Source organism: Paralichthys olivaceus, chromosome 20 (assembly GCF_024713975.1).
Source record: "Paralichthys olivaceus isolate ysfri-2021 chromosome 20, ASM2471397v2, whole genome shotgun sequence".
NCBI classification, from domain to species: Eukaryota; Metazoa; Chordata; class Actinopteri; order Pleuronectiformes; family Paralichthyidae; genus Paralichthys; species Paralichthys olivaceus.
The window spans coordinates 19,834,891-19,943,761 of record NC_091112.1 but is presented as its reverse complement, the minus strand read 5'-3'; the positions used below and the strand labels follow the sequence as shown (position 1 = coordinate 19,943,761).

General features: G+C 39.7%; 2 protein-coding genes across 17 annotated transcripts; both read right to left on the bottom strand.

Moving 5' to 3' along the window:
- Positions 1–3,619: 3,619 nt before the first annotated feature.
- epb41a (erythrocyte membrane protein band 4.1a) lies at positions 3,620–74,361 on the bottom strand. Of its 16 annotated transcripts, none has more exons than XM_069516206.1 (21): positions 74,119–74,361; positions 41,682–42,004; positions 40,413–40,700; positions 39,971–40,075; positions 39,605–39,647; positions 39,435–39,510; positions 38,917–39,135; positions 38,410–38,497; positions 37,037–37,189; positions 36,806–36,903; positions 36,080–36,255; positions 32,750–32,997; positions 32,324–32,398; positions 32,078–32,125; positions 30,473–30,535; positions 26,550–26,720; positions 13,756–13,884; positions 12,515–12,631; positions 11,008–11,088; positions 10,562–10,681; positions 3,620–6,202 (listed from the first exon to the last, which is right to left on the bottom strand). In XM_069516206.1, the coding sequence occupies exons 2-20, from the start codon at positions 41,994–41,996 to the stop codon at positions 10,583–10,585; spliced, it is 2,592 nt and encodes an 863-aa protein (XP_069372307.1). In that variant the 5' UTR covers positions 41,997–42,004; positions 74,119–74,361; the 3' UTR covers positions 3,620–6,202; positions 10,562–10,582. The 16 variants fall into 16 exon arrangements, with proteins under 16 accessions (XP_069372307.1, XP_069372309.1, XP_069372306.1 ...); XM_069516208.1 differs by lacking the exon at positions 74,119–74,361 and adding an exon at positions 69,889–70,022; XM_069516205.1 differs by lacking the exon at positions 74,119–74,361 and adding an exon at positions 52,772–52,991.
- A 6,879-nt stretch (positions 74,362–81,240) lies between these two features.
- ccn2b (cellular communication network factor 2b) lies at positions 81,241–97,397 on the bottom strand. Its single transcript, XM_069516793.1, has 7 exons — positions 97,271–97,397; positions 90,276–90,374; positions 89,843–90,057; positions 87,111–87,327; positions 85,753–86,004; positions 84,421–84,677; positions 81,241–83,789 (listed from the first exon to the last, which is right to left on the bottom strand). The coding sequence occupies exons 3-7, from the start codon at positions 89,894–89,896 to the stop codon at positions 83,484–83,486; spliced, it is 1,086 nt and encodes a 361-aa protein (XP_069372894.1). The 5' UTR covers positions 89,897–90,057; positions 90,276–90,374; positions 97,271–97,397; the 3' UTR covers positions 81,241–83,483.
- Positions 97,398–108,871: the final 11,474 nt, after the last annotated feature.

Genomic DNA, 108,871 nt, shown 5'->3' with positions numbered 1-108,871 from the left:
TTTTAGAGTTTCACTTTTAAACATACATCAATTTGTCTTTCATTGAATATAAATTACAAACTCCTCCCCTGAAGTGCTACAAATGAAGCAATGCTACAGTACTATATTGTTTTTATGGAAATTGAAAAGTATCTATCTATCTATCTAACAGCAGAAAAGGCTAAACATTTAGAGAACAGGGAAGTTTGCAGCACAAACTCTTCCTGTTTTTATGTACCATTTCACAGCAATAGTGCAAAAATGTAAAGGATATCTTTGTTTTTAGCTTCACTTTGAAGTGTTAGGAAATCTTTATTTTTCATTAAAAAAAATCATCAAACACCAAACTCCTCCCTTTAAGCACAGGTAAACCACAGAACTCCTTTGCTTTTAGGTAAATGAAAAACTCCACTAAAAGAACGAGAGTAAAATAAATTCGAATTAAATAAAATATTACAAAATAAAACTTAAAAACTGTACTGGTTTAGTATTCCATTAGACAGCAATGTGTACAAATGTGAAAAATACCTGTGTTTCACACTTTGGGTCATCATTTTCTTTCATAAAATGTAAGTAATTTGCAAAGGCCACACAATTATATATATTGTTTTCAAGCAAATAACAGGATCAAGATTGAATAAAAATACCAAATACCTAACCCTAACCCTAATACCAGGCAAGATTAGAGCACAAACCTAAAACTCCATTGGACAGCTGTAGTGCAAAATTATCGAAGCCTACCTTTGTTTCACCAGTGCAGTTTTTTCATAAAATGTATCTCCCACCCAGTTCTGTTGTTCAAGTGCCACTGAAGTCTCAATGCACATGATGGTAAATGCTCTGTATTTATATAGCACCTTTCTAGTCTTTATGACCACTCAAAGTATTTTACAGTTCATACTGTGCATCTATTAGCAGCACTCTTTTCTATGAGGGGCATTTCGGGGTTCAGCATCTTGGCATGGAGATGGGGAAGATTGGGATCGGCCGCTCTACCCCTCCGCCACAGCTGCCCCACTGTGGAGACACTGGGCTTTCCCAAGAACCTTGCCAGAGGTGATGTAGTCCATGTGGGTTTTCACGGCAGCCTGTATTGCTTCTTTGGACGCACTTCTTTCTCTTGGTTTGTGATGACTACATAAAATAAGACAGTAATTGGATTTTTTTCCAAAGCCTGACCTGCATCAACTTAACAAGAAATTAATTGAACAAATTGACCTGGCAAAATCTAAAAGCTCTTTTTCAGTGGAGGGTGGCAAACAGGGCTGTGGGAAAAGGCTTTAAGTTGGGGGGTGCTGTAGTGGGAGGGGAAGGTTTTGCTTTGTTCAGCTTAAAGCTAAGAATAGGCGATAGCCATCTTCATATTTTCATACACATCATTTTTATTTAACGAGTTTCAGTGAAAACGTTTTCTGTGAAAATTCCATTCATGTCACATTCCAAAACAACAGGTTACTGTGATATGAATGTATGCAACAAACGTAGCCAAATAAATTTGTTAAGACAAAGTATCAAAGTGAAATTACTGTTTAATGATAATGTTAAATCGCTGAGCCGCAGGTCATAATAAACCAAACACTTTACCTTGAGCTGGTTGCTTTAGTTGTACTACTTCAAATTTGGCTTGGCCCTCAGTAGTTGTGGAGATAAAGCCCCTCAATCCAAATTTGTTTCTGTGCCATTGCGAGCTACTTTAAATGATGCAGCATTGCTGGCCAGGTACTGTACGTGACTTCCATTGACTATGATGCATACTTATTCAGTATTTAATTATTTCACAAAACATCCCCAGGTAATCATTTCTCAAGTAAATAAGATCATGAGGATCTGGAAAAAAAGTCAAAATATTATAATGTTTTTATACATCTTCTGTGATATCTGCCTTTTAATACAGGGAGCGCTGCAGCACCCCCAGCACCCCTACTTCCCACGGCACTGGTGGCAACAATAATTTTGCTGATTAATCCAGTTTCTCTCAAGTATGGTACAAAACCATTCGAAATCCATTCTCCACTTCTGTCAGAATCCGAATCAGCTTTATTGGCCATGTATGCATACACATACAAGGAATTTGACTCCAGTTTTTCCATTGCTCTCAACTTACAGAGATAGACAAATAAACAAAAAAACAAGGACAACAAAGCAGAACAAGGTTAAGCAATTAGATAAATATATAATTACAGTTTCTTCCGACTCTGTGAGTATGTCACTGCTTCACTATGTGCACTGCCAACTGAATCGAGCCAAACCGAGCGCGCCCCTCCATCTCTCCATACATTGAATACATTTACAAATTCTGTTTTTACTCTAGTCTGAGTTTACAGATGTGTTCGATCACACTGTGTGTATGTGAGCACGAGAGATGAGCTGAATTAGTTAATTAATGTATTCAAACATACAAACGTCTAAACTCTAGTGGGAGACAGAAAGAGAAAAGTGCAAGAATATGCAAGTGCACAATGTGATATCGCCCTCATCTTAAAAACGGCTGTTACCTTTCCCTTAAATTCTGGGATAATCACATAGTAGCCATGCAATTCAGTTATAGTGATTCCTTTGGCCTGGACAAACATGATCACTGTAAGCAGTTTACACTGTATGTTTGCTTATTAGATGTAATGGTTTTTTTCTGTACTCTTATATGTCCCAATTTCAACCTTGTTATCACATTTTCATCACTTTAATCAGTTCTTGAATGTTTTTTTGCCATGTTATCGGTCTTTCATAACATTGCTCTATATTATTCCCTTTTTACACATCTTCCTGTTTGACTGCCTTCTTTGCTTGTTTCAAACTACAAAATGTAAAGGATTGGTTCATATGTAGAAATCTGAATAATGTTTCATATATTTAATATATCATGTCCTGTCCTGGCACTGGCAGAATGGATTTTCTCTGAATTAATCACATTTCTCTCACCCATACAAGCATATACTCCCTGCTCTAATAACAAAGAATACTGTTTTTGGTCACCCACAATTTTAAGATCAGTTTAGATTTAAAAATCCTCTGGTGTGCAGCAGACAATATTCAACTGCTATCTGTAACTACTGCTCAACTATTGTAACTAACATCTCAATCATTATTTATTATAATTATTATTAGTATTACTAATTTACCCTGGTGCTGCTGTTATCATTAATTATATAATTATATCTATTAATATCACTACTATTATTGTTATTATAACAGTCTAATAGTGCTTATACAACAGCGACCTGTTCTTGGTCTCTCTCCTCTCCTCACTTTTTTTACCCACTCACCTCAACCAGTAGAGGCAGATGGCTGTTCACATTATTTGGTTCAGCTTAAGGTTTCCACAGTCACAAAGTGCTTGGACGTTGTGAGCTGTTGGGTTTGTCTACAATGTTGTAAGTTCTCCCACAAATGCCATATTTCTTTCATCAAGATCCATTAATAATTATAATAATAACCCACATTTTTGAAATAATGTTAAAAAAAGTTGAAAAATTCCACATCTTCCTTCGTGCTTGGCCAAAGTCCCATCCTTCCACCAAGTTTCGTTGAAATCTGCTCAGTTGTTTTGGTGCTATCTTGCCGACAAACAAACACAGACCAACCAAGCAACAAATGTACAGTGGCAAAAACATAATAATAAAAAAGACAACAGCTACACATATTTTTATTTTGTGCGTGGTGCTCTTTTATTAGATGTCATCCCGTGGTGGTAAAATGAGGGTTCACATTCAAGATACTTAGAAATATTGGCTTGCTTGTTTTCAACAAGAAAAAGGGAGTGCCACAGTTAAGATGACAGCACAATAAAAGAACTACAACATTTTGGGATGACTGTACAAAATATTGTGTTCTAAAGAAACATCATGATCAAAATGTTAATTGCATGTGCTATGATAAATATGATCTGAATAGGCAGTGTGTACTAAGCAGGAGGTTATTTTGGTCCTCTTGTCGTGTTACAGTAATATTAAAGCTGTAATATTAATGTGCATTTGCACACAAGCAGTAAGCTCATTTTTAGACTTACCAGATTAAAGAAATAGTTTAGAGATCATCAAGTCCTATATAAAGGAGGCTTTATGAAATAAATTGAAGGCAGTAGACAGTGCTGACTAATATTTAACTCATTTTGGGGTCACATGAATTGTCCATAAAATGTTTTTTTTTTTTTTTTTAAATCTCAGGAATACTCAGCAGTGCTGTCAGCTGCACTTGAGGTTAGTACTGGTGTCCCACAAGGATCTACTCTGGGTCTTCTTCTATTTACCATAAATGAAATTATCTCTCCCACTCCAGACTGAAATGTACATTTTATGCAATCTCATAACCTATGTGACATATGTCTTAACTGGTTTAAAATCATATGATTGACTATTTAGTGCACTAACACCTAGTCTTCTTGCAGTATTTGAAACTGAAATTTGAAACTCCCGACATCAGTCGATATGCTGCTGTTTGTATAGAAATCATGTTGACTGTATGACCTTTGTGATGCAAACCTTGATTATACTTACTTTGTGTCACTCATTCACAGCAGTTTGATGGTGAACAAATAAATAGCAGCTAGCAGTTTAACTAATGACATCCTTACTTGGTGTCACAGACACATGGTATGAGTGTACAAATCAATGCTCTGAGCTAATTCCTGAGGTTATTTAATGGGAATATTCAATCAAAAATGACTATGAGGAATTTTCTGAGCAAAAAGGGCAAAAACCCTTATCAGAGCACAATAGATGGTGCATATCAGGAGAGACAATTAAAGGGAAATTTAAATTTACAATCATTAGTCATTTTATTATGGTTTAGGGTTATCCTTATCCTCCACTCTAATGGTAAATCCTTTTCTAAATTAGTGTGGTTTCAGGCTGCATTATTAAAAATTTTAAATACATCAAATGTTAAAACAGAAACTTGCTACAGCTTCATAAATTCAAACATGTTCCTACATGTCATCAATTACTTGGTGACATGTTATGATGATAAACTATTAAAATTAAGATCAAATTTAAATTGGAATTCCCCTTGTGGTTTAAGCATAGATCTTAAATTCACAGGCTTCACATTTGGACCTGGTGTAAAGAAGAATGGAATGTGTTGACAGTGACATGCAATAATTGAATTACTGCCTTTATCAGATTGTCATGAACTTTGATTTCCTCTCCCTGGATGAGTACACACTGCCCATTTAGTAAAGAAGTAGACATTGAAAATACACAGAAACACTTCAAATGCTGAAATCAATTAGTAGAAATGACTTAACTGTATATGATGACCGAAATGTTCTCAGTAAAAAATCTTGAGGTTACATACAAGTGTGCTGAGTATATCTAAAAATGCAAAACACACAAAAATACAATAGGGTTGGGAATAAATAAAGAAAAGGTCATTTCATTACACTGCTGTCTCCTTGGTCCTGATAAAGCCCTGTTCTAGTGACACAAGCACAACAACAAGAACAACAAGAACAATTAAAACAATCAAAGATTTCAAAATCACTCAACAAATGAACAAGTCTGAACTTTAAATAAGGTGAAAGGAGTAATAGCCCCCCGGTTTGGTAAAATCAATCTTTTTTTTTTATACATGAATTGAAAAAATATTTTTTTCACATTGAGAGGGAAAATAAATATTTACTGTACAAGAAATGACACCAAACCCGTGCTAAAATTTGAGAGGGATCCTCATCTCCCATTGTATACAATCCCAAGAAAAATCACCCACAATCCCACAAAAAAGTTGATACTTTTTTGAATACATTGTAAAAAAACACTTCAATTCCAAGTTATTGATAACCAATTCTGATGGTAAGAAAAACTGTAGAAAAATAAAGTACCATTAATCTCAAGATTAAAACACCAAATGCCCTTGAAAATTTTCTCAAAATCTCCAGAGAAATTGGAGAGAAAAAAATCCACAAATGCTGTACTTTATTTTCTTTTTTTCTCTTAAATTTCCTTTTTTTGTGAGTTCAGTGGTTGATCTTTTGGCAGTAAGAGGAACAAGATGGGGATTGTGGGGAATACTGGGAGGGTTCTTGGGAATGCTCTGGTGACTGTCTCCTTCAGGCCGAACTCCATGCTCATGGAGATTCAAGTTCATAGTTCAAAGTTGATACTCATTCCCTCTCCTGTGGTCTGGTGATTCACGTCGCAAAGGCAGTGCATTTGGGTCTTATGGCTGGGGAGTGCTGAGGTAAAATGGTGTGATGGCGACACAAGAAAGGAGGGATAAGTGGGGGCAGCTGAGAGATGGCAGAAAAAAGAGCAAGATATCAGATCAGAGCATGATGACACCAGCACATTATGACATGTGAGTACAGACCTCTTGGAATAAATTAGGTAAAAATAGAACATAAAATGAATTTAATAGTTGCATAGAAATGGATTTATTGATAATAAAATAATTTTACTGTAAATGAGAATAATTAATCAAATAAAATTAAGTAAATCAGTCTAAACTTAATCTACTACAATGTAACCTGTGCTGTGATTGTTCAAATGATAAATTCAGTATAGTTAATTCTGATCATAATTTAATTATAATTTCCACAGAACAACTAAAGAATCATGTCAGAATCACCATTCTTCTGAAAACACTGTCCTTTAACAGATATAATGTTTCGATTCATATATGCAAATGCTTCCCAATTTGCAGCTTGTCTACCCCTGTCGGCTATGTACCTCACACTACCATCAGGGTTCACATTAAAAGCCTCCCAGGAAGGGGAAGGATTAGAGCCCTGAAGCTCCAGAAATATTTCATATAATATTTCTAAATCAGGTGTTGAGAAAAAAATGCTTTTTGTATCGCGTCTGTTATTACAATTACATTTTAACATGTGCAATGATGATGGCTGAACAGTAAGCACGAACTGCTTAAAAAATACAAGGATAATGATGGCAATATTAAACACAGGCACAGTACATCTTGGCAACATGAGACACCCACACATAAAGTAGTACATAAGCAGTAAAGCAGTACATGCTAACATAAAGTGTACTTATGAAAACCAAGAGGGAAGGCAATAAGAGGCTCCATGTCACAGTAGCTTATATTTATATAAGCTGCACATTTATATAAGCTGAATGTGCCCTTCATAAAGCAGCATGTCTTTGCCAGAGTAATGGAATATGTAGGACTCTGATAAAAGATGTTGTGGTTATAGTTGGGGGATGTGGCTGTTCTCAGGCGCCACTCCTATATTTAAACACATTGACGTTGACTGAACATGCTAGTAAACCAGGAGTACATGGGAGCATTCAGGCCCTCAGTGAGGTGTCACAGGCTTTGTTCAGACCTGGTATTAACTTGAGTCTCAACCCTAACCCATCAAAAACAGACTGCTTGGACAGCAAATGGTATTCTAGTGTTAAGGTGTTCAAATTTATTCAACTAGTATTCATTATTGATTCTGGATTTTTTTATTACTGTGTTGACCGGTGTGCACACAGCACTTTAAACACCAGCAACCATGTAAGACCTATCAAAGTCGTGTTCTGTATGTTGCATGTTTTGTTGCAATATATTTGCACTTTGGCCTGTGAGAAATTATATTTTGCAAGAAAAACTTATGGAATAAAATTATGCTTATTTTACAGCAACTAAACAAAATGTAGTTATACATAAGTTGTAGAGCCAAACATTTACATAGCTGGTGGGAAACACATACTGGGATACTTGTGTTAACAATCAGCTCCAAAGCCCCCTGGATAAAATGAGCAGAGCAAGACTACTTGAGGACCGGTCTGGGCTAAACGTTGACTTGGAACAACTGAAACATGACAAATGATGTTGCAACTCTAAAAGAACAGAGAGGAATGCTGTGGTCTGGCAGACCACACTGAGGGCTTGAAAAGCCTTTCGTTCTGGATAGCCCCCTCATCACTGAATAGACAGACTGGGAGGTAGGGCTCTTATGTTTACATACCAGGCTGTCAGTGGGTTATACAGCACCAGATTCCCAGCCTGGACCCTTTAACATCACATAAACAAGGCCATAATTAAAGCCTCGTGGGCAACATTACTTAACATACCTTATGCTGCCGGAGGCATCTTGTTTCATGATGAATCAGATTTAACCAAACTACATCTATACACTACTTTTTTTCATGCACATTTTTTGTCACTTGAGTTTCAATATAGAACTATCTGTCATGTAAAACTTCCCATTCCCACATTCACATAATTGTATTTGGTCTCCTGGCCACCAGTTGTTTTCTGTTGGAATAACAGTGATGGCTTCAGAGGCTCATTATGGGTTCATTTACAAAGATGTAACATTTGCCATCATTACTTCTTGCCTCCATGCTTCTTCTTAAGCGTAACTATCAAGAACAGATTTACTAAGAAAATGGCGTTGGGTGAATGTGAGCTAGAGCTTCTGATGACTCTGCAGCTGAAACCTGCACCTGTATTCAGCATCTGATTTACTAAGACAGCAGCACATTATACTGTCAGGCTATGGATTGAACCTGGTGCTGACCTGCAACACACAGCAACAAACAGGTGCTGCTCAGTGAAGAGATTTCACTAAACTCACAAAGCTCCAAAAAATACATAATCTTGACTCCATATGTTAGACTCACAGTAGAAAAGGAATATGGATGTTACTGCAGGAAATGCAACCAAAAGCACATTTAAATGTGCTAAATCTTATATCTTGTCCTGTCCCTATTATTTGTCGAATGCATATGGAAGGTGGAGAGGTGCACCTTGCAAACACTTGCTAAAATGACATGAAAGCTGTAATGCCAGCTTGCAGAGTCTCTTTGATAAATGCAGCACGTATGTTTGTCTGCCACAGAACTCAGGCTCTTAATGCTTTGGGTCTTTTCTCAAGTAAAAATGATAAATTCAGCTATAACCAAACACAGGCATTGACAGAAGACCTCAGAGTAAGAGGTTAAGCAAGTAAGAGAACTTAATTATATTTAACTTTGAACTAGTTAAATAATCAGAATAATTAAATCATTTTAAATTGCATATAATTATCGAGGGTCTGTGTGGATTTGTATTGCTAACTTCCCTACATATTCAACATTAGTGCACATGTAGCCATTAATTTGCCTCAGTGAATCTAGCATTAATTGTTTATGGGTCCAACTGAGGCTGTTATCTTCACTGGTCTTCACCACTCACTGCTAACTAATTACTTAATTCCATTACCTTTAGTGCTAATTTACTTGTGTTTAACAATTCAACAATGGATTATCTGATTAGATTTCCTAATCAGATACAGTCATCTGGATTACGTTTAACGTTATAGTTGTATGCATGACAACTTTTCAAGATTTTACAACACTGTGGTCTTTTCTGATTTCCTTTTCAGTACCGTTTAAATAAGACATTTCCTAAAAACAGCAGTGCTTCAAAAGAGCTGAGCAGTCATTAGGTAATCATACTCTGTTCTGCTCTTGTCACACATTCTTTACAGCTCAACTGGATGGTGTTGTATTCTACTTAACTGGGTTACTTTATATTATAGTCCTTATAGACTGTATATTACTATGCTAACAATGATAGCCATGCTAATTAGCTGCTAGCCTCAATTAATGACCATTGAGAGTTTGCTATATTCAGGGCTGCAAGAGTAATCGCTCACACACAATCAACATGTCACACACAATGGCTTAGACACTGACAGGTGCACCAGCATGCAGATGAGACATGACAGATCTGTTTTACCAGCCGGCACAGCAGCTAGCTGCATTGTTTTTTGTTGGTTCTCCTGTCTGCAGGGTTTATAAAAAAAAATCGGAATTAGCTTCAACCTTATTGGTTACTATATAGACAACACCTGTTGAGTAGGGCCAACAAAATATTTCGGTCCAAGATGTCGGTTCTGGTGTAAAATCTAGGGGTCATTGAAGGTCAACTACGAACTTTCTCCCTCACACTGAAGGAGCTAACCTTAAGAGTATAGAATAGAAAAAGAGGAATTGAACTTTTTATTTCTTTTTTTTCGACAAAACAAACCACTTTTAAAGGTACAGTGTGTAGAATTTTATGATATCTATTGGTGAAGTTGCATGTTGCAGCTGTAAATATAAAGTATTTAAATGTAAAGGGCCTTTTCTAGGGTAAAGACACTACAATTCATATAATTTAGATGAAACGAATTTGAGAAACATCATGAGAAATATTCTACATTAGTTTTCTGCCAATAGATCCCTTTCACCTAAATCTTACACCTTTGAAAGGCATATTCTGTTATGTATAAAACATTTTACGTCACTTAAGCAAAGAGCATTTATTTTCTATCGAGTTCTTATTTATAATACCTCAAGTTGAATGTGAAAACTGTCAATATATATTGTTAAAATATTATCGTGTAATATTTTCTTTGATTTGACAGTCGGTTGTTGACTACACACAGACGTTGATACAACTAATATTTCAATATATATTAAACTGAATCATAATGCTATTTTTTTGGGACCTTTGCTTGAGCTAGAGCTTTGACTTTCTGTATCTGGACCTCTCAGAACTTTTTATTTGAATGCCCCTGATCTACAGGAACAGCAGCATCACTGTGGCAGGGTTTCATATAAGAGCAGTCAGAATGATGATGGCTGAAGATGGGTTCAGGGTAGGCACTCACCTTCCAAAGGATCAGTCTATGTTACTCTGGGGTGATCTCTGTTTCCTGGTGCACAACCACTTTGGTAACAGACATATCTGGGTGCTGCTCTTTTGCCTCTTTAATGGCCTGAGCCAAAGCCTGAGGAGTGAACAAAGAATAACAATCCAGGTTTGTTAAGGAGAACACAATTTACGAGTTTATTTAAAGTGGCTTGCGTACAAAACCGATTCACTTGATATATGAACACAATTACTCTATGAGGCAAATTAGGCCTACAAATAATTCCATCCTCTTCTATCATGCGCAGAAACATTCCAAGCAAATATTTGAGCCAAACACACAATTAGAGCACTTGCTTAGTAGAGCTTTAAGGAAAAACAACATTATTTTGCACCATTTAGTGGGAGCAGTAAAAAAAAAAAAACATGGATCACTACTTCTCCTTCATCTTTTACATTGCTCACCTTGTCATGATCTATTTCAGTGTCTCCAGTGATGACGATTCTCTTCTCAATGCGAGTCTCAGAGATCCCGCCTTTCACCGTCTACAACAAAAACATGATACAAGCTGTAATATGACAAAACTGAGTACTGATGGCCCTGTTAAGAAGCATGTGGTGTCCCTGAGAGGAAGAAGATGGATGCAGGCACAGTTTTGGAAAATGTTGCATGGCAACATGGATGCATGCAAGAATCTTTCAGAAACATTTGACAGTGTACATGCATTTAAATGAGAACAAATCACTAGAATGGCTATGCCAATTTCAACTGGAAACATCAGCAGTCTTGTGCCGAAGATGGGTTATGCTAGAATCCTTGAAATATTCTTGTATAATATTCTTTAAATCCACTAGACCCCTTGCTGTAGAGGATGTAAACAGTGAGTATAAGGATGCTGTATAGATTCAGCTGAGGACCACAATTTCTGGATATCTGGCAACATCTTATTAACCAAGGTTGCTGCTCCTGTTTGCAATGTATCCATGGATATACACAGACAACTGTTGTTGTGAATTATTTGAATACTGGAATACTTGATACTGAAAAAACATAATCATTCTTATGTAAGTACTGGAGACTGGAGCATCTTCATACTATGATATAAGCAGAAAGGATGTACACTGAAACTAAAATGCACTCACTGGACACTTTATTAGGAACAGCACACTAATACTAGGAAGTTCCTCCCTTTGCTCTCAAATAGCCTCTGTTTTTTCATGAAATCAATGCCACCGAATGTTTGACATTTCCCTTTGGGATTCTGCTCCATGTTGACATGATGGCACATCATTTCTGCAGATTTGTCAGCTGCATGTCAAATGTTAAGTGAGCCTACCATTTCCAGCCTCAGCACAAATCCAAATTCATCAGACCAGGCTGCATTTTTCAGGCTTCAACTGACCAGTGTTGGCGAGTTTGTAACTACTGCTGTCTTTCTTTGGCCATTCTCCTCTGGCCTTTCTCATAAACAAGGCATTTCAATTTGCAGACATCTCACTCACTGGGTGAATTATGTTTTTGGCGTCATTCTGAGAAAAACCTCAGAAAATGATGTGCATGGGTAATCTCAGGAGGTGACTAATAAATACTCAAAGTACCCAGTACTGCCCAGAGATGAACGGGTGAATGGCAATAAACTATACTGTAGAGAGCTTTGAGTGGTCAAGACTAAAAAAGCCCTGTATAAATACAGACCATTTACCATTAGCACCTCACTGACGTTTTCTTGATATGATATAAATAATAAGCAATCCACATCACTTTAGCCACATGATTTTTTAAAACTGAATGGTATTTCTTATTCTGGGGAGGCTGATGACAAGGCTGTATAGTCTCCAGATAGCCTCAAGCAGGTACTCAAACATCGGGTCAATACCACTGGCACAAGTGACTGAAAGTAGATATGCATCACAGCATAGTAGTAAATTACTGTATTGAGTTTCTGCAGGTCTGTTAGTGATGTGAGCAGACCTTTGTGATCTGGGTGGTGGTGGTGGTGCTGATGGTCTCGGAGGTGATGGTTTGGGCACTCAGCAGCACCCCTGAGTCCCTCTCTGCCAGGCTGTCCACCGGCTGTGGGAGAGACACCTTTTAAGTGTTAGACAAGAATTAAATTAAAATTAATACATTTTAAACACACTCAATTATCTCTTATTTATTATCTGAATGTGTAATTTCTGTAATTGTGTTGAGTGTTGAACCTCAGGACTTCACCTCCTAAGGACTTTATTTACCAACTGAACTTAGATGGTCTTAGATGGCATCACATGTTTAATCAAATTGGTATTCTTCTTTTCTTATTCTTTCATTTGACAATTTTTCTAATTATAGGTTGCATTATTCAAATAACTTTAATGTTGATTTTGTTGTAAATTCAAAAAGTATATACTACATATTTCTCAAAATAATCAAGTAGTGGTTATGGTAAAGAAATTGTATTTTGAAAAGTGAAATGGTAATAGAAATAATAGCGGCTGGATTATTAACTGAGTGAAAGGGGCACCTGCATTGCAGCCTTAGTATCTCAACCTACCAAAAGGTTCCAGGTTAAGTGTTAAGTGTAATTGTAAAATTTACCCATTCACACTGATGACAGCAACCCAGCTGGTCTGACCGTTGGAAGCAATTGGAATTAAGAATCCTGACCAAGCACACTTAGACATATGGACAGGAGGACTTGATATTGAACTGCCCACTCCTATAATGGGATGACCTGCTCTACTGCATGAGCCACAGCTGCCCAGTGTGTGATATTGTGTTTCTGATGATATAATATATGGTTTGTTAATACTGTGACGATCAGTAGAGCTTTACTAGTAAATATTGTCATGTCAAGTCATGTCCATTTTATTTATATAGCCCATTATATCACAAATCACAAACTCACGTCTGTAAAGCATTAAACAGTCAGATCCCTGAAATCTTAGGCACACAACTACTGTTTATTTTTGCCTCTGGGCCCTCTAGTTAATCTTTGGACATAATATATGACTGTTTCAAAAACTGAAAGGAGCCACAGGTTTGTTAAATAAGATGATTTACTGTCCTATAGCCAAGAGAATGGCCTAATCTTAGCCTGATTTAAACAGATAGGCAGAGGTGAGACAAGGGTTAATATCTATGGCCAGAAAAGTTCTCTGCAGTAAAGATTCAGAGCCTGGAGACACTTTGTGAAATGTTGTTTTCTGTGCAATTCCCAGAATTCCCCTCACCTGTGCTGACTCATATGTAATGGTCTTGGTCTCAGTGTGAACTAAGGGGACGTCCTTGTAGGTCACGGTTCCTCTCAGGGAGTTGGTGACATCTGAGATGGTGATTGTCTGGGTCTTTAGCACAGGAGACTGGGGGCATAAAATTAATAGTCAGCCACAAACTTTCTGACATTCACACTTGTACATTATAGCCTCTAACTGGTACCATACTGGTGGGCAGAAAACATTGGTACTTATTGTCCTGTAAGCATGCACACACATCGATATTGTTTGCTCTTACATTGACTACACATAATGAGTTACAGAATATTTCACACATATGTCCTAATTCAAGTGTGTTTCTACTGACTTTGAGTTGTGTCTCTGTTTCATGGTATGTGCATATCAGAAGAATGAGGTGTCACTTGCTCTAACATCACTCCCACCTCATAAACTTTGTATGAAACAAACAGTATTCATTTTGTAGGGTGAACCTAAAATTATATTGATATGTGGAGGTGCACATGCCTGTAGTATCTGTATTTCTTTTACATTACTTAGTCGGTGTAATCTTAGATAATAATAAGAGCTACACTGAGGTTTCACTGAGCAGGAGCAATACAAGAATCACAACCACGTATTTCCCTTAAAGGTTCAGTGTGTAAGATTTAGGTGAAAAGTATTTTTGGCAGAAATTAAATATAAAATAATTATAGCAATGTTTTCACAGTGGTGTTTTATCTAAATTGTATGAATTGTTGTTTTTTTTACCATAAAATGGCCCAATTTATATTTAAAAACTTAATATTTACACTGAGTGGGTCCTCTCTGTGGAGGCCACCATGTTTTTCAAACTGGACAGACTAAAACCTTTTGAGTTTTCATGAAAACTGAAGCTACCACAGGTTCTCTTTCATGTTTGGAAGGGGAGGGTGAGGTGAGGGGTATTCAGCTGCAACATGCAACTTCACCACTAGATGCCACTACATTTTACACACTGAACCTTTAAGTCACTACCATATATGTACCTGTTTTTCAAAATGGTGCCCAGCACTAGATGGCAACATTACTTCATGACCTTTGACAGAAGAAATGTATGTAATGTCCTAAAACAACAGACACCACACCAACCCTGCTAACTAATGAGCCAATAAAGCATAAACATGCACAATCCAAACACCACCATCTTCTTTCCCAGTGTGAGCATCATATCAAAATCTTGGCCAATGCTCCATCCTGAGGCTCTGCAATTCACTTAGCTACCACCATGACTGAAACTCACCAGAGATTTCAGTGATGTTCACGTGTCATTCCTTTCATATAGGTGCAATCAAAATCTGCAATATGGAAACAATTAAGCCTTGTGTTTTAGGTTGCTAAACACAAACCCTACTCACGTGAAAAGGTAACAATAAAATCTCATGGTCGTAAACTGTATATGAGAACAGGATAAACCACCAATACCCAGAACTAAAAAACACCATACAACAGCTTCTCAACAGGTTCAACTCAGGAAGGCACTGAACAAACTGATTGCTTGTGCTGAACACTGACAAATTGTCAATGACCCAAAAACACAAAACTCCCAACAAGAGACACAATACTGCTTTTTGAGCTACACAGTGTACCATCTCAGTATGTTGTGTCCACTTGTTGACCACTGTCCACTGGTGGAGATGTGTGCTTTCTTTGTAAGTTGAAATGAGTACTGAGAAAGGTTGATTGTGAAACATACTTTACATTGACATATTGTTTGACCTGTACTGTCCCGCATGCCAAAGAATGTTAGAGGTGACCTCCGTCAACGCAGATTAGACTAGTTGCAATCAGGAAATATACAGTATTAGTGACATACGGTTTCAAAAATCACCAAACCCATTCTGAGGGCTCGTAAGGAACTAACTTAGTTAAATAAACGTAATAATTTGCATTTGATTAAGGTAAAGAAAATCATGCAATTATAAGCATTTGGTGACATTTCTAAGAGCTAATAAATAGGTAACATACATATAACAAACTGCAAGTTTCTTGGACCGTCAGCTAGTCTCTTGTATGCTATATGATGAGAAAGGAGGCGGGTGGACAGGGCAAGTTGTCATGTAAGGTAGAGACTGGATCAGTTGCTCATCACATGGGGAGTGGCAGTAGTGACTTTCACACAAGGTGATGTCATGAGTCTACTCTGTAGGCTCCTGATGGATCATCATCAAACATGTGAGGCAGGAAAAAACAAATAAACTATGATTCTTACCAACAGATCATGATTGTATTATACATATAAACATGTCAGTTAAGATGCATTTATTTTTCACACATACCATACTGTAGCTTGTAATTATTACTAGAAAAGTGACAATATACCAAGAAAGTGAATAAATCCATTAATGGCATGAGGGGGGAAAGTGTGGTCATTTCTAATATTGACAAAGTGAAAATTGAAAATACAGAATTATCCACAAAATCCAATGAAACTGAATCAGGTCATACAGACATGCAAATATCCACCAAAAGGCTGAGTACATTTACTGAGCATATAAACAGTCTTTTTTTTACTGTATTTATTTCATTAGCGTGTTTTAAAAGTAGTAAAGACACATTACAACTTGTATCATGTCAGTCCAATCATCATTTCAAAGGGTAAACATTACACTTTCCCAGTGTTTTTTTTAATATTTTATTTAACATTTTTATTCTTAAAGGTTCAGTGTGTAGAATTTAGTGATAGAGGTGAAGTTGCCAAACATGAAAGAGAACCTGTGGTGAACTCCCACGGTTTTAGATGACAGTAAAAACATGGCGGCCTCCACAGACAGGACCCCCCTCCATGTAAATATAAAGTTTTAGATATAAAGGGTCCATTCTATGGTAAAGAAAACTACAATTCATACAATTTATATGAAACACACCAGTGAAAACATCACTAGGATTATTTTATATTCAGTTTCTGCCAAAACTTCCTTTCACCTAAATCTTACACACTGGACCTTTAAAGCTCTGAGCATCACGCACACTATGGATACAACATTCCTTTCTATACTTTTAATTTATGTTGATGAATACATTAAATATAGCAATGAGTTCTTACAAGAGGTTTAGTGATGCAAGAGAAGTCAAGCCAGCTAACTGATCCAAATTGTTAAGTCAGTGGATTCAAACTTGCATGTGCAATAAATAAAATTAGATCAAATAAATCCTGAAAATGTTCTCAGGATACCAAAGCTGTGTGCCTCCTTGCCTCTGTGAAAGTCACTAAGCAGTGTTATGATCAGGTGTAAAAGGAGATAATATTACAGATTACATGATCCACATTAACAAAACAAATGAACCACAACAAAATGCACAAGCACTGTAGCTAATCAGGCTGAGTAAAGGTTTCAATTTGTCCACTGTTGATGGCATGTGTGGATACATACACAGACCAGATGTAAAGCTATATATGCAACTTTTCACACTGAATTAAAATTGAAATATTCATTCACCAAGGACCTTTTTAGGAACGCCGCACACCTGCATATTGCCACTAAACTGTAGTGTATCCTTTCAAGGGTTTTCTTTTGTCTGTGTTTATTTGATACTCGTGGGTATAATTCTGATAATTATCAGATTAGTAGTTGGATTATTGTAAATATAATCAGTCATCTGATATCGACTATACTTGTGATGCCGATTTTAAGTGCTCTGTTTGATGGCTAACTTTCTATTTGTATACTGTTATATTGAGTGAGACTCAGACTCGACAGAGGTCTGAGCTCTGCTGAGAACATTTTCTAGTAGTAGAAATAATTGAAATGCATGTGCCATAATCTTCATTACCACTACTGATGGAGTTTACATTCCAAAAATATAGCTAGTGCTGATCCATATTTTTGTATGCCTAATTTGTAGAGTATGAATGCTGTGTTTGGTTATTGCAACTTTTCCACAGTGTAAATTTGATGTAAAGATAATTTAGATCTACTAACTAATCCTAACCCTTGAGCGTGTAGATTTCAAATGTGGTGTCTGTGCGCTCACAAAATACATTTAATTAAACCTTGTAGTCATGTCTCTTGTCTTGTTGTTAAAGCTACAAACAATCAACACACCAGTTATGCCTGCAAGGAGTGTATAATGAGCACTGTGAGCACACAGACAAAGACACAGAGCCATACAGACACACACACAGCCTCACTGTTGTATATTGAAGCAGATCATAGGAAACATGATTACTAAAATACTGTAAGCCTTACAAATACTATCAGAATGGGGTATTGTGCAGTTTTAACAGTGGGGTACTGCAAAAAAAAGTTAATTTAAAAAACTTTCACTTACCAGTTTCAGGTTGTAATATTTATTTTTAATTTTGAGGTTTCCATTTTTGTTCTAGTCTGTTGGCATCTGGTGAGTGTGAGGGTATCAAGTGAAAGTACAGCAATTTATGTTTTGTTGTTAATTACAAAAATAATATCAAGGTATTTGCTACATAAGGTAAAAACACATTTCTTTGAGGAGGTAATTGTGCTGACACCACCAGTGTTATAAGTACTATAGATACTAAAAGAAGTCTAATTATCAACCAAACTGCAGCAGTGAGTCTTTCCAAAATCTGTTTTATAAATAAGTATAACTACCAACTTGGGCCAAAATACTGAAATCTGCTACTTTTTCATTGTGAAATTTACTGAAGTTAAGCTGCACCAGATTTACTTGCTATCCATATTTACATCATGCTAAAACAAAAAAAGGGTTCTACTGCTATGAGCTGCAGAAGTAGAATATACTGAACGATCAAAAACTTTGATATTGTTCACGTTGGCCTTTAGAGTAGAATGATTTCAACAATGTGCAACACATCTTTGAGCAGGATTTTAAACAAGAAAAGTTGCATATCATAGCTATAGACATACAAGGAATACCATAAGCACTCATACAACTTTTTCAATACTCAGCAACGATGTCATGTAAACAAGTACACCACAACATAACAAGTGCAGAAGCTTACGTTGAAGGCATTTGAAGATACACGAGCACTGCAGGACAGCACTAAACTGATCTAATAACCATTACCTCTTACAAATGTCTTAATAAGATGATCACGTTTCTTATAAGGTGTAGGACATTCTCCTGTCAGGCTCATGAAACCCTTTCAAAACCCACTAAACTGGTTTTATCCCATTCACATCACTGTCATTCTATCCTTGCATCACACCATGGAGGTGTCTACATGGCTGGTCCAATCATATATTTGGGCTTCCATTGTTAATGAGGCTAGAATCAATATTTGTTCAACAACAAGTTACTGGAAATGTATAAAATTACTGTGTTGCATTCCTGAGTAATTCCACTCATGGATACTTAACTCCCACTTGGCCTGATTGTCTTCTGATACTTGGTCCGAGATTAACATGGGGTTAATGTGAATCAATCAAAATAGCACTCTACTAAGCTGCACGTGGATTCTTAGTAGTGACTCAGTAGACTTGTTACACACAGCTGACTGTTGTCCAGGGACTGTATAACAGAAACGACTCAAGTGAGATTTTGGTGTATTTTGTCATGTATCATGCCACTATGGCCACTGGACTGATGGATACAGTGTATATAGGCTACAATGAATGTGATAAATTATAGTAAATAGTAAGTTCCTGAATAATTAAAATGTAAAGTTTGTATAATCAAGATTCATGAGGACAGAAAAAAGGAATGTTACTTTGTTGTGTCCTCAAGAGAGAGAAGGTAACTTCAAAAACAGGAAATGGCACTTCATTCTCTGTATTCTCTTACAAAAAATAATTCATTTCTTAGCAATAAAAAACCTGTTTGCTTAAATCAGTTCACTCACTTTGCTGTTATAGTCTTACCTGTTCTGGTATGACCAACGGCTAACAGGTATGACTAATGTTATTGACAGCAGCTAATGCTGACAGATACTGCTGAAACTGACATTTTTAGTGATATTGTTTATCGTTAGTATTTTAGCATTTACCATTACTGTCATTGACCTTTTGCTTAAATGGTGCCACCTGTCCAATGTAACAATAACTAGGCACAACAGGTCGCTCAACCTTTGGACTTCACAGGATGAAACAGAATATGGGGCTTTAGAAATGACAATGCTTGACATCCAGAGACTCCAATGGTGTGATTCTATTTTTATGTTCTCCAGCCAGTAACACCAGAGCTAACATAAGCAGCTAAATTAGCAATGCTTGTCAAACCTACTTTTAAACTATAGATAGCTGCCTGGCATAATTTCAATGGGCCAGTGGCATATTATTAACTATGCACAATATTTTTTAGGGTTATAAGTCACATGTAAACAAAAAGGAGTGAGAGCTGGTCCCAGATGCCCTGATGCCCCTGTTTCTATCCTCCTGCTTAATGGGTGTGCAAGTTTACACTCAATGAATGCTTTATACCCTATACGAAAATACGAGGGGTCTCAGGGGTCAAAGACCCATTAAACAAATTATAGGTCTGGTGTCCTTGTACCCTGCCGCATGTCCTCCTACCTCACTCCCCCATGACCTGCGCTCACTTTACACGTTATCAATAAACACCAACACTATTCAGAAGTTATTATGATATGAACGATACTAAAGTTTACTTTGTGTTTGTTTGATTCACTCTATATGAGACACGTACTTGAACACATTGAAAAGAAATTCCCAAATTTTTGCACTCACGCAGACCATCTGCCACACACAACACGAGACGTGCAGGGGGTTTAGGTGACCGGATTGATCTGGATTGATGATCCGACACCTTTGATTAATTACTAAATAAATGGGATCGTCAAAAGAAACAGAGACGAGCGTGCACACAAACACACAGGCTGCAGACAAGAGAGACGTTCTTCCCACAGATTATAACGCAACAAAGTGTTTTCACTTCATTGTTACAGAAGACGCAACGCCCCACTTATCCATGACAACGTAAATATGAATTCCATCACTGGGTACTTCGCACACTGTTTATACCCCAGACAGTTTGCCAAACTCAGTGGTTGGTCATCATTCCCAAAGCCTTTAGAGGTCTTTCTGACTCATCACTGACTGAAACAGTAGCTTTTAGCAACGGAGCTCCTCACTGATGACTGAGAGCTCTACTGTAATTCAGAGTATGCTACTGCCTTATTAAAGCTTAATAAAACACAGAGAAAGCCATGAATTGACAACGTAATCCAAAACAATAAACCACTGAGCCATTAACCCTATGTGCAGTTAATGTAAGGGTTAAGTTTGAACAGCTTGGGTTTGAACCAGAAACAGATTGAATATACACATTGTACTTGTAAACTTGATGTTTAAATGTGAATTTAAACATCTGAGGGAAAAACGGACATGAACTAAATAGTGAGCATCTAAGAATCTTTAAACTGAGAGTGATTCATGATGTCCACCTCTAAATATGGATAAGAAATGGATACCCCATGTATGTAGGTGTTGACATATTCTTGGTTAAAACTGTGTCTCGAGGAGTCCTTTTCAAGCACTTTAGGTATATCAATGAGTTAGCCTGTATGGGCTACTCAAATCTGCCAGTTCATAGATTGTTCACAATCAAATCTTCAACCATTATTGTTGTGAAGAAGTTGAAAGGTATAGCATAGCAACAGTTAATAAGCAGGGGAGGAGCATATTAAGGGATGACTGGTGCCTGTGACCATAGAGGCCACTGTGAAATTGACATGGGCTCTCTTTAAAGCGTGAAACTTCTTTTGGAGTCTTTCCAGTTTTAGCTCAAATGAAGTTCATGGAAGAAAAAATACATAATTGTAAGTGTAGAAAAGGTAAAAATAACAAGTTCAAAGTAGAGGGACAAAACAGCACTTGAATGATGCAGTCTCTAGATCGCTGGCGCCATCTTGCCAGATTAAAAGTTGAGGATATTCATATTAATCTGTCTTTTAAACAAAAGCCAGCCAAAGGATGGTCAGCGCCATCACCAGCAGTCCTGTCACGAAGAAAGACATCCGTGACTGCCTGAGCCTGGCTGGGTTTAGCTCACATGGGTTAACCAAGCTCCTCCCCTCGTCTGGCACAGTGATAGCCACCTTTAGAGTGTGACCATGGCCTTGTTCTTCCTCCTCTTCCTCCTCCTCATCATCATCATCAACCCAAGCAACCTCACTGTCCGCCTCATCTTCTTCCAGCAGGCAGGCTTGTCTGTACAGCGGTGGTCCCCCTGGCACTGGGGATAAACTATATGCTCTTACCTTTTGTCCAAACAGAGACTGCCTCCCTCGCTGTGCTCAGCAGCAGCAGACCAAGAGAGACAGATAACAATGAACAGAGAAGTGAAATATGGTCAACTGACAGGAGAGGGAAAAAGGGGGATAGAGCAATGAGGAAGGTGATACTGAAAGGGAGGTACAAGAAAGGGAGGATCAAGACAGTATTCACCAGGGAGGGGACATGGAGTTGTCCCTGTAGTCCCCCGTCACCTTCAACTTTTAATAAAGTTGTTTGTGATGATGCCTGACAGACGTTAACATGTACAGACAATTTACCTCACTGCATGCATTTACTGCATCTGTTTGTTTTGGGGATCCATATGTAAACATTCTAACTTAGCTAAATATACCCAGATAAACCCTTACTCTAATTATGACACACAGTTAAGATTTGGGTGCCTTACTATGAAACAGGATACATCTACATCCGGTCAAATCATTTGACTGCTTGTATTTTCTAACTTTACTTTTTGATACAAAGTTAGTATTAGTTGTAAGGACAGTAAAAAAAATGATCTACATGTACTTATATGGACTATATTTTAGTCTCAACTCAGGGTTTTCAGTCCAATGTATCAGTTTGGTAACAACTATATTATGTTTTACATGAAGCATTAAACAATTTTTTTCCAACGTGCCATCAAACCTCATGTGTTTGCTGTATTTTTGCACAATGGTCTGCTCCTGTTGGATGGTATATAAGAACATTTTCTATCTTCAACACTTAAGTGCATTGATTACCATGACATATGAGTACAAGAAATAATTTTACAACAGGAATGAGGTTAGCTATAGCTTGTTGCAAAGATAGGCCTATTCTATTATTGTGCTTGTTGGCTAAGTAGACAGCGGTGGTTGTTTTATAGTAGCCCGTATGAACTGTGGTTTAATAACGCACAGATAAGATCATTTACTGTGTAATCAATATAATGACAACATCCGGTTTGCCAGCAGATGAACTTTAACAAACTGGAAAATCTGAATGTATGAGACAGCTGCAAGACGGACAATGCAGATTAAAGTAGCAGCCATGGCTATACATTGGTGAGTGTGATTACAATGTTGCTGAAATATAAACATGATGTGTTTATATTTCATGTACTCTTTTTGTTCTGTGGGTCACCTGACTGTGTGACTCCTCTGGGCGATACTATAACAAAATTTTTACGTAACCTTTTACCTTAAGTGAAAATAAAAGATATTGTTTGCTATATTGGTTTAAAAATGTATGTTATTGTTTTCTGTAAGTTAAAAAATCTAGGTATACCCTGCAACCGAGCAAAGTTGCTAATTTGTTTCCATGACTTCTAAAAAGATTATTCATTGGTGAGAACGCTGTCTATATGACATTTAGCTTTTGCCTGAGTTCCTGCAGGACACAGAGTGAATCAAGAAGATAGCTGGAGCTGATAAAAGCTAGTGGCCACAGTTGTCTAGTCAGCTGGAATCATATGAACACAGATCTACCACTCTGTTAAATCAGGGAACAACTTTTTAAATAGGTACATGGTCTGTATTTTTAATTACCGCCATTAGCAAATCCGCATATAGGCGTAGCAAAAGTAAGTAAGTGAAGGGAATTATTGCTGTTGGTTGAAATTATTTCACTATAATTTGTTCCCATTGTAATTCAACAATAAACATTGAGAAAAATGTTCTCTAAATGAATATCAAATGAACATTTTAACACTGAAACCCAATCATTCATATGAGCACTAGCTGAGAATGTGTTGGCAGTAACAGTGACGGGGTCTAGCAGGGGAGGAAGAGTATTAATAAATATCTGCTCCATGGTGGGAGCAGGACAGCTAACATCCTGGCTAGTGCAAGCCATGTTTGGCAGTGCAAATTAAAATAAACTAAAAACTATAATATGTCAATTGCATTGCTTTACAATGCATCAACAGCCTGTCAGGTATTTTGAAGTCTCAAATGACAGGAACTCTTGAAGAGCTCACAATGAAACACTTTTTAAGGTAGATCTGCACTGCAGTCAGTGGGGGTGTATAACTGCACACAAGGCAATATCTGTGTTAAGCCTGTACAGTTAGGAGAGAATCTGAGAATTTGAAAACGTGTCTTATGGTGATGCAATCTAGGCTATTTCTTTTTATAATCTCATGTGTCATCACAATTCCTAGCATCCAGCAATATTGAAGAATCACCAAAATTGTGCCTCTGGCATTCAGCAAAAAAGTGCTCTTATGGCTGAATTCTTGTGTTTGTTTTTTTTATTTTAATGAGATGATGTCATTTTTGTGCAGGACCCCATGGCTGGGATATTAACTGTGTCTTCAATTTGAGAGTAGAGGAGAGCAGAGAGCCAGAGGGCGACTCTGGCAGGTCAGAGGGCTGAGATCCTCTCTGACCTTCAGTGTCATTGTCTGAACGCGTAGGAAAGGATGGTGAAGGCTGTAGGGCAAAGGATGGAGTTGGTGGGGTTTTTACTGGGGCCCAACCAGGCCCAGACTTAAAAAGAGCAAGGGTATAAGGAGGACAGATGTGGCAGAGATACAAGACAGAGACACAGGAAAACACATAAAGACATCCAGGTAGGGACAGATACAGGGAGGAAGATTGGAGGGTGAGACAGATGGAGGGAGGGGGTTGTCAGTCTTCTGGCTACTAATCATTCTTCTTTAGCTTATTGTACCTGTGTTCTTTTGTTCTCCACTAATTCTCACTAATTCGGGCACAAGAGTCATGCAAATTCATTACCATTAATCTAGCCATGCACATCAAGCAGGATGAAAAAGCTTGCGATAGCCATTCACAGTGCAAAGGCAGTGGTGAGGGACCACGTTTAAGGTTAAAGGGTATGGGATCCAGGACAAGGCACCTACAAGGTGCCAGTATGCTTCAAACTAAGTGGTTTTCAGGTTGTTGAACTCTGCTGAAAGTCCCTTTCCTCCACTTACACCTTTCCCCCTTCGTTTCAGGGGGCTGCAGTTTTTCCAGCTTTTGTAACTTTTTCATGAAGAGTTTGTGCTGGTGAGGGTATGCAAGATTTAAATCCCTCCTACCCTTTTTACAATTTTCACTCAACCACTTTAGTCACTTCTCATGTGAACAGTCAAGTACACCACCATGAATGTGTTACAAAGGAGATTGTTCCAAAGAGTCCACCCTTGACTCCAGTTTTACTATTATTATTGTACAATTTACTCGTCTCTCTCTATGATGACAAACCCTTCCCCCTCAAGTGTGCAAGTGTTAGAAATACTATAAACACGTCTTAAGACATGTTCCGACAGCACTTATACAAACTAGCTGGTTTGAAGCATACTGAACCCCTAATGTTGCAGCTGAGCACAGTCTGTTGAACTTGAAAAGCTGCTTGTTAACAGAGGGCCACGGCCAAGGCCTCCAGGTGCCATTCTTTACACAGCTCATGAAGAAAACGCCAGACAGATTTGACCTTCTGCAGCCTGTGCCAGAAAGCACTAGATCAGAGCACCTTTACCTCAGACACGCCATCAACTATTCTGTGTGCAGGTACAACTGCAGACATCCGCCCCTGCACACACACACACACACACACACACACACACACACACACACACACACACACACACACACACACACACACACACACACACACACACACACACACACATCCCGTCTTCACTTAAATGCAGCACAAACAAATCCTGAAGTGTCTTTAGTCCCTTTGTCAGTGCAGTTATAGTCACATCATGCTTAAGCAATGGAATGACATGGGTGAAAGCCAACAGCACCACCAAATGGAGGATCAGTATACAGATATGTGGACAGGTGCTCTTTTCTCAGTAGATAACAACAGTATACAGTGTTATACTTGGTCTGTAATATCAACCATTATAACACAATAAAAAATGGCAAACTCTCAAATCTTGTATAAAAGCAATGTATAATAGAGGGGCCCTGAGAATTTCGTACATATTTTTCATTTGATATCAGTTACATAACACCCACCTTTAAAAATGTGTGTTTGAATATCTCACACCATCACACTGCAGCAGCTTAATGGAATTCCGCCGACATTCATATGTTTTATTACACCTGTGTTTTACATGCTGCAAATAATTATAAGACAAATGTGTCCTTTGTAAATTTGGGACCATATAAATAAAAGTGATGACTTGACTTGTTGGGCTTTACTCAAATGAAAATAACAGATATCAAGAAAAGACCTTAGAGGGATCTGTGCATATGATACGATTGGGATCATAATATAATGATAACACATGACAGAAGCAAAAGGGTGCTATCTCACACTGTGGGCTCAATGTCAGATTTAATCACTGTCTCATTTGGGTTGTGATATCCTGCAGATGTAGCTGAAGCTGTCATAAATAGCAAATAGCCTGCCAGAGAAGTTTGTTCAGGTTTACTGAGCTGCTGTCACTCAAGTTATTCAGAGTGTTACGCAGTCAGAATAATGGTTTAAAGGAGCATTCTGACATTTAAAGAAAAATCTCATTTATGTTACTTAGATTAGCACCTGTCTCAAACTGACAGGCTATAAATGGATGATCCCACATGGGATGGAATGAGATCTAATCAAGAATAATAACAGTATTGATGTAGAGTATTTTGCGCATCAGATTGATGGACTCACCGCTGGTTGGAGCTGGCCATTGAAGCTCGCCGTGCGGAAAGGTGAATTGGTGGAAAGACGCTTATCCCACTCACTGGGACGAGGCTCCGGCACTGACTCCATGAAACTTCTCTTCAGCTCACTGATGCTAGTGTGATGACGCATGATTTCAGTCTGGGTCTTATCCACGTCCTTCAACAAGAACGTAACAGTCAGAATCGGTAGAAAAGGGATAGAAGGGAATGATAATAAGAGAGAACAGGAGTAAAGACAGGATGATGAAAATGATTGAAGATGTTAAAGAAAGGAGGAGTGAACTATAAAGAATGTAGTACTTTCATATAAGAAAAGGAGATAAATAGACACAAATTATGTATGGCCATGGGTGAAAAGAAAGTTTTAAGAACAATAATTTAACAAATCATTCTTTGAAACAGAATGAGGCCTTGTGTTATTCAAATCCAACGATCGAGTCGGCCTATTCTCAATGACATGCTGAGGTCATGGAAGAAGATATTTTTCAGACCCCAGACTGCTCTGGAGGAAGTCTTTGTCTGTGATCCATATTTCAGCCACTGATTTAGCAGCCTTTTTCAAAGTCTCCCTCATGTGGCTCATGATAACAGATATGAAGCAGCAGAGTTTAGAGGATTACTCCTAATTACTGGTGACTTAAAAGGCAGTTCAGCAGTTTACTGGTGCACAGATTATGGCTGCCACCAATATAACTGAGAAGAAATGTTGAATGACATGGGGGTGTCATGTTTCTATAAAAAAAAACTGCATATGGTAAGCTAAAGGTAGGAAAGTGGATGAATGTTGAGCCACCTCAGTTAAGTGCAGGCAGGAAAGGCAAGGTAGTCTGCTGAGTGATTATAACAATCCCCCAACAATTTCAGTAAGTCAAAGGTACAGTGTGTAGAATTTGGTGATATCTAGTGGTGAAGTTGCATGTTGCAGCCGAACACCCCTCACGCAGTTTGGGCAATTGCAAAACATGGCGGCCTCCGTAGAGAGGACCCGCTCCTGATGTAAATATAAAGTATTTAAATATAAACGGCCCCTTCTGCGGTAAAGAAAACAACAATTCATACAATTTAGATGAGACACACTCGTGAAAACATCATGAGGATGAATCTACATTACATTTCTGCCAATAGGGTAAGTATGCAAGTGGCTGTTTCCAAGGTGGACAAATCAGTTTGGATGTCTACTCTTTAGGCTTTGGGGGAACATCACAGTTTATTTGGACAGTAATTGTTTTGTGTTATTTTGTGTGGGATCTCCTGGATATGACCAGTGCTCCTGGAGATACTGATTTTCTCCTGCGTAAAACTGATACAGATCGGTTCTTTATGATTTAATGGTTGGCAACCTATTTCCTAAAACAACTGTTCTTCTTCTTCGCTGATCGGTTTATTGGCGGGTGGCAACCAATGTCAAGGTACATTACTATATTTTCTTCCTCTTTTCTCTGCTGCATTGTTATATGCCTATAGTCAAGCTGAATAGGTGGCGGGCTACATTAATGACACAAACCAATACAGCACAGGCCATGTTAGGACCTAGTATTACCACCTGTCCTGAGAAATCCAATCTCAAGCAGACAGCTGCAAGTTCACCTGCTCACACCTGACATCTAAATGCATCTCCTGTGACCACTTGTGATTGGCTCTCCGCTCTATATGCAGATAATCACTTGTTTTTGCGAAGACCAAATGATGTTGTACTAATCCAGGCAGAGTTAAAAAATGTGTCATATGACAATGTTTGTGTGTGTCGGTGTGTGCTCGTGTGTCAGCGCGAGCGACAGACAGAGAGAGAGAGAGAGCAAGTAGAGTCAGTGGGGCTGAATGAACCAAGTGGATTGCGTGCAGATCTACTCATATAATAAAAATAGATATCAATATGTGTTAGTCAGAGTTGATATTGTGGCGGTGGCCAAAAACAAATCAATTTATGGGCATTGAGAGGAGTAAAATTACTTTCAGTGCCTCAGAAGATGGTAGCTACGAGGAGCTTTGAATGTCGTATGAGTGATCAGATGAGGCATTACGATGCCATCAGACCTGTACTTAGTACTAACTTCTTGTGATTGGATCACTCAGGATGGGTGGTAACACCAGGTCGAAAAGGGTCAAAGACACAGAAAGAGGTCGGGGGGAGCACATGACAATAGATGTCTTTAGTGCAGCTTTAAAATTCACAAATGTGAGCATTAAAGAGCTGATGTCGTCCCTCTTCTGAAATCATTGACTCAGAAGCACAGACACTCATAGAGCACAGAGATGAGAGTAATCAGGGCAAGAGAGATACAAAGTCACAGACAGGAAACACAGCATGAACCTTGCATTGGTTTGAGTCCATGTAGTGGACTAACCACATGAAGAGAGTGTTATGAGGACCGATGAGAACAAACAGCAGCAGTGTTCAGAATCTGTGAGTGACAGAACTGAGACATTCACGACTGGGAAATAACAAATAAGAAGTTTCTTTGTCAATAAACTCTTTTCACAGCAGACAATTTGTTTTTTCAGAAGCAAGCCAAGCGCATGGAATTAATAACTGATGATGGCTTCATTCTCTTCACGATAGGCTGTTACTGAGTTAGCAACACTTTGCATTCACTGCTCGTAGTCAGGTCAGGATCGATTAGAAAAAAAACAATCCTGGAGTTTTCAAACTAAAACAGGACCGGTAGCATTTCCACAAGTCTGTTTCAGGGGTTGGAAGCCTCTGGAGTAGTATGGATGCCAGGCAGTATTTATAATATGTTTACATATTCCAGTAGATGTAGATGTAACCTAACGGACTTAATAGAATAGAGCCTATGCCTGTGTTATTATTTACATCCTTGGTGACATCATCATAATGTCTGCTGGGAAAAGAGTGTGGACGACATGGTAGACCAGCGGAGCAAGCATTGAGACTGCTCTGTGGATGGTGCTCACACATCTTCTTTATTCATAGTCCCAGATCACATTATCTTGGTTTAGTACGGATCAATAGCTGTTAAGATCAGCTGAAGGTTTTTGTCTAGGTCTCATCTACAATCAAGCGAAGAGTTGTTTTTACTTTAGTACACGTTTTCCAATTGACTCACAGGAAAACAAAAAAAATACTTTTGATTGTTTCCGAATTTGTTATCAGTTCATGAGCGAGGTGAAGTTTGAAGTGAGACCTACATCACAGTAACCTTAACATCTTAACAACAGTACACTCAGTATTCTGGTGCTCTGTCACATCTTATGATCCACTGTGCAATGAAGTTGAAATAAAACTGTGATGGAGTTTGATTGATGTGGTCGTCGTCATCCTCATTGTTTGTTATTTGGTTCTATCGTCATTGTACAATTTAATAATAAGCAGTAACAGCCGCCTCTCGCTGCAGATCTCAGGTGCTGTTTAAAGATCACAGATTAAATTCATGAATCACCACTCCCTCCATTCTACTTCAGCCAGCTCTGTTACATCAACAGAAATAGCAGGTGTGCATGAAGACGCATTGTTAAAATTGAGCCCCATGTTTTTATTCCTATGTTTTACTCAATTTAATTCTAACTCAGACTCATCATGACATTAATTATTTTCTCTTGGGGACCCACGTCTTCACATTAAATGCATATACAGTAACAGCAAGGGTATCTTTCTATTATTTGTTGTATTAACTCCAAAGGCCAATCTGCAGTAGCAGTTTAAAACTTAAACCTTTCCCAATCATATATTTCATACAATGAAAATATGGAATGACAAAGACAATGTCAAAGTGAAGTGAAGCTACTTGCATGAGATTCAGAGAGGAAAATAGTGCATGCCAAGCCTTTAGGATTAAGCTGAAAACACGGCAAGAAAGAAAAGAAAGAAAATCAAAACAAAGAGCATGCATGAAGAAAAACATGATGGCAAACAGCCAGAACAGATATCTGACGACTGAATATACAAACCTCCAACATTAAATTGCTATGTCTGATATAAATAGTTTCACCCTCAAGTCTCTTTGCTCTTTTCTGTGGAAAATTAGGAAAAGGGAAATAAGCAAGAGCAGAATTGATTCAAACATTGAAACATTAAATTTGCAGTAGAATCCACCGTGCAGCAGCAAAAAAAAAAAAGACAGCACATGGGGTTGCAGCTTCCAGGGTGCCCAGCTCAGCAGGTGTTTAGAAAAACTTGCACGCACACGCACACACACACACACACACACACACACACACACATACACACACACACACACACACACACAAACAATCATGTATATGAGAAGCCAGGCAGATACACACTCACAGCCGATTGTGGAAGCAACATGCAGTGCATGCAGAGGCCGCTGCAGTGCAGTGTACAGAAGGAGGAGCATCAGTGTGTGTCTGTTTGTCTGATGGAAGAGTCACTTCAGGAATTTGCACATAAAAAAACAAACCTTCTCATTGGTGAAATCTATAATATCAGTTCATCATGTACCATATGACATAAGCTGTCATTACTTTGAGTGACTAAACTAAAACTTGACATAAATGATTTAACATAGTGATAAAAATATCTTGGGAGAAAAGTTATTATCCTACTTGCTACATACATAAAATGTAACCAACCTACGTGCACTCAGCAGAGCACATTCCTCTGTCCAAGCCAACATGTCTGTCTGGTTCTGTGATAATAAGTACCACACCTCAACTGTCTGATTCTTTACACCAATCCAAATATTATTTCTTGAGAAATTGATGACAACTTCCTTTAACATCAGTGATATAAAATCACTGGACCTGCCACTTTATCTGAATGTGCACCAAAGTTTAAGGGGTCTTTTCATCGCTCATACCCAATACCTCCACTACATTTGGTGCAAATCAGTTCATCCTGCTGTAAATCAACCGAGAAGTGGAGGTGACGGATGATTATAATTCACAATTCTAAGATAGACATGTGGGAAACATTAGCAAATAAAATATTAGTATGTATCACTTTGTTTCAAGTTGTGTCAGCTGCAAACATTTGTATGGAAATAAATAAACACATCTACATGGTATATGGACAAAGATTATACTGACCTGAATAACAGCTGATCAGTCATTGGCTTCTACTCTAGCAACATTTTGGTCACAGTAACACAAACATCTACACAATCCTGGAGGGACTAATTCCATCAGCAACAATGAGGTTTAAATTTTACATCACTGAACACTTGTTATGAGTGTAACAACCAAAGGTGTCCTCCCTCTTAAAAATAAATAAGTGCAACTGTTTGCTTATGGAGAAGGAGAAACCCACTTTTACACAATATAACGCAGTGCAGCAAATGACAGCGACCAAATGATAACCTGCGCAGCCCATTGATTTCTCCTTAGTCCAATGGCAACTTCTTGTGAACAAACCTTCACATAAAGACAAACAGCCCGAAATCATTGAACAATCAAGAGAAGCTCTTTGTGTCTGTGCAACGACGAACAGCACTGTCAAGCAACGGAAACGCAAATTAAAGTTTCTTGATGAATAACTGATGCATGGATGAGGGTGGTGAGGCAGCAGAAACACTGGCTCGGGAGCACGCTAACCTTCCTCACTCGCACCACCTCCGCCTTTGTTTTGTCCAGAGGAGAGTGCTGCTCCTCCACCGAAGGAAAGACAATGTTACTGTGTGTTCAGGTGTACACCATCAATTCTACAAGTCCACATGAGCTAATTAACTATATACATAATACCATACACTAGCAATAATAATATTACTATAATGATGTCTAGTTTCCGGTTTAACTGTTTCCATCCCAGCTGTAGTCTGATCATGCATCAAGCAAACAAACCTGGCTCTTTTTCTCTCTTTCTCCATTGGCGGTGGTCACAGAGGGGGAGCGCCTCCGCTCTCTCCTGGCCACTGTCTGGTAGCACAGACAAAGCTCACATATCAGGATCAATCCTTGCATGAGCAAGGATAAAACCTTCCACAGAGCACCTCTGTTCCATGAAGAGCTATAACAACATCTGAAACCTTTTGGTAGTGTCCTTGTCATCAGTACATCAGTTTGTTTGTCTAGTACATTACCCCACTGCTCCACACCTACACCTCATTGAAGACTACAGAAAATAGGCTCCATGTGAACATTGCTCTCTCTCTCTTTCCCCTTCCTGATGTCTTATTGTAGATAACCTGTAAGGTCCCCGTTTTGTTCAATAAAGTGAAACCTCGAGGCTGCATGACACGTGATGATGTACAGGAGTGTGTCCATTACCTTGATCTCCGGAGTGGACTCTGGTCTGGGGCTGTGGCTCCTGGTATACTCAGCTGACTGACTTTCCCTCTTCACCTCTGCCTTCCTGTCTGCAGAGCGGTGACTTTTAGGGGTGCAGCCATCGTGGTGGTCAGAGCGATGCAGGGTGGGCAGCAGTGGAGACGGGGATGCCTCCCCCGGGGACACCGGTGACATAACAGGGGCGCTGACCGGGCGAGTGGATTTGTTGTCGGGAGTGGACGCCATGGCTAAAGCAGACAGAGAAACAATGGCCTAACTTTACAAACAAAAAACTATGCGATATCCATGGTTTTTGAGGACATGCACCATTATGGACTGTGATTTTGGACATGTTTTCCAGCATGCAATGAAAATGGGTGCACTCCCATGTGCTGGGGTGTGTACCAGGGTCTCCTTACACTTGGACGTACCTCAGCAGAAAGGCATCCCGATCAGATGCCTGAACCACCTCAACTGACTCCACATGTGAAGGAGCAGGGGTTCTAGCCTGAGTTGTATGGCGCTCTATACATTAAGTCTTACACGTTATCTTCTATTTCTCTTCACTCTCCTCTTACTCCAACCGGTTGAGGCAGAAGGCCGCCCACACTGAGCCTGTTTCAGTTTTCTCTCCACTGTCACCAAAGTATTTGATCATTGTGAGAAATATTATAACATCTTAACCCAAGTACATAATGCGCCTTAAGAGAATATATGTTGTGATTTGGTGCAGAAATACATTGAATTAAATGCATAAATTATACAAAACATAGACACTAAAGGGAAAAGGGGAATAGAAAAGACTATAATGAGAGAATGACAAGTAGTTTCTTTTCTTTTCCCTTTTCTTATTGTTTTTGAAAACCTCTGGACTCATTCTGAATTACTTTGCAACTGATTCCTTCAAATCACAATTCCTTCTAATTTTAACTGTATTTTAAACACTGTTATGACAAACCTGTTCACTTTATTTCCAGGATATCACACTGACGATTAAGCCATAAGCTTTACTTTTTATACTTTTACATAACTTTACATAAACTAATGTGAAGGTAAACTGAAATACTGTTGTGATTCAAAGAGTAATGTATTAAAAAATATTGAATTGAACAATGGTTCTAAATCTTCTGTTTATGACCAAATACCCATGAAATTAGATACAATCAACCTCAGAAATTGTACAAATTGTTAGTTCTTTACCCTAGAATAGGGTAATATGCCTTTAATATTTTAATACTTTATATTTACATTTGGAGGGGGTCCTCTCTACAGTGGCCGCCATGTTTTTTATAGTAGTCCAAACACCTTTCTCGACTAAAGCATTGGATCTTTCATGTTTGGAAGGGGAATCGGTATTTAGCTGCAACATGGAAATTCACCACTTAATTCTACACACTGAACCTTTAAATTCATAGCACCACTCTTCCTAACTATAGCTTCACAGAACTTAGATGGCTGTATACTCTTAGTCTTAATATTTTCATCCTGAATGCATCCACACAATACAATGTCGATGGCACATAGCAGCAGCAGAATATTTGAAACGGTAATTTTAAAAGCAGTATTTCCTGTGGTTAAAATAACTGTGTTCAACTGAAAACAAGAATCCATGGAAGGAAAGCTTGGTACATGAGGAGAGCAGCAAAGAAAGGGAAGATATTAAAGGCTGGAGAGGTTTCAAAAGACATTCTGTGTGGTTTAGCTTAATCTACCATGGCTGGTCTGTGTTGTCAGCAGGACTTGAAAAAACAGATGTTATACAGTACACTAAGTACTCAAGTTACATAATGTTGGGTTCCAGATGACTGAGCTGTGGGGTAATGAGGAGAGTAATATGTGATCAAAGTGTGAGGAGAGGGAAGAGAAGCAGAATCACTGAGGGCAGACAGAAAACAGGGAGAAAATATAGCCTTATGATCAAATTGAACCCTTATGATAAAACTGCTCTGATATACGTAAGCAGTGAGACCATGTATAAGGGTAGGTCTGTATACTTATCTCACAGTGATATTTGTTTTTATCTTTTTAACTAAATTGCAAAAATATATAAATGTATGTAATATGGTTAATCATAATGGTGCAACAAAACACAATGTGATTAATAAGGGGCCTGAATAGTGAATAGTTTGTTACTGCATCGTATATCTGCTTTAAAAGATCCACTGGGAATAAGATAAAGAGCAAATCATTCCTTTTTATTTTTGTATTTGACATAAACAGAACCAGATGAAATGATGATGTAAGTACTGTAGATAATGTTGGAGGACAAAACAGCACAGCTGTGACACTGTAGATAGTGAGTGAGGCCTATGTGTAATAGTTTTTTCTTTAAAAGCTGCTGGCCTTTACTTCACATTCAGACTTCCTACATTATGCAAGGGTCTGATCAATAGCTTTGGCCTTTTGATGTCATATGGCACAGTGACCCTGGAACAATTCCAGACAACTTCTTCTTCTTTGTTTGGTTTATTGGTGGAAGTAGACGGAGCAAGACCCTATTCCTCACTCTTCCTTCCTTCCAAGTTGTAATACTTTTTATATAAATGGTGAAGTGACCATTTATTGTACAGCTCAAGTGTGATGGGCCATTTTACTCATACACAATCAAACACTGGAGACACAACATTAAAACCAACATTTATCTGAGGCAAGCACTGCTTTAAGACTCAAAAGACACCCAGTGGTGCAATTTTGCAAATGTCATCTTATACTCTGACAAAAGAGTTGTTTTCTACTTATCTGCGATAGGAAAGTGGAGAAAAGTCAATCACCACTGTTGATGTGAACATCCTACCTTCTTCAACATGGTTTCTTTGCCAGGTCAGAGGTAAATGCATGTAGGTTTGTTGTCAGAACACAACACCTGCTTTAAACCTACATGATATGTGTTGATGGATGGAGAAGCTATGACAGGCAGATAGTTAAAAGAAGGGAAACAAGTGCTTTTACATGTAGGCAAAAAACCCAGCAACCAGCAGTTGACTGGCCAATACTTCGACAAGCTCTGGCTTTGACAATACAGGAGCCAAATATGTTGCTGAAACAATGCAGTTCCCTCTTTGTACACTGGGTGTCACTGTATTTGTGTAAAGCCACTCTTCGGGTTCTTCTGTTGGAAGCTTATTGTAGAAGTCACTGTGGCATGGAGTTTGGTTATCCGTGAAAATTTGGACTTATTCTATTTTAAATAAAGGGATTATTCTGCACCTAGAGGAAAGCCTGCAAATGATCTTATAAACACCACACACAATATGGTAGGCCAAGCAAAAGATTACATAGAAAACACACACACACTGGACTACAGTAGTAACAGCAAGTGGAACATGGTACCTCCATCCAGGCTGCGCGAGTTCCTCTTGCTGGACGAGCGCTGGAACAGAGGAGCTGGTCTGTCAATCAGAGAGCTTGCCTGTCTGGTCTGAGCTTGAGTCCGACCACTGTAGCGAAACTTGGAGCCCAGTGCCAGGAACTTCCTAGGGGTGGTGACCATCTCAGTGGAGGTCAGCCTGGACACAAAGAATACTGATCTAATGCTCTGATCTCAACTCCCTCAAACAACAAGCAAACGTCCTCACCAAAACGTCCACAGTTCTTTTAAAGCACTGCACACAAGTGAGGAAACTGACTCAGGCCAGGCTCAGACTACTGGAGATTTTTATGTTTGAATTTTAGGACTTATGTGATTTACAGTACCTTCGCTCACAGTGCTGCCAAGCAACAGTACATTTTTAGCTGGCATCACTATTGACAGACAGTAAAGAATCTCACTGCAGGCATTACTACCATGACAGAAAGTTGTGGGAAATCTTACCATGTGAAGCAACACATTTTTGAGACAGAAGTTGTGTTCAGAATTATAATTTTTGCCAATTGCAGATAAAAAGGAACCTTCAGAGTGCACTTTGAGATATGTTGTACCTTGCATCAGTTCTTATCTCTTCATCTATTTAACTCAACATTGAGTCCCACAGTTATTGCAAACAAGAAAAGTAAGCTCCAGCCTGTAATTCAAAGGGAGACTAGCTAATCTTAGCTTTAAGGAATTCAACAGCTCACCTGAAGAAGGTGTGATGCTCCACACACACTTTCCACAGTTTCTTGGCAGCCTTGTAATTGGGCAGTTTGAAGCCAATTGCACTCTCATACTGTTCCACCTGTTGAAACGCAAACCGATTGGTATGAGATTAATGAAATGAACACTAAGGTTTCATACATGATTTGGGTGATCTCAGTGAAGAACAGATTTTTCAAGTGGATGAATGTTTGTCGATATAAAAAACTCTTTACCTCTGATGGTCTTATTTTGATGAAGAAACTGCTGCGTTTGTATGAGACCTTGAGGACTTTGGGCCAAGGGAAACGGTTGATCCTCAGTTTGTCTTTGTAAACCATCAGACCACTGGAGCAAACCCCTAACATGATGTCAACACCATCCAGATCCTGACGGACAAACCCAGAGACACAAAGACATCAACTATCAACAGGACCTGGAGATTTCATTAAACTAAGACAATTTGACGGAACCTTAAATATGTCTTAAAATGTCTGTTGCACTTCAAACCAAAGCAGCTTCTTTCTAAAGAGCGACACATTGATGTTCTGTCACATTTCCTCATTGTATTGGCACAACTTAGCTTCTTTGACTTGGAAACTGTATGATGCTTTTTATGACTATATGATCTCACTCGACCCACAGGAAGAGGAAGGTCCAGTTCCAAGAAGACTGCTTCGGTGTGTTTGTAGTGTGATGGATAAATCGACCAGTATCTTACCATCCTGCCTTTTGATCAAGAAATCCCTTTTAACACAACAGATTTTTTTTAAATTATTACTGTTTGAGTTTTGTTACTAAAGTAAGTGAGCGGCTTTGATGCTGCATACAGATTCTAGGAGAGCTCTATGCAACTATTAACTGAATGTATTACTTTTCCACTGGTGATAGTTGCAAATGCTAAACTTACCTTGCATTAAAACAAGTCATTATAACAGACTATCTGCAGGACTGATGATGTGTTAATATTGATTATTTACATGGGGTTCAGAAGGCAAAGTGGCTTTCTAAAGGTGTCCAAAGGTTTGATCCCCAGCTCCTCCAGATATTATTGAAGTGTCCATGAGCTGAACTCCTAACCGCTCTATGGTTTGCCATGTGTTTATGAATGGGTGAATGAGACATAGTAAAGTTGTTTGTTCGACAGACTATATAAATGCAGTCCATTTATACAAATTTGACATCAGGACAGTTAATACAAAGTTGTAGTGGTGATCAGCACACACCATGTATTTGAAATGTTTACTACTGCATGGTTTCTATGTCAGTAGTCCATATTCTGTATTTACCTCTGCTTAATGTTGCAGCTTTCTTGTACTGCTCACAATTATCCACTGGGCGGCAGTACAGTCCTCTAAAAATTCCTTTCCTATTTGGTTTAAATCCCTGTCCTGATGCAAAGAGATTGACCTGATTTCTGCTGTAAAAGCTGACAAGTCACATGTCTTCCTGGCGGTCACTCATGCTTCTGTGCATGACATTGAAACTATGAACAGACAAAGCTGAAAACACACTGTTTCATTTTCCCGCCATTTATATGCTGATTGTTTTCATAGAGTGTCAGAAGGCTGAATCACAAACAGAAGAGTTGACCAGCTCCTGTTCTCACCTTGGCCTGGTGGAGGTCCACTCCGTACATAGACAGTTTCTTGGCATTCTCCAGGAACATCAGGTCTGCCTGGGCCGGACTCATTGACCTGCCACAGCAGCAGAAACCAAAGAAAACCTGTAAACCTGTCTAATCTATCTTTTATTTAAGTAGTACTATCATTCATGTATCATTACAATAAATAGATGGAGGTGTGCAAAATGTGCCACTTTTAGAGACAAGTATGTTCATACTCCTCAATAATTCTATGCACAAAACATATGATTCTCTTATACATAAGAATGTATAGTTGTAAATTACAATAATGTTGTGAAAATGTTGCTTAAATATTAGAGTTCTGCCATAATGAGCAGTTTATCATTACATTTTGCAGAGAATATTGTGTACTTCTACTTTGACATTGTAATATTAAAGTTTGACAGATCCACTTAAAACTGCTGTGGACACAAAAAGCACTTAATTCTAAACGTCTCTTTAACCACTGCTTAGCTGAGGCAGTGTTCTGACCTGTATGTGTGGTGCAGCTCCATCATTTTGTCCTCAAGCTCCTTGGTCTGACCCTGAGCCATTTTCATTTCCTTCCCATATTCACTGCCATGCACCTCAGGGTCATACTCGCCCAGCTCCGACTGCAGAGCGTAGGAGCCCAGAAGGGCCAGCGTCACAAAGGAGCATGGAAGGCGACCCTGCAGGATGTCCTTCCGCAGCTGGAGACACAGGTAGTACCTTCAATGCACAAAAAGGGATCACATGTACTGTGTATAAAGTTCTGATATCATGATAACACTATTAATTAAAGGTCAAAGAAACATGTTCTAACCTATGACAAAATGTAACGATAGAAACATAAATTAAAAATAGATGAACATCAGGTATGGGCTCAGAAAATCACTGATTGTCACATAAAATGTTAAAATTAGTCTTCTTCATGTGGAAAAATAAATCGTTTTCACATTAAGCTTTCAATGCAATAAAATAATGTTTGTAGGCAGTCACTGGCACATTGACTGGAACTCATGGGATACCTTGTTATGTCTTCGGAAAGTTGGGCTGGGTCCGGTGGATAGAATTTCACATTGAAGGTGAAATTGTAGTTGGCACCTTGAGGGTGTGATGGAAAAAAATGTTAAAACTACATTAGAAACATGTTAAAAAAGAAAATGAGAACACATTATATATTTAAATGTTAGCTCACCTTGTACCTGCCTGCGGATCTCCTTGGTCATGTCCATCCAGGTCTGACCAAGAAAATGAGAGATTGAATATCTAACATCAATTAATTACATCTATACATCCATAATTATCACTTTTATTGTTTTCATTATAGCAACTATAACCCCTCTCTAAAATGTTTATGTAAAGTGCCTTGAGAGAATGTATATTATGATTTGGCGCTATACAAATAAAATTGAATTGAATTGAAACATGAGATCTTTTAGTACTGAGGTTTCACCGGTTCATCTAACCATCAGGTCTGTTTACAGATTGTATACAGAGCTACAGATTGAGGTTGGAATAGTTAGACTGATACTAACTTCTGACGGTTAGAAATCCAGCTCACCTTCATGGTAGATGTCTCCCAGATGACAAGGCCATAGTAGTCTTTCTCCAGCAGGTTGAGGTGGTCACACACCCTCATGAACAGCTCATGGCCTGTGGCATGTTTCTGATATATACAAATATATAAAGGGGACAACAATGAGACAAATTTGGCAACAGCAATACGTTTTATAGAGGAATAGAAATGACGGCAGAAACGGGTTGTCACTTACTTTGTTGACCAAAAAGAATTGCCAATCCACTAAATAATTTAGAAAATCAGTGACCAGACAAGAGTCTCAGTCAAACAAAATACAACTTAAATACAAAACTTTGTGTTGTGGGAATTGTTATCGCCATTTGTTAACCTGCATAAACCTGGCAAAGCACTATTTACTTTATAACAGTATGCATGTGTTAATATCAAATAATGGAAGAACAAATAAGAATGAAAGTGATCTTACATCCAGCTCACACTCATACAGAGTGTCATCGAGCAGAGTGATTTTGATCTGCATGGTCTTGGGTCGGCGAGGAGCTCTGGGAGCTTTGGCCTCCTCCTCTGTTGTCTTCTCCTCGTTCTCTCCCTTACTGCCTCCTTCAGGACAAGACTCCTTCTCCTCCTCCTTGTCCTTGTCCTCCTCGTTCTCCAGGGCAGCCTCCTCTCCTTTCTCCTTATCGTTGTCCTTGTCCTTTCCACCCTCCTCCTCCTCCTCCTCTGCCTCAGCTTCTTTCTTCTCTACCTGGACAGCCTGACAAGAGACAGTTAGTATCAAGTTAAAGTGGTTGTGAGTCTTGCATAAGGGTCACAATGAAAGCGATGACTGATTCTTGAGAAGTGGGACAAAACAGGATCCAGTATTGAAAAAGTGAAACCTTAAGCTCAGACAAATGAAATTACATGTATCTACCATGTATACTAAGCTAGTGAGGAATGCTTTGATACAACCTCCCAACTTTTCAACAATATATACCCTCTGTTTACACTGAAATCCTGTGAGGTGCTTTCTTTTACAATCCCTTTATATGTGACAGGGAGTATGATGGTTATTTATAGTGTGTATTTATCAGCTATTACCACAGAAGACAGCCCCAGTAGAGACCACACATCTTACTGCTGTAGTTACACTTGAAGGTGATGTTACATAAGCATTTGGAGAGATGGATGGTTCCTTGCCTCATTCCCTTTGGTGGTTTGTACCATCCAATTGTATTTCATTTCCAAAGCTTTTTAGTATCATATACACTGTGTCTGCAGTGGGCGTAGCATGAGTAGCGTATTAGGGATGTATTCGACAACAGTGTTTTGTTGTTGAAGGGCAGGACAGGTTTTGATTTTTCAGCTGAAGGAAAACATACGTTTTTGAGGGTTGGTCAATTAGATAAGTCACAAATGTGTGAAAACTTCAGAAATCCTACATTCGAGGTATGAAGAGGGCTTGGAATATCCTCTGCTATTGGTGTGTGTGGATTCATGCAGTGAACATATCTTTAGTTAATTATAATTATTTTATTCTATTTACCATTGAACCTGTTTTGTCTTGAAACGTGAATGTGATTTAGTAATGAACAGAGAGAGCGACGAATAATAATATTTAATGTCTGGTATGTTATGTACAGGTCATATAACTATTGTATAACGATCCTGGCCCTTGTAACACTTGGTTTTAGACTGAAACCAAATACTGTGGGGTCACCCACCACTACTTCAGATACAGAGCATACAGACTAACCTGAGCCTCAGCACTGTTTACTGAGTGCTGATCCAGGGCGACCTCTCCCTCTGTCCTCAGTTCAGGTTCAGGGTCAGCGATGGGGGCTTTAGCTTCTTCTTCTTCTTGCTTGTCCTCCTTCTCTCCCCCCTCGTTCTCACACTGTGAGCGCCTCTTCAGGAACGAGGAGAAGAGGCGGGAGAGGCCGCGGCTGGCAGAGTTGCGGTTGCGAGGCCGGAGCTGCTCCTCCTCTGGAGAGGGCGGCCTGGCGTCCTGGCCGGCTTCCTCCTGCTGCCTTGGCTTCTTCTGGTGACTCTCTGCCTCGTCTGTTGTCATGGCAACAGCTGTGGAGGTAGAGGACAAAGTCAAGTCAATCAGAAAGAGCTGTGTATGCAAATCTAAATAAGATACAAAACAGAGCAAAGGTTAATATCTGGAGGAAATGGGATTATGATTATTATTGGTATATCTGCCTTTGAGAGGATTTGAACATATACAGTCTGGTACATAGACAATAAACATCATACTTCATCACACAGCTACAGCTGCTCCCACCAAACTACAGCTGCTCCCACCAAACTACAGCTGCTCCCACCAAACTACAGCTGCTCCCACCATCTATCACCAAAATTACAGCATGTATTGCAAACACTACAGCTGGTTCCACCAAACTACAGCTGCAAGTACTAAAGTGTTAGTTGCACCTTAGACCCCCACTCCCAAAATGTGCACACACATCAAAAAGCTAAACACAAATCTGAGAGGGATGATGAATCGGAACCAATCACATGGAACAGCTCTACTGACCAACCTTGAGTTAATGAACTCTTTCCTGACACTATTTCATGAGTCAGCAAACCCAGAACCATACACGCAGGTATATGAATCCTGTCCTGTGTTGTTTTGAGTGCATGCACTTTCACAGATTTTAACAGTCAAGGTTTATAAAATCAGTGGCATGCATGAAAACAACTTTAAAAAAAGACTTGAAATGGTATTTCCACAATCATCCACATCACAGTGTGACCGTTAAGATATTCTTAGAATGAAATGGAAGTAAGGGTTACGGTCAGTTATTCACACTTGGTTTCTCGCTTGTGTCTTTATTGCCACAGGGTTAAAAACCATTGTCTCAATTTGACTTGGTGCTAATGGCATCAATAAATTCCACTGGTCTGGTCAGACACACATCATCTTGTTTGTCTGGCGTAGCCACTTGTTTTATTCTCCATCATGCTCTCCACACAGCAACAACACTTGGCTTGCAGTTAACGTAGCAACATGAGAACAGACTGATGGCATTTATAGTCTAATGCGTGCACACAGTCACTTCAGTTTTTATCGGTGAAGGTGGGTGGCTGCACGAGCTGCGTCGGCCGCCACCTGACACACCACAACAGTCAGACATGTTGCTGTGGCAACAACGACCACGTCAGAGCAGAAGATTAAAGAAAGGGAGACAGCAATGTATGAAAATCTATATTACAATAAGCGGCTTTTCCCTGTAGCTGCTAGGGCTTGTGTCTTCTGAATCTGTAGGGATGCAGGGGTCACAGTTTTTGGTTTTGTTTTGTTTTTCTGAGGAAGAAACAGACTGATCCAAGATACCTCTGTTCATGTGAGGACTAATGGAATGTAACAAGTTACTACATTTACTCAAATTCCTTACTGTACTGCACTGAAGTAATTGTATATTACTTTGTTCATATCATAGATTTTCATTTTATATTTCGACTTCACTGCATGTGAAGTGGGACCCCTCACTGGACATCATCGTTACATCTTCACATCAGTTACATTCCAGTGGTCAGAAGGCCCAGGGGGAATTTCTTGATATTGACCCAAATCATTCTAAAAGTGTCAGTTGCTTGACAATGTGTTATTTATTACCAGGAGAGAATAGCAAGTGAGGCACAAGGTGTTACATGGCTAGAAAATGTGTATGTTTCACTAAAACCACAGGACTGGTCACTCTCATCTTCATCAATGGTGGAGGGTTTGAAACAGGCAGCACCACGACCTCAGAGATCCACACTATGCACAAGGGTATAGTTGAATGTAGTTGAGCTAAGACTGTATGTTGATATCTCTACAGGTTTTTCAGAAAAATACAAAATATAATTTTGGGATGATCAATGATGTGACATATAATGTACCTTTAATTTCTTATTGATTTTTCTTACAGAACGTTCTCAGAAGTAACATCTTGGAGAACGGAAAAAACAAAACAAATGGGGTCTGCCTACCACTGACTTCATGTTGTTTCATGAGTAAATCCTGACTGATGCAGTGGCAGAGCAATAGAGTGCACCTTTTGGTATGGTGAGAAAATCTAAAAAATAAAGTCTTAAAATGATTCTTAAGATCGATAGGCACGTCAGATTGAATTCTACTTTTCTACTTTCACTTTTACTAGTTATATTTAACATTGTGTTGTAGCAAAATCTAAAGCAAAGCTGTCAAATGTAGTGTACTTTGCAAGAATGCAATTGCAAATATAAAATGTCATAACATTTAAATAATTGGGTAAAGAACAAGTACTTTACACCTTTGTTTGCAAAAACTAATCACGGTCCCCAGCATCACTGTGAGCTTTTGTTTTTGTTTTACAGAGCTACAAATAAATTCACTGGACTACATACAGATGGTTGGTTGGGTGATGAACCCACATAAAATGTTTTAGGTTTTGAGCCATCATGTCCCAAAAGAACAGGGTCAATTTATTAGAAAATATGATACAACTAAACTTCAACAGCAAATAAGCATTTTAGGTCACATAATTGTGACCAGATTATGTTTTCTGTTTATGTAACTTGATGTAAAAAGGATGTTTTCAATTCTGTAAATATAAAGCCTTGATACTGAAAATATCAATAAAGGAAATTTTAAGGTTAGGGAAACTGGTTAAGGGACGTTGTGGTCTGGTTTTACACCGTAAATGTTTCAGTGACTTCAGACAACCTGTTTAATGACATTTAATGGAACTTTTACTTGGTTGCTTTTACATTATTTTTATATTGATATCCATAAGAATCTGTATTTGTGGTTTCAAGGAAACAAAGACCAACTGTTACCCTTCTTCTCTCAAGCTCTATCTAGAAAAGGGAGGTTTGTGCCTTAGTAATGAGCCTCTCTTTTGATTGGCTGACCCACTACAGGTAATGGATTTTAGCCCACAGTGAATACGAATGATAATGATCAGTCAGTGCTGAAAAGAAACAGATGGTCAAACTTGGATTCAAATGATCTTGAATTTCAGAGAAAATAAAGTGAAGCTACTGGTCCCTGATATTAGAATCCTTGAAATCCTCTGCTATGATATATTGGCATCCTGATATTCGACAATTGTGCAGCAATATTTTTTTTCTTCAACATTTTCTGTCTTGTCTCACAAGTCAGCACCTTCTGATATCAAAATGAAAGGGGAGAGAGCATAGACTCTGTAAAGATGGACAACTTGGTTGAGGTTTAAGTCATAAGCTCTGCCCCCTCCATATTAGTGGATGGGACATGCACCAAACTAAAAAGTCAATAAAATCAAATGGGTTTTTTTCAAAGATGGCTTCTGTTTTAGGCAGTGTTCATGTTTCTGATAAATTGGGTTCAGATCAGTACTGCAGAGACTCTGACAACAGCAAAGCAAAATGGCGGAGCCCGCATCCTGAATGTTTTGGTTTCATTTTTGTACAGTTTAGACATGTGATTTATCTTCATAGACAGTCAATGGGAGAACTAGGACATACAAACTGCACAGAATTACCTGACAAATCTGATTTAAAAAAACTTTTTAATTGTTTGACTTTGCCCCAAAATAAAATTTAAAAAAAAACTTTTTTCACAGATCATACTTCTACTACACATCAAAATGCTTGGCCGTTAAAAAGCAAATAATTGGGGGGAGAATATGTGTCATGCAATCGATGTCTGTGGTGTTACAGATGTTTCTTTGATAGGATTGCCTCTGTTAACGTCTCTGGTGGAGCCTGCAGGTTATGTTCTGACCTACACTTCACCACTGTGTGCTGCATAAGAGATTTTATTAACAAGAGCAACTTGAATTATGTCAGCACAGAAACAGCCTAAAGGTATAGTGTAGTCAATAATGTCGTCTGCACTGATTTGTAAAGTAGGCTCATATGAATGTGACTGACAATATCTGTTGTCCACATTTATGTTTTATGCAACACCTCTTCTTTACATCCCATGCAGCCATATAAATGGCAGCAGGATGCACATGCTAAATGATCTTTAACCTAAGGCTGACACTCCATCTCTTTACTTTGGTGTGTCCTGAAACTGCGTATCAGTTGTTTTGGCAGATTATTCCTAAAACAGGTCATTCCATGTCAAAACATCACACTTTTGGCCCACACTGTCACAAATCTGAAGGCTATTTTCAAGCTGATCTGGTCACGTGAGAAACCTGTGGAAACAATTAATTGAGAGAAATATGGACTAATGAAGTTTGAACTGTTTTGGGGACAGTGTGACTTTAACTGTCTATATCCCCCTAACTAAAAGGCATAGAGAAATTGTTCTAATATCGTTTTAAAGCTCTTTTCAATCTAATTATTTTCCATATTTATTTAAAAACTATGCTATCCCCTATACAAAAAATAACAACATCATGATCGTGATTGTGACAGTTAATTTAAAAATCGCAAAAGTTAGGTTATAACATCATCAGATCCCGAAAAAGTTTGGTCTTTGTTTTTTTTTAGTTGTAACTGAGATATCATCACATCAGCACTTAGTGATCAGTGCATGATCAGACACAATCAAAACACTACTTTGTTGATGGGCTAATCTGTTTGAACTGAAGTGGTCTGAATACTTTCTAAAACAACACTTGAAGGTATGCTGGCAGACTGAGGGTGGACAGCTTGCCACCCCATGAAGTTCCAAAAGCTGCTGGCAGCCTGCAGTGCAGCATGGATGCTGGCGCAGCCACATTATTGCTGACAGGGCAGAGAAAAGTCAAAGTGTGTGCTCCACAGCTCCAGGTGTACTGGTGGGTTTGTAATGAGAATCACACACAAAAAAACAACTTCAAATTCTAGGCTGACTGTTCAGACACCATATGGTCTTGGGCAGCAGTTTGTAGCAGGTGCCACAGATAACACCAGAGTCTGCAGCTTTTGAGTCCAAAGATGAACAACAGCTTTTAGCTGGAAGTGTAGGCATCAGCAAAACAAGCCGTTTGTTGATTGTTTCAGCATGGTGATTTTATGTATGCAACAGGAAAGAAATATCTATTCTGTAAGTAATCTAGCCTGAAAATGTGATGTTGATTATGACTTTATATTTCTGTTTCAGTGGAGGATGTTTTAAACTATTGTCATGCAGGTCACAACTTCTATAAACTGAAAATGAACATGTTCTAAGTGCTACTTAAACCCAGCATGGGTCATAGGGTTTATTTTACAAAAACCCATTGGTGCTACATTGACCTATGCTTCCTAATTGAATATCAGAAACAAGATTAGAGTTGTAAAACTTTGTAGTCTGCTATATTTTCTAATTAAAATGATGCAGCAGATGTCTGATAAAATAACAATATGACATTATTCCTGATGACAGAGGTTTAGGGAGCAACACTGTTGGTATTTGTGAAGTCACTGAAGATGTGTGGACCGATTAGTGACAGCTCTAGTCTATTATTTCTAATGTTACCATGCTGTAAGTAAATACTTTTCATAGCTCTATAATATTTCTTTGTCATCAGTGTTTATATGTTGTATTTATATCCTAATAAAACTTTATATTGCTTTAATTCAAAGGAATGAGTCTGAGTCAGATTCAGGGGCTCTGAACATACGAGGCAGAGTGTGTTCACAACACAAACACATCACCAGCATGGTGCTGGGGATCAGTGCATGCAACATAATAACATACAACATATTATATTTCTGCCTTTTCTACTTCACCGCCATGAAACAACAAAAAGAGGCCTAAACTTCTGATGCCCTGCAGTATTGCATAGGATGGTTGACAGAGGAGTTCTTCTTGACACACATAATGATTCATATAACACACCGCATGTAATGTGTTGAAGGTTGAGGTAAAATTTATCAAGCAAAAAAACATTCACGCAAATAATAAATAATGGACCTCTGTGGACCATCACACCATTGCCTCATTCCCTGGCAATCTTACATCATACACAGACTGTGTTTCATCGCCTGAAGTGGTTGAGCAGTTCTGCTGCTCCACAGTAGGAAGGGTCAGAAACGTTTCACACAAAACTACTGTAAGGTAAGAGGTCGCAGATCTTAACACACCGACCATACAGGACACATACCTGTACTTGTATTCTTTCTAAATCCGTTGCTAATGGAAGTAATGGAAATGATCTTGCATTCTATGAGCAATAACACAGTCAAGCACGGACCAAAGTAAAATAATGATGTGATTAAATGTTTCAAGATTTCAAATAGATTCTTAGATTTAGACACAGAGTGAAGCCTGGTTCACAGGTTCAAACTGAAATGCATTTGTGAAAAGGAATAACATACTTAAGCGTATCTGTATTTCAGACTGTGTGGTTGCCTGAGTGCTGAAAGTGAGCTTAAGGACTGAAATCGGCTTTAAATTTAATCGGGCCCTGTGTGGGATTAAAGGCTGCTGTGTGATGATGTGGAGGCCAGAGGAAGCCGGATGTCTATCAGTCACTGCTGGACACCCCTCCCTCCTTGTCCCAACACACACACGCACACACACACACACACACACACACAAACACAGCTGCTAGCATGAGCTCTGACAACACAGAAACTGGGAGTCAGGTTGACCCAGATGAAATCGGAGGCAGTGAATATTTAATGAGAGACACAAGTAAAATAAAAAAAAATACCCCAAAAGCTAAAGCATTACAGAAACAGTGTGAGGAGAGGGCAGTAAAGGGTCACACGACCAAACCCATGAGATAAAGTTGCTGGACAGAAAGCATCAGTGAAAGTGAAGGAAGTAAACAATTTCAAGACACACAAAAATATCAATAATTTTCTTTATCGAAATCTGCATCATGATGATATACAGCTTTGATGTTTGATTGCAGCGATATCATAGTATTATATGGAAAATACCAAAATTGGGTCTTATTGCCAATTGAATTTATTATTCATTAAGTCATTTTGCTGGTGTAGTGCCCGCACTGAATCAAATGCTGCCAACATTTTCAGCCACGCTCCGAAAAATGTGTGCAGCTGCTCCTATGATGAATTCAACAAACTTATCTGGGAAAGATTTTCTTGCTCAAGTGGTTCTGTATAAAGGTGTAACGTGTTTGATGTCAACATATTGTTTGACAAAATAAACTTAAATGAAGATCATCTCAAATTGCACAACCTTTACTTTCATATAGTACAAAATAAATCACGACGGGTCTCTACATGTGTTTCCAATGACCATTTGTGAGCAGATCTCAATTCCATTCCATGCTATTAATTCCTGTTCACAAGATAAAATTATGCTGCTGTCTGAGTATATACAGATGGTGTGTGTGTGTGTGTGTGTGTGTGTGTGTTTGTTTTAGAATGTGAAAGATAAAGGGAGGGGGGGCAAGGAAGGGAATCAATGCAATGCGCACATTTCTTATGAACCAACACTTTTTAAAATAGCAAATAATAATGTGTTGGTCATGAAACATTGAGAAGTGTAAAAAAGCTTTTGGTTCATTATGAAGCAGGTCAGATGAGTAAGTGGTCCCTCAGTGTGGCCCTGGACATTTGTCCCAGAACACCTCCAAATGGGGTCTGAGGGATTGGATCTCAAATATGTTCTCAATGTATCTTGACTGCAATCGCAATTCTATTTGCAAATGAAGACGATGTTGGTTTGAATTCCAGAAGAAGTTCTTAAGTGGAATTTCAGTCACATTTATTGTGTCAAACAACTATTACCGAGGTCAAGAATGAACTTTCACACTGAACTCATCAGTTAGTGTGTGATGTTTGAGATATGTGTCTAATTCACAGGGTTAGACTGAATGTGAAACAAAAAAATTGGAATAAATGGAAGTTCAACTCAAACTGAACAACCCAGTGCCAGGACACAGTGTTAGTATTTGCAGTGGCATGTATTTACTTCTGTCTTACATTTTCCTTTCTTTCCTATTCTCCCTCCTTCTGTCCATTTCTTTTTGCAGAACGTTTATGTCAATGTTTGTTAATATGGAAGAAAGGAGGAGATGTACAGTGTGGCAGCATGATTTTCTTTGTTCACCAGCAGAAACAAGGGATGAAGAACAAACATGATGAGCATGTGAGTGTGAAAGAAATCAGGATGGGAGAGATAAATATAGACACAGATAGAGAGGCAGATGAGTCAAGAGAGACATGAGGAAGAAGTGCCACACCAAGTAGCCGACATCTACTCATCTACTCTCTGCACATGACCAGTGTTTGATTGGTTTAAGCCTCTGCAGGTGCACAAGGAACATTTCAGCTACAAACTAGCCAAGAGATCTTTAATATGAAAACAGGAGACGAAAACTACAAAAAAACAAACGCTTCCCCACATTTGCGTGTGTCTGGTAAAAACTAAATGCTATAGAGAGAATTGATCTGGATATTGATTGACTTTTACAATATAGCCAATAGTGCTGAATTGACAGAGTTAATAGCAGCTCAACATGAAAAGTCATGACGACAGCCTGCTCTCCGTTGGCGAGGACTTCACGCCACTACCAATGCCTCCGCCCACATGCATTTTTCACGTCAACTCGCATTTTTTTACTTCATTGACTTTTACTTGACGTCTTCACTAAGTATGTAAAATTCAAAAAACTACAAAGATATTAAGGTTTGTGCCTTTCATTTGCAGCTCTATCTGCATCACACCACTGTGCCACACTCACGAGTAAGTGATGTGTACATGATAAAGGCCTACCTCACATCAGATCATTTTCATGCTCACCTCAGGGGACACGCTGCACATTTCACACAGCATCACCATAAGGAAAAAGACCCCTGGCTCTTTAAAACTGACACATGGGCCAGTTACATCAAGCTTTGATACAGCTGCTGACTGGTGATACAGCTGAATATACTCATATAAGTCTGCAATGTATCAGCTGGGACAATACAACTAACTTAAATGTCCCCACAGAAGTAAGTGTTTCAAATTGTAAAAAAACAACATTGAGGGGTTAAAGGAGACATGCAGATCAGGTTCTCCACAAGAATGTATGAAAATGATAATTGACTAGTAACAGTGATCTACCTTCACCAGCAGCATTATATGAATATTATAAACATTTACATGTCGATGTATGATTATTATGTACCTACTATCTACATATTAATTCCACAAATGTCTGTCTGGGAAATGCATATCTCATTAAAATGATCTGCTTCACACTTGGCATGTGTTTTCTCAATGGTCCAGGGAAGTGAAGTGCCAAATTTGGTGCGATTTGGAATCAATATTATAAAATTTGAATAAAGTGCTATGAAGCAGTCAGTGGGGGTGGCATAGCGTGCCAACAGTGTGTGGGCCGAGTTGTAAATGTCTTCTTCAACATCCTTGGATAAATTACAGCAACGGTCAATAACTGGGACAAACTGCAGGTGAAAATCCCTCCCAGATCATTCTGATATTCGGATTATTTTCATTTCCCCATATTCGACTGACAAAAATAAAGCAAATTCAGTTTAATTTAAACTGCAAAACCTACTTGTAAAAATATCAGCACACAACGTCCAGCACACAAACAATACAAAGTGACAGTATATTGTTTAAGGAGGACTCTCTAAAACATCAACAGCCCATACCAAACAGACAGGTCAGAACGACCACTGCACTAGTACAACACAAACAGACTTCCAGCGGATTCAATCTAACTCTTCAACTACAGTTTGTTATAACTGACGATTCAAAATGTAGTTTTTTACATTTTTATTTTGACCTTACAGCTAGGTACACAGTATTTGTTAGAGGGACTAAATTCGGTAAAGAGGCATGCCATTAATGAAATATCTAGTGTCTGCAACACGTCATACTTAGAAGCTGTGTCTATCTAAAACAATCATCCATCTGCAGCTCCCTGTATGTTGGGTGGACCAGTTCCACCTTGATTACAACTGATCCAAATTGATTTTTTTTTACATATCACAGCTGAAGTGGTTCCCAGTTAACTGCAGAACTGGTTTTTGAACCTTCACTATTTGTTTATGACACGGTTTAGCTCCTCATGATATCACCTATCCCATCTTCCACCCCCAGGTCACTCAGGTCACTCTCATCTCAAAACCAGAGGGGACCAGACTTCCTGTGGTGCTGCCCTAGAGCTCCTGTTCAGACTGAGCTTGTCTCCTGATTTTGTTTGTATCCAACATTATTTTATCTCAACGTATTTTACCTCATTATTATCTGTTTAGTTTCTCTTTGATTCTATCATGTCACCATCGATTGTCTTTAGCTTCTCCTTCCAGTGCAATGGCAGCTCCTGTCTTAATATTAAATAAATCAATATGGAACGACTTGAAATAACGCAGGGTAAATGATGAGACGCAAAAATAAGACGGACATGTTTCCTCTGGACTCCCGGTTTAAATTGAATGGTGCCGACGATTCTCCGTTCGACAGAACAATCAAACGCACGGCTGGAAAACCACCGTCAGTCTCCATGGTGACTCTACAGTCTGCTGGAGAACACAGACGCCACAGACGAACGCCTGCTCCCACAGTGGACGCTGACATGGAGCCTGATTCCAGGAGGATTCACACAAACAGAAATCATAGATAGAGATTAGAAATACCGCAAGAGACCGTTTTCACTGTGATGATTCTGCGACAGAGGTAAAAAAAAAAAAAATCAAATAAAAGAGAGAAAGTATCGCTGTTTACAAAGACCCGATCATCCAATCCGCTCCCATTCACATCATCCCAGCAGCTGTGTGAACAGCCTCACATGTGACATCAGTGTGAAACATTTGAATCCGCATTTCCCTGCGCCATTTACTTCATTAAACTCCAAAGAAACAGCGGGGACAATAAAAGGGGCGGTAGGTGTACCTGTCTGCAAATGGCGCTGAATGTGAAAAATGTCAACATAGTGTGCGCGCCTGTGTGTGTGTGTGTGTGTGCGTGTGTGTGTGTGGGCAGCTCACATGTGATGTGGACACTCACCCGGCTCCTCTCAGATCATCCAGATGAAAAAACAGGACCGTGTGTGAAGGCAGATGCTCCGCGGTCACCGTCCCTCACCAGTATCCGTTAATGAAGTAACTGATGAGCGTTTGTCAGGCGGCGTTTCACAGTGTGTTTGGGTACCAGGAGCAAACGGAGAGCGAGGCGCCGGGCGTGCCCGCGGTGCTGTCTGACAGGCAGTCAGAGGAGGGGCCACGAGAAGGAGGCTTCAGCAAAACTTCAAGCTTGACTGGAATGAGTGGATCTAACGTCGCCGCCACTGAGTCTGTTCGAAATGGGCTGCTCCGGAGCTACTTCAGAATTATTCATTGCTGTCAGTGAGCCCTTGTCCTCCTCAAGCAGTTCTACAATATACTTTCACTTTTTTATTGTTTGCATGCTGAACCTTTCTGTGCAGAGTGATGCCTGAAAACTTTGCATTTGTCCAACCTTGTTTATCTGCAATGAAGATTTTATGTTCAATGTATAATTAATTTACTTAAATGCTTATATTTTTCATAAATTGTATGCTGGCTATTTTAGAGCCCTCAACACAATCTTTAGATCCAACTTTTCAAAATAAAAGCTCTATAACCACTCAGTATAAAGCATTGTAGCAACAAAACATTTTAAAGACATATTGCCTGACAGAAAATTATTCTATGAATGTTGTTGCCAGGAGAGCAACCGTCAGGGCCAAGTGTCTGTGTCCGATATGGTACAATAAAAGATTAATAGTCAAAATAAAAATGATCTGACTGTGATTTTGACCCACGGTTTGACCCTGTTACCAACTGCTGCTGTAGTTTATCCAAGGATTGGCAGCAAGCTCCACCGCCCCCACTTACTACTACAGAGCACTGGTCCTCTGTTTATTACATTTTTATTCATTTTGAATGTATCACACCAAACACACACTGTGTTTTTTCGGGTGATTTACAATGCACATTTCAAGAGTGAAGCCTTTTAATTGAACGGATCACAGGAAATGCGTTCCACATACAGACAGACAGATGGAATTGGAAAGTAAACTGTGATTGCATAATGCACAATAGCTGTCCTTGATGATTTGAGAATAATAGAGAATAGCCACCTGCAATGATATTCAAACTAGTGAACACACACCTACATAGCCCTCAACTAACAAATGATGAAAATAAAAGTATTCTAAGTAGTATTTTATTAGGTCTAATCTACTAAAAACTCCACTCCAGTGATGAATCTAGCTAAAATATCACACATAACAGTTTTTCAATAGGGATTTTTTACAATTATGCTATAAAATTTCAATTAGATTGGATATTTATTTTGCCAAAAGTCTAGTCAGAGTAGTGGTCTCATGTGACCATATCACTGTTTTCCACCAGTGACTGAATTTGACAGCACTGAACTCTTGAAGCTATGACTTCATGTCTGTAGTAAGGGATTTATCTACGGCCACCTGTAACCAGACTATCCTTCCCTGTGTAACAGTGGAAAGACTGTTACTGACACCATCTGATCACTTCCTGCACTGACCTTCTCTGTCAATCTTCTGTTGTCCGCCACTGATGTCTCTAAGCAGACTTCACTTCAGTCACTGTTCCTGTTGAAACTCTACACTCACATCTTTTCCTCATCTTTATACAGTACAAAGGTTTTCAACATCCTTACAGAATGATGGCTTGGTTATTGCTTAATTCTACCATGATGTCCACAAGTGTGAATCCATCTAGGATTGTTATGTTTCTTCACTCATTTATGTTTAGGTTTTTCCTTCTATAATATATTTTTGCCATCATTACTTTTGGAAATGAGGATGTAACAAAGATGTCGCAGATATCAGACTAGAGTGGCCCTGTCAGAATTAAATAAAAACATTTACCTATATGCATACTTTGAAATACATTTCCCTGTTCCCCACTTTTTGTCTATCTCCGACTCCATTTGTTTTTCTATACTTGCTTCAAAAATCTGATACCTTAAATATAATTAGTTTTATATTTTGTTGGCTAATGGGATACAACATTTCTAAAGGGAACAAAAAAAGCCAGGCTAAACAAATACAGATAAACATCTTGCCTGTAAGACTGCACACAGGGCTTAGAATCCCTCTCTTCCACACCCCTTGGCTCCCCCTTCTTTGTAGAGCAGGGTGGAGCTTTGTATGTAATAAGGCAAGTGTATTTGTGGAATTACCAATGGGAGCAGCGTAGGGAGCCACCTGCTCCAATCACTGCTGGAGAAGCTGCTGTTAATGGCAGAGCTCCACAATCAGTAACCAAGGATCCCTGTGCCATAGAAATCAATGCCTCCATTTTCAGTCAGGGATTGCAAACAGTGTATCAGTAAAAAGAGGAGAGCATTCATTTGAATTAATTCATAAATATATATCAAACCAGCCTGATTTCTCTCTTTCTGTAAGGTTCTATCTGATGACAGCCAGTGTTGAGCACTGAGAAGATTGTGGATGAAATCCCATCAGTATTTGTTACATAATTGAGTGTAGTAGTCCTACTTTCATATGAGTGCATAAGAATCAACGTTCTGTGATCAGATCAGGCATTACTCAGAACCTCTGAATAATGAATTACAAGACCACAATCTTTAAAAGGGACACAGAAACAACAATAAGGAACAGAGAGGCTGTTGCTTACAGTTACAACACATACATACAACATAAGAGGAGGAGCGAACTGAATTCCTCAAACCAATGGTTCTGCCTTTCATTTTTTTCCAGATGTGAGATGAGAGGATGGATGTCCCGCTCAGGTCTATGCTTAACATAGGGTTGGGTATCATTTGGGTTTTTGACAATACACATGCTAAATCGATACTTTTAAAATGCACAAAAAGCAGGTAAACAATACGAACAACTTTTTAACTTAACTCCAAAATACAAATATAACTAAGTGCTATTCTCTTAACAAATTTAAATAACAAAATTAAATAATAAATAAAACCTAACCTAAATTAATTAATCAACACAGTAATAGTTTCAGTGCTTAATACAGCAGAATACTCCAGCTCATCAATTGTCTCCCAACTGCCGAGGCCAACGACACCCACGCTGCAAACTGATGTAATTGGCACGGGGTCACGCAACCAGTCCAGTGTTGCCAGATGTACTATAATTATCATATTTTTACAATAATTTTGCCATTTGTACAATGTACGACCAATAATTCATGTTGTTCACTTCTCACATAACGTCTGTGATGACCAACCTGAATTTAGACCCCATGTCTATTTACATATCTCTTCTAACTTAATCTGTTTTAAGCCATTCATGCTTGTGATGAATGCGACAGTCTCGCGAGCTTAACAACCACCGTCTCATTTTTCAAAATAAGAGCCTTGAGCATTGAAAAGGTTTCAAACATTTGCACATTTATTAAGGCTCTATCTAAATAGAGCACAACCTGAATGAATGTGATTAGTGTATTCACCTGTGTTTACTACTATTTCATGTCAAAAGGGCTGCCATGAAAAAGGTCTATTCTCACTTAAGGGTGGGAATATATTTACAAGGTGCACTTGGTGCATAAGTGGTTAAGTCGTGGGAAAATCTCTGCTAGGCAACTGGTGATGGCTGCACCTCCTGCCACACAGTGACTTTAAAATGTCAGTAACCCTCCTGAACTCACTTTAGTTTATAGTTGATTTATTTTTTATTTTTTATTATTTATCCATTTAGTTTACCTTATTTACATTACATTCACATATACAACAGCAAAACAGAAAAATAACAACACATGGCTTTTGTTTTATGTAACAAACTTTGTTTATCTAGATTAGTTGACAGTTAATTATTTTTCTTATTAGTGAATAAAACCCCTTTATTTTTGAAAACCGCTCGTCACTCCTCTTGTCTGCCTGCTCAGTCCCTCACATGGGTGTCAGTGGTGAGATCAGCTGGTTGAGGACACAGATTCATTTTCTTCTCTACTTTTTTTGTTATGAGCAAAAAAGCACAAGAGCAAATCGAGCAGAGACTAAAGATCCACACATTGGACCAAAAGAACAGGAGTATAACGTTTCTGATGGAACCAGAGGCACTGAGCGTGAAGATGTTTGCAAACCAACGCTAAGAGGCCACGCAAGGAGGAGGAGGCCACATGACACGAATGTCATTTCAAGGCACTGCAGCATCAGTTGCAGCTTCTGCAGTTAGAAGTGCAGGCTTGCACGTCTACTGTCCCAGAGCCCAGTTCAATTCTGCCACAGGCCCTGGAGAATAAGATGCAGATAACCACCACCCACAGGCCCAAGCTGCCTCCCCTTCAGAAAGAATTCATTCATCCACAGGTTCAAAATGTCAGTCTGGATTATTTTATAGGCCTACACTAGAGAAATTTACAGAAAACTATTGAGAGAGTTGCAGTGGCTTGTCGGTGGCCAAAATCTGACTGGGACTTTCACCTTATACCACTGTTGACTGGTAAGGCCAGAGGTGCCTATGTGCATATGGATGATTCATTTGATTATGGCAAGGTAAAAAATATGATAATAACCTTACAGGCAGAGGTTTCGCTCCATCGACATTGCACCTGGACAGAGCCCAAAGGAGCTTGAGCTCTATGTGAAGTAGATCCAGCCTAGAGGCAAAACGGTTGCAGAGATTGGTGACATCATTATAATGGAACAATACTTGAGAATGTGGCCTGAGGTTTATTAAGAAGCATGGTCCTAAATCAGCCGCTGAAGCTGCCACCCTGGCTGACATGTTTGTTGCCACCCGCAAAAAGAGCCAGCCAAGGAGCAATGCTGCCTGGAAGACTGCTAAGGACACCCACAGGCCACCACCGCATCAACACCACGGGAGGTCAATGCCAGGGGTGGGTACGCCCCTGGAAGGGAGAATCAACAAGCTTATTTAAAAAACCTCCTAGTAGAGAACCAATTTGTAAACTGTGCAGAAAAGAAGGTCACACCAAACCACGTTCCCCCCAAAAACCCAGCTAATCTCACTCAAATGTATTTGTTCCATGTCAGAAGGTTGAAGTTAAACCTATTTGTAATCAGTCTATGAAAATGAACACAGTGAAGATTAATGGGAAAATTCTTAAAGCACTGAGCGGAGCACAGTACTCAGACCCTTGTGCACAGGCAATATGTACTAGCTGATGTCATCTGCACTCTCCAGACAATTCCAATCTGCTGTGTACATGGTGATAAGAACCTTTGACCTACTGCTGACCTTTTTATTAAGGTGCAAGGGTGGGCCTGTAAATACAGGCCATTTACGTTTACCACTTAAATGTTAGCATTGCTGATCACTTGACATTCCCAGTGGTTTTAATAGCAATAATAATGTCTTGAATTTATATAGCACCTTTCATGGGATCCAAGGACGCTTTACATATGTTTGTGAGGACAGGCAAAAAAATAGAAAACAGGATAGAATTTAGCAGCAGGGTGGAGCATTTAAGAGGCCAAAGGCCTGAGTGAAGAGGTGGCGCTTGAGAAGTTTTTTTGAAGATTTCGAGAGATTCAGCATTGCATATTTTGGCAGGGAGAGAGTTCCAGAGGGTGGGGGCTGCAACACTGAAGGCTCTGTCTCCAAAAGGTTGCAGTTTGGTGTTGGGGATGGAGAGCAAACCTGAGTTTGAAGATCATAGCCGTCTGAGCGGAGTGTAGGGTTGGAGGAGGTTGGTTAAATATGGTGGGTCTAGGGCATGGAGGGATTTGTAAGTGAGAAGGAGGAGTTTGTATTGTTGTATTGTATTGTTATATTGTTTTGGGTCATGATCTGCCAATCTGAGCTCAAGCTAAACATGCAGATGACCATTCCCTAATCCTCAGTTGGAGACGCTTCAGACATGCCCTTGAATTCCAATTACCTATAAATATAATTAAAATGCAGAAAAGTGATCCAACCTTGTCCACCTTTTTGCTGAGCTAGAGAAAGGGAGACAGAGACGGAGTCAGATCATATGAGAAAGGAGTACTTTCTCCAGAATGTGGTTCTGTACCATCATCATGGCCAGGTTAAGCAGCTTGTGGTCGCCCTTCACCAACATCTGCAGTTCTTGATTTGAGCCATCTCTCTGAAGACCAGCAGTCTTAGGTGAAACCTTTACTTAATTCAGGAAATACCCAGGTCGCACTAAACTGGTAGAGCATGATATTGTGTTGACGGAGGATGAAACTGTGAGAGGTACTGTATGAGTTACAGGATACTGGAGTGACTCCTGGTGAAGTGAAGCTCATACTGTTTTCTTGGAATCATTCAACCTTCAAAAAGTGAGTGGTGTAATCCAGTTGTTTTGGTTCCGAAGAATAGACTTCAGTTATCTTAACTCAATTTCATAGTTTGATTATTTAAATATTTGTGTTGCAAACCAATGCATCTGAAAGAGGTAGTGGAGCTGTGCATTTGCAGGCAATGCCAGAGGATCAACATCCTGTTGCCTTTTTCAGTCGCAAGCTACTATCCAGGGAGACCCGCTTTTCAACGGTGGAAAAGGAGGCTTTGGCAATCAAGTGGGCACTGGACTCCTTCCAACCTGCTGGGGAGGGGGTTTACCTTGGAGACAGATCATAAAGCACTACAATGGCTGGAGGGAATGAAGGACAAAAATGGACGGGCAGATCAGTCCGTGGTACCTTGCAGGTAAACTGGTTCACAGTATCACATCCCTGGCAAGCAAAACGCCCCTACAGACTACCTCTCGCTGTCCCAGCAAGGATTTTGAAGAGGGGTGTGAGAGATGGCTGCATTTGCTGCAACACAGCGACATTAAATGTTGGTCACCCTCCTGCACTCACTTTAGCTAATAGTTTACATTAATTTATTTACTCATCTAGTTTACCTTTGGACCGTATTTACATAAAATTCACACATACAACAGCAAAACAGATAAATAACAACACATGGCTTTTGTTTTATAAAACATACTGCTTTGTTTATTTAGATAAGTTAGTAGATCTGTTCCTATTTGTAGTGCACACTTTTAGTTATCCTCTATACAGTAATACTTCAGATTTACTATTAAGTTTGCCTTACGTTCAGTACATTCAATTTTCCTTTGTTTGAGTTTCTGGTTAGGGTGCTGCTGAAGCAGGCCATTAAATACAGGAAGTGGCTAATTGGACTGTACCGTGTGCCTGCCACCTCATAGGGGAGGGTTTAATTAGTTTAATTGTTTATCTTTGGTTTATTGGTTTAGTGTTTTTGCTGACTTACTAAGCTTACTAACTAACTGACTACTTGCCTGTTTTTTGTCATTTGTAGTTCAGCTGTTAGTGTTTGTTTTTGTCCCTTTTGTTTCTTAGATGGTCTGATCAGCCACTATATACTGTATGTTCCCCTTTGTTTGGATTAGATTGGCAAGAAGACACAGTAGATGGCAGTAATGGGCCTTGACGTTGGTTGCCACTCACCAATAAACCGAACAAAGAAGAAGAAGAGACCAGGTTGTTAGGTCTGTTTTGTCTTTGCTCAAGTCAGATTAGTTTGTTCAGTCATATTTGGTTAAAGTTTACAAAGCCGAAGTTAAGTTCTGTTCAGCTGATCTCTTTTATGGGCCAAGAACATTGGCTGTTGCCATTTCTGAAGCAAACTTGTAACAACGAAAACCCTGTCCACACTTAATATGTGAGTGGCGTGTGATAGCTGCGTGGTTCTGCTATGTTTTGCTGTTGTCTGTTGTTCACACAGGCAGCGTTTCTGCTGCATGTCTGCATTTGTTCACAAATTCTACATGATTTGTCTGGAAAAGTACGTGGGAAAGTCCAAATTTGAAGCCCCTAGTACACTCTAATAACACTTTTCCTTCATATACACTGATCTCAATAGTAGGATTGAGCTTGAGTTGGTCTGATTGTAAGCATTATTTTTTTACATCACTGGAAGCATGCCGGCAACACACGCCGGCATTGTTTACACCCGCGACCAGCTGATGGCCCTGAGGCACACCCCCCTCTTGGCCGGAGAGAGACCCACCATCCCGGAGGAGCTAAAGAAGAGACGGCGGGGCTGTAGAGCGGGGCTTAAACGGAGGATGGCGAAGAGGAAGTTTAAGCCCTTCATCCCTGCAGTTATCACTGGAAACGTGAGGTCGCTGGCAAATAAAGTGGACGAACTGGAAGCGCTCATCAGAACGCAGAGGGAGTACAGGGAGTCCAGTATTGTGTGTCTCACGGAAACGTGGCTGCACGAGCAGATACCGGACTCCAACGTCACCATTCCCGGCTTCCAGACGGTTCGAGCCGACAGAGACACCACCGCGACCGGCAAGAAGAAAGGAGGGGGTCTCGCCGTGCTCGTGAACAACAGGTGGTGTCACCCCGGGTACGTCACCGTCAAACAGCGTGTATGCAACCCGGACATCGAGCTCGTCGCAGTCGGACTTCGTCCATATTATTTGCCGAGTGAGTTTACCAGTGTTTTCGCCATCACTGTTTATATTCCTCCATCTGGGAACGCAGCAGCAGCGTGTGACGTCATCCACACTGTAACTGCAGGATTACAAACACAACACCCCGGGGCCTTCATCGTCATCACAGGTGACTTTAACCATGCTTCCCTCTCATCCACACTCCCAACATTCTTCCAGTTTGTAAAATGTGCCACCCGTGACAATAAGACTTTGGACCTGCTGTATGCAAATGTTAAGGATGCATACAGCTCCACTGCCCTGCCACCACTGGGCAGATCAGACCACAACCTAGTCCTGCTCTCCCCATCATACAAGCCTGTGGTTCAGCGGCACCCAGTCAAAGTGAGGACAGTGAGGAAATGGACTCCTGAGGCCATGGAAACACTGCGTGGAGCGCTGGAGGCCACAGACTGGGATGCTCTGTATGAGCCACATGGTGAGGACATTGATGGCATGACTGACTGTGTCTCTGAGTACATTGGGTTCTGCATAGACAACACCATCCCCACTAAAGAGGTCCGCTGTTACCCAAATAACAAACCGTGGGTAACAAGCGACCTGAAGGCCCTTCTCAACGAGAAGAAGAGGGCCTTTAGATCACGGGACAGAGCAGAACTCAAACGGGTACAAAGGGAGCTAAAGCGCAGCATCAGGGAGAGCAAGGACAACTACAGAAGAAAACTGGAGCACAAACTGGAGGACAACAATAGCAGAGACGTCTGGAGTGGGATGAAGGAGATCACCGGCTTCCAGAGGAGAGGTGAGGGAGCAACGGGGAATGAACGACGTGCGAACGAGCTGAACATGTTCTTCAATAGGTTCAACAACAACCCCCCCACCCCCAGCGGACCCTCCACTGCCTCCACTGCCTCTACTGCTTCTCAGAGCAACAACCCCCCACCTCCCCCCACCACCCTCTGCCCCACACCACACCCGTCACCATCTCCCCCCCCCCCCCTCCGCTGGCTTTCACCACAGACTTTTTCACACCTTCCACCCCCGGGACATCCTCACATCACCCACAGTCCCCCACCACCACCACCTCCTGCAACACACACCTCTTTGCATCACCCTCAAACCCACCACTGACATCCCCTACCCTCCAGTCTGGACTACACATCACAGCCAGCCAGGTGAGGAGAGAGCTGGAGAGGCTCAAACAGAGGAAAGCTGCTGGACCGGACCGCATCAGCCCTCGTGTGCTGAAGGCATGTTCCAGCCAGCTCTGTGGAGTCCTCCAGCACCTCTTCAACCTGAGCCTACACCTTCAGAGAGTGCCAGTGCTCTGGAAAACATCCTGCCTGGTCCCAGTGCCCAAAAAAGGACGTCCTGCTGCACTGGAGGACTACAGGCCGGTGGCACTGACCTCTCACATCATGAAGGTCATGGAGAGACTGGTATTGGCACACCTCAGACCGCTGGTGTGCCCATCACAAGACCCCCTGCAGTTTGCATATCAGCCCCATGTTGGGGTTGATGATGCAATCATCTACCTGCTGCAGAAGGCCTACTCCTCTCTGGACAGACCCAACACCTCAGTCCGGATCATGTTTTTTGATTTCTCCAGCGCCTTCAACACCATCCAGCCCAGACTGCTGAAGGCCAAACTGGAGGGCACGCGGGTGAGTGCTCCCCTCATCACTTGGGTCGATGACTATCTGACGGGCAGACCACAGTTTGTGAGATTACAGAACTGTGTGTCTGATCGTCTGATCAGTAACATCGGGGCCCCCCAGGGAACTGTACTGTCCCCCTTCCTCTTCACCACATACACTGCTGACTTTAAGCACTGCACTGAGTCGTGTCATCTGCAGAAGTTCTCTGATGACACGGCCATTGTGGGGTGTGTTGAGGGCGGGGGGGAGGCTGAGTACAGGGACCTGGTCGACCGCTTTGTGAAGTGGTGTGGGGAGAACCGCCTGCAGCTCAACGTGGAGAAGACGAAGGAGATGGTGGTGGATTTCAGGAGGAACAAGCCCGTGCCCTCTCCTGTCTGCATCGGTGGGACGGATGTGGAGGTGGTACCTGCATACAAGTACCTGGGTATCACACTGGATAATAAACTGGACTGGTCCACTCACACAGAGGCCGTCTACAAGAAGGGCCTGAGCCGGCTTTACTTCCTGAGGAGGCTCGGGTCCTTCAATGTCTGCAACAAGATGCTGCAGATGTTCTATCAGTCTGTTGTGGCGAGCACCATTTTCTTTGCTGTGGTGTCCTGGGGTGCGGGCATCAAGGCAAAGGACGCCAACAGACTGAACAAAATCATCAGGAAAGCCGAGTCTGTGGTTGGCTCTAAGCTTGTCACCCTGGAGGAGGTGGTGGAGAACAGGATGCTGGCAAAACTGCTGGCAATCATGGACAATCCCTCTCACCCCCTCCACAAAACACTGGACAAGCTAAAGAGCAGCTTCAGCCACAGGCTCATCCAACCCCGCTGCTCTAAGGAGCGATACAGGAAATCGTTCCTCCCAACCGCAATAAGACTCTATAACTCATCTACCTCTGTCAGAGCCACCATCACAGAACTGCACTAATATACCTGTCACCTTTGCACCATGTACCCTGCACTACACTACGTGTGTTAATTTAAACCACTTTAATATTACAGACCATTTTATACAATAATATTGTCTTTTGCACATCCAGTCCACGTATTCTTACACTGCCAGTATATTGTATAGTCAAGTACTTATAATTATACCCTACTATATATTATATATCATATCATATTATATCATACTCTGCATATTCTCTGTATATTCTTCGGATTTACAAGTCTATATACACATATTTATACATGTGTACATGCTATTATTATATTATTATTATCACTACTACTACTACTATTATTATTATTATATATACTATTGCTGCCATTATTACTATATACTGCTATTATATTGGTATAATTACTGTCTATATAAATATATATTATGTTATATTGTATACTATATATATATATATAAATATATACTGTACTAATATTCTTATATACTGTCTAACAATAACATTACCATCATATCATTATTACTATTATCATCATATTGCCACTGCACTACTTGTCTGCCTATTCATCTTGTGTTTCTGTTTCTGTTCTTTTTACCTAAATGTTTTGTTTTGTTTTGTTCTATTGCATTGTGTTTTGTTGTGTTCCGATACACAAGCTGCTATGACACCTTAATTTCCCTCCGGGGATGAATAAAGTACTCTATCTATCTATCTACATGTATTTATTGGTACATCAAATGTACTTAGACATGTCACGATGACATTTATATATAATTCTATTATCTATAAACATAAATGTGCTCTTATTCACTAAAATAAAAAATTCTGCAAAGTACTCTTTCAGGGGATCATGTCTTATATAGCCCTTTTATTTTTTTTAATAAAACATAAAATATAAAAACTATATAAAAAAACAAACAGCTGCACAAAAGCTTATTTTCTGCAAATTCTAACACAAGATAAAATACTTTTTGAACTGTTTTTGAACTAAATTTATGATAATTTAAGCCGCTGCAATGTTTTTGCTGAAATGTGTCTCCAGAGATTGAATTATAGTAATTTCAGGCTTGCATCAGCCACATCAGAGAAAGTGAATAATTTTTATCATAAGCTAGACTTACAGAACAGAAGAATGTGTTTTAGAACAGTGGTTTTATACTTTCAAATGGGAGAAAAAATCTATTAATCTATTACATATGAACAACTTTGATATGGCACTTTTTTGGAATGTTGTCATGGTATAAGTAAATAAAGTAATAAAGTTATATCACATATCAAAACATAAATTTAAATTTCAAACATTGAAGAATTTTGTGGCATTTGTGGCATAATTGAAGCATTGTTCCAGCATGTCTTTCTTCTGAGATTTGGGAAAATAATAAAGCCTATAAAATAAATACAAATTTAAATATCAGCAGAATAAAACCATTGTCCAGTTGCCAGCAGATAAAAAAGTATTTCTTTCCATCTTTGACAAAAATGGAAAACATTATCTCCAACATTCACAATCACACCCAATGAAGAGTGAAGCAGCATACAAGTACACAATAAAACAAATACTGTGCTGGTCTCCATGAATACAGCATCATGGTTATAATCAGCATATCTAAGCCACTTTGAGAGCTTTTGTCTGGGATGGGGTGTGTTCAGCTGAATGCTCCCTGCATCAGCAGTCTGTACAGTCAGAGCTTCTCACACAGTCATACACACACTCCTTCCCCCAACCCTTCACAAAAGGCCACCCTTTGCCCTGACAGCCCCTTCCCCCCTTCACTATCACTTGCAGCCGCCCCCTCCCCCCAGTGTGAGGAGCAGGTGCTAAGCCAGACTGTCTGTTGAGGTGAAGAGACAGCATGGAGCATGGAGGCTCCCCAGAGAGGAGCAGAGTGAGAACACCAATCCAACAGCCCCGCCATCACCCCCCACATGTCCCCCGTCCCCCCTGAAGAGTACCACCAGCTTGTAGACAAAACACTTCAAGTACAAATGATGTTTGGTGTAGAGAGACAAGCATAAGATTGCTGCTGGACTGAAACAACATGAACATCCCTTACATTGAAGCCATGCAGATTAACCCTGTCAGCTCCAGGTAACTCTCTCTGGTTTTGGCAGTTTTTAATCGATAGCAATTGAGCATCGTGTCTCAGCCCCTAAAAAATTCGGCTTCCAAAAACAAAGGGAGGAGGAGAGAAAAAACAGGCCGTTTCCAGCATGGGTACAGACTTTCTCCCGAGGTTCCCTTCACACATGAACAACGAAACAGTCTCTTGACATCTTCACCAAGGTCTTCTTTGTGCACTTCTGGAGATATTAGTTTTCTTTTGGTTTGTTTTTTTAATTTCGGCATGTGTCACGTGTTAGAAACGTCATCAACACACCCACTCGCCCGCAGTAAATCCTATGGAGGATCTCCTGCCTGCTGGTTGTGACTAGGGGGCCGGCCAGAGAAACCTCTTCACATATAGCTGCTGAGGAGAATGTCATGGGATTATCAAGAGTTTAGGGCATGTCTGAAAGCTACAGAGGCAGCCAAAATCTGGGCTTTAATCCAAGAGAACCAGGCTTTGAGAGATGGATGGGAATCTCTCTGGTCTGACGGAACACTGCCTGCAATGCAAACAATTCAATTCAGCAAGGAACAACCAGCGGAGGAGCAGAAAGAGATCCCATTATGGGACCTCACACCAGGAGATACAGGCAGTATGAACAACAACATGCTGACCAAACACAAACCTGCACTACCAGCTCTGAGGCTCAGTGTGAGCCCATGTTAACACCTGGAATTGACCAGTGTACCAACACTTTTATCAAACTCCTCCAAACAGCAGATCCAGCCACTGATTGCAGCTCCTCTGCTTTGCTTCAGGTGCGATTCACCCTGAGGGGAATGTCAATCAAATGTCCCCTGTATGAACAAAGAAGTGTTCAATACTCTTCCTCCCTCCTCTACTGACATCTGTTTTGTGGCCTCCAGCTGAGCATGTGCTCTTTAACTGCCTCCCTCCACTTTCACTTAATTACCTCTGTGCCAGCGCAACAATAGCCGCCAACCCAGCCTTAAATTACCAGGTTTATCTTTTGGTTTATCATCCATCTTAAAGCATTAAGGGTCAGCATCAAGACAGAATCAAAAACATGCTCTCTATGTCTGTTACCATCTCCTCTAAAAATCAAACAGGTCCATCTGCTGCTGTCTACCCTGCAAAACATAAGCAAAGAGCCACTGAATGTTAAAACTCCAGTCTTTCATATTTTGCCTCTTTTATCTTTTTTCTACAAAATCCCATTGTGTGTGTGTGTGTGTGTGTGTGTGTGTGGGTGTGTGGGGGGGGGGGGGGGGGGGGGGACAATTACACAACTAACAGAAGCAAGGACATCACTGGTTACATCTACAGGCAGTTCAGATGTGATTTGTGGAACAGCACTAACAACCACCACATTCAGATTTGAATGTTGTTTTATCCTAAAAAAGAACAATTCACATTAATGTCTCCACAAAGTCTGATGTTTATGATAATATGGAAAATCTGTCAGTCATCATTCTGTTGTCACCATTGTTTATTCTTTGTGTTTCTCTGTCTTCCCCTATGTCAGTCAAATCAATTCAGATTTATATATATATATATATATATATATATATATATATATGAAATCTGACAAATTAAAAAACCTTTTGAGTTTTTATGACTGCTGAAGTCTACCACAGCATGTTATAATTCCTATTGATTTCAAATACATGAATACTGTACTGAGTACCTCAATGTATGAAGTCTTTTTTACATTGTCTGGAGAGGTGTATGCTCAAATAATACATTTGCAATAGCGCAAACGAAAAAACAAGTGCAGGGTAATATTGCATGTTGCGATTTGAAAACAAGCTAAATGTGACAACACGTGAGCCGATAGAGAACCACCCTCTACAGCACAATGTGCATCATGACTGTGCCTGCAGCTGGATGTGAGTAAAGACGCCGCTCTCCTCTCTCCACTGGATCAGGATGCAGTCATTTGACAATGATAATCCATCAGTCAGAGGCCACCTGTTTGTTCATTTCTGCTCTTACGCTCTCTGCTGCACTCTGCTGGACACTGGCAGAGGCTGCACTCTGTGGAAGAGTAACGACAAAATGAAGTCCTTACACTAAATATAGACACCAGAGAAGAGAAACTGTGAATAAGAACAGCTCTCACAAATGCAAAGCAGTGTTATATCATTTAACTAATCCCATTATTACAGATGCTTGTAACTGGTTGAGATGGAACTAGTTTTAACTAGATTCAGTTGGGTTGTTTATTCAAGAAGAATTCATCACGTGATCGACTGATTATGTTTTTATGTCAAATATGAAATGGAGATGTTCAATAATGCAGTGGAGTCAAAAGAAGAACATTCCCATCTGAAATATAAATGAACAAAGGAATGGCAAATAGTAAATGGTCTGTATTTATGTAACACTTTTCTAGTCTTGATGACCACTCAAAGTGCTTCACAGTACAGTTACAGCCTTTCACCCATTCACACATAGCCTATTCATTCAGTGAATCTTTGTGCAGCACTTTCTCTATGAGAACATAGCGGTCAAGGGGTATATCTTGCCCGAGGACTCTTCAGTATGCAGAGTGGGGGAGATTGGGATTGAACCACTGGCTCTGTGATTTAACTCAGTATAAAGCATTTGCAGCAACAACAAAAAATGTTGTGCATTCACAATTTGCTAAAGAGGAAGTGATTCCATGAATGCTGGTGCCATGACGGCGATCAGTTCCGTACAGTGAAATACAATTTCATCAAATTACACACAGGATCTGGCGGCACCTTTGACCTATGGTTTGCAGTTACTGACCACCGCTTTAGTTTATCAGAGGATGTAGCCCCCCACCTACAAGGTGATGGTTACCTTTTTATTATATTTCTTTAATTTAAAATGAAAGTATCGCATATCCAAGCCGAAGCAAACTACTTTTGGTAAACTAACAACTAGAATGACACTCAGTAGAGCTCACATCTCTGCCAAGGCCAAATAACCCATGCCTTGTTCTTCTGATAGAACAAAAACAAAGATAATATGGAAGTCATCTGCACCCAGCTATACAAACGCATAGACCTCAAATGATTATTTACATTATGATCCAAACATTATCTCATGAAAATTTGATGAAAATATGAAAAAATCTCAATATATTACTTTCTTCCTGTAAAGGGGGGGGGGGGGGGGGGGGGGGGGGGGGGGGTTACAAAGTTCTTGGATCCACCATTTAACTGGATCTGCACTAAAGCTAAACAAGTTGTTCCCTGGTCCAGGCCGCAACCCTCCTCCAAATTTGTGCAAATCAGTTCATCCTGCTGACAAAACAAACAAACAAACAGGGTGAAAGTATAACCTGCTTGATAGAGGTAATAATTGAAAGGGTGAGAAAAGCATGGCCCCATACCTGGGCACACAAATATTCATAACTTTATAAAACGTGAAAAATTAAGGGGCTAAAAATATTGCTGTTATCTACTGACAGTGATGTAGAAGTGTCCAGTACGACATGGCGTCATTGGTAATGTGGTTATGATGCAACAGAGCACACGTCTGGGCAGAGCTTTCAAACCTTCAACTACTCCTGAAGGTAACTGCCCCTCTCTGACTGACTTCTGTGTGAACCTCAGACAGGGACACTGCTCTGCAACTCAAACCAATAAATCACCACGGACATTAAGAACATTATCACATGTTTGGTATTCACTATGGTGCACGACACTGCAATATACATTACAAACATGCTGCCTTTCTGTAGAGTGCAGTGTCATACAGCTGCTGCATTTGGAATCACACACTGCTCAGAATATCGTACTAGTTCCTGGAACATCTATGCTACAAGCTCTGTAATGTCTCCTCTTTAATTTACCTCCACCCTGATCAACTGTGTTTTTAGGCAAATGAGATTAGTAAGAAGAGTATGCTGTGTTTGTGAGAGGTGTATAGACAAGTGTGAAAACACGATTTAATACTGCCACACTTCTACCATCTTTCCATGTGCAATTAAATAACAGCATCACATCTGCTTCCCAGAGTACACCTCAGCAGTAAATACACAGCAGGTCATCTGTGGTCACCTCCACTCTGTGGCAGCTGAGTCAGAATCAGCTCTTACAGGATTAAAATGGAGTAGGTCACATGAACACACTTGTTACTGAATCGTCTGAGGCAAAGCATAGTAATATAAAGTGAATTTACCCAGGTTTCTCCATCTCTACCTAGAAGGTCATGTATTTTTCACTCACCAGTATGTCACAGGCCAACGTTAAGAGGACATCAGCAGCCGCAGGCCCAGGAGCGTGAAAGGTTCAAGCAGGAACAAACAAAACAAGAGGTTAGCAAAGTATCTGTAATGACATGCTGATAAGATTCATATTTTCAGTCTCTGAGGTTGGGTTTAAAACAGCTTCCTAAGACAGATCTGGTTTTCTGACATCTAGTGCAGGAGTGGGGAACTTTTTTCCTATTAAGGCTGATGTGACGGCTGGAACTGATTCTTTGGCGGAGTGTCTAATGTCAGACGATAGTGATCATGATGATGATGATGATGATGACTTAACAACTTGCTCAAACAAATCTGCACCTTTGCTATCTTCAAACATAGCTTGTGATGACAGAAATACTTCCCTCACTACTCACTTCAAAACCTGCCTGTGAAACACTGTGAATGTGTCAGAAGGGGATCTTGGGATAGCTGCTTGTTGGGACAATAAATTACCACAAGGAATGCTAACTTTATCCAAGAGGATTTATTCTTGTAACTCATCCAGTTTAGCTGCATGTTTCCAGCTGAAAGGATGCCACTTAGACGAGAGTTGCAGCAGATAAGTTATTGTCCAATACTTGCAGCTCAGTTGCGACCAGTTGTTTGTACCTGTTTTTAATTTCTATGTAAATGATGTGTATGTGGTGTCTGTTGACAATATAAGCATCACGTTTTGCAAATTGCTGTAAAGTACTCCTTCCTCCTTCAAGGCCTCATCAGCAATTAGTCAATATCAATTAAACTCTCATCAAATAATTGTCAATTGAAGTCATGCAACCTTGTGTATACAGTGAACTTACAGCCAGACAATAGATTCAGAGTAAACCACAAGCACAATGATAGATTATCAGACATCATTTAGGAAGAATGAGGTAATGTTACACACTAACTTCTCTTAAATTGTCTTCTATTGACAAACAATATCTTTGTCTAGCATTGTGGCTAATTTAGGAACAATTAACTGCAAGATTTTGCTTTATAGCAGCTCTCAGTGCTGTATTGTATAGAATGATAAGGCTGTTGATCATCTACTCACTCTGCCTTACTGACTGTTTGCCAAATAAACATACAGTCGAGCTGGTATTATGGCTACAGTATACACCACTCAGCAAATATGAACTGTCAAGCCACAGATCCACAGTCACTGACTCCACCATTCTGCTCTGCAGCAGTCAGCTGAGCTGTGATGCGTTTAGGGATTAGTGTGTTGCCGTCAGTGGAGTCGCAGTGCATCCTGATGGACAAACAATGCAGTGACTAAATCCCTTCTTCTTAGGTTTCCATCATCATAAGTAATGTAATTTCTTATTATGTATTAGCCACTGTAAACGCTAATATTATTTTGACTGATAAAATTGTACCACTGATATCAGGCTCTCCATGTAGATAAGTAAAGCAGAAAATAGAGAAAAATACTGTTTAACTACTGTGCTACCCCACACAATATTGTATCTGTATTTCCTGAATATTGGGTATCAGTCATAGAAAATGTACATCTGCCTCCCTGTGTACCTCCCTCCTTTCTCTTTGTCATCTGTTTCTGTTTCTTGTACATACACAGCATAGTTTTGCTGCATATGTGTGAACAAATCAGAAACCAAAAAATAGCATCATTAAATAAAACTGTCCCAGAAGCAAATGTCAGCATTTATATACAATTGTGTTTCAGTCAGAGACACAAGCGGGTGAAGTTTTTATCCCTAACATTAACCGAATGCATACATAAAGGTGAAGAAAGGCTGACATACAGTAGCTCCAGAAAATATTCTGTCTGGACTTTGGTTGAGATAGTCAAGGATGGTAAGCGACGTGTCCGACTTGTCAGCGTTGTGTTGGTTTTATGCTTTCGATCATTGTCAAGCTGAAAGTTGAACTGTCGCCTCAGTCTCAAGTCGTGTTGCCCTGGAGTAGGTTTTCCTCAAGCACCCCTCTCTGTATTTATCTACATTCATCCCTCACTTAGTTCTGATCAGTTCCCAGGTACCATGACGCAGCCACCCTCATACTTCACTGCAGTGATGTTATTAGACAGGTGATGAACAGTGCAAGGTGTTCATAGAATATTTGTCCTCATGCTCTCTTTAAATGCCTTTTGGCAAACTAACAACAGGCTTTTACTCAAAGTGGCTTCTGTCTGGCCACTCTACAATAAAAGCCTGATTGATGGAAGGCGCTGACATGGTTTTCTTTCCAGCAGGTTCTGTCATCTCTGCAGAGGACTTATACTTTGGGTTTTGACAGATGGAAAACTCTAGGCTGAGTTATGCTGGTTCCAAATTTCTGCCATTTCACAAATTATTAAAAAGTGACTGTGCTCCTAGAAACACTCAAAGCTTTAGAAATGGTTTTATACCTAATTTTATCTCAGAGGTCTACAGAGAGTTCCTTGAACGTCATGACCTGGTTTTCAGGGGTGAATACTGTTTGACACTGCTGTGTCTTATTTCTCAGTGCTATAACTCCATTGTTGTTCAGACACAAGATACATAATGAGCCACAAAATTGCACTGGGCTCCGTTATTTAATGCAACATGAATACAATTTACAGTCCAGTTATCTGTAACGCTCACTCCAGCACGGAATGGGGATTGAATAGAGCTGCTGAAAATGGGCCCCAGTTAAATCATCACTTCCTGTTGAACTGACGTTAAATGACAGTGGGCAGCTTTTTCAGAATTTTACAGTTTTTTAGAGTAGAGGACAAGATGAATATCCCTCTTCGTTCTGAACAATTTAAGTTACCTACTACCAGTAGATGGTGTTAGTGCCCACCACCAGGGGATGTTAGGGACATATCTTCAGTTGTGTACCTTGATTAAAACTTTAAACCATAAATTTGCTCTAAAACAACAAATGAGCTCAGGGTTGTGAAGCAAAGAAAGGGAAGTCAGAACATTTATACAAGTATTGAGACACAAGTGACATATTGTTGGTTGGGGTCAGCATATGTGTTTTTTTCATCGGCTGTATAGTTTGACCAAAAATGACTATAATGGGCCTGCCCAGATGGTCACTGAGCAGGTCCTCATTATAGTAAAACTATGTCAGTTCTTGTCAGATAGTAGGATTGAATCTTACTACAGTCAGACTATGCTCACCCTCATGGAGTTGCCTGTTTTTTGTATTTAGAAAGGCAGTAAGACACATTTTCTTTCGGAGACATAGAAGTTAAAGTATTCTTTTGTATTCTGTTTTATTCTACACCAAGAGTTATCAAGGAGCACTTCAATGCAGCATTTCTCTTGGTCTGTGGGAAGCTACACCTTCTCTTTTCAGGGGGATTAGCAGGTCCAATCTGCTTTAAGGGTCATCAAAGTACCAACGAGGACCCACCCTCTGTACTGGGACACATCAGATTACAGATCACTTCCTGTTTATACTTTGTGGAAGTAAAGTATCTGAAGCTCTGTCTGCTGCCTACAAAGGGCAGCATCCACATGCCATAATCAGAATCTAGGCTTTTATCATAATCACCCACAAACATATTTCTGCTGAGTTTCATCAACAGGATTCCTGTTCTTATGTCTGTGGTGCTTACATCTTCACCAACAGCATAATCCTCGACTCTGTCTGCACACATTGATCAGGATATGCCATGGACGCATGCAGAGGATGGAGATATGTTCAGGTATTTATTGTATGCTGGGAGCCACTGTTCCACTGGCAATTCATATCTACAGAGTCTCTTACAGAAATGAAACTTCATCCTATTTTTTGTTGTTGTTTTTTTTTTTTTTTTTACTGTTCTGCTTGACTAACACAATATTGCTTTGTGGATAATAGTAGGCTGGATTTACCATAGCAAGCCAATGGTATATATAAAAAAGAAGATTTCAAACTGTGTCATAATGTGGTATTTGTCTAATTTTTGAATTTGGAAGTTTTCAGCATCAAATCCTCTCCTGTCAGTAACATCATGCAGCTGTGGCAGATAACTGAAACGCATCCACTACATGTGTATACTTTTACCGTCAGTCATGGCAAAATAACTCTACTGACACAGGCCAAATGAGAACATAAGGGCTCTGGAATATTCCTCCTGCCGCCCAGAGACAGTCAGCGGGGCTGCCCTCAAACTACTGCAGCAGTTGCACATTTACAGTGAGATACAGCAGAACATGAAACAGCAGCACGTCATGTAGTGTGGTCAACAGTTACAGCACCTGAGAGCTTGACAGTGGCGCGGCACCGCTTCCCCGCTGATATCGGTCTTTTCCATCCGCCTGGGCTGCTTGGATTTCGGATACCATCACCTGCGGCTCATCGCGTCGACGAGACAGCGGTCCGCCAGGCACCGCGGAGGGAGAGGAGGAGAGGAGGAGAGGCAGCCTCAGGCTCGGGAAACGCTGCGTCAAGCTGCCACAGTGTGCGACCGGAAACATGCACGCAGCCTCCAAACGCCTTGCGAATAATACAACTAGTGCAAACAGAAGAGGAATATGGGGCTGCAGGTGGTGGGGAGGTGGTGGTGGTCAGCAAGAGGGAGCTCTGCAGCTGCTTATTGTCACATTTGTGCACAGCAGCAGAGTCAGAGCTGCATGTGAGCAAGAAGTAGGACACAGGCACATAAATTACAAGACACAGATATAGTAGATTTTCTCTTAGGGATGGATGCAGGTGGACTGAATGATCATATTCAAGACACATCAAGGATTCTACCCCTGACATGAATTCAATCCTGAAAACTCATCTCCTAAAGTTATATGGATATGGGTTGAATGTGTCCAGTTTAGTGTTTGCTGGTGCAGTGCACGTTTTAAAAAAGGTTTGGCCTGTGTCAATGCTCTGGAGTCTACTTCAGAATCATTCCTTTGCATTAGTGAGTCCTCCTCTAACAGTTCTGCAGCACACGTTATGTGGTTTGCGTGCTGGACCTTGTGTGCTGAGCCTTTTCTATACAGTCTATCGTGCGGAGTGAAGTTAGAAAACGTACACGTGTCCAAATGGCACCAAACTTTCTCCTGGAATTTAAAATGCAAGTGTGAAGTGGACAAGATGAGCAGTTGGGGAGATGTGTCCCATATCCATGCAGGCAGGCCACTGTGGAATTCATAGCAAAATAAACCGCTTCTCATCTCCTCACCTGCAATTTACACTCTCCTCCTCCAACACACAAACCTGTTACTGTGCACAACACGATGGGAAGTGGTAATATAGGAGTCATTCAGGCACATGAAAACTATCTGACATCTTAAAATGTGCTGCTAACATTAGATAAACCTAGGTCCCGATCACTGACTGAATTAGCTAGCCTAAGCTTGGCATTTGGCTTCTCATCTGAGTGGTATCAGTGATAATGTGGGAAGCTCCACACAGAAGGTTGCTTGTTTCTTTAGTTATGGAACACATGAAAGCCTGGCTGTCAGAATCTGTCTTTTGAAACTGTCATTGATTCACTGCTGATCAGACATAGAGATATTCATCCATTGTGTTGACTGTGTATTTCCCTCATGACATGTCTGGAATCATGTAAAAAACAACACATGGATTGTATTGATTTGCTTATTGATTTGGATTGGAGTGGGTCTTTGAATGCACATTACCATCATTTGGAGTTCCAGAGCAAAGGGTCTGAATACTTTTTGTGTCGGCCCCACAGCTCTGCTCTGTGTGTCTCTGTGTGTGTGTGTGTGTGTGTCCTCTCTTGCAGGCCATAACGTGGCTATAGCTTAATTGCCATTAGGGTAACTGGGAGCACCTGGCCAGTGTTCCAAGTTGATCGTGACAATTTCAGTGAGAGATTTCAGTTTCTTATTTTAAATAGATTTCTAAAAAAAGCTTTCCCTTGTTTTATATGGCAATAAGTCAACAGAAAATTGTAAACTACAACCCAATGAAGTTTGCAGAATGTGAAATTGTTCAAATGCTTTATGATGCCACAGTATAACATTCTCAAACATTAACCTAAACCTTATCTTACCATAACCTTAAAACATGTCTTCATGTGATTTATATTATTGGGATTCGCTTCTTGTTCCCAACATGTCGCCATGATATGACTGTGTACTGGATTCAGGTCTCATAGACCACGTACCTGTGTCTCTGTGCGTGTGTAGATGGTGGTAATGCACCTTGACTTTGGTTGCCACCCGCCAATAATTTGAACAAAGTAGAAGACTAGATAGAATCTACATAGTGAGGACACTTTGAGAAAGAACACATTTTGACCAGTCCTCACTTTCTGACAGACCAAAGCTAGGTTAGGTGTGGGGTCGGATATTTAGTTGTGATGGTTATGGTTACAGTGAGGGGCTGGATAATGCATGTCAATGGGTGTAAATGTGTTGTGTGTAGAGTCAGTTTAGGTTTATTAGTGTAATATTCTGCATCATGTTATGAATTATTTTACATGGAAAATGTCAGAACATAACTGACTGGTGGATTTAATTGCAGAAACACACTTGACACTGCTGTTGAACATCAGTCAGACACACACAGTATTCTTTAGATGATCTGGCTGCCTGCCGGTCTGTACAGCAGTGCAGCTGAGGGGAGCAGTGCTGCAGTAGAACTGGCATACATCATCGTCCATCCTATTTAATACACACAGTCATGGTAACCTCTGCTGCACCAGCTCCAACGAACAGATTTCCAGTCTGAACAGTGACGCCACTGCAACCTTTTATTTCCAGCACCAGGGAAATGCACACACACACTCTTCCAGTAAAACCACAGAGTCACCGTCATCACTTTTCATCATTGTCTCATCACAAACATTGTGACAATATGGAAATGCAAATAAAACCCTTCCTCAACAACTTCTCTTTGTAATCTAGGTGGGACTGCTTAATCAGTACATACCATCTGTATGTAACATTTAAAAATTAAATGAAACTCTTGTGAAATTAATTTGGCAGACATATATCTAATAGCTTAAAATCACTAAAAATAGATTTAGGTTTAGGAAACATAATTTAAGGTACAGACAAATTGATTTTTTACTTTTTTATGTTCATTCTTTTGACAAACACACACACTCCTTGACAGGGTGTGAACTAATGTACTTTGATTCACTTTCCATGCATAGAAAATCTAAGGTATCCCCAGAACGGAGCGTTTATATTGAATTCAGCATTTTCTTTTCACATACAATGCTTACTTTTTTAGTGTTTACATGGAAAGGGTTACCTTTTAAATAATATGCAATAATTGTGTACAAAGCACAATCCCAGAACACCACACTAAACCCTCAGACACAGGTACTGATACATGTCAGCTAATGCATATAGCAACAGAATGAGGGCAAAATCTTTAAATATGACACCTCAACCATTTACTATTAAAGGCAATAATAACTCAGTTACATATAATATTTCCACAGTAAAAAAAAACGCAACACTAAATCTGCATCTGTCACTTTAGTGTCACTTTGTAGTGTAATCAGTTTGTAGACGTTAGATATGTGTGTTTTTACCACCGGGCCATTGTAGTTTGCACTGATTTCATTCCCTCAACAAGAGGTCGTTAGGTCAGTTCTGATGGAAGCAAATGTCTAACTCATTCCATATAAAAATGATGCGAGGGGGACTGTGTTTAACCTTTTAAGGTTAAGAAGTTATAAAGGAAAAAAATACACAACATCCAAACACTGAGTTTTACATTACACCCCATATATTTCAGTGGTAGAATCATCAGACAGCTGAGTGAAGTGAAGTCAAACCATTGCTCACCAGAGTGCAAAGAGATTTAATGGTTCGATTACAATTGAATACCACACTTACAAAAACTGGATTACAGGAGATAAGCCCTGAGCGAGGACAAAGCTACATTGTTAACTTCCTTATTTACTATTTACCTTAAATAAGGGTATTTTCACATACAGTTCTCTTTAAATCAACCAATCTCAGTCCTCTTAAAGTGGACCAACTTAAAGGGACTCTGTTCTTTTTGCATTCACATTGACAGTTCATTTGAAAGAGAACTTAGTTCTTGGTTCTCTGATCCACGTTTGCTCTGAAGGTGTCTCAGTGATCTTTCTGTCTATTGGCGTTCATTTTGGTTAAATTAGCCCAAGGGGATAAAACAAAGCCTACATAACATTCCTGCAAGAGATGTGAATCTTCACTAGCCTCATGATTTAATTACGATTATCAATTATCAGTTATTCAATGTAGTATCTTAATTATAATAGGTATGCTTCGCGCATTATTACATGTTAATTCAAGTCATTGTAAGCTACAAAACAAGGTATAAACTTAACTGTTGATCTGAGCTACTGTGTGAAACAGTTTGGTCAAAATGGTGGTTGTGGTATAAAACTAACCAGTGATGTGGAGGTAAATTGAGCCAGTGGTCAGTCATTGTTCACTGCATTCATACACACACGTACATAGACATAGCCGTACATACACATGCATACATACATGCCCACAAACTCTTTCTGTGTCCCTGTTACAAGTTCATGTTGATGTTTGATCACTGTTACACGTGATGGGCCCAATTTACCCCATCAACATTTTACCTCCACCTTGGGTTAGATTGTGCCAAAGGACCAATCTTTTTTAATCATTGGTCATTGTTCTGAAACCATAATAATTAGATAACTTTTTAATTTCCATGGGTACACAACAACCTGAGGTATATATATAGCAATTATTGTTTGGAACAAATATACTTCTCTTTTGCAGTAAAATCATTAATACTTTTTGAAGTCCCTAAATGCATATTTCCCCCATTTAGAGAAATGAAATGACTGTCCCAGATTGCCTGAATAGACTGTATTATATGACGACATGATTTGAGATAATCATAAGGGAAATTGTAAAAATCCTTTTGTCATGACACATGAGACTGGTTGTTCAGCTTTTAATCAAATTGTCCCGACAGATTTAGTGGAGCTCGTTGCTGAGATACTGCAGATGATTCAAAAATGGAGTCTGAGAGTAAAACGTTTTCTTTCTGATGCTGAGGAAAACAGAACATCACTGTTAGATCCTGCCGCTGTGTCTAGGGATTTAAATAATTAATGAGGTCACCACCGCTGTGCCATCACTGATTAAACTTGGCACAACCCCTGTCCACAGAAAGAGCAATTTTAGAGAGGTCTGTGTGTGCACCTCTTCCAACTAAAGGCGTCAACATTTCAGCTCATCAGTGGGGGTTTTCACATATAGGGGGTTTTCACACTCTCCTTTTCCGCCCTCCAAACAAACTTGAGAGTGATGAGACAGCATTGTTTGCACATATGTGAACACTGCAAAAACTCAGACCCTGATTCACAATCCAACATCATCAATTAATAAATAAATAAATGTGATTGTTTGTGTGAAGAGGAACAGAGATGAACACACACACACACACACACACACACACACACACAACTTCAATCTTAGTAAAGAGGACACTCATTGGCATAATGTATTTCCCTAGCCCCTTACCCTTACCTTAAATACCAAACCCTTGCCCTTACCCTTATCTAAACCTAATACTAACCCTAACCCTTAACCGTCAAACAGCCTGCTGAAGAAGTGAGTTCTGGCCAAAATGTCCTCACTTTCCAAAACTGTCCTCAGTGCGTATAGGGTCTATGCTTAAAATGGTCTTCACAAAGATTTAAGTACAGAAAAACACACACACACCCATGTGAGTGATTAGAAAAGAGCAGAGGAGCAGAATCATTTGTTTAACAGCGCTAAGTGCATAACTAAATCACTATTGACGAGTGGGGGTGAACTCTCCAAACAAAAAGGGATTTCAGATTTATCTGAATGGTTGTATTAATTGATGAAAAAGCAGCCATGTGCAATGACATTGAATGAGAACTGAATCATGAACAGGTGAATGGTGATCGACCAGTGGACCAGACAAAGAACTGAGGTCTCCTACAAATGAACTGTCAATGTGAATAAACCGAGTCCTTTTTATGTTGGCCTAGTTTTTGGTCCACTTCAAGAATACTTTTCACTTCAGAGGGGTCTGAGTCCTTTTGGAGTTTTCACACATGCGCAAAACATGCTGACTCATCGCTCTGAGTTCGTTTGGAGGGCTGAAAGGGACCAAGCGTGAAAACAACTTGTGTTAGCAATAAGACGTGATCTGAGCAGTTTTCAACATTCCTGTCTGAATCAGCACTAAGATTGCATTGGCTAATAACAGCCTCAGCTGCACCTTTCCAACGGACACAGAATAAACAGGTTTGATTTCAGGACATTACAAAACAGGCAGAGATGCAATATGTTGTGCCCAAGGAAAAATATATAAAAACTGTATTTGTGCCCGCAGGATAATGGTTTCTACATATCCCTCTGTCTGTGAACGATCGTTGCTAGGCCAAATTGGTTTGAGACCACAGTTCTTTCCATGGTCAGTTGTCCAATGATACATACAGCAGTCTGTTCTGTGTGAGCAGTGAAATGAAAAAGATATTTCTTTGTACAAAGTCCTGTCTGTAAATGATAAATAGCCTTTTCTAATCTTGATGACCCACTCAAGGCACTTCCTCTTGGAAGTGAGCTACGCCATAACAGACATGTAAATAATGTTGGAGTTGAAATATTTTCTGTGCTTGTAAAGTGCTTTGAGTGGTCATCAAGACTAGAAAAGCGTTATATAAATACAAACCATTTGCTGGACCTCATATCTTTGCCTTTGGAAGCGTGTGCCTATGCAACATTATTTGTCCTGCAAATGTGATCTTTGATCTGCGACCCTTGAAAGGAAGAAACAAAACATACATGAAATTAAAAATATTAGACACAAGAGGAGAGTAATTAATCAGGATAGCTTAATCAGTAGTTGAATTTTAAAAATCATATTTGAGAGTTCTGTACCCCCCAGTCTCTTGAACAATTGTTTGGATATATAATGCCAAAATGCATTAATTATGCAGAAGGGATTTTAAGTAGTTATTTTTAGACTTCCATTAATACAATTAAATATCAATGGCATTAAGGCCTTCATCTTCAAATGCTTTGGTTCAATCTGCTTTCTAGCTTTTGACGAATTACACGGGAGCAGTCACACTGGGCATGGGGAATATTGGGAGAAATTCTTGTGAGCTGTCAAAGCATTGGGTCAGACATCAAATCCGAAAAGCTATTACCTCTCAGTGTGTCTGTTATTTGGGTGTGTGCTTGTTCCCTCACAGACCTGACCCTAGTGTGTGTGTCTGAACAGACAGAATGGAGCCCGGTGTCTGTATCACTGCCTGCAGCTTGACTTCACAGTTACTCTTACATAACACGTGAGACTGCTGCTTCATCTAAAATCCACAGTTTCTGTTTTTAGAGCCCAGCCGACTCTGTGCTTTCTATTTTCAGCAACAAGAACGAGGCGAACATGCAGTGTATCTATAAAAATATACTTTGTTTATTGAAAAAGAGGCAAAAGTGCAACAGACAATGACTCACTTGTATCTTAGTCAGGTGGCTACAGTGAAAAAACAAAGCAATAGGATACAGTTACAGAGCTACAATACTGTGTTTAAACAAATCGTTATAAATTATAGTACAAAACTGTACACAGTCTTACAGTATATACACAAGCTTCATTAAGCAAATGCTAAATTTGTCCATGTCCTTTTTTTATTTTTTAAATATACAGTAAATAATGGGAGTAAAATTGATTTTAGCCATGTTACATATTTTTCTTCCCTCCACTAGTCTTTAGACTGTGGCGTCAGAATAAAATAACTACTGGAATTAACAAGACAAAGGACACTGAAGTAGACCAATCAGCAGTTAGTAGCTGACCTCCAGCTTCTCAGGTTGATACCAATGTCAAAACAGACTAAAGAGAGACTAAATGTGTGATATCATATTTAAATACAACTCCTGTATCGTCATTACTTTCAGAAATTAGTAGGACATAATAAATGTAAGGCAAATATTTCATTCAACTTGTTTCCCCTGCATGTCTTGGTATGAACGGTTCCTCCAGGAGCTTTTCAGTGGCTGCCAGGGAACTCAATTTCCCCCAGTCTGTCATTTTCTTTACATTTCAGGAGGTTTTTTAATGGAAATTTCTGATCAACTTTCATTGATGTACCCACATTGTGTTACCTGTACAGTCACAAAGACATTTTAATACAGCCAACACAATCAGTTGGCAGAGTGGCCATGCTCGATTTTCATTTTCAACTCGGGTTTCTCAACATCACAACCTAGGCCACAATTGCAAAAATATATAATACATAACCTTTATAAAAAATAGTAACTTAAACGTCATCTTTGGTTAACATTTGGTCTTGAGATGAGGTTTATTGTAGCTATTGCACTATTTTTCAGCATTCACTGTTTTCCTGTAAATGCCAAAAAAAAGTTGGTCACTCTTTAATTATTGATATAGAATAAATGTCATTTCAGGATTTAAAAACAATAGTGCAGTTGAGGTGTTCCTATACATCTTTAGAGACTGATATCCCACAGTGATATTGTTTTCATTCTCTAAAGATCAGAACTAAATGACCTTTGAGTCTCAATGTAACAAATAATGGTCATAATGTCAGTGCTGTTAATGTCTACATTTTCAAGATTGTGCAATACTTGAAATTACAAAGCTTTAAGAGCCATTATTTAAACATAAAGACAATCAAGTGCTTGGCTCATTTCTTTTGTTTATATTTGAGTATTTATATCTGAAGTCATGTCCACTAACGCAACTTGCCTGGCTACACTGTATCCTGGTATGTGATTAGTGAAGAAATGCATTAGTCTTTATATTTGAGAATGGAAATTCATTTATGATCATGTTAACCATATAAAATAATTTTGATCAAAGTTCCACTCTTCAGTGCTGCTTTTTACGACCCCGTTCAGTGCCAGTTTTCATCACGTGAGAAGAACAGATGGTTGTACTTTCTAGTGTATGTTTGGAGATGCAGTCCTTGTTTCTGATCGAAGAGGCTTTCTGGAGTCAGATGTAAAGATCCTCTGATGCCAGAGACTGTTTTCGCAGAGATTCTTGGATTGTTGGGTACTGTTACCGAACCCTTGTTACCAGGGTGCGTCAGTAGCAGCTGCCTTATGGTATCTTTTGATACAGATTTTTTTTTTTTAATGTAAGACCTGATATGTTTCCATACATTTCTTTATCAGTATGTCGTCAGTTTGTATCTTAACATTAATTAAATCAAGAAAAATAAACACGTCTTGCTCTCCTTCATCTCTAAACCTGGCAGGATTGATTGTGAGCAGAAGCAAGTACGGCTAAATTGTTTTTTTGTTGAGGCTGGGAAAACTCTGTATATTTGTGTGGGCATTGTTTTTCCAAATGTGTATATTGTCCAACATGTAGAAATCTCAGATGGATTAGAAATTATTAGGCCTATTTTCCTATTTTTGTAATGCTTCTTACCAGATGTTTTCCAGACAAACATTTCATAACAACACTGGCCTCATCATCTTTCCTCAAAGCAAACTAACAATCTCTTTGAGGAAAGGTAATGAATTTCTGACCCATTGCTTGAAGTCTGGATTACACTGACGGTTGTGCATGTGGTTGTATAGGCAGATTGTGGGATTGATTGTTCGCATGTCCTGATGTAAGTGTTTCAATGTGTGTGTGTGTGTGTGTGTGCATAACTCTCTGGTCACATATTGTTATCATAATCCCCAATCATCCTCCGAGTATTGGACGCCAGGAAGATGTCGTTATCATGAGGACAGTCGTGATGGCAGGAGCAGGTCTTGATAAACATCATCTTCTTCATGAAGACGTCTCCCTCTGGACAGCGGAACTCCACCTCGGCTGTGATTGTGGTGTGAGGTGTGCAGCAGCGATTATCTGTACAGACGCCGCAGAACTTGGGTTTGTACAGCCGGGTGCTGGAGCAGCCTGACAGCTCAAAGTGCATCCCGTGCTGGGCCTTAGGTGTCCTGACACATTTCTTCCCTTTCTGTGGGACATAGATAATAATCAGTGATTGATTTGTCTGCAGAATCATAGAGTTGATCTACTTGTGACTTGTACTGTCAAGTGCCGTGAGTGGTCGATGACACTGTAAAAGCGATATATGAATATAGCACATTTACCATTAAGAAACAGCTCATATATCTAATAGCTTTAAAGCTTTCTAAGCCCCACCAGCCTTTCATTTCCTTCTTACCTTCTCCAGCTTCATCTCATTCACTAATGAGCTTCTTTGGTTGACTTTCCTAGTGAGCACCAGCCTCAACTGAGCCCAGCACGAGATGTGAAAAGGGATGAGCAGTAATAATGGCTTGTAAGAGCCAGGTTTACCCAGTTCACCTCTATTATAAAATAATGAAGGAAACATTTACTTCTTTAAAGTAAGAACTGGCAGTTGAAAGGTGGGCTAGCTTATTGATAAAATCAGTTTATTCATTTTATCTTCTGAAGGAACAAGTACTATAACATCATAATTAAACGATAAGTGATCAAAAGGATTTGTGGGTTGACAACTACTAACACCATAAAGTAATCAGAGCATGTATGAAAATATGCATAAACTGTCTTTTGCACAGTAACTGATGTGGAATATTAAAGAAAGTAGTAAACAAACTCACCTTGATTTCTTTCACAAGTTGGCTGTTGCAGGGCCGGATAATGCAGATCCTGGTCTGCCTCTCCAGCTGGCAGCGCTGGTTGTCGTTGGTGATGCGGGATGAGACGGCCATGCCACAGGTGGCCGAGCACTCGCTCCACTCTGTAGTCTGGACTATGCAATTATCTTTGTGACTCTCTCGTCGTGGCTCATAGGGAGAAGCCTGTCTGAAGACTGAGACAGGATTTGAAGAGGGCAGGGGATGAATCTGAGAGGCTCCTGCAACCAGAGGAAGCAGGTTAGAGAGAGTTGAAAAGTAGCATGAGAGCAATTAAACTTTATGTAGTGTTGTGACAACAAAATTAATTGTAAAACCTGAACTATAAAGCATGTAATTTCAGCTCATGCAGTGTAATGACAATGTTGCGTGGACTTGAAGCCAAAAATGTCTGTTTTTAACGGGTTTTAAAGGGAGATACATCTATTACGTGATCCTCCATTAGTGTGTAGTGTGAACATACATCACTTCTGCACAGTATGGACAGTAGTTTAGTGCTCTGTGCTGCTGTCTAACATGATTTATCTTTTATCGATATGAAATTTTAGCCATGCCGGCAGTGTGGCTCCAAGGCTAATTATGTCAGTTGCTCTTTCCATTTTGGTCCAGTCTGAAACACCTTAACAACATCTGGCTGGAATGCATGTCATTTGGTTGAGAGGGCACCCAGAAAATAAATCCAAAAGACTGAGGTGATCCCCTGATCTTGTCATCTGGCCTCATTTGCAGGTGGAAATTGGAGATTATGAATAAAATGTCTCTCCTCAACTCTTCAATTAATCATGTAATTTCATGGAGACATTCATGGTCTAAAATTACAAATAAATAGACAAACATAGTACAAGTGACCCAATATACTTTAAACATTAAAAGTAAAACTACTTGGGTTAGGTTTAGGATGAGTGACGCTGCTGCAGGAGGCGGGGTCTTAATGTTATCTGCCTTCTCTGATTGGATCAGTGGGTCAATAAGCCTCTCTTTAATGATGACTTTTAAAAATATGAAAAACGATTTGAACATGTAACACAGTGAATTGTTAGAAAATACAGATATTTGCTGAAATATGTAGTGGAGTCAAATGGAAAAGTACCTAAACAAATCAGTAGTAGTTTGTACAGGTAGTACAGATACATGAAAAAATGTACTTTACTATTGTAAATAAGTAAATGTACTTTGTTACATCCCAACAATGACAGTGAGGTAGTTGACAAAACATTTCCGGGTATAACACCAGCCTGACAGATATTTGTTACGTGCAAGCCTTGGAGCAGTGGATATGACAGAGGTGACACTGACCGGCAATCACTGACTGGTAGTGGTGGTCCTGAGGCATTTGCTCACACACCCACTCCTCACAGCATTTCCCAGGGATCTGGATGCGGCGTGGGTATGGGCAGTCGAGGGAGGGCAGCCGGATGTCACTGGCACACATCGGCACACAGCCGATTTCTCCATTCATACACACACAGTGGTGCTTACAGCTGGGCTGGAAGGACTCCCCACTGCGGTAGATCACCCCCCCGAGGTCGCATGTCTGACCCTCCTGAGCTGGTGACAGAAAAGACACATGCAGCTCTGTCACTCACTTTTGGTTCACCCAGTCAGAGTGAGTCAGCCATTGGCCAATGATTGGTGTAAACAGTGTCCATTACATCATCAGGACGGCGTCTGAGACAGTTTATTACCCAGAAGGAGGCTGTGCGCTGTTTCAGAGCCAAAAACTACCTTCACACTTTACTGCAACCCTGAACTTTTGTAGACATTAGCCAAAGGAACCGTATGTGTGAATTAAAAATACAAACCGGCTGCTATCTTCTTTGTTCAAAGTCTGCGATGTCCAATTATGCCTATGCATGAATGGAACCTGTTGCCTGTCTCTGTCAGGACATACAGTGAGCAAGTGTGCATGGTAATGACATTTCTATAATCCTTGCTGCACTCTCCACCCTATACAGTGTCTCATCAACAATTCAGTTTATAGTGTATATGGAAATGGCTTCAAAATATATATTATGTGGCTTCAAAGTCTATACATATATATATATGAGCGCAGAGAGGAGACATGCAAAAAGATAAAGCTCGATTATCAGGCCATGATTAATATTAGTGTAATAGTGTTCCACAACTGTTTTCCACTACAATAAGTATTCTAGGTTTTGACCTAGTCTTGTTAAAAATTAAATACTGTACATACAGCGTTGACCGACTTTAGGTTAAATGCATGAAGTGGTAGTAATATTTAAATTTTCTTTCAGTAGCATACCGCCGTCAAGGTCCAAGTGTCTCCCAATGAAACCACATTCAAATTCACTAGATCCCAACATTTAAATAACAAGATTCATGAATTATTCTCTGAGAAGTCAAAGTAAATACTGGAAAAAGACCTTATCTCAGAATGGCAAAGAAAGTAAAGAAAAAAAATCTTGGAACCATCCCCAAATGCAAATGAAAACATAACCCCCTTGGCAGAAGTAAAAACTCAGTTTAACTCTGGATCACATGTTTTTTCTGTTTTTTCCTTTGAATCATACAGACCATGAGGCTATTGATCATATAAAGAACCTTGATTATATCACAAGAAACATTTCTCAAACATGATATGTTCCACTAGTGTGTGGGGAAATGAAGGTGTGCTTCTCGAAAGAATGTATTACCCAGGCAGATGCCAGTCTCAGTGTCACTCAGCAGAGCATATTCACAGTAGAGCTCCTTGTGATGGTCACAGGGCTCCAGCAGGGAGCAGGGCTCCCCCAGCTGCTTGGCACACACCTTACAGCAGCCACAGCCATCCAGGACCAAGCTGGTCCCCAACGGGCAGAGTGGGGGGTCTACGGGGCAAGCACAGGACTGGGAGCAGTCCTGGGCCATTGTCTGCAACAGACAGGAAAAAACTGGTTAAGACCTGAAACAAGTAGCAGCAGGACACAGGAAGAAAGTAAACATGAGAACAGAGAAAACATTTAAACGTCTGTTTTACAACACCAGAAAATAGGTCAGTCTCAGTAGCTGATCAGTACAAGTAAGACATATGAAGAATGTGGTCCTTACAAACAAGTGATATCTGCTGTGCAGTGAAGGTAGAGGCAGAACATTGATGTTATGATGCTTCAGAATCTCACAGACATGAATATAGTTTTATTTAGACTCCAGAGACCAGGTTCACATTCCATCACCTGCGATTCCCAGTCCAGACTAATGTGCTAAGGAACTGAATATTTAGAGCAAATGCATTTACAGATGCCACAGTTTAAATCAACCCTACTCACTAAAGAAACAAGAGCAACACATGCCAACTCAAGAGACAATCCCAGAAGTGCAATAATTGAGTACGAGTTTAGGGTGGTGGAGGGAGCTGTGGCATGAGCATGAGAGACAATCACAGATCCATCCATAGAGAACCTGCCCCAAGCTCATGTGCATCAAAGATGCAATAGACCTGAGGATAATTAGACACAAGCCCAAATATGATTGCAATAAACAGCCAAGCTGCATGATGCAGATCAATCAATTCCAAGAACCAACAAACCAAGAACAAATATAAAGTCATAGAAACTAAAATCATTTGTTTATGTGATTCAAAGACAAGTTATTATTATTCATTAATATATCAATAATCCCCAAAGATAAAACATTCTGAATAAGACAGTGTTTTATCTACCAATCTGCGATTTGACATAAAAAAATGTTTTGTATAAATCTTATTGGAGAGTAATTTAAAAGGAGAAATGAGCTTCTGAATGGACTGCTGTTGATTTAGTTGAGTTGAATGAAAGAAAAATATGTGAAGTCAAAATAACATGATTTCAGTATGATGATGATCACTGTTTGCTGAAATGTGGGGGTTTAGAGAGCACTTCCAGGTCAACCAGGGAGAGCTGATTGGCACAGCGGAGATTAGTTGGCCAAATCACTGTCCGAGGATTCAAAAGGCGGCAGCAGAGCTGCACAGGGATAAGAGGCATGAGAAGAGACACATGATAGAGACTCATGAAAGAGACTCATGAAAGAGAAGAGACAGAGCTGAGCTGCCACAGAGGAAAGAGACACACATGAGAGAAGCTCATGAAGGAGAGGAGACAGAGCTGAGCTGCCACAGAGGGAAGAGATGAATGAGAGAAGCTCATGAAGGAATCTCTGAGCTGACAAGCGAAGACTGTAGGACACCTTAAGTTGAGTTTATGCCAGTATAATAAATAAAAAGAATGCTGAAAACTATATGGTTTGTCTATGGTTTTTGTTGGGAGACTCTCGTGGCATTGCCTCGTGCCACAGAAGTGAGTGGTACCCATCACCTGACGCTTCAACCGTCTCTGTTCCAACATGTTTGCTTTGTGAAAATAAAAGCATGTGACCCACACTGAAGTATAATATAAAACTAAATAGTAATGAAAACCAGTGACTGACTTGGTTTGGTTCCTCAACTGGAACCAAGTAACGACCTGACGAGCACGTCAGTGGTCAGGCTCAGGTCATAATAGTCACATTGAACCTGTGAGAATATGATTGGACGTTAAATGTGAAGCATAAATGAAGCAACTGATGCCAAACAGCTAATGCTAATGATTTCTGTGTATTGCCTGAATGAATGCTGCAGTTCAGACTCGGACAACTTGAGCAACTTCAATTTCGTGCCACTCATAGTCAGTGCTCCTGCAGGTGAAGTTGGGGCAGATCCATCTACCCTGATAGAGAAGCAGTTGGCAGACGCCACACCATCAATGCAAATGTAAATGATAACCCATTATCTATAAGTCTAAGTAAATTGTATAAAGTCAGTAGAGCAAAATTAAAAATATTCAAATGTATGTCAAATATGTGACAACTGTTATTAGGTGGTTATCACTGTTTTTTTTGTTTCTTTTAGGCACCTTGGAAAATCTTAAAAAAATATATTTTTTAAGCACAACCACAGTCTTTGTTAAGCCTTATGCCAAAGTGGTAAAGGCAGAGTTTCACGGTTTTAATATCGTTAAAAGTATAAGTATTCCAACACATTTGCCACAAACATTATGAGTCATGTAGTAAAGGCAGTGAGGCTGTTATTGCTTTGCTCCGGTTTAATGACTGCACAAAATGCCACAAGATGGCGACAGCAGACAGTGATGACATGGGCCACCACACAGTTTCCATGTTTTGTTTTCCTCCCGCTGTAAAGCATCGGCTCAGCAGACAGGGAGCAGGTTTAGAAGAGGAAAGTCTGAGTATGGAGATGACTGAATCAGCCAGAGCTGCCTACATTTCTACACACAATCTTTTGCTTCATCATCTAAAACTTCAATCGCACGTGCACGTTTGCTTTCAAAGGTCCAAAGTAGCATAAAGCTCAACCTTGATATGACTTTTTGCTGAAATTCATTTTATTTTGACAAAGAGAATGAAAACTTACCGATGCGATAATAAGCAGGAGAAGAGAGAATGTGGCTGAAGTTTCTACACACATGTTGCTCAGCAGGCTGCAGTCCACTCAGTAGTACTGGTTCCTGTGGGCAGGAGGCTCACTCTTGTTTTTCTCTCTTCAGCAGACTGATGAAGGCTGGGAGGAGAAATGGCCTTAAATACCAGCCCAGTGGGTGTAGCCAGAGAAACGAGAGCCATGCCGTTCTGCTCAGAGGTGAAAATATTCCAAATCAAATGGTTACAGAGGCCTCCAATGACACATCATTAGTTTGAAGGGCTGTGAGTGGACAACATGGCAACAGACAGGGGGTGTTAGCTTTAGGGTAATAAGGTGACTGACTGCAGCTAAGATTGGCCATTTTGAATCAGTTTGCATTCCAATTTACAGTGCGTGTCCGTTGTGTGGTGGCTCTGACACTTACTGTAACATATGATTCAAAGTCATAAGCCGCACCTCAACAGAAGACAGTTTGTGGAATGTTGGTCACAGAATCTGAGATTTCATGCAGCAGAGGTAATGACTGTGGAAAAAGAGGGTGGTGTGAGCCAAACATTGACAGACTACAGAGGTGTGCATACACACACATACACACACACACACCAGGGTTGTCCTTGAATACCAGAAAAGACACTGTGACACGCTCAGTAAAAATTGCTTAACAAAGCTGCCATTCAAGAACCATTTGTTTATAGGATCAGCAAATTAAGATGCAGAGGCTGGCATCATATGAGAAAACCCCTCTGAAGAGAACTAGGATGTGGCCTGTGTTGAACTCAAGACGGTGGCAGTGGGAATTGAACCATTTGTCCTGCAGCTGAATGTGCTCGACAAAAGACAGCAGCTTGAGTAAAAGACATTGAAACACACCAGTTCTAGCCCCAACGTTTTAGTCCAAGCACAGAAATGAAATTACCTTTAATCTTGAATTTTTATTTGGTTTCAGACCACTGCAAAGCTTATGCCTAAAACCTGTCGATGTAGCTGGCCCCACAATTTGACTTCATTTTCAGTATGATTCGGTATGCAAGTATGGGGCCTCGGTTGGTTTTCTTACTAAATCTCAAACATCCTCCAAATGTAACAAGTCTGTGTGATGAGACGCCTGTCAAGTTCACACAAGCCAGTTTCTAAATGTCTTATGGAAGTATTATGTGCACAGAGAAAAACATATCCCTTGGTTAAAATATATTGTGGCTGTGGTTTCCATTTATTTTCTGTCATCATCTGCAGAATTCACTCATGAAGACAACTAGTTTCTGTTATCACTGCACTTATGTACGTCATTTTCAAAATTAGCTCTATAAAATGAATGGCACAGTAAAGCCTCCACACCCCAGCTCGAATTCACCTCCTGACCACTAGATAGAGCCAATTTTCACTCCAGTTCTCTTCTTCTAATCTTTGAATCACATCAAAATCATTTACTGGTGGAAGGACATTCAAAGAATTGGTTTTCGGGTAAATTGATGAAAATTTGATAATATTTTGCGGAGGCTACGTGTCGTGAGTGTGTGTGTATCTGTGTGTGGTGGGAGCTCTATGTCTGCCCGTAATCCGATCATTGTCTTCAAAGGAGCATGGTAGAATGATTTATGGCATGTTCATGCAAGCCTCACGAAGCTACACCTATTTTAAATAATAAATAAAACACAAATAATAAACTATGAACAGATCTTTGATGTATGCATATGATGTTCACTGGGACAAACCACTCATTACTGGAAGTTTTATTGCATTCCAAATGATTTTCTCAAAAAATCATGCAAATGTAATCAGTCTCTGATAAAAACCTCTCACCTGTCTGTTTGTTTGCTCAGACTTAGACCTAATTATGGACAGGAAATGGTTTGTATTTATATAGCACTTTTCTAGTCTTGATGAAAACTCAAAGCTCTTTACAGTACAGTTTGCCATTCACCCATTCAGACACACATTCATACAGTGCATCTATTAGCAGCACTTTTTTATTCTATGAAGGGCAATTTGGGGTTCAGCATCTTTCCCCAGGACACTTCAGCATGTAGATAGGGAAGACTGGGGATTGAACCTGCCAAATTTCTGGTTGGAGGATGACCGCTCTAACCCCTCAGCCACAGTGACCTGGTCAAACCTAAAGTTTACATCAAATAATTTATCTAATCAGGTAACTAACATCAAGGTCGTTAAAATAACCTATTTGATCTCAGTCTTTAACTCCTCAGGTAAAGTCCCATGAGTCAGGTGTCTCGTTGTCCTTGGGAAACCTTTGGAAATGTGTTAAAACTAAGGCTAATTTACTATGCTGCAGATCCAGTCCTGCGTTTCTTAAGTAACATGAACAAGTTCACACTTCATCAGTGAAGGATCATGCCAGTAAAAAAATCCATCACACATTTTTGGTTTAAGCCTGGTTCAAACATAGAGAATCAATGGCTCGTCACCATAAGAAAACCCTTGTGTATCTCACTGCCAGGTTAAACAAGGCCAAAATCTGGAGAAGCATGAACTGAAATAACCACAGATTGTGGGAACATTGTATTAATGTATGTCGTTTTTTTAAATGTTCCTTCCTTAATCATTTCCTCTTATTATTAAGGAAGTGAAAAAGTTTAAATGTTCAGCATTGTTGTTATTGTGCTGTATAGTCTGTCATAAAGAAATGAAGCCATCTATGCTATACACATAGAGAATGAATAGAGAGGGCTATAAATAATTATAATTAAAAGAACAAGTTAAAATATTTTGTGGTGTTTAGGTGTGTTTTCAGAAAACATGCCTTTTGTCTGAACTGAATGGTTTCACAATGCTCTCTTGCTACTTTCTTGTGAGAGAAAACTCAGAATCTATCTTACATCACAAATGTTTTCATAAAAATAAGACAGGAACTGCTGGATTTGGATAAGTTAAACAGTGAGTCCTTGTTAAGAGCATTGGCAAACTGCTGCCATTCTGAAGCAACCACATAATTAAATGTTACTTGTCTCCGTTCTCTTGCTACAAACATTACATAAAACATTACATAATAGCTCAGTACAGGCTAACAGCTTCCATGTTCAGACAGTTGACATGATGCATCAGGCCACATCACAGCTCCGCTCACATGTGGCACTCAGATAGGACACAATGTTTGACCTGGAGTAAATCACTATCATTTGTTTCACCTCCTCCTCCAAATACGCAAACACACACACACACACACACACACACACACACACACACACACACACACACACACACACACACACATGTATGTAATTTGTGGTTGAAACATAAGAACTGAGCGGGTACAAATCATACAAGGATCCTTTCAGTGTATCTAGGGTTGACTACACAACAACACAATGGAGGTTTTTCCCTTTCTTCCCACTTTGAGTGTTGTTGTTCGACCATCAGGATCTGTTCACATTAAAATAAAAGGGTAGCTCCCACGTTGCTGAAAAATTGGGGGTCTTAACCTGCATGATTTTATCAGTGGATGTTTGCTTTCCACAACCAAATACTGTATCCTATGTACAAGCTCACATTCCTGGATAATTACATGCTGTGAACATTCAATTCAATTCAATTTGATTTGTATAGCGCCAAATCATAATGAACATTATCTCAAGGCACTTTACATAGAAGGTCAAGACCTTAAAATCGTATTAATATAGAGAAACCCAACAGTTCCACAATGAGCAGCACTTTGGCGACTGTGGAGGAAAAACTCCCTCATTAACAGAGAGAAACCTCTAGAAGAACCAGGCTCAATCAGTCATCTGCCTCGACCGGTTGGGGGGAGCAGAGAAAAAATGGGGAGGAGATGAGAGATGGGTGGAAAAGAGGGGAGAGAAGAGAGAGAGATAGCTGGGAGGGGGAGGAGGGGGAGAGAGAGAGGCGAGAGACACCAGGAACACTTCAGCAACATTAGGTATCAGATCTGAGTAGTTTAAATGAAAACAATAACAGTGTAAAGAGGTTATTGATTATTATTGATAACAGTCACAATTCATATAATAATTAATTACTGAAGTATTGTTGTTAATAATAATAATAATAATAATAGTTGTTGTCAGAGATATCTGCAATGAGAGAGAGAGAAAGAGAGAGAGGGACTATGGGAGAAAAAAGAAACATAGTTATTTTCATGTATTAAAATAAACAAATGAGTGTGGGGGGTAGAGAGACAGAGAGAAGTGGAGAAGTCCTCAGTGCATGATGGGAGTTCCCCCAGCAGTCTAGACCTATAGCAGCACAACTAAGGGATGCTTCAGGACTCACCTGATCCAGAACTAACTATAGGCTTTATCAAAAAGGAATGTTTTAAGTTTAACTTTAAATGTAGAGATGGTGTCTGCCTCCTGAACCCAGAGTGGGAGCTGGTTCCACAGGAACGGAGCCTGGGAGCTGAATGCTCTACCTCCTGCTCTACTCTTACAGACTCTTGGAACCACAAGAGAGCCTGTACCCAGTAAAAAAAAAAAAATTAACGATGGGAGTGTACATGGTACTTTCTGATGATGTTGCCCAATGAATAGCACATACATAGATACATTGTCTGGTCCTGAAACCATAGAACCAGATTTATGTTTGAACCAATTTTCTTCTATTGGCCTTCCTGAACTGACCTCATTAGTTTCATCATGTAAACCAACAACTTGTCAATTAGACTCGGTCCCAACTGGACTTTTTAAGGAAATGTTCCCCCTGATTGACAGTTCCATATTAAATCAGATTAACATGTCTTTGTTAACAGGCTATGTACCACAAGCTTTTAATGTAGCCTCTGCTTAAAAAGCCTACACTTGATTCAGAGGTTTTAGCTAATTATAGACCCATATCAAACCTGCCCTTCATTTCTAAAATCTTAGAAAAAGCTGTTGCTAACCAGCTGTGTGATTACTTAGCTAGTAACGGTTTGCTGGACAAATTTCAGTCAGGATTTAGAATCCATCACAGCACAGAAACAACACTATTGAAAGTCACTAATGAGCTTTTCATGGCATCAGATGATGGACTTGTCTCTATGTTCATCCTGTTGGATCTTAGTGCAGCATTTGACACCATAGATCACAAGATCATGTTACACAGACTAGAACAACATATAGGGATCAGAGGAACTGCACTAGACTGGTTTAAATCATATTTATCAGATAGATTTCAATTTGTTAATGTCAACAATGACCCCTCCATGCACATGCAAGTTAGTCATGGAGTTCCACAAGGTTCTGTCCTTAGTCCGAAGTCGTTGTAATTGGCCCTAAACATCTTAGAGAATCACTGTCTGAACAGATAGTTACATTGGATGGTGTCAGCTTGGCCTCCAGCTCAACTGTGACGAACCTTGGAGTTATGTTTGACCAGGACATGTCATTTGACCAACACATAAAACAAGTCTCTAGGACAGCTTTCTTCCACCTGCGCAATATTAACAAAATTAGAAACATCCTGTTTCAGAAGGATGCTGAAAAACTAGTCCACGCATTTGTTACCTCTAGATTAGATTACTGTAATTCCTTATTATCAGTAATGCCCCAGGAAATCGGTAAAAAGTCTCCAGTTGGTCCAAAATGCTGCAGCACGAGTGCTGACAGGAACTAGAAGGAGAGATCATATTACTCCTGTCTTAGCTTCTCTACATTGGCTCCCTGTAAAATTCAGGATAGAATTCAAGATCCTGCTCCTCACATTTAAAACCATTTACAATCAAGCCCCCTCATATATCAAAGACCTAATAACACCATATTATCCAAATAGATCACTTTGTTCCCAAAACACAGGGTCTCTTGTGGTTCCTAGAGTCTGTAAGAGTAGAACAGGAGGTAGAGAATTCAGCTACCAGGCTCCTCTCCTGTGGAACCAGCTCCCACTCTGGGTTCAGGAGGCAGACACCATCTCAGCATTTAAAGTTAAACTTCAAACGTTCCTTTTTGATAAAGTCTATAGTTAGCTCTGGATCAGGTGAGTCCTGAACCATCACTTAGTTATGCTGCTATAGGTCTAGACTGCTGGGGGAACTCCCATCATCCACTGAGCACTTCTTCACTTCTCTCTGTCTCTCTGCCCTCCCACATTCATTTCTTTATTTTAATACATGTCAATAACTATTTCACTTTGTACTCCCATAGTCTCTCTCTCTCTTTTTCTCTCTCATTTCAGATATCTCTGACCCCGGAACCTCAGGACAACAACTTTTACTATTATTTATTACAATATCGCAGTAATTAAATATGATATCAAATATGTCTGTTATCAATAATAGTTAATAGTCTTTACACTGTTGTTTACATTTTAACTAGTCAGATCTGATACTTGATGGTGCTCAAGTGTCCCCAGTCTTTCTCACCCCCCCCCTCTCCCCTACTTCACCCTCCCCACTATCCCTCTCTCTTCTCTCCCCTCTTTTCCACCCATCTCTCATCTCCTTCCCCCGTTTGCTTTGCTCACTCCAACCAGTCGAGGCAGATGACCACCCACATTGAGCCTGGTTCTTCTAGAGGTTTCTCCCTGTTAATGAGGGAGTTTTTCCTCCACAGTCGCTAAAGTGCTGCTCATTGTGGGAACTGTTGGGTTTCTCTATATTTTGATTTTAAGGTCCTGACCTTCTAAGTAAAGTGCCTTGAGATAATGTTTATTATGATTTGGCGCTATACAAATAAAATTGAATTGAATTGAATAAGGTGAAGACTATTGGTCCAAGGACAGAATCTTGTGGAACTCCATAATTAACTTGCATGTGCATGGAAGGGTCATTGTTGACGTTAACAAATTGAAATCTATCTGATAAATATCATTTAAACCAGTGTAGTGCAGTTCCTCTGATCCCTATATGTTGTTCTAGTCTCTGTAACAGGATCTTATGATCTATGGTGTCAAATGCTGCACTAAGATCCAACAGGATGAGTGTAGAGACAAGTCCATCATCTGATGCCATGAAAAGCTCATCAGTGACTTTTAATAGTGTTCTTTATGTGCTGTGATGGATTCTAAATCCTGACTGCAAGTTTTCTAATCACACAACTGGTCAGCAACAGCTTATTCAAGGATAATAACATTATGTTATTTACCTGGTGATCCTTGAAACTGAAGGTAGAACTACAGCCACCATGTTCACTTCAAGAGATTTCAAAATCCTGTGTCATCATCTTAAGACACTGCAGTGATTATCTGATAAGCTTCATCAGTTTACATGGGTGTGTTACTCAAAATGTCCTTCTTGGTACCACAGTCTTTTCACACTCCACCCTGTTGTTTCACGATCCCTGAACTGTGAATGGTAATGTGTGTGATCAGACATGTTTCGCTCAGTGTGATTGAGAGGATGGATTTGCAGGAGCCTGCATGTTGGTATGAATCAACAGTGCTTTTTTCCCTTTCTTTGTGTGTGACACAATGAGGCAACGAATAAATCATATCATATTGCATCAAAATTTTGTTGTGTAGATTCATGTTCCTTACCGGATGAACTCTGAACTTTCTGGCCAAAATGCAATTTTTTGCACAAGATATGGAGTTTATGGTAATGAAAGAGCATATCACTCACTAAAACTAGAATCATCACAGTGTGGTTGTTTGCCAAACAGTACAGTTTCAGTCTAATACATTAGTTCTCCAGACTCTTATTCACCATCACCTTTGACTTTACCCACTGAAATGCAATAAGTTAATGTCTGAGTCCAAGTAACAACTGATCAAAAGTAAAGAAGGAAATTCCCTCAAGGTGTCTTGAGATATTATATTCAAGAAAAAAAATCAGCTTTTTGACCTTGCCCTTTGATCACCAGTATGGAATATCAATCTTCAAAGGAGCCATATGTCAGCTGTTTCTATTGCTACACAGCCAATGTTAGTGGTAACTGTTTACCTACCAGTCTAGAAGAAATGTACGAGTTCAGCATCAACTTCATTGCTTTATTAGCAGTGCTCCAGCCTTAATGTTAATTCTTGTTTTCCTTATATTTCTGTCACTTGTATGCTTCTATTAAAGTTAGCATACACAGTCTATAATACAGCAGCAATGTGCAACGCTTGTTAAATGGACTGCATTTATATAATGACTTTCTTGCCTTTACTACCACTCAACACGCTTTACACAAGTCACATTCTCTCTCACACACACACACAGGACACTACCACATTCACAAAAGAAGCAGCTGGGACTGATATGTGTCTTCTTTGGTTGTTTATCACCTCAGCATTGTGTGTAATGGAAGAGTAAATGCCTCTCCAGGGTGAAAAAGCAGAAAAACACCCTCCTTCAGTCGTAGAGTAATAGAGTACTTTGTTGTATAACTTTCCTTTGGTGATTAGCAATCTTTGACCATCTCTCTTTGGTGCTCATGTGAACTGGAAGTGAAAACAAGCCACCTGACTCCACAGCTTGTTAGTCACAGCAGGATATGTAGAGTTAATTACATCCTGTGTTATGGTATAACAGCTGAAGTGAGTCAAGGTGTTTGACTGGAATCGGAGCGCAGCTTGATGCTTTTGGCTGCAGCAGGAGCTGGATGACTCAGTCCAGCCGAAGCCCTCAAACTCTGCTCAAAGGCTTAATGCATGTGTTGTCTGTTTTAGTTCAGAAATATTATCAGCTATATTGCTCCTGACAGGAGTAGATGATGCAGTTGCAGTAGACTGCTCATTATGAACAATGCAGGCTTCAGTCAAAGTTGTGCACCAAATATAACCAGTGACCTTCTTTTAAAATGTTCCTTGACTAAAAAAACGACTGATTCAAAGATATTTTTCGTGTTTTGGATGTTAATTTGAGGTTTATTATAATAAGTTGTTGAATAAGTATACAGTAATCTTATGTTGAGAGCTAAATTGCAGGTGCATAAGGTAGCCTACACATGTAAAGGACCCTCCCAGCAGGCACTGAGGCAACAATCTCATGGACACATGTCTTATTACCTTATGTTTTGTCCATTTGTGTGTTTGTCTGTCAGCAGGATTATGCACAAACTGCTGAACTGAGAACTTCCTGCTGCATTGTGCACCTGTGAAAGGAAAACTTGACCAAACTCTCTGAGGGTCCTCTGGAGGACATGTTTGATAACTGCTATACTGTATGTACAGCTAACACAAATAGACTGTATTTATGTAGCGCCTCTCTACTCTTCATTCACGCATAATTTCATACAACACTTCTATAGGCAGGACTTTTCTATTATACATCAGTTATACACTGTTGGTAATAGTAAACCATTTAATCATTTTTAGTGTTCAAAAACAAATTTCTGTCATGATGCATGTCAAATATGTTATGAAAGTCTTAAATCAGTCAGAATCTGAGTTGTGTTTATAGTGTCTTATATGTATGTCTTGTATGTCCCAAAACTGAACATTTTTATTTTGTTGTATAGTGACATTTTTCATTAATTTGAAGGTTCATTTTTGTTCCCGTCTGTTTCTGTCATTTGTCAAGTAATTTGTTTCTGAAAATTGCTTAATGTTCAGCTTGTAGCTTGTATAAGTTGCAAAATGTGCAACTTGCAGTAAGAAAGTATCTTTTGAAAATGTTTGTCATTAGCTCTGGACAGATGCTCATGGTGGATGAGCCCCTTTGTAGTGGAGCCCCCACAGCTCCTCTCTATATCAAAGTCTGGGCCATTTTTCATTTTCGCATGACTAATTTGAGGAAAGAGTTTTGGTTTCATCAGAGAGTTCCTAGCTTTGATATTTACTTGGACATTTGTCAGAAGAGATTGAACAAACTAACATTGTGTTAACCTGTCACAAATTCAAAACCTTTCCATCCCAAGCTGCAGCATTCGAGGACCCAGACACACTGTTTTTTTTCTGACACACATCAGCAAACTCTGTAACTCCCTCCCTGCTCTCATAACCCAGACGATGTGTGAGGGCCAACAGTCTTATCATTCTGCTTCCTGAACCTCCCGGTGAGCAGTGAGACAGAGACCAGGTCACGATCTTTCCATCGCTCGTTTATCTCAGCTGACTTGTATTTCCTGTGCCATGACCTCACCTGTTAACGCGCTGACTAATGTTATTCGTGAAAGATTAGCCCATGACCCAGAAGGGTGGAGTGCTGGGCTTGAAGTGTTATTGGGCCAGACAAGCTGATTACATTGGGTAGCTTTCCTGCTGAAATATTAGAAAATGAAGGCAGGTCCATGACTGTGTGAGATTCTTAATGCCGGTTTCCCTCTTCAGAGAGCCCATGATGTAAGCGAAATATGATGGGTTGATCAGGTAAATAAGGTGAGAGGTGTGGTTGGTGCTGTATTGCTCTCAAGTTATAGTTAGTATTTTATAGTTTTTATACTTAAAATAGTTTCATATGATTTTTCACTTTCTAGCATAATTCAGCTGTAATGTACCTATAATTATACATTAACATTGACCACCAATCTTTTCTTTTGAATATAAACACTCTCTCTGGTTGCTCCTCATCCTAATTTGAAACACTAGTGTCCGTTCTAAACCTGCCTGTTTGAAATGGGATGTTAGCTCGGCCTGTGGTTATGGTAGAGTCCTTCTCAAACAGGCCTATAATTCACTGTCACAGTTTTATTGTTTGCTTTTCATATACAGTCTAGGTAAGAAGCAAAGTTAGAAAACTTTGTGTTCATCCCATTGGATTTGTCTGCAATGCAGATTTTTACATACATTGAATTTCAAGTATTTCAGAGGTCAGTCAAGCAACTGACACAATCTGCAGACCCAAGTTCACAATTCTTTTAAATAAAAGCTCTGTAATTCAGCTCAAACGTTACAGCACAAAATGTTATGCTATTACTTTGTAGACAAATTACTTCAGAGGAAGTGATTCTATGAATGTCTTTGTTAGTGTGATATATTGAAATAAAAATAATGACATTATCAAAATGATCTGGCTGGACTATTGGCTGCAGATAAGTACACAAGACTGAAGGCATACTGCCCCACCCCACTGACTGCTACAGAACACTGTAGTTGCTTGTTTATTCACATTTTATGAATATTGAACGTCTAATCACACCAAATTCAGCACAGCATTATCATGCCCAAGTTGATCAGTTTGCGAGATATGCATTACACATATGGACAGAAAGACAGAAAGATGTTTGTGGAAATAGTAGTTATATCCTATTGCCTTTGCATTCACTAGATCTCAATCAGATATTTAAAAGGTTGGAGTGAAGCAAGATACAAGAATAACTCTGGGGGCAGATTCAAGGTTTATTTTTCACATAAAAAGAACAAGCAAACTTTGAACAAAGATATAAAATACAGGAATACAAGAATTGAAGTACAAAAAGGTAAATACAACACTCTTGAATTACATTTTTCCTTTCCCTTCAATCTTCTGCCCTGGATTGAGTTTAATCTTTGATCATGAAATCTGTAGGAAAGGTCTACACGATAATAGAATGGCATGGACATGCCTTATCAGTTTCATTACGTTATCTTTGCTATCAATTCAAGACAGCGGAATTGTCTTTTAACTTTAAACAAATAACACGTGATTCAGATTCAGTACTCACACCATCATCCATGGTTCCTGAAACTGCAGCCTCCTGCGCTGCAGGAACGTGCTACTCACTCGATTAAAACCACAATTAAGTACAACGTTGTCTCCTGCATTGCTCCATTGAGTTTCTGTGACTGCATATTCAATAAAAGAACAAATGTCAAATAAGCTTGTTTGCTTATCATTTACTTCTTGTTTGCATGGCATAAACCTTAGTTTGTTCTCTTCATCTTTATCTAACATTTACATGTATGTAAAGTGCACAGGGCAGTTAATTTCTTTGATCTACATATAACTACTTTAGAACAAAAACTGGATAACAATTGCTTTAAAGCCTATGAAATAAAATATAAAATAACATATAGTCTCACCTGTTAATGCGCTGACTAATGTTATTTGAGCTAGATTAGCCCATATCCCAGGAGGGTGAAGTACTGGGCTGAAGTGTTATTGGGCCAGACAAGCTGATTTCATTCGGTAACTTTCCTGCTGAAATATTAGAAAATGAAGGGAGGTCCATATCTGTGGCTTTCCTCAATGCCTGTTTCCCTCTGAAGAAAGCCCTTAAAATCTGTAGATTATTAGGGTCCAAAACTGGTTTACTATGAACTGGCATTGTGGCAGTTTAAAACCAATACATTTTTTAGACAATATGTACAATAATATAATATTATGACACTATAATTATAGTAGTATTGTGGCGTTCTTAAATTGAGCCTCTGCGTTCCACTGTCTCTGTGGTTGTGTCCCACAGTCTTTAAATGTGATCATATTAGTTAATTACCTCTGCCAAGGAGGTTATAATTTCACCACTGGTAAGGGAAGAAGATATCGCCCCATGTTAAGCTCTTTGAGGAAAACTGTGATTCGTGAATATGGAATATACAGATAAAATTGATTGATTCATTGATAATATTCTGTCACTACAAACCTCTCAATTAACACAATTACCAAAGAGGGAGTGTGGATTGTGAAGTAGTGTGGGATTGTTGCTCCATCATTGCTGGCAGGTTCTCCTGGTTAAGATACCGTCAAGGTTAATGGTTCAGGAGGTTCTTGCTGAATTATCCTCAGAGATCACCTCCTGTCCTAAACAAATGAATGTGGTGACTTTTAATAACACAAAATAAAGCACTTTCATGTTAAAAATCCTTGTTTCTTTAATATTGTTCGTGGGCACTGCAAGAGTTTCTTTCATATTATTGGTTCAATAACACAGTATGTATTCTTTAATAAACACATGCACCCACACTTACTTGACCTGTTAGCAGAGACAATAACAACTTTGGTTTCTCACATCACTGACTGTGATCATCTACTTTTCTGTTGCCACGAGAGGGTGTGTTTCAAACAGATGCCTCTCTCGAATGCAGATCAGTGAAAAATGATACAGTACTGATGAGTGAAAGTCACAATGAACACAGATTTCATTTTCTCTGCAGCAGGTCAGTGAACGTTGGACTCTAATTTACCAACAGCATTCATGTGCACTTTGATATTTAGCAGCCCTGACCCAAAGCTCCACACACATCCTCTGTCACCTAGATTCAGGCCTCATTGGTCAAGTCCAGGACCAGCTCTTTGAACTCCCACTGCAAATTAATGTCAATATTATTCACCTGACTATGAAGGGAAAAGGCTGCAAAACTCTCCTCAGAAAAATATGTGCATAAGTTGTCACACAGGGATTTAAGTTGTGCTGAGGTGATATAACTACTTCCCTCTCAAGACATCGTTTCAGCACTTCAGTCTTTCACTCTATCCTGATATTTATTATTTTCCAGTCTGTACCATGGGACAGTCTGGCTGTTAACCCCCTCTGCTCTCCACTTTGCTCCACGTTTGTCCTCATCTTATATCTTACATCTAAGTCTGGATCCTGGCAAAAGGCTTTGCTGCTGTTTTTGTACAACAGAATGAAATAATGAAAACAGGACTCCCAAAGGTGTGTCCGCAGTGAGCTGATCCTCGGAATGTTTCTGCTAATGATGCTGAGGGTTTATACCTCGGTGGTATAAACTGGAATCGTCATAAACGTTATTCCTGACTTCAACATTTTATTCACCAAGAATTACTGCTATTATATAGAAATTAATATAACAGGTGGGTCACAACAACATTTGAAATTAAGTACAGTCCAGAGTCCAGGTGTTTCCAATAAGACTCTAAAGAGGGAGGGAGGGATAGGAAAACAAACTACTACTCATTTAATCTCTCACAATAGCTTTGTATTTATATTCCCCTTCTTCTATTTGTGTCTTTGTTTACTGTTTGTTGTATATTTACTGTTTGCCACTGTAGTAGGGTATATATATATTGTTGGTGGTGACAATTTGTAATGGGGGTTCAACTGCGGTCATATGCTTCGTCAAGTTGGGGTGAGCAGAGAAAAATGGGGAGGAGAGGGGAGATGGTTGGAAAAGAGGGCAGAGAAGAGAGAGAGATAGTGGGGAGGGGGAGGTGGGGGAGAGAGAAGTGATACCGACCGGGAATACTTGAGCAACATCAGGTATCAGATCTGAGTAGTTCAAATGAAAACAATAACAGTGTAAAGAAGTTATTGATTATTAATGATAACAGCAACAATTCATCTAATAATTAATTGCTGATAAGTATTGTTGTTAATAGTTGTTCTCCTGCAGTTCTGGAGTCAGAGATATCTGCAATGAGAGAGAGAAAGAGAGAGAGGGACTATGGGAGAAAAAAGAAACATAGTTATTAATATGTATTAAAATAAATAACTGAATGTGTGTGTGTGTGTTGGGGGGGGGCAGAGAGACAGGGAGAAGTGAAGAAGTGCTCAGTGCATGATGGGAGTTCCCCCAGCAGTATAGACCTATAGCAGCATAACTAAGGGATGGTTCAGGACTCACCTGATCCAGAACTAACTATAGACTTTATCAAAAGGAACGTTTGAAGTTTAACTTTAAATGCTGAGATGGTGTCTGCCTCCTGAACCCAGAGTGGGAGCTGGTTCCATAGGAGAGGAGCCTGGTAGCTGAATGCTCTACCTCCTGCTCTACTCTTACAGACTCTTGGAACCACAAGAGAGCCTGTGTTTTGCGAACAAAGTGTTCTATTTGGATAATATGGTGTTATTAGGTCTTTGATATATAAGGGGCTTGATTGTTAATGGCTTTAAATGTGAGGAGCAGGATCTTGAATTCTACACTGAATTTTACAGGGAGCCAATGTAGAGAAGCTAAGACAGGAGTAATATGATCTCTCCTTCTAGTTCCTGTCAGCACTTGTCTGTTCAGACAGTGTTTCTCTGAGATGTTTAGGGCCGATTACAATGACCTCAGTTTTGTCTGAATTTAGAAATATGAAGTTTTGGGTCATCCAGGCCTTGATGTTCTTGAGACATTCCTGAAGTCGAACTAAGTGATTAGATTCATCAGGCTTCATAGAAATGTGCAGCTGGGTGTCATCTGCATAACAATGGAAGTGTACGTGGTTCTTTCTGATGATGTTGTCTAAGGGGAGTATATATAAGGTGAAGAGTATTGGTCCAAGGACAGAACCTTGTAGAACTCCATGACTAACTTGCATGTGCATGGAGGGGTCATTGTTAACATTAACAAATTGAAAACTATCTGATAAATATAATTTAAACCAGTCTAGTGACGTTCCTTTTATTCCTTACATGTTGTTCCTGTCTTTATAACAGAATCTTATGATCTATGGTGTCAAACGCTGCACTAAGATCCAACAGAGTGAACATAGAGACAAGTCCATCATCTGATGCCATGAAAAGGTCATTAGTAACTTTCAATAGTGCTGTTTCTGTGCTGTGATCGATTCTAAATCCTGACTGCAAGTTTTCCAACAAACCGTTACTATCTAAGTAATCACACAGCTGGTTAGCAACAGCTTTTTCTAGAATTTTGGAAATTAAGTGCAGGTTTGATATGGTCTATAATTAGCTGAAACATCTGGATCAAGATCAGATCCTCTGGATCAGGAGGTGTCAACTGGGCCCCAAAATGTTAGGGACACACAGCCTGGTCTCATCAGCCTGTGGTGGGCCGGCCTTAGCAGAGTGTGTCTTGTTAATAAAAAGGCTGAAACACCTGATGACACTAAATTGCACAACTCTTCATATGTCCCTAACCTTCGCAGGTGGTCGGCAACTTAACATCAAGTTAGTGTGGATGACCTTCAAACATGCAAGGGATCGTCATCATCTCATCTTAGGTTCTGAAATGATCCCTAATACGTGTGTGTGCAAAATGTGGTTCTCACTCCTCAGTCACTTAAAGCTGGATTCATGCATGCGCGTTGCCAAGATGCACCACTGATCTCAACAAGTTGGAATCAGCCACCACAAACATTAGCATTAACTGTAGACAAAATACACACTCTGTATTTACACAAGCTGCTCGTTCGCCAACCAGAATCAGCCGCGACATTGGGTGAGTGTCTGCCCTTGAAGAAGCAGACAGTCAGATACTGATATACTGTTGCCACTGCACCACCAGAGTTACTTAGTGACTGGCTGCTGCCTGCAAGGAGGTCATTAGGTATCAGTGTGTGGGTGCTGCAGCTACAGTGTGATCCACACGCAACTGTCGGTGGTTTCTCCAACGTTGAAACGTTGAATCTTCTTTGGGTTACTTATAGTCTGTGGTTCTTCAGCACTTGGCATTTGAAGCACTATTGTGAAAATGATTGTGGGTATAACGTCCTGTAAAAAACAGGTGATAGCATTTCCAGTGACTAATAACTGTTGTTCTAACAAGAAGGTTAGATAATAATTATTGTTATAAATATTAGTCTAATACTATAGATTTGCTCCCATAAAATGAAAGTCATGATTCAGATTAATAACAGCCATGTTTCTAATGACTTCTCTTGGTCATCCAGCAAGGTCACCTTACTTTAACATTGAGATCTATACAGTCAATTTTCGAAATCATAAAACCATTGGAGCATCACAATTTCCTCAAACTACACTTATGAATCATATTTTTCCCACATGTTATCATTTACTTTGTTCCATAACCTACAAACAAGAATTATCCACTAAAAGTTGGAAACAACACCCATTTTGTTCTCTCTTTTTTGTTTCCTCTTAGATCTGTTTCTCAGTTGGAAAATATCACTTTTTAGTGATATCTACATTCTCCCACCTTAGTTTTATAATGTGCTGGCTCAAATGTCCACTCATAAGGTAGGTGGATGGGTAACAGAGGATCAAAAGGGAGATTTTCAGTTTTGTTGCTTGGATGAGATAGCAGTGAGTGGGATCTGGTTTTGATGGAATTATATGAGGTTGACTTTGATGCTAATTCTCTGGAATCAGTATATGTATCCACTCGTCCTCAGAAACATGTTGGAAATTATGCTTTTATATTTTGACCGATTATTATTGCACAACACCAAGTATTTCAGCACTAAGACAGAAGCCAACAGAAAAAAGTTCAGTTTGCCAATGCCTCCATTGCGTAATTTGTGTCGGCAAAGATTTAAACCATACAGAACTGGAGATGAGTTTCAGTCCTGTTAGTCTCATACAGCTCGGGTTAGTCCTCATAAAAGTCTGGCCTCTGGGACACCTGCTGGGGTTACAAAAACACCTCGTCTTTAATGAGGTGAGGGAGAGGACTAAAAATAGCTCCTGGACTCTTGGACTGAACCTTCCTTCTCTGCACACTCAGGATGTTGTTTAAGTCTGGTACATTCCTTACACACTTAGCCAGCCTGCATATTTGCCTCCTTCCCTCTGTTTTATTCCATCCACCTTTTCATGGCCTTAGAACACTTTGTACCAGCTGTGGCCAGATGAAGCTCTGAAGCATTGTTTGCTAATGTTTTGAAATAGAACTGTCACATGCGTATGTTCACTCAGATACGAATCCAAAAATCTGATCCAACTGTTCTGCAATAAATCTGACCTTCATGAAAGATGTTTTGTTTCCAGGGGTGTTGATTTAACTCTAAAGGTTCTGAGAATTATGTAGTTAGTGATGCTTTTGAATTGTATTGTGTTATACTGAGAATCTTTATTGTGCCACAAGATGGTAAATGGTTGTATTTATATAGCGCTTTTCTAGTCTTGAAGACCACTCAAAGCGCTTTACACTCCAGTTTTCCATTCACCCATTCACACATACATTCATACAGTGCTTCTATAGCTAGCACTTTTTTTGATGTTCTATTGGGCAATTTTGGGGTTCAGTATCTTGCCCAAGGACACTTTGGCATGCAGATGAGAAGACTGGGGATCGAACTCCCGACCTTCTGGTTGGAGGTCGACCGCTCTACCCCCTCAGCCACAGCCATTTAATCCCCATCCCCCAAGATGGGGATTAAATATTAGGAAAACAGCAAATTTCTGTTTTTGAAATAGATACAACCAAGCGACATCATTTTTTACACTATAAGGACCCACACCTGGTGATTTGTGATACATTATTATAGACCCACAAAACTTTGTTGCATGTTGGAGAAGGCTTATGACTTCAAACTTGGCAGTCATCTGTTAATTTCCTGTTTCCTACCAACAGTCACATTTATAAAGCCAGACGGTAGAGTCCACTAAAGTGTTCAGGTGTAAGTGACCTTCCAGAATTTCCTCCACAGAAGAAATCACCTCCAGCGAGGAAAAAAATAAGACCAGAGTCAATATTGGTATGGCTTTTCAGATATGAGATTGTGAAGACACACAGTTCAGGGCACAGGTATAAAACCATTTCTAAAGCTTTGAGTGTTCCAGTGAGTCCAGTGGTCTCAATGATAGTGAGACTGAAGAAGTTTTCCAGCACAAGGACTCCTTCAGCATTGGCTATATGTCGAAACTGAGTATCAGGTAAGAACGGGTCTAGGATGTGACTAACTAAGGAGTCAGCCTAAGAGCTTCATTGGTTCTCTGAAGACATGGGAGAACCTGCAGGAAGGAAAACCTTCTCAGCAGCTTTCACCAATCAGGCCTTTGTGGTATAGTTGTTATACAGAGGCCACTTTGAACAAAAGTCTGCTATAAGTTTGCCAAATGGTCTTTAAGATTCTCTAGTCTGATGAAAAACTCAACCCTTGGACAGAACTCCAAACATTATATCTGGTCAACACCAGGCACTGCTCACACGAAGAGATCTGCTTTATCCACTTAAGTTAGGCTGTCAGTTGAGCAGACCTGCTATCAGACCCTCACTGCATCCCAGGGGGCCTCACTGGAGAGCTGCGATTGTGAGTTAGCACCATACAACTAAAGGAACCAGCTCAGATAAATGTGCTGCAAATTCAATTCAAATTATGATTTGATTTTGCACGTACTCCTTCGTCCAAAGACGCAAACACACACACACACACATGTGTATGTAATTTGTGGTTGAAACATAAGAACTGAGCGGGTACAAATCATACAAGGATCCTTTCAGTGTATCTAGGGTTGACTACACAACAACACAATGGAGGTTTTTCCCTTTCTTCCCACTTAGTTTGAGTGTGTTCGACCATCAGGATCTGTTCACATTAAAATAAAAGGGTAGCTCCCACGTTGCTGGCAAATTGGGGGTCTTAACCTGCATGATTTTATCAGTGGATGTTTGCTTTCCACAACCAAATACTGTATCCTATGTACA

What these genes read in the sequence shown, in the direction of transcription:
- ccn2b (XM_069516793.1), bottom strand. Translation starts at nt 89,896, where the DNA reads ATGTGTGTAGAAACTTCAGCCACATTCTCTCTTCTCCTGCTTATTATC. An exon ending in TGAGACTGGCATCTGCCTGG is followed by an intron (nt 86,005 to 87,110) that starts GTAATACATTCT and finishes TTCTGTCACCAG; the next exon opens with CTCAGGAGGGTCAGACATGC. An exon ending in CTACCAGTCAGTGATTGCCG is followed by an intron (nt 84,678 to 85,752) that starts GTCAGTGTCACC and finishes CTCTGGTTGCAG; the next exon opens with GAGCCTCTCAGATTCATCCC.
- epb41a (XM_069516206.1), bottom strand. Translation starts at nt 41,996, where the DNA reads ATGACAACAGACGAGGCAGAGAGTCACCAGAAGAAGCCAAGGCAGCAG. An exon ending in TCAAAATAAGACCATCAGAG is followed by an intron (nt 36,904 to 37,036) that starts GTAAAGAGTTTT and finishes GCGTTTCAACAG; the next exon opens with GTGGAACAGTATGAGAGTGC. An exon ending in TTACATATGAGTCAGCACAG is followed by an intron (nt 12,632 to 13,755) that starts GTGAGGGGAATT and finishes AACACTTAAAAG; the next exon opens with GTGTCTCTCCCACAGCCGGT.